This window comes from Drosophila biarmipes, chromosome 2R, assembly GCF_025231255.1.
Source record: "Drosophila biarmipes strain raj3 chromosome 2R, RU_DBia_V1.1, whole genome shotgun sequence".
NCBI lineage: Eukaryota > Metazoa > Arthropoda > Insecta > Diptera > Drosophilidae > Drosophila > Drosophila biarmipes.
In genome coordinates, this window is record NC_066615.1 from 3,970,383 (window position 1) to 4,086,078 (window position 115,696).

The window sequence follows — 115,696 nt, forward strand, 5'->3', positions numbered from 1 at the left end:
CTTTAGGTTATGTTGGGCCAAATAATTTATCTAAGAACACATTGCCAACAAAAATTTCCCAGCCACAAAGGGTCAGACCACTGGCAATAAATCTTTAAGTTCATTAAAAGGTTTATTCATATTTCACCTGCTGTGTGCGAGGGAAGGAAGTCTGGCAAGTGTCAAAGAAATAAAAGCTCGAATCGCAGACAAATCTTTTTTAAGCTTGACTGGTGGCCTCTCATAAGAAGTTGTCTAGAAAGCCGGGAACAACCAAGTTTAAGGCCTAAATAAAAACCATTATCCACCCCAAAAAATGAGCTTAAAATAGTACAATAAATCGAATTTCACATTCGCAAAGGAGATACATTTTTTATTTATCTTAGCATGATGCAATAGAATTTGGTTACAGTAAAGTAGTGGGCCTTTTTTATCATTAATGAATATACTCCACTTTGTTAATTAACACCAAAATACACAGCGGCTAGGGGCTTCCATATAGCCCAAAATAAATGCATCACTAGCTTCATTCAACTAAAAATGTTTCGCCATTGAAGAGTCAACCAAAGCGCCATCAAAAGGAAGCGCTCCAATAAGTTTGAATAGCATCAGAGATATACTCCTCAACGTGAGCAAAATGTATGTGAACGCGTACCACCAGATAGTGTGGCTTCGGCCTTGGTTTTGTATTTGTTAACAATAAAGGAGGTGGGTGCGTGGGAGTTGCTTTATCTGGCTTTAATTAAGATCTGGTTGAAAGAGTCCGTATATGACGTGCACGTTGCTGATAGTGAAATAATACCAAGCTTAAAGTATCACAATTGGAGCAGAAAAGTATTACCGCAGATATTGGTTCGGGTGTTAGTAAGTTTATAAATTAATCTACAAAGGAAAAGTTTGGAACAAATGAAAATATTAACTAATTATTATAGTTACTTACCCAATATTGATCCTCCTCCTCTACAAAGAATGTATAAAACGATCAGGCAAATGTAAACTACAAGTATTAAAACTAGGAGTATGATGTAAAGAATCTTCCAGCGTTGATCTATACGGTGACGCCCAAGGCTTTCGCTTCGGCGGGAAAACATTGCTGATGATTGAGATGTGATATACAAAAATGTAATAAATTTATTTAATATAAATAATATATTTAAATTTAATCGTTGTTCACAGGAACACTCACTTGCTAAAAGCTAATACAAACAGTCCTGAGTTAATTTAGGATAAGTTTAATTAGGTTAATTTTAAGAACATTCGTAAATATAAGTGAAGTCTAAATATTTTAAGCGTCTCATTTCAAAAGTGCTTAGTACATAGCGAATAAAATGTAATGTGTTATTGCCCGTGACTGAAAAGTAATAACAATGTACTTATATATATATATATATATATATATATATATATATATATATATATATATATATTTATTTGAGACTCATTTATTATTAAATAATGCATGTAATTTTCTTACTTTATTAGCAAACCTTACTTTTTTTTAGTACAATTATGAATCGTTTTAAGAATAATTCATTCTTGTAGAATGATACTATGATCCATACAACGGCCATCATAAATAAAACAAGAACAAGTTTTACAAGCTTTAAAAAGAAATTAGCACCAAATTTTAACATTTATTTTTAAGACCTTCAAATAAGAATATTCTAAGAATTTAAAGATTTATCTCACATATTTGGCCAATTAAGGAAGCTTGCCTAATTTGTCACATTAAATTAGAGTATTTGTGTTTAATATCTAATGTCTCACTTACCTTTGTTTCTGGAACAATGGTCATGACTGGTATTAATTAACTCAAGTTCAAGAGGTAATAAAATCACTCAGCCCTGTAAAAGTTTGTGTCGCCAGGGGGCTCAATCGCACCGCACGTCGTAGGAGGAGCACTCGCCGAAGTCCGACTTGAGGGTGAAGTACATGCCCACGCCGACGCCGGAGACCAGGATGAGGACTCCCAGCCAGTAGACCAAGCGCCAGAAGGGCCATGACGAAGGTGCCTTTTGCTGGGGACGCTCCGGCCCGGCCTCCGCCTCGTCGGCTCGAGCTCTTTGTGGTTGGCGGCGTGGCTTGTTTCCCATTTCTCAAGCCCCTTAACTTTGCCTACGATTTTCCCCTTTTGTCGATAATTGATTGGATTTTCCCGAGCAACTCGACAGCAACCGAATGATAACATTTTATTGAAATTACTAAAACATCTTGTGGACTGAGATTCATCTCGTCGGGAAAACTTTCGGCTAATTATTTAAGTTAATTGGCCTTTGTCCACAAACGGCCAGGCGAAATAATGATGATGACGGGGTGGCTGGGTCAGGCCTAAAATATTTGCTCCGAGGCCACAAAATGTCTCGCAAATTTGTTCAAATTACTTGGAACACAACAAGAGTCGCCACTCTTCGACATCCCTGCAGGCTGGAGTCGGAGACGGAGGCGGAGTCGGACTCCATGCATAAGTAAAGGGGCCTGGATGGAGTATAAAAGGACTTTGTTTGCGGTCGAGAGATGAAAAGTCATTTCTCTCCATTATTTGCCAACTAATTGGTTGTAGGACTTGTGAATTTCGTTTGCCTGAATGTTTGCCCAAAGAATTGTGGAATTCTGGGAGGTGTCAAGTGGTCCTGTGGCCATAACTCTTGCCTTTTGCTTTTGCTGTATCAATTAATTGGGCCAATTGCCCAAATGAAGGATGCAACTTAATAAGGCCATTGCACATTTGCAAATTTAGATATTCGTATACAATGCCACTTAAGCAAGCCGTATTTCTTATTCTTGCCATGATTTAAGTGCGTTTCGAGGGCGATTTCCCCCGCGGCTGTCCTTCGGAGCGCTGCCGATGCCATTACTGCTTCAATTTCAGTTTCTGTTTGATGTTAATGAAAGTTTCCGTCGTGCAAATAAAGGCAAAAGCATGGAAATCAGTAAAACAAATTGCAATCTGCTTTTTATCGCACGTCGCTGCATGACTGCTGGCTGCTGGTTGCCGGCATTTCCCAGCCCCGTCATCGAATGCCTGACTTTTTCCCACCTCCCCGGCACTCCCCTCGCCGGCCAGGCTATTGATTTGCTCATTACAGCCCTGATGATGACTGCTCTTGCCACAGCTACCGCTCCTGCCTTCCCCGCTGAGCCTGTACTGTATATCTGTGTGCTTTGGTTCCGTTTCGCTTTCCATTTTCCTCCAAAAGTCATAGCTCCTTTCGTTCCGAACCCGTATCGCGGGTCGGCAATCAAGGGCATAAATTGTTAATATATCTTAACGGATATTCAATTTCCGTCGACCAAGAAATGCATTAAATTCGTAACAAAGCTAAGCCGCTTCAACCGAAAGATGGTGAATTGTCAGACTCCAGCGCGGTATTATTAAAAATTCAAAGTCGTTATGCCAGTCGGCAGTGCGGGCCAAGACATAATGATAATATAGAGCCGGAGTGGAGGAGCTGAGAAATAAGGAATGGCCAGGACAATGGGGAGACAACAGGCCAACTATGAACTGGGAAACTGGCAAACTAGTAAACTGCAGAACTGCGAAACTGAGATCCCGAGAAGCTCAACTACGCCCAAGTTGGCTGTCCGACTGTTTATTTTCACTAGACCCCGTCTTTCTCTGGGCTTCGGCCTTATTACGCTCGGTGGCCTGGCCCATCATCTGCATGGCCTTGGGGTGGTGGGAGGTGGGTGGGTGGTGCAAATGCCAGGACGAACAGGCAAGTTGTCAACTAACTTTGCAACAATAATCGCCAACGTCGCAGGAGCACGAGTGACAGTACTGAAGCAGCAGCTCGTAGATAAAAGCCGAAAACAATAAGACTCTAGGCTGACTTTTATTCAGTCATCTGGGGTCCTCCACCTCCATCTCTGCCGCCGGCTCCGCAGCGTTTACCCTCGAAAAAGCAAAGGTCTTCAAAAGGAGCAAACAGCAGCAAATAGGCTGCTCGGGTAAGGATCTCTTCAGACTTTCGAGTCCTAGCACAAAGGCCTGATTGCTTTTGATTTTTACTTGGCCAGACGGGAGTGAAGAGACTCAAAGGGTATGGTAAAATCCGAACGTTGCGTTGCGTTGATGTGTGCTCTTAGTAGTTTTCACTTTAATCGAAGAAGCACCCAATCAGGTGGTCAGAAAGGGTAACCCCTTTCAGGCGTTCAGGAAAAATGAATCAATAAAAATAATTCGCCAAATGAGACAAAACTAAAAAATTAAATTCCGATGGCTTAATGAGAGTTATTTATTTTAGTGCACTTCCAGGTTGAAAAGGTATGATGCTAGTCTCGATTAAAATATGATAATAATAATAATAGCTGTTAAAGAGTTTTCTAATGGCTATTGCGTGAATTGTATGTCGTATTTATGTCGTATTTATGTCGTATTTATTCAAAACAAGAGAATAATTAAATATATTAGATGCTATCGACTATCAAATAACCGTTACTCAGCTGCTGGGAGTGCGACTCAGATACAGAAATGCAGCGACGAAATGCACGACCTTATACATTGTAGGGGAGTTCCGTTTTGCGACAATTTTTTCTTAAAAGAAGTTTTAGAAAAATCAAACAGCTTTTCGGTTTGTGAAAGAACGTTACATATATATTAATAGATAACACAAATACCAGACAGACAGACGGAAATGGCTAGATCGACTCGGGCAGTGATCCTGATAATGAATATATTTGGTCGAAAATATTTCTTCTACCTGACATGCTATCCTACGAATCTAGTATACCCTTTACTCTACCACTAACGGGTTTAAATACGAGAGCTGAAAAAACTCGTTAACCTCATGTATAGAACATTTTGTAACACAAAAACTAAGTTTATTGCATTAAATACATCAGTGAAAACAAAAACAATGTCACAGTAAACCAACAGTTTGTGTTGTCTTCTGTAGTCGGGATCCCATTTAATTAAATAAATCTGTTGGCCAACTTTTTGCTTCACTGAACTATTGAATTAGCCGCCGCGCCGGGGGTTTGAAAATGTCTATCCAATTTCTGGCATTGTCGTGGGTCGTGCCAGTCGTCGAAAAAGAGCAAACGAGCTGGCAGGATAGTGTGCGTGGCATATGTAAATTTCAAGCTAATTAAAATTAGCATATATTTCCCCTTTCCGCGGGCACATATGCGTACACTGTGTGTGTGACGACGTGCATGCAGAGTGGTGGGGCCCATTATCTGGCTCAGCCGCAAGAAGACGTGGAAAACTACGCGCTCTGAGCTGATTAAAAGCGAAAGCTAACAAGCGTTTGCTCTTTGCCCCTTCGTTTGCCCTTGCAACATATGGGTCCTGACCCCCAAGCCCCTCTGCCACGCCCCTTCAGCCAGCACCCACTTCGCCAGAGGGTTTCTGTGTCATTTCGGCTCCGCATTAGACTCGTAAAAATTTATTGTGACTTTTTCCAAGCCACCCATGTCTGAGCCGACGCGCTTAAGGCATTACGCCTTTTAATTAAACCGTTGAGATGTGTGCCAGACATAAAATAAAATGAAATGAAATGTAATTTTGCATATATATGTGTTTAAATTGTTTTTCCCTCAGAGTTTGAGCTGGCTTTAGTCGATTACAAAGCTTGGTATTAATTATGATAATTATGCGTGAGCGTTGGTTGGCATTTTAATTGCTCATACGCCATGCTGCACATTCCATAAAAATGCAACAAAAAGGAAATCGGAAAAGGGAAAAAACTGGGCAAAAGGGCATAAAATATCATAATAAAAAGCTTGTAAATTTTAAATTACAAAATTCCCTAGAGCAACATACATCAATTCGTAGCTGAGTTCACTTGGCTTGTTTTTCAAGGATGCACTGTCCTCGGTCGGGTCCTTTGTTAATTGCCGGAAATGCAAATGGGCGGCCAGTGGAGGGGGCGCAAGAGGCTGGGAGCTCTGTCGACCATAAATGATTTCCATTTTAAATGCGTGCGAACCACTCTCCATTTTACCATTTATTTACTTTGGAGGTGAGCCAGCTTCCTTCTCGGGCCCACTTCGTACGCAATTTTCACTTCCTTGGCCATCGCCGGTTCCCTTTTCGGTGGGACAACAATTCGCTTCGGCTTCACACCAAATTTGATTTCATTCGCAAGACGCTCTCAGGTTTAATGGTGCAGAAACTCCTGTTGACTTGCCGACTGGCTGACCGACCCAAAGTGGGATCTCGGAATGAATTGAAGCCACTTCTCGACACAGAAAGAAACCTAGAGCATGTAGTTCCGTGTTATATCTCAAAGTTTTATAAAGAAGTAGGCCTGGTAGTTTGATTTTAACACGGGTGAAGGTGAATTGAGTTTCACGGAACACACTTAAACAAGCCTATAGCTTGTCAAAGGGGTATTTTGAAGGTATTATATCAGCATGGGTGTGTAGGTTTCCAACGCAGTAATGTAAATTCAGAATCTCTTATCACTGAACTGAATTGAAAAAATGAAAAATCGTGCGACTCCGAACTTTTTCACCGTGCAGGGGGCCGAATGGCCAAATCCTGTTTGCTGTATCTCTATAAATAAATGTCACAAGTTCTACATTCAATGCAGGCCATCCGAAAGCTCTCCACTCGCTGTCAATTTGTATGCTCTCTGGCGCATTTGCATAACAAAATTGCCATGCATTTCTCATTCGTTTCCGATTTTATTTCATTTTTTCGGGGCCGCACTTTGAACTTTCGAACGCAGTCCAAGTCGCCGAAAGAGTCAGTTATCCATTTGCAGCTCAGCAAGTTTTGACTGCAGAATGTCAACAAAATAAATGCATAAATAAGGGGATCATCGCGTCGGGGAACGGCGTCAGGGCCACGCCCTCTCCGGCGCCCCGCCTTCGAAGAGGTCTCAATATAACGGGATGGTGAAAAATGTTTGAGTTTTGCATTATTAAAGTTCTTGGCTGGCAGTTGGCAACTTTTCACGTGCTGATAAATGGCCCCAAGCTCTCGTAGTGGGTGGAGAAAGGGAGGCATAAGCGAAAACTATTCCATCTTCACTCCGGGTGCGAACATCCCCCAATTGAAATATATCTCTTTCTTCCTCCGGCCATCTACGTACGTATACAGATATCTAGATGTGCCGGTGAACGGGAGTGGGATAAGCTCGAGCATACTTTTCGGGGCTGCGGGGGAAAATCTTGCTCGCTTGAAGCTCCGCAATTAAAGTTTGCTTGGCACTTAAAATTAATTAAATGCACATTACTCGGCCTTCCCCTCGCTTCGAACGCCATTAAAAGATCGTCGTATCCCCTTGGGTTTTTCTTTTCACATCAATCCATTTATTGTAAAATACGCCTGTCTAGGGGCCACGCTTTGTGGCTTTCCTTATTGGTGGCTTAACTTACAGGACATAAAATTAATGTATACATAATGTGGTTCATAACTTACTGGCTAAATGCATTTCTTTAGCTCTTGTGGTTTCTTGCCCTCGCTCACTACTCTTGTATATTCTTTATTTTTGGTATATGCAAAACTGCAGAAAATAGTTTTCAGTTCCTCTTGTTCGTAAAAACTTGCATATTATTTGTTTCTATTTCTGACTTGATCTCTTTGGCATGCGACTCCATCGGTTGGGGCAACTGTGTAGGTTGGTTTGGACTGAAGCAGACACTTAGTAAGCGGGAAAACGAATGCGTAGAGACTATTATATGGTACAACAATTACAAGTACATTTGCCAACGCTATATCTAGTAGATCTGTACTTCATATGACTGATATGGTGACTTAGGCTAGAAAGATCTCCCCTCCTCCCCGCGCGTCCGTCTGTATATTTATTATTTGTCTGACATGAGCCCATGCGAGAATGGGCCTCTTACACGTTACATCTAGATTAGTTTTAGTTTAAGTTTTTTTTATGGGACGATTATATCTAGACACTAACTCGGCACTCCCTAAGTGATATGCTCTCTGCCTCTGTCTCTGTCGCTCTCGCTTTAGTTTGAGCCGCCGCGGAACTTAAGCCTCTATGAGATCTTCTTGAAAGACCAAAGAATCGAATATTTATACGGGCTAAAGGGCCCGGGGGTGGCCAACTAGTTTACGCATACGGCTAGGCTCTGGGGCCAGAGTAAGCTCCGTTCGAAGGGCTAATTCTACAACTTAGGTCTGATCTGCTGGGGTGTATTTACAAGGGTGTGAGGGGCCACTGGCTGCTTACTTTACACTAATCCAGCCCCGATCTTTTAGATCCGCCTCCCACAGACAAACAGTGGACTCCCAACTATAGTAGGCATGGCTGTGGTGGTTCACTGTAGCGGTTTTCATCGGCTCACTTACGCCTGCCCGGCGGCCACGAACTGCACCACACTGTTGTTGCTGGGGGGTCTCGACGTCGTTGCCGCCGCCGACGCTGCCGATGCTGTTGTTGCTCCTGTGGCACTGGCACTGACACCGCCCATCTCAGACGGCGCAGCACCAGCAGCCGATCCGGAAACGGAAACGGCAGCGTCAGCGGCAGCGACAACTGGACTCGCTTGGCACTCGTCGGCGGGCAGGCGCTTGACCAGCATCCGGCTTGACTTGACCGCTATCCATTCGTTGCGAGCGGCATCGAACCAAGTCAGGCCCATGTTGTAGCGCCCATTGAGATTGGCGTGCTGGCAATGAGAGAACCACCAGCCACCCTCATAGCTGGCAGCACAGTGCGTCTGCGAGATGTCCCGGTCGTCGTCGATGGCCGAGAACTGCATGCCCTGCTGGTAGTTCAGTGCGTCGCTGGCGTTCCCGGAGTACTCGGCGATTTGCAGCCGATAGCCGTCGGCGCGGGAGGATATGTAGAAGTGCTTGTACTCGGCCACCCAAACGTAGTCGTAGATGTCCTGCATCTGCACCTGCAGCCGGCTGCAGTTGTCCAGGGTCAGGTGGTGCAGTTGCTCGTTGCCAATCCAGAACTCACCGCCGGGTGTTCCGAATCCATGGGCGTAGTCCGCCCACGAACGGTTGAAGTCGGCGCTGCCGTCGAATCGCCGCTGCACCGTCGTCCAGCCGTCGGCGGTGCAGTGCGTCATTAGCGGATGTCGCTGGCCCGCTGGCGCAATCAGATGCAGTCCATCCGCCTGGGTGTGCACCTCGCTGCAGTCGTGCGGCAGCTTGTTGATGATGGTCTCGTACTGGGCCTCCACGTGCTCCAGCTCGCTTACCAGGGTCTCGGCCAGGACGGAGTTGATGGGGGATGAGGAGTCCTCCTGAGGCGTCTGCAGCTGGAGATTCTGGTGATGCGGTCGCTTGTGGGGCTTGTTCAGGTGGGAGAGCTGCGGGCGGGCAGGGAATAAATGGAAATCTCAGTTAGCCAGGGGGTAGTGTTAAAGATCCCGAGGGAGGGCAATACAAATAAAGCGATAATAGAACCGTAGTGAAATATTTATTTTAAAAGCACATTTGTTCTTTTTGCATATCATGGATCCTTTGGACCCTAGCAGATAGGGTCAACACTCACTTTGTTCTTCAGTTCATTGTCGACCAGTGACTGCAGTCGGTCCACATTGGTCCTCAGCTGATCCACGTTGACGGATAGCTTCTTCATCCCCTCGCGCTCCTCCTGCAGGACACTCACACTCACGGCCATGGCTTGCAGGGATCGGGCCGCATTGGTGCCCTCCTCTCGGATCAGACTCTGCTCGGACGTGATCTGGGCGTTGGCGAATTCTAGCTTGGAGATCTCGTGTCGCAGCTCGGGGATGCTCTTGTCCATCTTGGTCTGCAGACCCTCCACGTCCTCGAGCAGCTCCAGCATCGAGGTGTGCAGTTTGTCCAGAGAGGCGATCTGGCTGCTCAGGTTGAAGTTGGCATTGGCGATGCGGTGTTGTTCAACCTCGAGGCTCCGGACTCGCTCGTCGATGTGGTGGAACCGCAGTCCGTTCACCTGGCGGCGCAGGTTGCGCTGAGCCATCTGCAACTGGTGGATCTGCTCGCTCTGGAAACGACAATGACGTCGCCTGTGATCAGCAGTGGATTCTAGTACAGTGGGCTGAAAACAGAATAGAGAAATAGTAAAAATAATTCCCTTGTATGTATATTCAATAGTCATATAAACACATACTGCAGAATTGCACTTTCAACTAAAATTTTTCCGGCCCTCTGCCGCCGCTCTGACAATACATAGAGTACAGAACTCACACAAGACAAGTCGCCAAATGTAATTGTATAGTATGGAAGACTTCAAAATTTCGAATTTGTTAAGCCATGTTGCAAAACTTATTAAGTCACGCCTTTACTTTAAAGTTGAATACCATCAAAATATAATAGCTCGCTTGGTAGAGCTGACCTCAACACCCCTCACTTTACTTTAATTTTTCCGGCTTAAGAAAACCCATTGTAAAGTCTATTCGAGGGTAAAGCTCGTAAGCTGGCTGAGATTCTTTTGGCGCTCTGCGGGCAGGATTATGTGCTGGGAATTGAATGCTAAATCCATTTATTATAAATGCATTTCATAGCCAGGCAGACAGCGCATGCCACAATATTGTCAGCTGCAGCTCCGCCAGCAGCTCGAGCTGCAGCTTTGCCCAAAAGCGTGTAAATCCCCGGAGCTGCTGGAGCCGCTGGCGTGGGTGGATTTGCATCCAGCTCCCCGTCTCTCCTGCTGGTTCTCGGTGGTAAAAGCTGCATAAATTTCCACATACATACAGTATGCAGAGAAATAATTTTGCTGAGTGACAGCAGCGAGCAGCTGTAAACCAAGGTAATGCCATTTGGGTCACATTCAGCCGGCGCCATGAATGAATGTGCCCCAGCGCCACAGGATCTATTCCGTATATCTGCCGCCCCAGGGTTTCTTTTCATTTATGTTCGTGGCCATCAGTCATAGAAATGTCCCGGGTAATTGACTAATAAAGGATGCTGAAGGGGACAAAAGTTGGCAGAAAGTGTCCTGCTAATGAATGCAATGAGTGAATGAGAAGGGACAGTATAGAATAATACCCCGGCAAAAAGGGGAAAAACAATTATATTTCTCTTAAAATCTCTTTGAGATCTGTATTCTTCATTCATTTTCCTTTTGACCCCAATAGGTCGACCTTCAAGTACTGCAATTTTCGTTCAACTAAAGGAGTGTTCCGTTATATACAAAATAAATACAAATATTAAGAACTTAAGCCGATTCTAAAGATTCAAAATTCCCAAAATCGATTAACGGTTTGGCTTACTCTTGAAAGAGTCACTTGCAAATTATATTTTCCGAAATTTCTGGCCATTTCCCCATCGAATTCAATTATTCTGGGGGAAGCTAACAAAAGTCCAACCAAAAATATGGAAAATATTCATGAATATTTATGCCCAAGATGCGTTTGTGTCTCATCGGCATCGAACACTTTTGGCCGCTGTGAAAATGTTTTCATTGGCGGCACAGCCACTGCTTTTTCCGCTTTTCCTCCGCATTTTCTCCGCTCTTTTGTTTGCTTTGCCTTCACGCACGTTTCGGTGGTGCAGTGGGTGGCTGGGAGGCGCTTCGGAGGGTGGTCAGGCTCCAGCTCCAGCTCCAGTCTTGCCGTTGTTTTATGCGAAAGGTCACGAACGCGGCTAATACGACACGTTCGCGTTTTATATGAACTCTGGCCGAGACTGGGAAGTGGCCATCAAAACGAAGAAATCCTCAATATACATTCGGGCAAACGTGTTTCATATATATACATTTATATATTTCTAAGGCGGAAAAGTGCCGGGGCTGGCATATAAATTTCGCCCATCAACGCTATAATTAAATGTGATTTATGGGACTCAAAAATCCCGGCCACTCGGAGACAAATGAATTTTTCTGTGTGCGCTGGCCAACGGACGCGTTAATTGAAATCGAAATTGAAGCATAAATATTTCAAGTGTTTTTCGTGTGATGTCATAAACAAAGGAATCAGTGGCAGGGGTCGGGAACTAATTAATTTCTAGGGCTGCCGGGTTGTTTCGAGGATTAAAAGTGAACATTTTACATGTTGAACTTAAGTGAAAGCTAACAAGGATTTGCTATTAGCGCGACAGAAATACCTAGGGGATGGAGAGGGTTCATGGGGCACATGGAGCATGGAAAAAGAGCAAAAATCTGCTCCTCTTCCTGTTCCTGCCGCTCCTCGGCGAATTGTCGTAAAAATTTAATAGGACTTTTGTGCGATGCTTGAAAAAGTTACGCTTACTGGCAGGCAGATAGAACAGCGGGCGGGGATTCGCAGGGCGCCGCAAAACGCCATTAAGTTAATGCGCATTTGGGGGCCATGAACGCTCGTTGCCAGGACGACCTCAAAGTCAACGTCAACCTGGTCCCTGGCCGAGAACTGTCAGACGTGTGCATAATTTGAAACTAAAATGTAGCCCACAAATATGTCGAGAACATCTCGAAATCTGAGCCCCTGACAAATGTTTCAATAAAGATAGCTTCGCAACTGAAATATGTATCAAGAGCATAAGTGTATTTTACTAAAACAAAGGTAGCAGCCAGCACCACTTCGACAATCAAACAAATTGCCGGCAACAGAAGCGTCGGTGGAGGGATGGTACTACATGTAACATGAACCGAAGGCAAAATAAATATCAACATAAATAAGGTAAAAATGCCAGGCACTATGTGTATCTGTGGGGGAGTTTCGGGGGTGTACGAAAACAGATATGCGAAGAGAACCGAAACCGGATTCTCCGTGTCAGGCTGCCTTGGGCTCCTGCTCCTGCTCCTTCTCGGTTTCTTCGTCTTCCCACTGCCGTCGTGCGCCAGCAATTGTTTGCCTTGCTAATTTAACAACCAGTCCCCCATATGTACAATACCCCGTGCCCTTCCGAAGACCCCTCCCGAGTTATAGTAGCATCAATAACCAATGATAAACATTCGTGTTTATCCTTCTTTCGGCTCGAATATCTGGCCCCAACTGTTGCAAGTGACAGCTTTCATCAAAGCAATTTGTTACACAAGGCGTGAACATGTTGGTGTGTGCATATGTACGGCCTTTTAACGGGGCATCAATCTGCAGACAGTTTGCAATTAGAGTTGGCAAATTATATTTGGCTCTGTTTATGTCAGCGGCAGGTGTTCATGGGTTCAAGTGCTATCGCCTCAGAGCAAGGAAATAAATAGATACACAACATTCGTCTTGCCCATTTAATCAGGCTTATTCTGTCCAACTTATCAAGGTGAATCGAACTAGTATTTGTTTGATTGGGTGGGTTATTAAATCCATATGAGCATGGAGGATGGATTTGAATTTAACCGCAAGACCTAACCGTAAATTTCTCTTAAATTCCCGCAAAATAATTATTTATCTTAGGTCCAGCATCTCTATGGCGACCCGAAAAAATGTGTACCAAATGCTTTCCTGCTTATTCGCCTAGCTTTTTATTTACGTACGTTTAATATTTCCGCCAGCCATTTCCCGGTATTCTCAGTCTCTGGTTTCCGTCTAATCCCCAAAGGTTTTCGGGTTTTTGCATAACTTTACTGCTTTGGCTTTGAACATTTTTCTTGGCTAATCAAATAAAGGAAAGTTGATTAAATTTAACCAGCCACACACACAATGGGAAATTGTTGTCTGTCCTTTGGTATTTCCTTTTCGTGGCTGCCACCTGTGCAATTTTATTGTTTGTATTTTTATTTATTTTGTGGCTGGTTTTCCTGGAGCTCCGCTCTCCTTTTCCATCTGCCCTCCACTTTGTGCACCTCCGGCCTTTGTTATCTGCTCCTTGCTCTTTGTTCTAATTTAACCTAATTTCTGCTTTGCTGCGCTTCCATAATAACAATTTTCAAAAATTGCTTTGGTTTTGTGATGAGAAAGTTCAAGAACTGGTTTTCTTGGTCAAACAGCGCCCCCGCCTCTCGTCGCTTTTTGGTGGGAAAGAAGCGAGCGAGGATGGAAAAATGTAATGAAAAGGATCAAATTGTGCTGGGGCATCGCGACGGTGGAATGAGGGGTGTGGCAGGGGAACTGATTATCGGAGCACTCGAGAGCATCTGCCGCAGCTCCATCTTCCGTCTACCGCATACCATCTACCATACACCACTCCGCATCTCCAACTCCTGCTGCTGGCTGCCAAAAACTTGGCAAGACAAGAGACAAAGGCCGGCCCTCCGTCTGTCCATCAAGTTCGCCTCAGCCGGTTCCAAAGCAGCTGGCCAGTGTGTCCCATCCCCTTCCCTTTCCTCGAGCGCCCCCACTCCTTTTGACTCAGGGCGATTAAAAGGTGATTTCCCGCTTTTTGTTTTGCAATTTTCAGCAATTTCGCTTTATATTTTGGCAACGGCCTGCCCAATAATGATTCGAGTATAGGTATATAAGCCTACACACAGTCTCTGGGGATGCCAAGATATATGGATACAGTGTGTGATGCGTGTGCTGCGAGGTCCGGCGAAAGCCGCTTAAGCTGCCTGGCTGAGCACTTAATCCCCTCCTTGCACTTAAGGAGTCTCAAGGGTATATCGAGCCGGGGTGAGTGGTGTTTGCAGGATGACCTTGGTCAATCGACCTCAGCGGAATAGACATAAGGTACCAAAGCCAAATGGTCATCAGAATTAATTGATGAAGCTCGAGATATGCCGTGCTACTGTGTGAACCATCTTCAACTTAATATTGTCTTAACCATTATTTTTGTTTGTGGGACAGCCTACGCAGATTTATTAAAATAATGTTTTATGTAAATAAGAATCCCGAACTGACTTTTTATTACCAAAGTTTAGTTTGTAAAAGGGTATCGTGCAGTCGGAGCCTGGGATTCGCTTACATTTTTCTTAAATTTATGTTTCGCCCTTTTGAGGCGCTCAAGTAATTGCTTTAGCTCGTCGAAATTTCTTCACCATTGTGGGCGAACAAAGAACATATACAATTTCCCAGCAAGCCAGTGAAATTCGCTGGCAAAAGGTATACATGTGCCCAAGTATATTTTTCTAAGCAAGCAAATTTCGCTTAAGCCAAACTTCAAAGTGGAGCGCACCGAGTGAATAGCGCTGGAGGAACGGCAGGCTGCAACCAGCAACCAGATCAAAACAGGTGGCAGCCAAACCGGTTTGGGGGGTTGGAGAATGGGAAAGGGACCCGGGACGGGTTCGGGCCCCACTGACATATTTCGAGACGGTCGAACGACGTAACCGCATTCTCATATTGGAGCGGACCGACGCATAATCCTTTTAATGAAGCAACCTGGAGCTTGTTACCTGGCTGGCTTGCCTCGCCGTGGCTTTACCTGTTGGCAGCTGCCTTTGTTTTCGCTCCAAGTTGCCCCATTGTTTCTGCTGCTGCTGTTGCTGCAAGCCCTTTATTGACATTAATTATAATTAAGGAGGCGGACGGGTGTCGAGTCCTTCCATCCCTGTGCAGGGTACACTGTGCACACGACGTCAGAGTATCCCGCGCCGACTGGCTCCCTTCCAGATCCGATTTCTAGAACTCCGCTCGGATTTGTGTGTTCCCCACTATCACTCAGTGTAAGCCCGACATGAGAGCCCTCGTAAGTATGCCGGGGTTCTGACGAAAGGACGTCACTGATCATGGCTCCATCATTCTCAGCAATCTCTTTATGATTCGGCAGGGGCCCGGAACATTAAGGCACTGAACGTGTGGCCTAAGTGGCTGCCAGGGGCGGGTCGGCCGGCATAAAATATTAAATACGGCGACGTCCTGCGGTGCGTATGAGTAATTTGGCCAACGTATGTGTGGCAGGCCATTAAAACGCCGAGGCAACGGCGGATTGCGACTTCGGACCCACTCGTTAGCACATCGTGCCGCCTGCCGCCCCCAACTTTCACAGCGCCTCACCTGGCGGAGGGTGCGCCATTAAAGTAAGGCATAAAACGGCCAGATAATGCCCCGCCAGGTTGGCGGTCGCTTTATGGTACGCACTTAAGGCGAAAACAAAACAAAGCGTCGGCTTTCTTTCGGGGGTCGTAAAAGAGGCACACTGGGAAAGTAGGCCCATTTGTACTTTAAACAATGCTTTCGTTATCTACTCTCTGTGCAAGGTACCTCCACAGTCGTATCGGGTCGTAATATAAAAACAAATCCCTAATCCATTAAACTAAACAAATCTGACTTAGGGATATATAATATATTATATGATATACATTACATTAATATTAATTATTATTTCAAACCAACTTCCCAACTTATTTTAATATTTTCTGATAGATTTTGAAGTATTTTTACAGTGCAGGGTTGTTCTGCCAAGGCCCTCGCGTGCTTAGCCGATGATTAGCATAAAGCGGGTACTCACCTCCTGACTGGCTTCCTGGCTGCTGCTCTCCTCCTCCACGCTGGCCGAGCTGCCACCCGTGCGGGTGCTCTTCTGCAGCCTGACGAGGGCGTGCTGGAAGTCCTGTTCCTGCTGGAGCACCTCCTCGCGGAGCTCCTGGACGTAGACCTCCGTTTGCTGCTGGCGCTCCCGCTGGGCGGCCAGCTCCAGCTGGAGCTGCTGGTAGTCACTGCGGATGGTGGCCAGGTCTTCGAAGGAAGAGCTGCGCTGCTGAACGTCCCTGGCCACGTTGCCGGCCGTCCTTTGCAGATCCACCAGCTGCTTGCGGATCTCGGAGATGCTCTGCTGCAGCCACTCGACGGTCAGCCGCTCCTTGTTGCCACTCTGCGAGGAGCGCAGCGAAGCCACCTCCTCCCTGCGAACCGAGAGTTTAATGAAATCGCTAATTAGCAGGGCTACGTAACGCTCAAATTGCTGGACACTCCGACCAGGAAATCTAATTTAAATTGACATTTTCAGGCTGTCGGCTAACTTAATTGCCAATGCGGCTGGCGTGCGGTCCACTAATGGGATTTCGACCTGCACTCAATCATGCTCCAGCACCACCGGCGCTAGACCGCTAAATTTGCATCGACCATTTAAATTAAGCACTGCGGAGCTATTGCGCAACCCCTAAAAACATTGTCGACAAACAGAAATCACAGAAGTCATACGGACAAAAATTAACAAAAACGATGGCAAACTTTGCCGGAAACACACAAAATAAAAATCAAGAGGGGCCAGACCGCAAACAACAAGTGCTGGCGAAAACGCTGTTTAAATGCTGAAAATGAAAATGTTGTAGCACTTGTGGCAGTTGCCAGCTACCAAAAAACAGGGGGAGTGCGAGAACACCACCGAGACCGAACGGAACGCATTTTTGTGGCATTTCAGACAATTAAAGTAGTCAGTTGGAAGGAAGCGGAAGCGGAAGCAGAGCCACAAGCAGCAGAACAAATTCGGGCGTAGGTAAAAAGTTTTGTTTTGCGAGGGCCAGCTGCTGTTTTATTTTCCACTGTCAAAAGAGCACGGCTACATGAAATTTTCATAAGGAAAAACCAAACCGGCACAACAAGACAAAAAAGTAAGCCAAAGAAAAGTTGTATTCCCCTCCTCTTGGCCTGGTGTACACTGTACACTGTACAATGCTCATACATCACATCACATTCGGTTGGGTTTTTCTTCCCGGCTGCGTATACGTAATATTTCAAATTGTTGCACTGTGCGTGGGCGGTTTTGTTAATTTTATGGCTTGCGCCAAAGTTTTGTGGCTCAGGCCAGACAGACTACGAAAAGTTATGGATCTGTTGGACCCCTGTTCGGCATAATTAGTTAAATATTTAATTAAAACGGGGCGAGGGTCGGAAAGAGCTGGGGTATTTAAAGCGCCCACTGGCCCAGAGCAATGCTGCAATGTAAACATGTATCCCCAAATACTTGGTGTGTTGAAATAGAACAACTGGGCTTTAGCACTGCTTTGAACACTCAGATTACTATTCTAACGAAAAACATTTTCTATCCCCTGCCGGTGGAAACTGTTGTAATGCCAAACCAACTGAATTTCCCTTTTCGCCTGGCAATTTTTCGCTTCGCTGCTGCACAGTTTTTTCAACAAAAAACTGGCTGTCATTCAAGTGAAAATTGAAAATGCTGTCAATGACATGCGAGCAAATTGAAAACGCAACATGAACACTGCAAATGCCGAACTTCATCGGGCCTGATTTGATGACGTCTGGCGGTGCTCGCATCTGGATATCCGATTTGACCGGCTTTTCCAGTTTTCCGATGTTTCCGATTTCCCTATTTTAATTACCAAATTGGATGCAGCAGTGTAAGTTTGGTTATCAAATATACTCAAATCAACGGAGTGGACTCGCCCAACACGCCAGTGTGCTCAATCAGATAATGATGTTGTCTAACTGAGGGTGAAGCTGATCCAGGTGGGCGGCTGGGCAGGATGGGGGCGTGGATGCCGGCCGAAGGTGTAGTGGTCGCTTTGTGTGGGCCGGCGATAGTGGATCACATAAACCACAACTGACATGACGTTTGACTGGCGTTTGCCTTGGGAGTTCTTGGTACGAAGACGTCCCTTCGGCGAAGCACTCTCGTATGTATATACCACATATAAATTTACGTATAAACATGAGCGTGTGCTGAATTATTTACGGTGTCACTGACAAAGTTTACGACGTCCACGACAGCAACAACAATGGTCTAACCGTAGCTATTTGTTCAGTAAATTAAGAGTGTGCCATTTTTACGTATTTTTTACGCTGCCACAGGAGCCGCTTGGGGTCGGGAAACTGATATATGTGTGTGTTCTGCTCGATGAGGCAATCATTATTAGTCAGCCCATGACAACAAAACAAATCTCGAATACCACGCAAACTTGGGCTGGCCCGCAGCTCGTGTCTTTGCCCTGATTAGATGTCTTATCCTGTTTCTGCCCGGATTCCTCCCCAAACGTATTTGTCTGAATTAGCTGGACACAATCATGTTCCGCATAGGAATTCCTTTTTTTCTCATTGCTACTCCTACAGTACAGGAAGATGAGAAAAAGTTAGGAATGTTGGTCTACTTTTTCGCTATCAAAATAGACAAAAATAATTGCAAACAATGATAGTGCATCAACTTATATGGAACGTGACCGGAAAATGGCGTTATTCTTCAACACAAACAAGGAGCTCAAAGGGCATTCTTGGCCTCAACATTATAGAACAAATTAAAATATTTGCCTCCTAATTAGTTTTTATTTATACAAAAAAGTGTTTAACTCTTAGTTTAAGGAGATTATATGGAGCTGGTTTCTGCCTTTTATACATAGAAATCCAGTTTTTACTCATAAAGTCGAAAAATAAGGCTTAGCTGGGAACTTTAATCAAAAGTCATTTCTAAAATGTGAGTAAGTCATTTCTACTATGTGATTAACAAAATAAGATGGTTTAAAGCTCTTGTCAAAAATAGGAACTCTCCCTGTTAGAAACCGATGCCCGCTTTAGGGCTATCAATTCGCAGGCCAAAGTTGGGCGACAAGTTCAACGTGACTGGGGGAAAGTTAGCGCCAAGTTTCGAGGCGCACAAATTGCCAGCGAGACAGTGACCAATGGCTGGGACCAGGACCTCCTCCGCAGAAATTAGAAATTCAAATTCGCCCCGGGGCAGGTGGGTCAGGAGGGGTACAGCCCTTCTCGGGCTCAGCTTTGCCGTCTCACCTGAGCTGGTTCAGTTCGCTGCGCAAGTCGGCATCCACGCTGGCCGCATTGTTGGTGAGCCGCAGGGATTTGCGCAGATTGTGCTCCAGCATCTCGTAATCCTCGCGGCGCCGCAGCATGAGGGCGTTGAGCTGCTTGGTCAGCAGGCGCACCTGGTCGGCCATTCGGCTGTCGTTCCACGGGGCTTCCACGGAGCTGAGGTCCTCGCCGTCCTCGTCATCCTCGACAAAGCGCAGAAGCTCCACGCTGGACTCCGGCGCTTCTGTTTCCGGTTTGGGGTGCGCGAGGGGCTTCTCCGAGGTCATTACCTTAGCGTCACGCAACATGTTGTTCACATCGCTGAGGACTACCCCAGCAGTGGCGGCTCCACCCACGGTTGCCACGGAAATCTGGAGTACCACCAGCACAGCCAGCAGAACGGGCCGCAGAGCGCTTGAGCCCGCCATCGTAGCAGGGCTATTTAAATGCTCACGCGAAGAACTTAGCTTGTTTTTCGGCTCTCGGAATGTTTGGCAAACTCGCATTCACAACCGGCAAAAAAAGGACTCGAGTTAGATGGCCAATTTATGCAAATGACTGGCACGCATGCCGACACACAAACGACTCCCGGCCTCCCGACTTTCCGGCGGCGTGACAGTCAAACACCTTATAAAAGGTGCTGGCAAACAATGCCACAATTATTCCTGCAGCTCGCCCCGGTCTTAATCCTCTTTGTATGGCCTTGCCAAGCTTTCTTTTCACTTTCGGTTGGGACCTGGACCGCGAAAATCCGCACGAACACTGCCAACTGCTCGTTAACAAGAAGTCAGGGTCTCGCTGGCCTCTAGAACAAAGATGTTTTCAACGCGGCGGTCTTCGAAGGACTAAAGCGGCGCGTCTTCGGCACTTCCTTTTATTCGCTTCGTCGCCAAGCGCTCGGCTTCGTTCGGCACTCGTCGGATGACGGCGAGAGAGCAGAAGAGAGTGCGAAGCTCGGGTGAAGGGCGAACGGGGGCCCTAAAGAGAGCAGATACCTGCCCGAAGTTGCATGCAACAAGCATAGAAGAGAGTTGCAAAGAGAGCGCTTCAAACTAAGAGAGCCAAGGGATGGACTAGGCAGTGGACCCTAAAATGTCCTTTCGAATGATTGCTCCTGTCGAAGATCACATCTATGAGGTGGCTGCTCCTGGTCGGAGTTCAGGATAGAGCACAGTGCAGTCCCAAAATGGCGGCCTGGATATCTGGCCCCTCTTTTTAGCACTCATCCTGCCCCTGCCACATGGCGCACTTGCGGTGAGGCTACGGGGAAAAGAGACTGAATCGAAAACGGCAGATGTTTTGGCCCCTTGGCAGACGTAGAAGTGCGAAAACATATTGACGTGCTCCGAAACTGAAAAACTGCAAGATGCAGACCAAAAACAGGCGGAGGCTTAACCCTGAAAACGGGGAATCGGCGTTGCAAGGATCTGAAGGAAACTTATCTACGGACAAAGGAAAACGCAGCAGGAAAATTCTCCATTGTCTTAGAATGTCTCGAATGCAGCTGGAAAAACAACATTGCACGGCTTCATATCCCAAGGGATGTGCCGGGAAAATACCCTAATGGTAATCAGATACCGACCACCTACAACGCCAGTACTGCTTGCATCCACGTCTCAATTGAGCCAAGTTAAAACTGAAAATAGAAACGATAAAAGATACATAAAGCTTTCATCCTTCTTGCTCAGCAAGGGAATCAGTAGCAAAGCATAGGCATGCATAAGCATCACAATAATGAGAAATGAGGGTAAATCATATCTTATTAGGATAAGGGATACTGTATAATATCCAAATTAAAGTTTATTTTGTAACAGATTCTTTGCTTGTTCTCCTTTTCCAGGACCTACGTTTTAGGACACAGTTTGTAGGGTAGCATCTCCCTCTTCCTATCCCAACATGAATTCCCAGCACCCTTTCGTTTCGCTGGTATTTTGCAGACATAAAAGCCGGAAAAGGTTTTAAAGTGCAAAGTTGGAATGCGGCTGCAAAAGTCACAGGCAAAAAGGAGCATCGCAGCAATTGAATGGGTCGTAAGCCCACTAGCTGCATTGTTGCAATATGGATCCAAGGCCCCACCCCTTTCCACAAGTGGGGAAAATGTGTACAAAAAATATGCCGCCTTACGCACCGAAAAGCGCTGTAAGCCCTGCATTTTTGCTATTTTTTGTTCCATCTATAAATTTAATAGGGGTGAGGCAGGTCTGGGGTCAGCTGAATGGAATGTGCGCTTGGCTGAGCACAGGGAGGGAAATTGGTAGAAAAAAGGGGTAGGAGTAGCGACTGGAAGGGGGTGCAACAGTCTGCCATTGTTGGCACTTGCCGCAGCGAAGTTGCAATTTGCAGTATTCGAATACCCTGTGGGGAGGTTTTATAGTTTCGAATATAATTTTGCATGGATTAACATTTCACATACTAGAGGTAACTTTTGTACTACTCCCTAAAAGCTATGTTGTCTTTTGGTAATACTATTAAAGTGTGAAGAAGAAACTTTTTTAAATTAGAAATCCTGCAGGAACTCCTTAGATTCCTTTTGGACGTTTAGCTAGTGTTTTGAGATGTGTGCAATAAAATGTCCAAAAAATGATGAAATCAAATTTTTGCTTAATCGTAGTCAAGCGTTTGTTAGGGTACTACCACCTTCGGTGCTTTGATCGCGGCTTCTTACTTGTATTATTTTGACGTCGTTTTCGTTTTTACTTTTTAATGTACTGCTAGCAGCAAGCGGCGGTCAGAAAGCGGAGGACAAGCTGTTGGTCAGCCCCTTTGTGGTGGCCATCATCAATGGATGTGGTGCATAATCAAGCGGTGGCCACATGCACATCCATGCCACATCGAAGGCCCAGAGCATACGTACTTCCCCCTGCCATCCGGCTGAGCTGTTTGCATATTTTGAGTGGACGCAGTTTAGTTTTTAATTTGATGCCTTTGTTTGTTGTCATTCTGTTCTAGCTTGTTGCACACGGCAGAGGCAGTGGGAGGGGTGTTGCACCTGGGAGTGGTGGTTGCCGCCATTTGCATGGGAGTCCCCGCAGCTCCGACAGGCCCTCGCCCGCCCTCTCACCTAGCCACCCCCTTGGTGCATTTGTTTCATTGTCGCCCGTTATATTGTTGGCTTTTATGCAGGGAAATGTGGCTGGAAATGGCAGCGAATGGCTCACGTTATGGTCAGCATATTAAGGTAATGGCCTGGAAAGTCAGTCGGAGCTCTCCATTCACTCCCTGAATTGGTATTAAATGCGAGCGTGGCACGACTCGAATGGAGTTCAAATTTCATTTGCACTCATATTCGATGGGGATTTCAACGGCTGCTCCCAGTCGACCGATTTTTGAGGTCTCAGGCAGGTGCTAAAAGCAGGTACTCTGTGCGATTTGATGGGCTACTGGAATTGTACTTCCCAACTGCACTTGCACTAAAAACAAATCACTCTTTGTGAATATAACCACGTTATGTTGCGGAAAAGTGCAAGAGAGTTACATCCCAGCATAGACATTATATTCTGATCAAATGGGGCTTTGTTACACAGAATATTTTCAGCAAAGCGTTCATAGATACTAATATTCCGGTTGAAATACGGAAGAAGATGTACTGTTCTCTTTCAGTAATTTATTCAAGTTTGGCGTCCTTATATGTATGAGTATCTCAAAATAAACCCAACAATCAATGCCGGAATGCGGGAGCAGGTGTCTCCTATCTGTCCATTGACCACTTCGTGGCCTTTCTGGACAGGCAGATGATGGGGGCTCATCGAGCTGGCTCAAGGCGCTAATGATTCTACATTTTGTGCATACGAGACTGCTTGAGCCGAGGACAGGTTCCGGTTATAAGGAATGCAATCAAGAAGCACGCAACCACGCACGCGATATGTTTTCAGCGCAGTTTTGGGCCTTTGAAAATATCTGACCGAAAAGCGATCCCAAGGAACGGTGCGCAGGCGCAGTTCCAGGCTGAGCACTAATCACCTGAGTGACAACGGCTGCAACAGCTGAGGCAAGCTGCCAAGAAAAAAGAAATAAGACTGTCAAACCGGCTGCTGCTAACGGCAGGTGCAAAAAATTTACCACTCGAACGAAAATTTCCTACCTGATTTAATCTGCTGCCGTTGCTGCTGCTCCTTTTTTCCTTTTCATCTCTACTGTTGCAGGCGGCTGGTGTTGCTGCTGTGCCAAGGCTTCGATACGTGTTGTTTCATCAACTTTGGGACTTGTGGCCATGGGCATGGTGTGGCATGTTGCCTGTATGCTCCGCTGATCACACACACAGGCCACACCGACACTCACCAACGCAGCAGCAGGCGGGTCGCACACACAGATACTTTTGCTATCACTCAAGGCTGTTGCTGCACGGCTGCCTCCGTTTTAACCATCCACTTCGGTGGTTTTTTCTTGGCAACACCGACGCACCAGCGCTGTCTGTGGTCTTCCCGATTTTGCCTTCGCACTCTCTTCGCGGAGAGAGTGATTAGGGGATGGGAGAAAGGCGATGAGGAGCCCGAAGAGGGGAACGCATTGACAGACCATAAAAGCAATCCCTAGGAGCCATCAACCGAATGAGGGCTAATGCTGCCATTGACCAACATACGGGAAACAAAAGCAGTGCAATGGAAGAGGCAGGTCGATCCGACCTTGAGGCACTCTAAGTTTCGTTATAACACTGTTAGACCTAATAACATTTAATCAACAGAGATTTCATTTCATTAAGTTTTTATAAACTTAATAGTGTTTATACCATTAATTTGGATACAATTGTTTTTTGTCTCAACGTCCCAACAACTATTAATAGAAGTCGTAAAACGCACTAATATATTTTTACTTCGAAGAGATCAAAGATAACTATAGCCGCGCTTGCATCTAAAACCCCATAAAGTTATTTTAGGAAATACTTTAAAATCCAAAAAAATGTAAAACTACATTTTTGAAAAACCGAATATACTCTTCGAATTACAATCACTTCTTACAAAAACAGAGCATGCGAGCAAGATGAACCGTAGAGGCAGCGAACCGGCACCGACATCTGCAGACACAGATGCAGATACAGATACATCTACCAGATACATCAACATCCCGCAGCAGAGCCGAGCGGAGCACCAGGACTCCACAGGACAAGGACACATCGGAGGGGAGCGGAACGGGACGCTTCCTAGAGTCTTTTGTGACTTCGCAGCTGTCGTCTTGTGCACTCCTCCCCCGCGCCAATCAGCAGATTTCGGTTTTCGGATTTGGGTTTTCAGAACCACTTGGTCGAGCCATTAATGGACAGGCGAAAGGCCCCCTCCACAGTTGCAGCTCCTTTCGGTCGGTCTCTATTCCTGTTCACTGTATCCGATCCCAAGCCCCTTTGCCTGCAGACAGGCAAATAATGACGAAGCCAGGCGAACGCACGTCGAAGGTGCCAGGATATGCAGCTGGCTGGCTCCTCGGGGCATTCATCGTCTAGCTCGTCGTCCTTTGCCGTGGCGATGTCAAATGCTGAGGCGTGTCAGATTTGCAAGTGATGAACTGCGTTAACTGGAAATTGACAGGCGGCCCATTGAGTGCAGGCAGACTCGTTTTTGTTTCCAGTTGTCGCCTGTTTTTTAAGCAATCCCAGGAATCTTTAAGATACCTAGTTGTCGATGCGTGGATATATTTTTGGTATTGTTTAAAATTAAAAAAAAAAAAACAAACAGAAGTTTGCAACACAGTGAAGGTGACGTTTCCGATCCCATAAAGTATATATATTCTTGATCAGCATCACTAGACGAGTCGATCTAGCCATGTCCACTTGCCCAAACTAGTCTCTCAGTTTTGAAGCTATCGAGCTGAAACTTCGTATTTCTATTGCAGGTAGTAAATAAGTCGGAACCAGCCGGATCGGACAACTATATCTTATAGCTCTCATAGGAACTATCTACGAACAAATTTTTTAAAAAATTATATCTTTGGTGTTTTTTTAACATAGAACCTAATACGCTTGGAAATAACACTAACAATCGGAAAATTAGTCGGAAAATATGGAAAATTATATCTTAGGTGTTCTTTAACATATAACCTCCTGCGCTTGGAAATAAATTTTTTAATTTGTTTTGAATTTCGAATTAAATTTTACCAAATTCGGACGACTATATCATATAGCTTCCTTTCTTATTTTCATCTTGCTCTATATTGCTTATAATTCAACCTAATTCGCTACCAACTGTCGCCATGTTCAAAGCAATCCCAGGAATCTTTAAGATACCTAGTTGTCGATGCGCGGAATTTCTGGAACTATTTCAAGTTTAATGCAAAATAATTGGGTCGTACAATTTATAGCAACACATCTTAATTTGAAATACAATTTTAATTAAACCACTTTATTTAGCTTGTTGTTATTACTGGTTATTTTATAAAACCTAATTTTTTGATGCCATAAAATAAAAATTAAGTGATATCCGTTCCTTGGAAGGTACTTTAGGCCAGATACTGAACCATTTTAAACTTTAACAATTGTTTTCACTTTTTGTTCGTTCTCACACAAGCGTGGTGGGGGAAAGAATTATAAATAACCCAAAAAAGCAGTCAGTTGTGAGCATATTCCAGTAAGTATTTCCCTGGACCACATTTCAACCTTGTTGAGTTTCCCACACACTTTAAAGTTTTCATCGCCATTCATTACTTTTAAATGGAGTTAAATTGAGGACAATGACAATCGGTCGAGGAGAAAATTCCAGAAAAAAGGACTCGTGAGGTTCAGGGCATTTCAGCTGTTAGCAGTTTTACAGCTCGGAGCATTTAAATCACGACCCTCCCGGGCTATCAGAAAGGGAGTAAAAACGGCGAAAAACATTGCGAAAGAGTTAATAACAAGCTGTAAACAATGCCTCGCCCAATGCACAGATGTCGCTCAGATTACGAACTTAATTGCCCCAGTGCAGGATATGAAACCCCAAGCCGGAGCCCCAACCCATTCCGATTCCCGAACACTGCACAATAAAAAGTGGAATTCAGGGCCGCACGGAGGGCAAAAAATAGCACATGACTAGTCAAAACTGCAGGCCAGAAACAACAACTGGCCAAAATGTCAGGGCCCCAGCACTGAATGCGAAACATTTCAGTTAACTTCTGCCCGAGCCCCAGCCTTTAAAAAGTCCCCGTCTATGTGAGAATGCCAAGCGGCTTTTGCATTTTTAAAGTTTCTGGCTGTTCCGGAGTCGGACTAAAAATCGAAATCGGGGCAATTGATATGAACCCAAAGCTTTAATTCCCCAGAGATTCTGCAGTCGAGAAATGGGGCTTTTGGAGAGCTCTGGGACTGGGGCCCCAGCATTTTAACTTTAAATAATTGTATTTACTTAAGCCAAAGCCACTTAGTTCCCTATGCAACAAGATAACTTTGGAAATGAAAGCCAGTAAATTTACCTGAGCTAAATGAACATTTGTTTAAACACATTTATTCAAAGAATATGATTTAGTTTTTTTTGCAAACAAGATGGAATTTATGTTACAAAACACATTTATTTCTGCATCAGAGTGTTTCCTTTTATAAAAGCCATCTTTAAAAGTTTGAGTTTGTTTGCTTTGCGGTCTTGGCTGGCATCTTTACGGGGCTGGCAAACCCCCTTTATTGAGCCGAGCCGAGTGCCCCGAAAAGAAAAGCACACGCCGTAAAAGTCTTGCTGTGACTCAAAGCCCTTTATTTTGTGGGGGCCTTATCGGAATTGCGGCCTGCTCCAATGGCTCCTTTGCACTCGAGCCTGCATTCGGCTTTGTTTCGGCCACGTAAATCTTTTCAATTTGAATCAACCTAAGCGTTTGTCATTTTGACTAATGGCTTATCAAACAAACACAAACAAACGGGTCCGCCGAGGCAGAAGCCCAAAAGATGTTTGACAAAATTTATTGTATCGTAAATTACGCATAAGAAAGAAAGTTCCGAACAAAAAAGGGGAGCAAGTGAAGGCTAAACTTTGCTAGCTTACAGCTCGTAAATTCTTCGAGAATTTATGCAAACTTTCGTTTCTCATGACGATTGCTCGGGAGGGGTGGCTGGGGACTGTCTCAACGCCACTCCAAATCTGGAGGTGGCTCGCTGCAGGATTGCCCCTAATGACCGCCAGTCGGTGGGGTCATGCACACGTATTTAGAGAACCTTTTGGGGGCGTCATTATAAATTAACAATGCCTCGGCGACCGGGCGCAAATATTTCAGCGTGCAACGACACCAACAAAGAGAAGAAAAACATACAGAGCGCAAAATGATGGAGCGTTTACCGCTCCTCGAACAATAAAAGTCGGCGACTGAAGAAAGGTGCTGGATCTCGAGAAAGGAGCAGGTCCAGAGGAAGGACCGAAGTTGGCCTAAGGATGACAAAAGTTTCCGTTGTTGGTTGCCCACCCACCTTGTTGCTGCATTGTGTCAACTGGTCGCCCCACTTAGTCCCTCTCCTCGGAGTCCACCTACGCCTCCTCGGAGTCCTTCTCGGAATCCTCCTGCACCCCTCCTTTCTCCCCCCGTCGGGCATATGAAACATTTTCTTTGGGACAAGGAAATATGAATTGCGTGCCAAAGAACAAAAAGCAGCTAAGGACGAACGAAAAGTTTCGCCCAGCTTTGTTTCGTTCTGTTCTTTTCGGGCCTTCTTTCCAGCTTGTTTTCGGGTGACTGGCACACTGCGAAAAGAAAAGTATAAGCAAGTTGAACAATTTATGAAAGAACGCTTTATAAACGATAACAACTAAATTTGGTAAATGAAAAATAGGTATAAACAAAGATAATATAAACATTCTATGGTCTTTGGTAGAACCGTATATTTTCTACTGGAATACGATTAAATCAAGGTTTAAGCGTGGCCAAATATTATAAACCTACATTAATGTTTTCGTGAGGCAAGTGATCTGAAAAAATGACAACTTGACAACCATGATCAAATCTTTAGATTTTTACGTAAACTTGGAGATAAACCAAATATTGATAATAATAAATACCTCTGCGAAAATGTTGCCAGTGCCGTTAGGCTCTTATTGTTTTTCTGCCTTCGTGTGCTATTTCGGAGCTCTGCTGCTGGTTCTGCTTTTTGTTTGTGATTTATTTATTTTGTTGTTTGCCGCTTTGTTGTCACTTTACGCTTTTATTGTGCCTCCCACACTCCGCGCCCCACCACCCACCTCACGGCAGCCACCCATGCCACACCGAATGTACGCAACGTCGTGTTCCGCTAAGCAAGAAATCATAAAGTTAAACTTTTCTTATTACCCCCAGTCGCGGACTTCGGGTGCGGGCGTGTCATTACAGTCATTTGAGAGCCAGTAAGCCTCCGGGATAATGAGGAGTCGCCTGGTATTGTAATGTCGTGGAGATGGCCCAGGTAACCAGATAACCAGATAACCCCGCCGACCCACCATCAATTGGAAGTCAAATCATAAGCCGGAAATCGTTATACATATCACCTGCTGCCAACTACCGCAGGAAGCGGAGCAAACAAATGCCAGGATCAGAGCGAAATGCTGTGTTTGTTTGAGGTTTCCTCCCCTCGCATCCGTTCGATTTTGCTAAAAAGAAATGCGGCCGGGGATAACGACTCTCGACTCCCCACTCTCCAGTCCCGACTCTGAGTTCTGGATTACCGGCAGTCAGCTGCCAGGTCGGTTCAGTCGAGCATCTTGTTTCCGTTTGCAAATAAAACATATGCTCGCCCCTCCTGGCAGTCCCTTTCTGTGCTTTCAGCTCTCCCTTGGTTTGCATTCATTTCGTTTCTGCATATTTCCTGTATTTATTTCAATGGCTTAAGGGCCCGGCAAGGAATCCGCACATCCATCCGTCGGACCATCCGTCCTTCCATAATTCCTTCCATCCATCGGGGGCTCACTGTCAAGTGGCTTGATTTTTATTTATTTTTAATTATGAAAAATTGTAAGGAAAATATTGCGTGGTAGAAACAAGGAGAGCACGGGAATTGACACAGAAATCACTTTTTGTTGACACCGAACTTTTGATTTATGCGTGAGGTGAGGGCGACGGGGGAAGTGTTCGCAAGGGCCGGGGGAAGACCGCACAGCAACGCCAACTTCATCAGTTGAAATCAGTGTGTGGAAGCTGGCATATTGCACATTGCACACCAACCAGAGATGAGAAGGACCTTGTTGAGTACTGCACAACTGGGAATGTTGTACCATGTTACAGGATAAAAATATTATAATCATAAAACAAAACAAGGAAGAACGCTATCAGATACCCGTTACCCAGCTTAAGGGAGCAAAAGGATAATGAAGATTTATAAGCAGAAAAGCTATATCTAAGGGCGCCACCTGTGTAGATGTTATGTGGGCGGCAGACAGATTTTAACGGTTTGGCCATTTGTGGGCCTTAGAGTGTGCGTGGCACCCCGCTGAAACAAACTTGCGCTGCGCAGGAAGCCCACGAATCTGCATGCCAAGTCTGCCTCTCCTCCTTCTAGCTCTTATAGTTTTCGAGATCTCAGCGTTTATACGGACAGGCAGATAGACAGACAGGCGGACAGACGGACATGGCTAATCGACTCGGCTAGTGATCCTGATCTTTATCTTTATGGGGTTCGAAACGCTTCCTTCTACCTGTTAAATACTTTCCGACGAATCTAGTATACCCTTTTAGTCGACGAGTAACGGGTATAAAAACGTTGAGAGTTGGTTCAGATACTCAGAAAACCAAATGTTATCTAAACGAATTCAGATGGCAGAAGAACTGGAAATCATTTGTGATTCATAAGGTAACACTCTTACAGATAGGATTTTTTGGAGTTTCCAAATTGTTATTATTATTATTATATATAAATATTATATATATAAATATTATATATATATTATATAAAGACAGTATTTCCGGCTAAATAAGGTCGCCTAACTGCTACTCCTAATCAACAGACACGTTTATACGATTTCTTAATATTTTGAACTGGTCATTGACACATTGACTCCAAAAACTAGGGAATATGGGCTTAAGGCAAGCCCTTTCTTTTCTACGTGTACTACTGGCAATTTTTCAAAATGTTCCCCTGGCATCGCTGACATCCACCCACAACCATCAACCCTTCACACGCACTGCTGAGCAGGCAAAGGATGTCGAGATGCTGGGATACTGGGAAGGATAGCGGAGGCGGCCAGCCGGCAGCCAGGACATGCAGGACCGCATTGTCCTGTCAGCGTCATTGCGAATGAAATATGAACAGGAGCATCGTGAAAAGTGCGGACACTGAACGCCAGTCTGCGTTGTTCATTTTCAGGATTGCCGCGCACACCTTGCAAAGAGGCCGCAGCACCACCCCTTGCCCGCCCCCCTGATGTCCTTCAATGCGGCGGCAAGCGGCAAATTGCATGCGGTGCCAACTGTGGAATCATTTAAAATGTTGCATCCGAAATGAATCGACTGCGCCGCCGGCCACTCCGGCTCTTCCGCCTGCTCATTTGTTTTGGCAACCGCAATTTAAACGTTGACAGCCGGGTGTGTCCGGGCTGTGGGTGGTGGGTGGTCGTGGACAACATCCAAAAAAGGATTCAGGACAAACGACTGAATTATGGTCGAGGTGGACAGTGTAAATCGCTATTTAGCCGTCGGCTTTGTCGGGATTGGCTCAATTAGTCGGCCACCCTGCGTTGGTTAATGTCATCCGCCTGATCCGCAATTTAAGGCGGTCTTTCTTTTCCCTTATTACATTTAAATTCTTTTATACTTTATTTTTCGCTGTTTGCTTTCCTTTTTATTGCTGGCCACACGCAAAAAGTTCCACTTCGTTAAGCAAAAAAACGGCCAAGCGGCAATTTTATTGGGGTGCCAAAAGGACTTGACTTGCCATGTTTTTCCAGGGGGAATCTCTAGGAGGTGGGGTTCCAAAGAGAAGGTTACGCACACAGCAAACACGCAGACAGTGTAAACTCTGCTGGTCTAGCTTTGAGTACAGTCAATTTCTTGTTGGCTTCCCGTCTCAGCCATTTTCCTCTGGGTCCTCCGCCACTCCCCTATTTTGTTGCTGAGTTACAGAAAAAGTGCCCAACGGGTCCTCGTGGGGTCCACAAAATTGTTGCGAAATAAAATCAATATAATGTGCAAGTTATGCTCATCAAATTTAAAGAGGTTGTTATTCAATTTCCGATTTGACGATGACTAGATAATAGAATTAATTTTTGAAAATGAAAATGGAAATGGAATAATTTGTGGGGTTTCTAGGAAAAGTATGTAATTGCATTTTCATGGTAAAGACTTTCTGATTTCGGTTTTAACTTTCCTATGATGATTTGTAAGACGATTTACGGCAGTGGCTAAAAAAGCTTCTTATCTAATAGCTGATGGCTACCATAATTTGTAATAAAATAATAATAAAAACAGTAATATTGTTTAAATTGAATATTTAACAAGCTTTAAATCACTTATTTTTTAACAATTAGGAACTAATTCCAAAAGTAATAAAAACTAAAACACACTTAAAACACTTTACACCCTTACACGCCTATCATACGTCGATTACATCAATAGTTAATGTTTAGTCCTACAAAGCATTTTTTATTGCCTTCACTTGCTTTCAAATTTGTTTTTTTCCGGTTAGAGTTTCAGGTTGCAGATCCTATCGCGGAGTCCAACGGGTGCTTAATTAATATGGCTGAAAAAAGCGGATCCAGGACTGGCAGATCGCAGGGCCAGGACCGGAGGAGCAACCCCTAACCGAACGAGGCACCGAGGCAGCTGCTCCCTGGAGCATTGCTTTTGCCTTGCTTGAATCCGTACAAAAGTCCCCTTTTTGTCGGGGCCAGCAGATGCGCCTGGTGGCTTCATTAAAATTAACAAAACTTAATTGCAGCTTTCGTGGCACGAAACATGCTGCAAATGCGTGTTCCAATCTGCTTGATGGTCTGCCCAACCGAAAGGGGAGCCCTGCACCTGCTGGCGATGATCGTCGGGGCTGGCTGCCAAACAATTTGATATATTGCCGTTCGGGGTTGATCCTGATCCCGGGATCCTGACAGATTGCAGCTGCAATCGGGGCACTGCAAAAGAGTACCAGGACTACGTCTGCTATTGCTACCTTTATAGCTATGAATGCAATTAGTGTTAATCAAAACAATAAAATGTTAATAAAATCATTTTAAAGCTTATACTGAATGATTATTATTTTCCAAAACATAACATGTAGTTTTAAGTCTTAAGCAGAGCATTATGGTTTACATTTTACATTAAGATACTTTTTTCTAGGAACATCGATAGACAATAAACAGTTGGTTGGTTGGAAAGCACGTTTTTGTGGCATAAAGGATTAGGATATTATTGACTGAGTGAGTCGTGAACCCTGCATTCATGGGGCAATAAAAAACTTAGATCCAATACCTTTCACTCAGCATTTTCTGCAAAAAAATGAAAACGAGCTAGACTTTAGTGCCTTGTTAACTTTTGCGCAAGTCGTTTACCTGACGATGCCCGTAATTTCGGCTGCAATTTTGAACTTTTGGCATGTCGACATTTGCATGCCAGCCCGCCCCCAAACAATTACCCAAAGTGTACCCAAAGTTCATGGGCCCCGGCGGAAATTCAATTCCTTCTGCCAACTGACATTTGTCGCCGTTTGGCGGGGCAGCCGCCGAAATTCGGGCAACTTTTGCCAACTGCCATCAATTTCGGTGGTCAGGCTGGCAATTAATTGAGGGGCCCATGTAAGCACCGCTGGAGCTGTGGAGCCCCTCCCGAAATCATATTCATAAATTGCCGGTCCGGCAGGGTCACACTTGTGGCCAACTATTAAACATAGCAGCAGGCGGACGACGGAGCAGGCCGGCCGCCTTGTGTGTGGTCAATGGTCGGGTGTCGCTCGTCGCTGGTCGGTGGTCAATGGTAGATGGTCTGCGGTGTCGATATCCTGCCACCGACAGCAGGACCAGGAGCAGCAGCAGGGGCAGCAGGACAATGGCAGTTGGTGCGCCATTTGTTTGAAGTGTGCCTTCGATAAGCGGCTGTTGGCCAGTTGACCAGTTGGTCAGCGCAGTCGGGCGGTCCGATGCGATACGATCCGGTTTCAAAACAAAAGTTTATGGTTACACTTAAAGCTCACCCATGTGGATGATGATTAAATGTTGGCTGGGGAGGGCAGGGGTACACCCCTCGAGCAGCAAGACCTCTCGCATAATTCCCGCATTAATGATGTCGATTTCAATAAAAACAGCCAACATTTTATGTTCCAGCGAGCGCATTTTAATGCGAAACTCAAACATACACGAGATACAATAAATATAACTCATACGCCCCGTGTGCAGTGGCCGGGAACCCTCGGTACAGGAGGCAGGAGGAGTCAGCAGGCACCAGGAGTCTCCTTCGAGGTCTCAGGGGCAGTAAAAACAGCAGCTGCCGGGCGTTATTTCCTCTGTGCAGCGGAGCAGTGCGTGACCAATGCGGAAGGGGTCGCGAGTTCTCGGCCATCTTCCATGCAAAAGTGCTGCAGACACTGCAGGCATCCACTCAGAAAAACACTTGAGCCCATCGATCACAAGGTTTTAAGTTCATTGAAATTTCTTATGAACAGCTTGCAGTTTGTAGATATAAAAGATATAATAATAATAATATAAGATAATATTTTCTCTATTTTAATAACCGCAATTCTAATTATTGAGCTGAATTTACTTTAAAATTACTTTTACGATTTGAAAAGGTAAAATAACTCAAACGTAAGCACGTATCTTGAGGACAATTTGCTGAGCCAATCTTAAAGATTTGAAACTACATCCTTCTTCAGCAACCTGAAATTTTTGCAAGTGCATTTGGAGAAAGAGGAGTGCAAAGCGAACTGGCAAAAGTCCGTTGAGTCCATTATATAAATGCTCTTTTAATATTAGCCTGGCCAGCGGTAAATGGTGTCGCACAGTGCGGCCCTCTCTTCCTCAAGAATTTGCATTCTGCTAAATATGCAGTGACCAGTGACCCAGTGTAATTTACATAAGCGGATAAGCCCGGTCGAGAGCAAACTAATTAGGGATTACATGCTGGCTATATGCGTTACGGTTTTCGCAATGTTATTTTCCTGCCCGCGGCTATCAATCAATCCATCAATCAATGCAGATCAATTAGTGCCATTAAATCGACATTAATCATGGAAGAGCTGAGAAATATGCTCCTTGTTCTCTGGTAGTTTGTTTGTTGGTTAATTAAATTTTACTATGCTGAGAAGAAGATGCAGCTTACCACAGAAACCCCAAATAAATATTTAAGTATTTACTACATGCTCATTTTTAAAGTGCATCTTGTTTATTTTCCCTCGGTTCGCTGGTTACACAGAGAAAATTTCTTTATAAATCGGTCATTAAGTCCTGAATTGTGGTTGTACGGCGAGCAATTTTTTCGTTGTTGCTACAAAACTTGGGAACAAAATAGACCTGAAGCTCGAGATTTGCAGTGCTGTTAACCCATATTAATCACGAGAAGTTCCGGCTTTTGAGCTGCTTCCGTTCATCTGCTGGGAGGGGGTTCAGCCAGGGCTGGAAAAAAATAAAAACAAGTATTAATTAAATAATAAATTAAATAATAATGTTAATTTTGTTTCTTTTCGTTAATGTAAGCCATATAGAGGTTTATTTTTATTTCCCTTAATAATATGACTATGTTAATACAAGCACCCAATTTAAAAAAGATTAAATAATGCAATTTTTAATTTTAACAAGAGAGGGTTTAAAAAATACTGATTTCAGTTCGGTTCCGATTCACTTAAAAAGTAAATAAATAATCCTTTTAATTGTTCTGTCCTCTTTTAAATTCCGGCTCGGAAGGTCCTGAGCTAAGGATCGTTTTTATGAGTGTAAACTAAAATTTTATTCCTATGAAAGTGTAGGGGCTGAACCAATTGGCTTTCAAAGCTGGAGAAATGACCCTTTTGATGTCCGATACCATTTTTCCGGAGTGTAAATCAAACTTTTTCGCTTGGTCGTTCTGCGTGCATCCCACCACCCCTCCCCCGACAGCGGAATATCCTGGTCCTTTTCGTCTGGCCTTTTGCATAAGCAAATACGCGCAATTCACAAACACGTGACGCTTGTTTTTCCGCCTGCCCGACCCGCCCACTGCCCCAGAAGAGGGTTCCCCTTCCTCCCAGAGTGAGTGAGTGAGTGGCTGGCAGAGTGAGTGAATGATGGCTGGCGACCAGTTCATGGTTCAATGACAAGCAACTTTCAGTTTGCGTGTGCCCGTCCTCTGTGCTCTTCTGCTTCGTTTCGCCCGGTTTTGTTTTGTTTTGTGTGTGCTAACTGACTGAGTTCCCCCTGATCCACCCCCATGCCACCCACTCGAAACCCCTCCCCCTGTGCCACCGGCTATTTGTCTGCGGTTTCGGCACTCCCCCCGTAACACCCACCTGACTGCCTTTTTTTCCTGCTTTCGGTCGGGACAATCGTTTAATTATGTACAACATTTGGGCTGACAGGGGGCTTATGTACTGGGTTCGGATTGGGCCACAGGACAATTACTGAATTTGCGACACAGTTCGCAGATAAGTTCTCGGACAAACATTACATGACGTATCATATTTGTTGGCTCTACGTTTTGATTCCCCAAAATCATTGTGAACCATTATGGTTACATTAAAAATGTAGCAAGGTCAATGCCCCAATGTAAAAAAAACCAGTTCTAAGACGTTTTTATTTTTGGTCATATTGATGGCTTTCGCAATCGAAATTATTACACTTTTAAGCTAACTGGTAGTTTGTTTGGGGATCTATCTTACTGAAATTGACAAATATTTGGATATATACTTTTCTTTCCTTATAACTAGCCTCTTCATTATCATCATTACAGGTAAAGCTCCTTGTCTATTCGGGTACAAAAGCGTGTATATATTATTACGGTTTTGTATTTAATAAGAACATTATAGCATTCTCTAAAAAAATTTTGTATTAGCCAGCTTAAGTCCCTCAACTGACCAACGTAAACGACCACAACAAGGCGACTTTTCGCACTTGTTCAATAATGCCGGCAATTACACAACTCTCGATTGTACTTCAAGCAGCAATTAAATCTAATCTGAGGAGTATTTATGGACGAAACTGACTTACAAAGGGCGGCATTGTTGTTCGCGCCGACATTTCTAATTACGATGATGATGTAAGTTGAACGCGGCAAGTTCGGAACATCAACCCTAATTCGAATGCGTTGGGGGTTGAGCCGAAAGCCGAGCTCTGTAATCATGGGAAAGATGTTATTCGAATTGGTTCATATAAACATAACACCACCGATTTATGTTATTTGCTTGGGGCTCCTCGTGTAACAAAGCATTTGCATAATGAGTTGGTCGTTTTATGAGCCCCATAACCCAGCCTCTTGCCACGTGACGCAAAAGTGTGTTAAGCAATAAAGGTTGAGTTTTCCCGGAGAACGGAAAAAGGAAAAGCGGAGGCGAGTTGCCCCACGCAGACAAAGTTAATTGAAAATGGCTAAGGTGCGGCAAACGAATTCCTCCAGCACCTTTGGCATTTTATTTGCAGGCATATTTGATTACGGGCTCCCTTTCATATCAGGTGTCAAAGGCTTTTCCGGAAGCCATCGCCTCTTAGCGGGAACTTTTTAGCATTTCCATGTCAAAGCATTGCTGGAAAGCTATCAAGACCCGTTTCGTCAGCTGCAGACACTGCATCCGTTTCCCCTCAGATGCATCTTTGAGAGGCGAGAAGAGTGGAGGGAGTGGTTAGGATGAGGCATTCGGGCAGGTCGCAGTCTCTGCGGCGGACACGTGAAACCATCATCAATCTGGGAGCGCTGGCAACGACAGTTTTAACGACTTCTTGTGGATTACTTCAAACAAAATAACCACTTTGTAGTAGGAATTTTATGTCGGCCCTGTTGGTGTTGATGGCTCTGGCTACGAAGAGATTCCGCTGCAATTTGGCCAAAGTTTTGCTGCGTGCCGCAAAGTTCAGTATCCGGCATCCGCTGCCCGGAATCCCATGAACAACTATCCGCAGTGCAAATTGCAGGACGCCAACAAAGGCAGCAGCCGCCGGAGGCGGGAGAATAAATATTTATTGATACTGCAGCCACGTGGCATATTTTGCCTATAACCAGATGCAGTATTTTGGCCAAGCCACACAATCTCCCCTTTCCCTTTCACCCATAAGAGCAGCTTTTTGGCTTGCGGAAAGTAACTTGGGCACTTATCGAATAAGTGTTTCTGCGTTGCCAAAACAATCTTAGAATCTGGTAGAAGTAAGCCAATTGAATCCAATCCACCCCTTGAGCTTGCTGTGCTAGGCGAAAATCTAAGAACATTTTCTGACTGATATGCTTCAAGCTTAATTTACCTTTACCTTACCCAATTGGTTTCCTTATTAACGTGAAGAATGTAATTAAAATATTTTGAAAGTTCATAAATCAAATGATGTTCCGATGTCCAACATCACTTAATGTCAAAACGAATATTAGCCTAATATTAAATGTTTGCCTATTTAAACATTTGTATTTTAAATTCCACTAGTAAGAGAATGAGCTTGTTGATTTCCGAAAAATCAGCCACTGTTCGATTGCAATATTTATCAATACCAAGCCACTTTTGAATGTTCCAATGAATAAATATAAATTTATATATTTATTCACAGCACCTGCTCCTAAATGCATACAGAACAAGCTTTTAATCGAAAATTCCCTCCTCGGCGGCCTTGTTAACCAGGGCGATCAGGCCAGCGGTGACCTCGAGACCCACCTCGGTGATTTGGTTGGAGGGCAGGAAGAACCCGAAGGTTCCCTTGTCTCGCAGTTCCACGGTGCAGGTAAAGGGGATGTTCTTCACGCCGTAGGCCCAGTCCTTGGCAGCTCCAGAGACGACATCTGTTGTGGGTGCATCGTGTTAGTAGCAGTCCCCGACATGACCCATCATCCCAAAAACTCACAGTTAAGCAGGCCACTGGCTCCGTAGGTGAAGGTGGAGCCATAGACGTCGGCGGCAGCGTCTGAGAAGGCGGCGGCAATGCGCTTCATCTGTTCGTAGTTCGGGGGGAACTCGGTGTTGGAGTGTCCGTAGGGCAGGAGCACGTACTGTCCGTAGGCGTGGTAGGCCATGTACGACCGGATGTAACCGTCCTCGAAGGAGCTAACGAAGTTCTGTAGGGAGAGGATCTCCACCTCAGTATTGGGCTTGTCGCCGCCAAACCAGTGATCGCAGGGCTCGTCGATGTTCCATCCGGCGCCACCCCAGTGGTAATCAAAGTTGCGGTTCATGTCGATACCATAGCAGTCTCCAGTGTCGTTGCTGTATCCATTGGGACGACGGTTCTTGCGCCACAACCTCTCCACGTCGTGGGTGTAGACAAAGCCGTCGGGGTTGACCATGGGCACCACGATCCAGTCGTACTCCTCGCTCAGACGCTGCATCTCGGGATCCTCGGAGTTGATCAGCTGGTTCAGGAGGAAGGTGACGGTGGCAGACGAGATCCACTCCATGGCGTGGATGTTGCCCTCCAGAAAGATGGCCTTGTTGCCCGATCGCTTCGACAACTTAATGCTCTTGATGTCGCGACCCTCGTAGGACTGTCCAATCACCTTGCACTCCAGGAAATCGTGGGCAGCGCACTCCTGATCCAACCAATCGTAAATGGTCTCCAGGGAGTGGTAGCTCTCCCATTCCATTTGGGAATCGTCGCCAACAGAGGAGTCTTCTATCAGTCTGTATGGGATGAAATGGTTTAGCATTGTAATTCAATTGGCATTTGACTACGCACTTCTGCAGATCATCGACAATTACTTCGTAGACGATTTCCAGTAGTTTCATGGTCTTCTCGAATAGTCTGTGGAACAGAGGGCCCACGATAATGTTGTACTTGTTTCCGGGAGCTCCCAGTTCGTTGAGAATGTGCACCTTTGGGAAGGATACAAGCAGGAAATTGTTGTTTGCTTAAAGCAACATATTTGTATACACTTACAGTGATGTGCTCGTGAATCTTCTTAAGCTCGCTCATCTGCAAGTCCGTTTCAACGTCCAGTCGGTAGACCCTGAAGTGGTCATAGCGCGCCGCCATGCGACCAGGAGCGGACTTGGCCGACACCACGGCCACCAGGGCCACCACGGCGATCAGGAGGAATGCTAGTTTCATTTCAGGTGTTTAGTGGGTTGAACGTTGCAGCGTTCACTGTGAGGCTCCGGATCCCGGCCAGGCTTTTTATTGGCTACAGGAGTGGCCACTCCAATGGGGCGTTATCTTACGGTGATACGGAGCTGCGATCAGTCATCTGGCGTGTGTCTCCTCCGATCTTATCAACCATCCAACCTGCCTACTACAAAGTAGCAGCGGACTTTGCCATCCAACGGATAGGTGGGAGCAGAGCTTCTTACACATAAAATAAATAATTCATAAAAAGATGTCCAGTATTCTTCCAGTAGGAGGTCTCTAGTTTCGTTTTTGCTGAACTTAATGAGTTTTGAGTTACGTATGTAAGTTCTAATGTGGGTATCTTCTTTTTCCTGTAAAACAATTGTAAAAGTTTTTCACCGTGCTCTTCCCAAAACAAAGTCAGTCGAGTCAAATTTATAAATGAAATCATTCACCGAGTGTGGAGGTACTCGGCTTATCAGGCAAGTTCAATTAATTGAATGCTCCTCCAAGCGTCTGCGCGTGAAGAAGCACTTCGAGAGGCGTTTGTAGAATGCACTAGCAAACTCAAGATCGACATCTTCAAGCCAGTCTGCGGTGAGGAGAGTTGGGTTCGCCAAACATTCTATTGCGAAACCAGTGCATTCATTCAATCAATTGTGATATCTAACTAAAAAAGTCATTGTCAACTAAGAGGTATTTTTAAACCAAACGTTCTTCCTTATTCACATAACTAAACCGATTCGATTTGATTTTTTAAATGTTGATTTTTAATTTAACTGTTTTAAGAGGGGTAATTTAATTGTTAGAAAAAATGTAATCTGCCCAAAATGCTAAGACTAGAAAATAATGGCTAGATGATCAAATCCTTTGAACTAGGTCTACAAAATCAGTACTTATTCTTGGCCCTAGTCTAAACATACATTCAGATGTTGTAAATTTTTTTGAAAATCATAGACTTTTTTGTTTACTTAGGTCGAAAAGTGTAAATTTTTAAAAAATCATAACCACCATTTTCTTTGAGTGGCTCGGGTGCCATCGAAATTGGATGTTTAATGTTTTAATGTTTTGTGATTAGGATTTTGGTGTTATCTTATTTGGGATCACATCTTATACTTAAAATTCGATAAGGTACAAAAGCGTCCTAAGATATTTTTAAACTTTTTTTATTGTCTAAACGAGGCTAACTAACATTTCAATACATAATTGTATCTTTAAGAACTAACAACATGAAACTTAACTCCCCGATTAAGCACCTAATACTATAGCCACCAAAGGAACGAACAGTTACTATTTTGTGGATCCAATAAATATGTATAGCTAAAATAAAATGCTCAATACTTCCATTTCATCCATTTCCTTCCACTCTCCGACATAGCGGGGACATTCTCCTGACCTAACGGTGACATCCTTTCGACATAGCGATGACACCCTCCAGCCATTTTAGGGTGACCTCCTAAGGAATAATTTCGGTGTAATAAAATTAATAAAAATGGTATAAAGAGTATATTTTCACAGCTGGTCACACCGCTGAGCGCCGCCATATTTCTTTTCTTCGTTTCCGGTGAGTGTGTGTACTCCGCGTTTTTTTGACTTAAATTCAATTTTACCAAAATATCCTGAAATCCCAGCCCTGATTTCTGTAAAATACCATACTTAAGAATTAAATCTACCGGAGTAGCCGATTATAGTTAGTTTTGGCGGGTAATAAGGAGGTGGAGTTGAATTCGAAAAATCGATGAAAAACGACCCCCACCTGCGACATCTGACCGCCCTTTTGAACCGGCGCCAGATGTCTCTCCCTTAGCCCATTTGTCACGATTTCGCTGCAATTACCTAACCAAACATTGTCCACTTGTTTTCAGACAGACAAAGATGCCTGAACTGACCGAAATCAAGAACGAGGCTGCGCCCTCCACCTCCGCGGAGGCAAAACCCGAGGACGTGCGCGTCGAGGACGATGGCAGCGATAGCGACTCTGATGGCGGCATGCCCGGTCTGGAGGAGGCTGGAGCGGCCACCACACAGCTGGGCGGAGGAGCCACCGGTCTGCCCATCGACCTGGTCTCGAAGGCCAAGCAGTCGCGCGGAGAGAAGAAGGCCAGGAAGATCATGCTGAAGCTGGGCCTCAAGCAGATCCAGGGCGTCAACAGGGTGACGATCAGGAAGTCGAAGAACATCCTCTTTGTGATCAACAACCCGGATGTGTACAAGAACCCGCACAGCGACACCTACATCGTGTTCGGCGAGGCCAAGATCGAGGATCTGTCGCAACAGGCCCAGGTGGCCGCCGCCGAGAAGTTCAAGGCCCCCGAGGCTGCTGGCGCTGCCGACAGCGTGGGTGCCACCACTTCGGTGGCCCCAATTGCCGAGGAAGACGAGGAGGAGGTCGATGACACCGGCGTCGATGAGAAGGACATTGAGTTGGTCATCACGCAGGCCAACACGACGAGGGCAAAGGCCATCAAGGCTTTGAAGAACAACAGCAACGACATAGTCAACGCCATTATGGAGCTGACCATGCTCTAAAGCGGGCTCCAGCTGATGCTGCAATCCTGATTTTGTTGTTTACCCGCCTTTCGATACACTCTACTGACCCAAATGTTGTGCATGCCCCTTGCGGGCAGCATGTTACCAGTCGAACATTTAACTATATTTCAAAAGATTATTGAGTCTTAATAAAAGTGGATTTCTTTCTGATACGAGTTAGTGTATTCTTCGACTAGCTTTGGTTTTTCTCCATGGGATGTCTTTAAAATGCCATAGCGTACCAAATTCGATTAAGTATAGAATGAGGTTCCAGGTTAAGTACTTTGAGATTATGGGACTGGCACATAAGGGGTAACTATCGGGTATTAGCTATTACGTTCAGGTTGCGGCCAACTTCAGGACGCGGGCTTGGCTGCGCGAGGACAAACGTATATCCGCCGGACCCTGCATCCAAGGTTCTCCATCCGCCTGCATTGGCACGGACTCCTTCACTTGTAGCTGGAAGGGATTAATGATTAACACAGACTCAATGGGGTTAACCAAAGTCGCACCCTTATTTGCTTGGCTTGGCCAATTCGCACCGGCTTGCTTATATTGCACTGCAGCTGAGCAATGTGAAAGGAGGAAACAATGCCGAACACCTCCATCATGCCGTCGGAGATGGAATTTACCATGCGCACTTCGCCGTTGGAATTGCTAAGCTCACAAAGCTTGCAACCAGCACCCCAGGAGTCGATATTTAGGAACACAAGGGCCTGCAGCTCAGGCAGTTGCACAGGCTTGTTGTCCAGGTACAAAGTCAGCTTTTCCTCAAGGTGTTCGCAACCTGGTTGCATCACCTGTTGTGTTCCAAAGGTAAAGTACAGAAGCTGTAAGCAAGATCGTAGAGATTGAGATTAAGTCAGACCCACTAGATATTACCTTACCTTATTGAATATCCGACTGCTGAGCAGATAGAATCGAGATTCCCGCGTCTTGTGGAAGTTGTAGGTGATGAACGCATCCACCCCGACACTAAAATAGTTGTAAACGTGGATCGTCTTCGTAGGATGCCTCTGGATTGGCAGCCTGTAGTGCAGTTTCTCGATCTGCAGGTCATACCGGTCGAGATTCACGGAGCGGGCACGACGAATACTTCTTAGGATCTCCACGGGATCGAGGACCGAGGGTGGCTCGGCTCCCCAGCCCAGAACTCGCGACAAATCGTTGCCTGTGCCCAGCGGCATGATGGCCACCGCTGGCTGGGGTTTGATGTTTAACGCGTAGATGGTATTGAGTACCCAGCCGATGGTGCCATCGCCGCCGGCCACAAGTATGCGACACGGGCGAGGACTGGCCTTGGCGACCCACTGGAGGGCATCTTGGGGACCCCTTGATCCCAGCTCCATCACCTGCAGCGGATGCAGGTAGCCTCGCAGCAGGGACAACACATTGGCACCCGTACTGCTGCCCGACTTCGTGTTGGCAATCACAATCAGCGGCTCCCAGTTCTCAATGTCCGGCGGCGTGATGCTGGCCAGGTGAAGGCGCATCGAGTCCCTAGTCCTAGCGGCCACAAAGCTGTAGGGCGGGAAGATCATATCCTTGAACTCGCCAAAGTCGCAGGCGCCCTTGGAGTCGACGCGGGAGTAGCAATCGTTGTGGTAGCACCGTTGGCACCAGGCACAGCGCCATCCATACAACCCCGGATCCGTGCTGACATGGTGGTCCACCTCCTCGTTGCAGTCGGCGCAGTGGACTCCAATAGGCAGATTGCCGTGGACCCACAGATGCCGGACGGAGGTCTCGTTGCGCAGCCACTTGTCCTTGCAGCGGTACTCCCGGTCCGCCCTTCGCTGGCAGGCGGGCGTGGCATGGGTGCACAGGCCGCAGCAGTCGCAAAAGAGTCCGGCGGAGGGGGTCAGCAGGATCTCGCAGACGTTGCAGAAGCAGGACTAGGCGGGACGAGATGGGGATATATCGTGTGAAAGAGGGTTCTCGACTGTTGATTTCACTCACCTGATCCAAGACCTTTATTGATTTCCAGCCGTGACGTGTTTTGAAGCTGCTTACAAAGTCCTCGGAAAGCAAGCTACGGCAGAAGGCAAACAGGACTCCCAGGGCCAGGAGAGACCCTATCAGCGCCTCAACGCTTAGCTCAATGGTGGCTATGTCCATGCTTCACGCAGAGAATCCCCAATTGCGCTAAAAACCCAGGTAATTTAGCATTTTGGCACGAATCGTTTGTTTTTGCCCGTCGTCTAGAGGTGGCCCACTTTCGATAACGTCGGTGTATCGAACTTAAGGTCACCCTGGCTTCCAGCTTTTCGACGTTATACACACTGCTTGTCACTGGACCTCTCAAATCAGCTGAGTTTGGCGTGTGAAAAAGTCGACCTGAGAATAAATCTGAAGTTTCAATCAGAAATCCAGCCAACATGAAGGTCATCTACAACACCCTGTTCAAGCGCACCTCCACCTACGCCGTGGCCATCATCGCGTCGGCGTTCTTCTTCGAGCGCGCCATCGATGTCACGTCGGTCGCGATCTTCGAGGGCATCAACAAAGGCGTAAGTATAGTCCTCTTATGTAACTCGGGTTTCCTGGCCAAATATTGAGTTTTCCCCCCTTTTCAGAAACTCTGGAAGGACATCAAGGGCAAATACGAATAGATCACCATGATTCGTTGTAATTAGCAATAATAACCAACGTTTATTCTAAACGAAACCAAAACTAAGCTGGGTTTCTTTGGGTTACTTCGATCTTGGGGGTCCGAAGGTTCCGTCTAACACCTCCCAGGGCTTTTCGTGCCTTTCGGCATCCCAGGGCTGTTGGTTGGCCAGGCGAGGGGGTTCCTTGAAGGACACACCATTGTCCTGGAGGATTTGGAGCATCTTCTGCAGCTTGCTCCCGGGTACCGCCTCCACGTTGCACGTCATCTCTGTAATCCCCGACTGCAGACAACGATGGGCCAGCACTCTGCCGAGATTCACAAAGGCCGTGGTATCGTTGGTCTTGTACAGCTGTTGCTTGATGGCCCATTCGGAGGTGCTGGCACTCAGGATGGTTCCATTTTCGAAGTGCTTGACGTCGGCGCTGACGTATCGACCACTGGTGTTGACCTCCAGGGTGTGCCAGTAGGACCGACCGGGTTTCTCCAGATGATAGCCACCCGGCTTGTAGGCGATTCGCAACCTCTCCAGGTTCCTGGGATTCCGGTTGATCACATACTCCGTGCTGGTTTGCGGGGTGCTCAGAGCCTTGATTTTGTGCAGGACGCGGGCGGAGGTGAGGGGCCGAGCGCTGCGAGACATATTTGCACAGGAAACCCAGCAAAAGCGTGCTTTTAATTGATACTTAAGAGGGAATTACAAAACCACGACCAAATATTTTGAGGAGCCCTCTGTGTTGCCAGACTGACTGAAACCAGTGTTAACCAACACAGCCGGTCGTAACTAGTGCTGCAGAGTGCCGAATCCACATCGGGGTGAATGGCAACTAGCAGCTGATTCGGTTTTGTTTTTCATTAAATTTCTAGTTTCTTCGGATTCTTTTGCCCTGACCTTGAGCCCCTTCGCCGCCCCTACAAAGACTACGACCCCCTCCAGACATGCGCCAATCGGATTCGGCGCCCCCTGAGCGCACGCCCATGAGTTTGCAGCCGAGGTGAAGAAGTGGCGGCTGGGCGAAGAAGCAAGCAGTGCGCGTCCAAAATTGCAAAGTGAATTTATTCGGCCTGCTAATTTCGGTTATGTAAAACCCGTAGAGGCCCGCTAACTGCCCACACATATCGTATTCGTAAAATTAAGAACTCGTTAAAATGTTGATGGTTGTGTGTTCCCATCTGAGGCGTCCCGGGCACGTGGGTGCCGCGTCCTCCATGCGGAACCTAAACTGGCTGATCAGCGGAGGATATAGACCGCCGGTCCAGGCGCTGTCCCGGGTGAGCTTAATTATAGCAGCAGTCGTAAAGTGTTCCCCTCAGTGCACCTGATAAACATAAACAAAATCAGGCCACCGCTTTCTCTTCTACTCACCTCGTTTCAAAAGCAACCATTTGTCGCCATTCCCACCACATTTGGCGGGAAAGTTCAAATTATGTGGAACAAGGTTCCGGTATCTACAATACCTACTGGTCCAGTGTGACGACTTTAAGATGAAGTCCAAAAGTTAAGTCCTTGAGGATGAGCTGGCTGGTTATCATTAAACCAGTTAAATCTTTTATTAATGTATAACTTATTAATGGTTGAAAGGGTCGGAATGGGTGCTGTCAAAAGCGTTTTCAAGAAGCAAACAATGCTTTTGTTAGTCAGCTTTTAGTTATGCTACGTCCATATGTATCAGTGGCTCCTAGGTTAACCCTCTCGTAGGTAAACAACAAACGCCTTTCAGTACTATCTTACTAAGTAATCCATGTTAGCAGTTGATAAGAACTCTCTTGCGAAACTCACCTTGCCCCTAGATCGCGAGCCCACCACGGTTGGCGCCTAAATTCGAATGCTTATCTCGTCAAGTCGCGGCAACGTGATCATTGTTCACGGAAGCGCTTGGCTAAGCACTTTTGCCAACTGATAAAGATAGTTTCACAATCTTCGGTCGACCACTTGACTGTTGCCTCACTGCTCTCGCGCCCTTTTCCTTGCTCTTTCTCGCCTTGTCTCTCTTTGTTTAGGGGCAGCCGCCCCGTTTCATGCGTGCTTTTGTGCCTGTTGCACTTGGCGATTTCGGTCGAGACGAAAATCAGTTACGCTCGATAGTTCCCGCCGTCCGGATGCAAAAGATTCTCAGGTGCAAGTGCAGGTGCCAAATGTAATACCCCCGAACTCGAGCTGAAGGTCGCCTTCGATCTCTGACGCCGTGAGTTTTTCCTGCAATATTCGCGCGAAGATGCAACGTGGATTTCCGCAGCGGATTTTCACTGCGCATGCTGCCAACCTGTGGCACAAAGGCGGCGTTTCCCGGGGGTGGTGATGTGTAGTCGAAAGGTTGACAAGGGAAATTCCTAAAGCATGTATTCGAATCGAAATGCGTAGCTCAGATAGGCATCTGGCCAGACACAAGCACAAAAGGAAACTATTCTTCGGTCCGACCGATAAGATTAAAGGCTATCCATGGTTAGCGGCGGGACTCGCCCAGTGCTTTATTCTGCCCGTCGATAACTCAATTTCCCTCCTTATCTCACCCACAGCAGTACGTCCAAGCTCCGGAGGCGCGGCCAGTGGCGGACGAGCGGTTTCCGGCCAGTCAGCAGGAGCGCAAGGACATCGCCACGCAGACCGTTCGGAGTGGCCAGCCTAAGGACCTGTCCCCGCCTCCGCCCTCGTCGCCCCTCTCGCCACCCATGTCCGACCGGCACGCCGATCCTGCCCTGGATGTGGGCCCCGGCGTGGAGGTGCCCTACAACATCGACTGGATATTCCCCAGGCTAAGGAACCCCACGCGGCTCTGGTACGTGGCCAGTCAATTCGTCATCTCCGCCGTCGGAATCTTTAGCAAGATTGTGCTGAGTGAGTATCTATCCGGCAGAGCCGACCTTACCCAACAACTGGCCCAAAGGCACGTTTATTTTTGGCCAAGCGATTCGCTCGGAGAGCTGTGCCCCTGACCGTGAATGCGAATGCGACTGCGACTGCGAATGTCTTGGTTGATAAACGATGTGCGGATGCTGGCCATCGAGGTCAAACGTCGCCGTGTTGTTAATTGGTAGCTCTGCACAATTATGCAAATGCTGATCTCTCGCCCTTCTATTTCGTTTTGCAGTGTTCCTGAACAAACCCCGCGTCTACAACAAGGAACGACTGGTCAAATTGATTAACAAGCGACCCCACGGCGTTCCCTTGCTGACCGTGTCCAACCACTACTCCTGCTTCGACGATCCCGGACTGTGGGGCTGTCTTCCGTTGGGCGTCGTTTGCAATACCTTCAAAATCCGGTGGTCGATGGCCGCCCACGACATCTGCTTCACCAACAGGCGGCACTCGCTCTTCTTCATGTTCGGTGAGACTAGTGGGGATAAGTTGGTGTAGGATTGGAATTCTGCAGACATTGTACAGCTGGGGAATTGATGAAGCTATATCTGTAACGTCGATAGCCAACCAAACTAGTTGCTGTCGGAAGCGTCACAAAAAAAAAACAAAGACGATGGCACACATTTTGAAAACACTTTGGGAACTTCAAGGATAATAATTTTCGAATGAGGAGACACTTTCTATAAAAGGGACCATTTTATTTAAACGGAGGGGACAAACATATTAATCTTCTAGTATTGATCAACGAATGGCTATTTTTATTGTTTCGGATATATACTTATGTTGGGGCCACCGAAATATTTCTACTAATAACGATCTGAGACAAAGAAATATATATATATTTCCCTAACGATTTCTTACGCTATTTAATAACTTTACTATCAATATTTGATAACTAAAAGATAACTAACAGAGTACGTTCCCATTCGCAGGCAAGTGCATACCTGTTGTGCGTGGCATCGGTGTCTACCAGGAGGCAATTAACCTGTGCATCGAAAAGGCTGCTCTGGGCCATTGGATTCACGTGTTTCCCGAGGGCAAGGTGAACATGGCGAAGGAGGAGCTGCGGCTCAAGTGGGGCGTGGGCAGAATCATCTACGAGTCACCCAAGATACCCATCATTCTGCCCATGTGGCACGAGGGCATGGACGACCTACTGCCAAATGTGGAGCCCTACGTGATTCAGCGAAGCAAGAAAGTCACATTGAATGTGGGTAAGCCGTTGGACCTCAACGATTTCATTCTGGACCTTAAAAAGCGGCAAGTGCCGGAGCCCACTGCGCGGAAGCTCATCACAGACAAAATCCAGGAAGCGTTTCGGGTAAGCTTGAATTGCTGGTATATTGCAATTCCTTCTAAGTTACCATTTTCACAGGACTTGCGGGCGGAGACCGAGAAATTGCATAGGGAACGCAACTAGCAACTCATCACGAAAGAGCCAGCGACATTTGTAATAATATTTATTTGTATAGTATTAAGCCTAAAATGAACCCTCGAAAGCCCTTACAATCCATTTATTACAATTATATTTCCGTACACTATGGTTATTTCAACCATGTGTAATTGCTGGAGAGGCACTTCAAGTGAAACAGTGTGCATTATTAGTGTAAATATACAATTGCAATTAATTTTAGTAGTGCGTATTGTGGCTGAAAATAAAAGGTTTATCTGGAAGTTACATTTTTTCCTTGGGACTGAAAAGTTATATTTTCAAGAGCACTACCTTAATGGCGATGAATATCGTCTTAGAGACAAATTTAGAAGGCAATCGGGCAACTTTGTCGCCCAGCTGTTCAAAAATGAACCGTTAGGAGGTCGGAAAAAAGAAGGCCATGTGCAGTGTTTATATTTCAATCAAGTTTCCAATCGAAAGGGCCGCTTTTAGAAGACAGACAAATGGGAGAGCTTTTGCTGAATACGCCGAAGAGGAGGCAACTGCTCAAGGAGGGCAACCCCGTTTCCACCAGGTGCCAGATACTAGGACGCGGAGCCTACGGCACGGTGTTTAAGGCTATCTACCGGGGTATGTTCAAAGCCTGCGGGGAACTAAATAAACATGGGGTTCTTGTGCAGATCGGTGCGTTGCTGTGAAAATTATTCGAGCCCAGGCTTCTTCCACATTGCACAATGAGGCGCACTTGATGAACTTGCAGCACAGGAACATTGTGCGGCTGCTGAAACTAGAATCCGCCGTGGAGTTCGGCCTGGTCATAATGGAATGTCCCAGGGGACAATGCCTGCAGAGGATCGTAGACACTCTGGCGCTGCCACTGATGCACAGGGTTTTGTACGATCAGTTTTCCCCTTGCCCCTTGACCCCTGGAGTCAACCATGCTATTTTCAGGATAACCCTGGACGTGGTCGCTGCTCTGAGGTACTGTCATTCCCAGAACGTATTACATCTGGATGTCAAGCCAACCAATATTTTGGTTGCCCTGGGAATCAAGTCTGCGGGGGTTGGCCATTTATCCAAGGTCAGACGCAGTTACATCTGCAAGCTCTGCGACTTCGGCTCATCCATTGAGATGGGCGAGTCTTGTGCCAGACCAGAGCAAACTGGTGCCAACGGAACCCTGAGGTATATGTCTCCAGAAGTGCTGCGATCAGAAACCCTATCCGAGGCCTCCGATATCTACTCTCTGGGCATCACAATGTGGCAACTGCAAGCCCGCAGATTGCCCTATCACACGCTTGACTGCAACGAAACCATAGCCTACCAGGTGGTGAAGCACGAACTTCGGCCGGATAAGTACCATCAATTAATGTTTCTGGCTCTGGACAGCCCCAGCCACTGCGATTGGAACATCGTCAATGAAAATGACGCCGACGTGATGTACAGAAGGGCAAGTGCCCCGGCCCGCCGTAATCTGAGTCTCGATCCATCTTACATCGCCGGCCGAGATCTGAAGAAGAAATGCCGCCGGAACCGATTAGCGCTCCACTTCGACAGCCAAGGCCCGGCGCCAGAGGCGAGTGCGTGCCTGGAAAGCGCCTACTCCACGTTGTACAGAAGCTGCTGGGTCAGCGCCCCGGAATCACGTTTGGGTTCTCTCCAGCTGAAGCAAGAACTAGAACTCATTCTAAGCCGCACCACCTAAGAAGTCCAAGTGACCGTGTTTGTTTGCATTTTACGTTATTGATTAGTAGTACAAGCCCGTACATATTTATGTAAGATTTTACCAGCACGCCGCGATAACCGTTTTTAAGAGGCGAGGCCACTGGTTGGGTCAATAGTTTATTTTTCTGTAACTTCTTTTTGTTTATTTTGTACTCGCTACGCTAAGAAAATACATTTATAATGTTTATACGAGCTTACATCTAAGTTCCCTCCTCGGTCGTAGTGCGTTCTGTTCTATATAGTGTAGGCATATGCATAGGAATGGGGCTGCTGCGGAGGATTAGTCGGTGGCAGCTGCCCCTGAGGAGCTAACTACGGTTGGAGAAGAGCTCGTCATTAGTTAGAACGACTGGTATATACAGCTTATTGGTGTAGTTGTCGTTGATGTTCAATGTTCGCTTGGAAACCACATATAAATATGTTTATATATCGTAAAGCATAATATTATGCTTTCTACGCATTGCAAACACTTCGAAATATTTCACCTTAAATGCAAATGTTCAACTGAGTTAGTGTGGGGAGCTACTAACTTGGTTTAGTTTGCGTGTTAACCGTGTCCTACGAATACACTCGACTTGTGCGGAAGACTACGTAGTGGTTCATCTAGTCATGACCATAGCTAATAGTGGCTTGAATCCAGTTTGAAGTCAATCAAATTGTCCCATTCTAGTCAGTGTAACCCACTGATCTGGGTGCTGCGACCTCTGCTCTACAAAATACAGGGTATAGAGCAGGGCGAGCATATCGGTTTGTTTCTCATTTTCCTCTTTTTCAGGGGAAACACTTGGCAGTGCCGCTTACAAGGTAAAACATCCTTCAAAAAATTTACAATATACATAAATACTCGTATTCGTACGTACAAAACTCGCTTGATCCTCCACAATCAGCTTAATCGCTTAATCATCTTAATGCTTCTGTATCTCTGTTCTGTTCTGTTTTGTTTGAATATATCACAATTTAGTCTTTTTAATCTTTAAATATTTGTTAGCTTGACGATTATTGATTTGAGATTTAGCAGTGGTTTATCCTAACTGGCGTAGGATCGTCGCACGGGAACTGGTGGAGGAATCTTCGATTTTCGCTGCTGCTGGGCCTGCTGACCCGGTGACCTTTGCTGAGGGGACTGTGGCGAGGGGGAGGAGGGAGATGGCGAACAGGACGAGGACATCGAGGAGGACGAGGACACCGACGAATGGATGCTCGTTGGAATTCTCGTGGGCTGCGCCTTGGACAGGCAACTCTTTGGCGGCTCCGTTGACTTGGCTTCCTTCTGCAAGTTCAATGCTTTGATTAAACACGTTTGATTTTGATTCAAGATGATCTTACCTTCTTTGGCGAAACAGCCGCTGGTGCATGAACCGGCGAGGTGACCCTCTTCCAGCCATTGCTCCTGCGCCAGGGGCTGGCTGTCGGAGGCGTGGAGGCCTGCCGCAGGAGCATCCGCTCCTTCAACTTGGTCACCATACCGGGCGCCGGAGGCACCGCCTCTTTGGCCATTTTAGTCATCATGGCACAGCTGATGCTGTCGCTGCGCACCACGGTGGACTCCAGTTCGCGGCGTTGATTGTGTCGCAGGATGCAGCTGGGCTCCTGCTCCTCCAGCACAGATTTGGACTTGACCAGGGCATGAGGAGGTCGTCGCAGCTCGCTCTTAATGATCTGGGCAATGCACTGTTGCTCGTCCAGCGGCTTCATTGGCGTGCTGCCCACAATCATGGGTACATCCTCGATTTCTATGTCGCTCACCCTCCTTCGGCACTCATCAATTACTGCGTAATCGGGTTCCTCGTCCTTCTTCGCCTGACTGGCAGACAGATCATCCGTTTCGCTGGAGGAGCAGCTGGTCAACTGGGCCCTGCCCGCCTCGCTGGGCGTGGGACTAACTCCCGCAGTTCGTCCTGCAGGTCCCACCTGGCTCTCCGACATGCTGGAATCCTCGCCATCATCGTCGTCCTCGTCCTCATCATCTGTCTCACCCTCCAAATAGGAGTAAAGGCTGCGAGAGGAGTTCGAACGGATGTTGACCAGCTTGTAGAAGTCGTTGGTGAAGTCCGTGCAGGCCACCTCCTCGTCCTCGGAGTAAACGATCTGAAAACGGAATTGGTTACAGGTATTTATGAATGATCTTCTCCAGCCCCATCGCTTACCTTCTGCTGCAGCAGCTGAGCAATGCCGTCGGCCACTGAATCCGTTTCCACGGTGGTGGAGTTGATAAAGTCGCTGGATGGCCAAAGCCAGTCGTGATCCCTCTTCCTGCGCTGCTGTTGCTGAGGATGCTGGAGATGGTGGTGCTGCTGATCCCGCTCGTCTTCGAAGGTCATCACGGCCAGCTCCTCCTGCGACATGCTCCAGTCCTCCATCTCCGTGGAGCAGGGCTCTGCGGGCAGAAGCCACTGCTCCGGTTCCTCGGGCAGGTCCTCCAGGTGGCCATTCGACGGCTGCGGCTGTCCACTGCTCATGGTGCAGTATCCCTCGTCTCTGCCCTTCATCGGACTGGCGGACAAGGCGGCATTCTGGGCCTCCAGATCCCGAACCCTGCCCTTCAGCATGCTCACCTCCTCCCGCAGATTATCTTCCGCCACGATGGCGTCCACCACCTTGCGCATCACGTCGTCCAAGCAGTGCTCATACTGCCGGATCCGGGTGAGCAGAGACCGATTCTCCTGTTGCATAGACTGGAGAAGGCTCTCCTGCCGGGCAAAGCGGGTCTGTAAAAAAGTCGGAATGAGATCTTGTTTAGCAAATTCATAATAATGAATAATCATTTGGTTTTTAACAGTTTGGGATATTACGATATCGTTGTGAAACCTGACAGTCGTAGTACCTATCTTTTTGTTTTCATAGAGATATGTTCGTTGATAAAACACATTCATATCTGCGTTCGTAATCTGCATGTTGGTTTCAGTTTTAGATAAGCTAAGAATGGTACATGCACCTAAGCATAAGAGCAGTATCAACATATATTTTGTCAAAATTACACTAGAGTGTAAAATATATTTTGTTTATAGACAACATAAAGTGCACATAAAAGATAGACTAGAACTAGGTTGTGTTCCAGATAGACTGCAAATGTTGATATAATATCTGTCCCTTTTCCGAACTCCGCTCATAAAGTGTGAGTTTTCGATTTGATGCTGCACAAAGCCCATAAAAGCGATCCGTACAACGAAACCTCTGTTGAGAAAGGGCTAACTGATTAGATCGAGTATTTATCAAGTGCCGGGGGCAACCTTCGCCCCTGACAGCTGCCCTGATGAGGGTCGCACTCCGGCACACGGCTCCTCATCCATCAACCGGCTCTTTTTGTAAGTGCTAAGTGAGCAGTAGTTACAAGACCCCTCCCCGGGATCCGGGCTCCATCGTGTAACAAATATCCAATCTCGATCAAAGCCAACTTGTTAGCTGGCCAGAAGGCCATGTAGCCATGGGACGTGAAGACCTTGGGCTTCATTAGCGCGGCTTGGGCGGCTTTGGCTGGCGCGGTGAACGAGATTGCCAGAAGTTAACGACGAAAGGGAAAGCATTTTCCATTCCCCCAGCCCCCGGAAAATGGTAATGAAAAGCTGCCACTAGGGCGTAGTGAAGCGTCTCTAATGCCGACGCTCAATCAATTCGGGCAAAAATGTGTAATGTAACGTGCCCTTACCCAGCATCCCAACAGAGTCTCGTCGCCGACTCCAGTTACTCCGTCCGGATAAGAGACAATTTGTATGCGCCGGAATGGCAGCGAGGGGAGAGATTGTTCTTAAAAATGAATTTATGCGCTTATTTATGACTTGAGTCGGAGGCACTCCTCCCCCCTCCCCCCTTCCCCGCATTCCCGAGGAAACTCGCGCTGTGCAAATTGATTTTCCACATGCTGCGCGGCTCCGTGCGGAAAAGCCCCTTGTCCCTCTCCCCTTTTCCGTTCCATCCGATACATACCTGCAGTGCCTTGTGATCCCGACATGTCTGCATTTGCTTGCGTTCTTTGGATTTCATAATGCGATTCATGCTGCGGATTCGGGTTCGCATTCGGATTCAGACGCGGGAGCGGGTGCCGGGGCAAAGCGAAAAAAAGAGGACAAATATAGAATGCATAAATGAAAACGATTGCAAAATCATGGCAGACGTGGGGCGCTTTCAGCAGGGAACTCCGGGTATTGATTACTTATTTATCAGAGGCTGGGTGAAAATATGACTGGTTGTATTGATTCTACGCCTGCATTACGGGTACTTAAAAAAAACACAAATATTTTAGTGAAAACCTATTGAATCTTGTTTACGACTCACTGGGTGAATAAGGAAATTTCTTCTAAAAGTGCTTGATTCAGTGCTCATAAACATGACGTACGTATCTTTTAAGCTTTTGAGTTAGTCAACACAATAATAAGTTGCGTTCTACTATGCTACTGTTAATATCAAGGTTTTGAACTTATAATTGAGTCACAGAAGCTGACAACTCATTTGCTGTTGAAATGCAAATATAAACTGAGTTACAAGGGTTTCCCGACCTTAAAAGCAACCAAATAACTCTGAGGTCTAAATAGGTAATCCCCAACCAGTTCCCTGCTGAGTTGTGTTCGAAAAGAAACGCTTGCATGGACAATCTGCGCGGGAATTAGCGGCTATTGGTGGTCGTAAGGAAAGGTCCGAAAGAGAGGTTGAATCTCGGCCCAGACCAGAACTTTGCACCCATTCGCGGTCGCGGTAATTGCGCATTCGGGCCGGCAGAGGGCGCCGCTGAGGGTTCGCTGATTGATGGGTTTCGCCGGAAAGCGCTTCCTGCTTCATCCTCCGGTGCTGGCAATTTGGAAAATTGCATCGCCGTGCCGTTAACTTGTTCTGTGCGTAATGGCCGAGAAGGCCGAGCGGGCGTGGCCGGTCACGAGCGTGGTATGAGTTATTTGCGTACGATTGCCAAAAGCAGCGCGAAAACACTCCGCATTCGCCGGCTAGACGAATTAAATGAATATTTTGGCCGGTTCTTGGCATTAGTGTAAATGGGTTCGGCCCAAGAAACGGAAGTGCGAAAGTTCTGGTCTGCGGGATCCACCTCTTTCCGCATTTATTTCCCACACACTCCGCACGAGCCTTGTTATCGCGTTGAGCCACTTAACTTATTTGTCACTTACTTCTCAATTTGTTCGCGCAATTCCTTCTCGAACGTCGGCGACCCGCATTGGCTCTGAAAAGTGCAATTGACCAGGGCACGAAAATGGAAAGAAATGGAAAAAAACATTAAACAAAATGCGAAAGAAATTAAACACAATGAATTAGTGCACTCGGCGCTGATTAAGAACGACAATTTAATTGTCCCTATCACAGTGCCAATCAGCAGCGTTTTACAAGCTAATGGACAGCGACAAAGGAGCCGGGGCCGGGAACTCGGGGTCTTATAGCACCACCGATACATTAGAGCAACCCAGGAACTCGGATGCATGCCACACCATAAATCACCGGAGTCAACAACCCAGACCCTGGCTCCTCTTCCCCCACACTTCCCCCGCGCCCACTGTAATCGATAAAAAATTACATCACGACTTCTTCATCTGTGTGACGTGACGATAAAACACATCCAGACAGTTTGTTATAAATTGTTTGCCTTAGTGCTAACAAAATGGATGACAACAGCCACAACATTTACAGATCCGAGTGTGAATAAATCGTTGAGTACCGGGAGTACTATTAAAGTGCTAACACAAGTCCGAGATTACAGCACCGGCAAATAGATACGGAGATACAGATAAGAGCCGATTCTGCTTGCTCAGTCGAGAGTGTTAACAGAACGTATACTCGTATATGCATTCCCCTTCGGCCAACTTCCTTGTGGCTTGCAAGCGGAATTGCGCCCCACCTATTAATCAATTTAATTATGCAAGGGACCAGCTTGAGATTCCCAAAATTCCCGGTAATAAGAACTTTGCGCTCCACCTGGCTACGAATTCCATGCAAGTCTTTTGTTGCTCCCCTAAAATGTACAGGGAGAAAAATTGGTGGCCAGTGCCCAATTTAAATAGAAGCACTATATTTTAGAAGATTGGAATGCACTCCCAAAGTGGCAGGAAGTTTTAAAAGAAGTAAAGATGTTCACATGTTTGTAGCACTAAAAACAAAATAGACTTATATAGGAATCGGTAAAATCTTAGCCAACTTTGAATTCTATTATCAAAATGATCAAACTGTCCTATTTCATTGATTCCGTTGGCAGCGATATCTAATGGATACCGTCTGATGCCAATATCAATGTTACATCCCTCAGAATTTCTTTGTTGTGTAGTGAAATATGTCCAAAACGCTTTCCTCTGCACCAGCCGCCAAGGAAAGGGAGCCATCATAAAATAGGAGTGGCAGGGCAGGGGCAGTGGGAGCGGGAGCGGAGGGAGCGATAAAACGCAGCAGCACGCGCCAATAAAGCAGTCGCCCAGCAACCGCCCAGCACCCCCACCACCCACCACCCCCTCATTACTCCCCCAGGCCACCCGTTAAAGAGGCACCCGGAATTACAAATATATGCAATAATTTTTATTAATTCGCCTCCATGCATGAGACGGGGGGACCAATATGAAATGCCCCCTTGCTGGAAAACTCGAGGCAGCAGCAGGCGGCAGCCGTTGCAAAGGGTGCGGGCGGGGGGAAGAGGGGGTGTGGGTCGGAAAATGGGATCCCCAGACTGATTGCCGTCCTCAGGCGCCACTTGTGCCGCCGAACGGCGAGGAATGATGAACGTGTTAATAAAATTAGAGGGCCAAGCGCTTGGACCATCTCAGCCCCCTTTTCCCACAAAAGACGCTATTTCGGGCAACTGGTGCGCCTGTCGGCAGCTGTTGGCCACTGCACCACGAGCCACCCAGCCACCCAGCCACCCTACCAGCCAGAGACCCCTCCCCGCGCCTTTCACATTTCCCAGTCAAGAGGCGACGCGCATAAATATTCATTGTGAATTTCCCTCACAAAAGCGGGGGAGTAAGCGCCGGGGGAACGGGGGCGGTGCGACGCGGGGCTTATTGATGAAGTTATAAAATCAGACATGAATTCCTTATTAATTAATCGAAACTTTTGGCTACCAAGGCAGCCAGAAAGGTCCAAAACGGAGCTCCGCACAGGTTTCAATTAGCATGCGGCCTGCAACGCCACAAGGGTGGCCCAAAGTGATTCAGGGGTTCAGCGAATACGTATCCCCGCACCCGAAAGAGAAATTAACAAAACAAATCCCGGCAGCATGTGGCACCCGTGTCCCGGGGATAAAAAAGCACGCACCAGCCTGAGGAGCGGGCGAAGCGAAGGCTTCGCGGAGGGTGCCGCATCACACGGCCATTTGCACCCGCAAACGCACTTCCGGAAGATGTCCGGACCACCCCGGACTTAAGCTCTAGTTTACACAGAGAGAACCAATTATGCATTTCGCGTTATTGTGTTTGGTGGCTTGCATGCCACTTTCCTTAGGAGTTCGTATCTTAGTAAAGTTGTTAGTTCTCTCGAGAATAAGTACCGCCTTTAAGTAAAACAGTAAATAACTCATAATGTGACACTTTAATACTCATTCACACATCTGATAGTTAGAGCACTAACCGTAAATTTTCCCCGTGTAAAAACGCAGCAAATTGTTTAATACTCTTTCAGTCAGTTACCCCCTTATCGGCCTGTCCCGTCCCATAAAAATCACCCATTGCCCTGACGGGGGAGTACATCAAAAGGGAGAATTCGACGCGTGTTCCTGACGATCGCTCTAAGCCCGAGTTGGGATTTACTTGAACCCCCGTTTCCACGAAGGGAAAAATATGAACATGCTTATTATTAATTAACATGCAGATTGAACGGCGGGTGGCCTCGTCCATTTTGAAACTCCGGAAACCCTCCAATTGATTCTTACCATCTTGGTTCCCTGTTGTTGCTGCGCTTACTCCATTCCGAGTGGGATTACGTTGGTGATTCCTTAATTTGCTTTTCTGGCTGCCGGCACCCAAACTTCGGGCCACTCCGAGACCACAAAGGCGTACAAATAACAGCCGAGTTGCAGTCCGGAGAAGTGTCTGGGTGGTGAGTGGGGGGAGGACCAGACAGCTATCCCCACAGCGGAATAAATTCCGGCAAAAAGCAAACAACGTAGCGCAAATTAGAAGAAAAGATGTAATTCCGGGAGGCAAAATAAAAAACTCCAAGAAAACACGCGACCGGTGGCGGACATTTGTGTTGCTCCGAAAGCCGGTGAAACAATGATGAAAGGGAAAGAAAGCACCCGAGGAGCGAGAAACTGCGAAAACAACCCTCGTTGGACTCGCTCGAAAAAGTGAGAGAGCGACTGGCGAATTCGCCGCATTTCTCCGAGAGAACAGCTGCTGCGAACCTGTTTCCCCTCCCCCTCTCCCCCTCTCCGCGACCCCTTCGATCAGCTGCAACTGCCGGCAAAACAACACCCCACCCCCACCCCCACCCGCCGAGCGACGATGCTTTTTGATGTATTACTCCGAATTCGAATAACTCGAATTGGCCGTTTTTAATTTAATGAACCGCGACCGTGGTACTGGGGGGAGATGGGTAAACAATAAAATAAACATTTCGCAGATGCGAGGCAGAGGAACAACCCTAGCTCTGCCACTCGAGCATGTACTGGGCTTGGTGGTGATCCATTCGCTGCGTCAAATGCAAACACTAAAACGTCGCTTGAGCAAGGCCGAAAGCGGAGCGAACCGAAACTACACGTGCCAAAAAGAGCATTGTCATTAAATATTCACTAATATCGCATCGATATACTACCGTATTATATAATATAAGATCGACACAGCTTATTATTATTTCTAATAGTTTTAGTATAAATAAAACTGTTGAAAATAACTAAATGAAAAAGTATTCAAAAGCCAGTTTTATTATACAGCTTAAAAATAACAACAAGATAACAAATATAATATTTGGAAAGCCCAAGAGCCTTCATCCGTTCTCTGTGTGTAGATGTGTGAGTGGGAGGGTCGGAGCTATCCCCTGCCCCGAATGAGTTTCGCGAAAAAATTAATTGCATTGCACTTTTTTGTCAAGGGGTTCTGAAGAGACGACCTCCCCATATGCCGCATAGTGGTGGTAGTTCCGAAATTCTTTGCCGGCTCTGGGGGGGTGGCGCATGAATCATCAAGTCGGCTTGGTCTGGCTTTAAAAATTCAACGAGGATCTTGGGGTAGCATGAAAAGGGTGGCTTTCTATGCATTAATGGGCACTAGCAATAAGTATGTGCAACAATATTACACTCCAGAGGGGCATGACCTACCCTAAATTTATGGCTACAATTCAGTTATGTATATAACTCTAGTTCCGGACCGGGATCCACGGCTGGGTGGTTGCAACCGGAGTGGGAACGGCCTTAGGTGGTGCAGCAATGATGGCGGTGGTGCCTTTATTTCCGAGTGAGTAAACCATCAAACGCTTGCGACAAAATTATTAGCAATTCAAAAGTTGGAGGAGAAGACGCTGCTGATGATGATGAAGATGATGATGATTATGATGCTGGTGCTGATGGGAGGTACTAAGGCCCTTCTATTGATGTGGATAATAAAAAGTGCCCATGCTGCGAGTTCCTCGCCTTCGTCGTGTTCCTGGAGCCATCTCCCTTCACTTCGATGGCCCTTGTGAGCGGAACAAGTGCCACTCAAGAGACATCGTCCGAAACCAGGACCACGCCCCCTCCTTGACAGTTGACAGCGACAGTTTTTCTTTTCCCCCTTGCTTCGTCAGTACAGTAGAGCTTTTCTGGGAGCTCAAGACCTCAAAAGTCTCCCTTAGCGGAATGGTTTCCTCAATGCTGCTTATTTCGTTGTTAAAAATTTTTCATGTCCAAATAAATTCACCTCATTATTTTTCTATGTAGGTAAACCTTAACCTTTTGGATACAACTTAGGAAGGCTTTACTGTACTGTGTTGTCCTCAATCTCCCCCTTCCACTGGCGCTCTCCATTTTCTTGAGTTGAATGCAGCTGAGCTTATTAAAGACGCAGATTTCCAAGGGCAGCGAGGAGAAAGCGGGGTGGCTGCGAGACTACTGGAGGGGCTGGACTTCCACGGAATTAAAAATTGAGCACGTGCTGGTGGCGAAAGTTGGCATTGTGCAACTCCTCAGTTCCCCCTTCGGCCGCCTTAAATCAACTTTTCATTAGCACATGCCAATCCATTCAGATTTGGCTTGTTGATCTGTCGCCTGATTAAAGGCAAACAAATAAACAAAACTTCCGTTTAGTCATCTGCCTCCTCCCTCTGTTTGCCAGCATTTCGTACAGCAAACACAAATATTTGAGGGACAAAGGATTAAATGTCGTGTTGCTATGTGCCTTACTTTACGGACAAGGGCTCAGCTGTTGCAACAGAAAGGAATTGGTAAAAAACGGCAACTGTCAGCAATTCGAGCCGGATGAAGATGGAAGACTTGAAAGCGGTAGCCCAGCAACGGATGTTGGGGGATAGCACCCTTTGAAGAACGGCTTTCTTACCAATTAGGAGACCCTAATCGCAGAGTTCTCGGCCTGGGAATCAATTACACTAAAGTACACCCACACTTTCCTTTCGGGCAAATGAGAATCAGATGAGAACGATGATGAAAGTGGGCCTGGTAATGGGATTGGGAGCGAGAATGATGATGGTGATAGTATGGCATGCCGAATCGGAAGATGGATATTCATCGAATCGTGCCATTTATTGCATGCCACATGGCCAACAAGCTGTCTAAGCCTGCCTGGAACCCTCTTCGTGCCTCGCTCCTCACACTTTTGGTTCCGGCAGTCGAAAAAGAATTCTGCAACCTTCACACTTTTGGTGGCCCGACTTGTCAATGGACTGCCAGCTCGCTCTTCCCCTTACGCTGAAAGAAATTAAGTCAATTTAAAACACACGTTACGTTTATACAACCGGCGATTTTGGTATCTAGCAACACATCCGTATTCTTACACATCCGTATACATTTTATGTGAAGTCAGCATCCCAAAGTGTCTCTCCTATTTAGTATACATGTTTCTTTGAGTGCGCCCCTTCCATTTCCTCTGAGCCACTGATATGCCAATAACAATAAAGCACACACACACAGCTGCCTGGTGGGGGAGGGACTTTGACTAAGTGAAAAGGAAGGACAGTGGCAAAAGCAAAACCAAATGCCACGGAAAAGCGCAAAGCAGCCGAGGGAGCAGCGAGCATAGTTAATCGTTATTTACAGACAGATAAAGTGCAGAAATATTGCAAAAAGAGCTGGAAGTCGGGAGAGCGGCAACGGTAGCTCATGTATCCACTCCGCCCACTTCCCCCACTCCTGGCCAAGCTCCTTGTGGTGCAAAAGACAGCATCCGCATATGCCCGTGCACTGGGAAAAAAGACTAAGTCGTATTGACCTAACTCATTTGTAATTGCTTTAAAAAGTTGATTCTGATTAGGGTAATTTAATAGTGGTTCGTAGATATGTTTGAATGTTAGTTGAATCATTTTGTATGTACTATTTTTGTTGAGTTATATAACTTTTGGCAGTATATCTTTGCACCGAAATAATTTGGTTAATAACAGGCTTTTTAAGTAGACTACAATTTTACCTAAATCATTCGAAACTTTTCTTTCTTCAATGATCGTTTTTTTGAGTGCAGCAATCGGATTCCCATGCACGGACCACGCTTGCAGCCTGGCGAGCTGATAAGGCGGAGAATGGGAGGTCGGGGCAGCTCCCACTGCCGCACTCGTAAATTCTGCTGCGAGCTGGGCCGCCTGCCAAAAGCATAGAAAATCAGCCAATGGCCAGAACGGGCCAGAACAGGCAGAGCAGAAAGCACTTTCCACTTTTCCTCTCGACGCGTTTTGTCTCCGCCGCTTCCTGCGAAAATCAGGAAAGCAGGCGGCGGGTGGCCATTTGGCTGCGGAAATCATTGGCCAAAAGTGGTGTGGGTGTGGAATGGATGCCAGTGAAGCCGAGGCCACACGCTGCTTCTTTTCACACCATAAACCCCGGCAGTTAACTCGTTTTCGGGGCTCTGCCTCGTCCTACTTCTTTTTGTTATCAAATTCAATTACCTAAAGCCGGAAATGCGTATGCCAAACCAAGCTCCTTCCGCCGGAAAGTTCCGGCCATTAAACTTTCTTCTGGGCCGACAAGGGGCATCCTTCGGCCATTCTGATGACAGTTTAGATTGTGATTTGCCATTGGAAGGGCTTTGATCGAGTGGTCCGACGGTAATAAACCGTCGAAGCATCCTGTCCCCAGTTCTTCGAAGACGTTCTTATGAGACTTTTTGTTGGCCAATTTGCAAGCTAGGTTTCTGCCAGAGTCGTGTTAAAACTTTCTTAAGCATTGAACTTCTTATTTGTGTTATGTTAAAACTAAAATACTTTGTAAAATTTGCTTTAGTTACGTTTCTTTTTCGATAAACTAGGGTGTGTGCCGACCTGTAGTCCTGTCTCCATGGGGCCTTGTGCCTTTTACTCCTGCCGTCGGATAATTTGATGTTGGTGTTGCTACATATGCATGTAATTTAAGCTCGTAACTTTTAATTGCCCGGCCTGGCGACCTTGTTGGGCGGCCCAACCACATAAACCGCACAGAGCGCAAACGACTGAGCACGATTAATGACCCCCATGTCCATCTAAACCCCGGAACACCCCACCCAGAGACCCCTGCCCCGAACAAAATCTCTCACACGCTGACCGCACAGGAAATTAAAATGCCTGGGAACGGGCAACGAACACCCAACTCCGGCGACATCAAATTCAAAGTTCATTTCGAGAGCAACGTCCGGGCTGGGTAATAACATCTCAACTTCTCAGGGGCAGGGCAGGAGATGGAGATGAGATGGATATGTATGTACATGGATAGACGGATACATTTCCGTAGGAGTAGTACTCACTTTCTGGAACTGCTCCTGCAAACGCAGCAGAGCGCCTTCAACTTCAATCATTCGCTTCTCCAACACATCCTGCAAGAACAACAAAACAGAAAAACCAAAAACTCAGGAAGCAGCGCAAGATGGCTAAGTGCTACGGCTAAGTTCCCGAAAAGAGATGTTAAAGCTAGCCGAAAATGTGCATGGTTGTTTTCTCCGATTTTCCAGGTGTACATATCTGGCCAGTGAACCAATGGTTTTCGGTGTGAGTGCGGTGTGTTTGAAAGCGGTTTAGGTGCTGCCCAAAAGCATTGTTTTCCAGTTTTAAACAGTACTTAAAGTTATCTTAGAAGTGCAGAGTCCAATTAATTTAAGATAAATTGGTAAATTAATTGTATGTCTTTTCACATAATATCCTTTTGTTAAATAATACAACTATTAAACAAAAAATAATACATATTAAGTTAGCTAATAGTAAGCGATCTAAGTCTAAACTGCCACTAATTGCAGGGTATCATATGTTTTTTTAACCTTCCATAAGTAGGTACAATAAGCCCTTTGTAGCAGCAACTGCCAGAGACAACACTGTTCGCAGCGGTGCGAGAAAAATAATTATATTAGCTCCAACAGAAACGAATAGCAATTGAAATTAATTTACGATCTTGTCGCAGCAGCGAAAACAGAAAGGGACTCGAGATGTAAAAAGCCAACCATTGAACTCTTTTGGGCACAATCCCGATTTTCCGAGTGAGTGCAACATTGCATTCGGACCGAAAAGTGAAGCACAATGAGTTTCAGCTTAATCCGCACGCGACGAGGAGAAGGTCTGGGGCACAGAAGTGGGCTCAAAGTGGGAAAAGGGGCCAGTGGTGGGGACAGGTGGCCAAGTTGCAGGTGTGCACGGCCAATAATTCACCGAGAGCAAGGCTGACGTGCCACAGAAGGCCGACTTTTCTAGTTGAAACCGAAGGGGAAAAGCGGCCAGAAGATCAGCTACTTAGAGCTCATGTACCGACATAAGTATGTCGATATACCTACATGACACACGACAGGGAGTCGTCGGGAGGCGGGGGCGTGGGCAGGAAATGGAAATGGCAATTTCAAAGTTTCCCCTGCCTAAAAGTGGCCAGCAAATGTTTCTCGGCTCGGACAGACAACACAAAAATCACAAAAACAAAGCAGCTAATGCGACGCCGCCGCTCGTAAAACACCAGTTTGCTTTTATGGATTTTTATACCTTTTTCGCTGCTTTCTGTTTTGCTAAACACTTAATATTAGTTGTGGAAGTTGTAAAAATAATTTTTATAGCTTGAGGAAAATGGCTGTATTGTCTTTGAAGTATGGGTTTTGTTTTCAGTCCGGCCTTTTTGCGCAATAGACAAATTGATTTTTGTTGTTCTGCCGTAACGAGGGAGAATTTATAAAGATTACGATCCAAGCGCGATTATGAATGGCCAAAAGAGTTGGCCAACTAAGCGGGAATGCCATGATTTGTGGCAGGAAGTTATCCAGTCTTGAGGTTGAGCTGCCAGTACTACACAGAAAGAAATATTTAAAGCTGTTGAGTAAAGGTTAAAAGTGTTAGTATGTGTAAATGTCGATGACAGAGTATACATGCATTGTTCACCTTTAACCATTGAATGCCAGTAAGTCCGTCAAAGAATTCTTTCCCTGATTCAAAAAATATTTGACTCTTCCCACCGATTTCTGGAACGCATTCGCTGCCACTTTGAGACTTTTTCCGACTAAGCAAATATAGCAGCAGTAGGTACACACATATCCATATGCTAATGCAGGCAATGAAATGGAGACGGCGACAACAATGCCGGCCCATAGACTTCTATTCCAGCTGGCGAAACTGTGCGCATGTGCTGCAGAGCCGGGGAATCGGAAAACTGGAGAATCAGAGCCAGAAGCTGCAGCTCCAGAGGCGCAGGGATCGGGGTAAGAAGTCTGAGCAAACACAGCAAATAAATAGCTGCCAGTTCGTTGAACCCTCCTCAATCACTCGACGCCAGCGCAAAACTGCACAGTTGCAACAGCAGCAGCAACTGCAAAAGCAGCAGCAACCTCAAAGCACGGCAGCAACTTATGGGGAGAGAACGTGACTGGGTTCTGATGACAGCCATGGATGTGGATGTGGACGCAGTGCATCAGCTCCATTGTGAGCACACAAGTAATCGAGATGCCATTTGGCAAATTTGCCGCGAGTGGGTGTCTGTCGGGCAGCTGGAGCTCGGCTCTGGCCCTCGCATCTTGGTAATCGAAACACGCAGCCTCTGGAGCGGATTCGTGGGTTCAATTAGCAGGAGCCGTGACACTGCCTAGCTGCCCAGGCCGCCTCTACAGTGAATTCTGGGAAGCATTGCCGCGTCACTGCCATTTACATGGAGCTGTTACCACGTTCCCGGCTGCCACAGCTGCCCGGCTCATTTGCAGCCCCTTATGGACCATCCAGGCCCATCCATAGCCTGCAACTACCATAAATCAACTGCAGCGGCTGCGCATGCGCCATACTTAGTGCTATTAAAACGTCACGGAAGTCGGAACGTGAGCAGCAGCGAGAATTTGGAATTCGAATGCCGCGGTGCCAACATATGGGAGAGATCCGACCGATCCATGGGAAAGGCCAGGTAATTGGCAGCATTTAAATGCGATCAATTAGACCGAGAAATCGGGGAGAAATTGGCGTGACCCGGGATTCCCGAGACTCGCATGTCAAGAGGTTATTTGCCGCATGGGGGTCCTTCATCAGTCTCTGGAAGGCCGCTGCGATGTGTCTCAAATGGCACGTTAACGAGTTCAAGTGGCTCAACCGAAGAGCCGAGTTCAAAGGTGTTCGCCTCGCCGAGAAGCTCGTTTGCATGCCGCCGCACTTTGGGAAAATTCTCCTCCACACGCCAACAATGGAAAGCTTTCCCCACCGGCCGGGGAAAATTTGGGTTAACCACTCACAAAACACCAGAGCCAGGTTAGTTGATGGTGGGGAGGTAATAGCTGTACACGGGGCTGTGATTTGATTCGAGCTGATTTGATTGTCTGTAATTGGATGGGTCTACGTCTATCCCAGAAGCGCTACGTGCCTTTCTATCGAAACCAAAAGCTGGGGATACCGAGTACCAGGCAAGGGGTTAATTATGGCACCGAAAACTCACCTTATCACAGCCGCCGGATGCGGAGGTAGAGCCTCCATGCCTCTCCAGGGATAGAGTTCCAGCCTCAGACTCCACGGGCGTCCTGGGCTGATGAACCAGCTGAATCCTGCCCTGGGAGATCTGTATGTAGTTCGGGGGCGGCGGCATACTATCGAGCCCATCGTCCTTGTCGTCCTCATCGCAATCCTTCTCGTTCTGCCTAAAATTGCAAGGAATAACGTGAAGATAAGTTTGTGTCCGGTTTTGGTTCTCAAACTTCGACTCTAACCACTGGTTTCACAACAAAGTCTCAGGTAATTATTCACTTCACTGGCACACAAAGTGGGTTCCATATCGCCTTTGAATGGCTGGCGTACTTTTTAGATTGCCCCATAAAGAAGTGTCAAAATATTTCCTATTGCTCGAGTCGCTTATCGGAAAATTCCAAATGGTTACACAATGCAAAAATATATGCCGCTCCAAGTTTAGTAAATATGGGCTAAAAGAAACTGCAGGGGCAGCTCATAAAGTGATCCCAGCAGATAGTTGCACTGACCAATACACTCAGGAAAACTAACTATAGATAAAATAGTCATCGATTGGTTTAGCGATATTTGCTTGCTCACCATTTTGTCTTTCATTCAAATATTATTTTAAACCTATGCACACGCATAGTTCGGGCATAAAATGCGGCATTTCTGCCCTACCCATGTCTACTGTTCAACTCATTTGATGGGGGCTACCACCTTGCGGCGATTCTTGACACGACCCAAATAGACTGCGGCAGAGATATCAATTGTGTTTGCCTTTATGAGTGTGCAAAGTGCACGGGATCACCTGCTGCTTTCGGGGCTTCGGGGGACTCGGATACTTGTGCCCGAACATGTACGTACAAAAGTATTCGTATCCTCGACATCCCAGTGCTAACACCGAAAAGCCGCTCGTTATTTCCAATTGAATTTGCAGCTAAGTGCAAATAATTCGATAAAATTGCCACTCGGAGGCATTCGAGTGGGCAAACACAGGCGAAAAAACAGAAAAAGTCGAAAATCACCGTGAGGCCAAAAGGCTTTTGGCTTGCCAGCTTGTCTACGTTCACATCTAAGCCAGCTCCGGCCCCTCGCCCCCTTGGCTTTTAGCTCCTAGCCCGGTCCAGCTGCAATCCAGTTTTACACACTCTAACTATCGAGTTGCCGACTGTCGACCGCCGACCGCCGACCGCCGACTGCCGACTGCAGTTGAATAAATGGCCGCAAAAAGAGCTGCAAACAATCTTACAAGCTAATCGCACAAAATGTTTCGTTTCGTGTTTGACGTTGACACTGGACAAGTGGGCAGTGGCCAGTACCGATGGATTTGAATATGGGCCTGTGTATCCCCGGCATATCGGTGTCCACATCGCGCATATCGCTTTTCCCGGTCTCAGCATTCTGCTGCCCACGGGCCCCCAGAATTTTCCTCCGTCTTTGATTTATAGGCATCGAATAAAGCAATCAAAATCAATTTAACTGTTATCAAGCTGGCCATTGGCAGTCGGTAATTAAGTCAGTCGCCGAGGTTCGCCTCGCGTGCAAATGAGTCGGCCACCAGCCTCAGCCTCAGCCATCCCCCATCGAAAATCGTCCGCGGACTCGCAGTCGTCATCCTGCGTCGCGTTAGATGCAAACCTAATTAGCCAGACGACGAGCCAAAAGGCCAGCTAATGACATCACAGGGCTTTAATTAACGTAGTCCGCAATTACCCCCCGATCTGCCCATCGCCATCCCATCGCCCGATCAATTGACAGTGAAATAGTGCCGAAGGCGGCAAGGTGCTGAGTGCAAACGTTGCACTTTGGGCGACCAATTTAGCACTGACTCATCCAGCTAACGTGTGCACAGAGGACTGAGAGTGAGAGCGGCTAAAAACTAAAAATAAGCTGAAAACTAGAGGGCTTACAAACAAACGAAAAAATTATTCTTCAATTCGTAAATGGAATTTTTAAAAATTTATCATCATTGTACAATGTGGCGTGGCCGTTGACAATTTGATAAACTGGTTATCAAACCCCTATTGAAAACCCATTTTATACAAAGATTGTATAATAACCACCGAACCCATGTCCCAAATAATAATCTTACTCCACTGCTTTGCACTTCTTCGACCACCAACTTTTTCTTCAACTTCTCGATCTCCTCATGAAATCAAATCAAATCGTCAAACCTTTTAAATTAAAATAGTTCTTTAAGACCACCGAATTGCACTTTATCATTTAAGAATAGAATATCAAAATGAATAAATGATACCCATAGTTATTAGGACTGATAGTAAACTGAATCTGTTGACTTTAAGCCAGCCTAAAGCCTTACCAGCCATGACTGCCCATCCCTGTTGCTTTAGTTCTTAACTTTAAGCAAGCAGTCCGTAAATAAATAAATAGATAAGTAAATAAATAAATAGATAAATAAATAAACAAATAAATAAACAGATAAATAAACAAATAAATAAACAAATAATAATCGTTTGGGAAAGAGTCTACTCCAAGCTTATTTCTGCTCCACATTTCCTTAAATAAGGGATCCATTTCACATTTCCTGTGGGAAATAATGGACCTGGACCTTATAGCGAAGCAGTCTCTTAGCAGGTTTTTCACCTAGCTTCCCGCGGTGTACGAATACAGGAGCCATAAGTTGCTAAGTTTACTTCGATTTGCATTTCTATCCAAGCGCTTTCGAGTGCGTGGATGATAGCTCCCCTGCAGGGGGATTTCATCCAGTACAGCTATAGCCTTAGCCGATTCCCTATCCGTCAGTCACTCGGTTAGGCCCGGCCCCACCCTCGGCTCTCCTTCTGCCTTCTGGCACAGTCGTTTACTGATTATGCGTTTTGTGCGACGACCATAAATTTCCGCTGTCGCTGCTCTCGTCTGCTTCCTTTTCTGCCCGCCGCCCTATATATCTCCCGGCCAGTCCCATCCGTTGTCCAGCGCTTATCACTCGGCCATTGCAGTTGGCATAAAAATAAATATTGCACAAATGCGTATAAAAAGTAAATAAAATAAAGCAAGTGGCCGTCGCGGGGGACTCCGTTTATACGACCCACAAATAAGCCGCACAAGGCGCTTACTACCGACTCCGCCCCTACTTCCCGCTCCGATTTATTTCCCGGGCTCTGGATGTGGTCGGAATCCCGCGCCGTCTTTTAGAGCGATTTGAGGGGCATAATTATGCGAGCACTGTAATTGAGGGCTGCTCACGCCGATAAGCCACGAGGCATAATTGTGGTCTCGGAACCTCGAGATAAGAGCCTGGGAGCTTAAGCGGATTCCTCGGCCATGAGTGACCCACTGATTGGTCCTTTGCTCAACGCTTCCAAAGCACTTACTCACACGAGAAAAAACGAAGGTATATTATTGGAGAAATATTAAAATCAACCACTTATCGGCGAGTTTGAGGACCTTTTTTTATTGGCTTAAATTATAATTAAGTGCAAAAGAAATGTAACTTAAAATGTTCTTTCCCCTTCAATTGGCGTTGATTTCGATGAGATAGACAAAAGTTTAGTGATGAACCACCAATACCCAAAAATAATTTAACCATGAACGCTGTTCTAGTCACGGACCCATTTAGTTGATCATTTTCCTCTGCCTACTGACGGCTGCTAAACGCTCAATTTGCATTAAACACACCGAATTATTAAACAGCAACTGCAAGTGCATGTGGGAATATTTGCACACATGCTGATGTGAATTTTCCAGCGGCTGTGTGTGTTGACAATGAGGTCGCCAGAGCAAATAATTTACAGAACTCTGCAGTAATTGCCATAATTTTCGACTGCCATTCGAACACGGCGAACACGAAGTTAAAGTTGAACCGCCCAACTGTCCAGCTGTCCGAATGTCCAACTGCCAGAGCTCCACGCTCCGCTTGTGGGTGCCCACTGACATGGGCGTGGGCTGGGAATGAAACCATAACTGAGGCCGAAACAGAAACAGAACTGGCCACACGCAGATGAAGTTGCAGCCTCCTCCACAGTCCAGCTTCTATGAGGAGGACGTGATGTGAACTCCCCAACTTACCCTTAACAACCGAAAGGTTTTTGATAGCACGTCCTATGTTCTGGTGTTTTTATAATACTCATCTGCAAAAGTAGTATTAAAATAAAAACTATTCCTATGAAGTTCTGATAACTCAGAACTCGATGACTTTTTTGAAACACATTTAGTACACTCGTGCTGAAAGTGGAAAGAACTAAAGTTCCGAAAGCTTTTAGGTATCTTGGAAAACATAACATTCCGAATCTGAAATGTGTGAAGAACCTCTCCACTTCATTCTTTCTCCTTGGGGAACCTGGACTCTGCATCGATCGCATCTGATTCAATCGCGCCGTTTAGCAATCCATAGAGCACTACTGGCCGCTGAAGCGGTGGAGTTGCTCCGTTTGTTGCATTGCACAGTTTATGGGCCCAAGACCGATTTTAATCGTTGCTGTGTACTCCACGGCCTTATATGGCCAGTAGCCTGGTGCAAGACTTAGAACAATGTTCTGGGGCGTGTTTGTTCTGCCCTCACCTCTACACAGGCACTTAAGCATACATGTGTTCTTGTGTTAATTTATTCATGAGCCTTCGAGCGGGCTAAGCTTCCGTTATAAATCCGCGCTCAGTGCACTTTATGCTCCGCTGCACTTTGGGTCTGCCGCCCATTCCCACACTGCCCCTCCCCCGCCGGTGGGCTTGTTGGTTCGCCAAAGGGCCTCGTCTTCGCCTCACATGCTACCCATTTCGCAGAGTGAAACAAATCCAAATCCAGCAGACGCAGCCCAAATAGGCGTGTCTGCCTGTCCCTCTTCTCTGAAAGGTTTGCTCTAGAATGAGGTCTTAATTCAGGGCTGTCAGCCTGGCATATTTTCACGTCAGATCTGGCTATGAGGTGCACTTAAAAAAAACAGTACATTCTTGAGAAAGGTTTCACTTTCCTTAAAAAGTATACTGACTTGCCTTTTATTCACGACGCTTCAAATCTATAAAATGTTTACTAAAGTGGCATAAAAATGGAAAAAAAGATACGGATCAAATATTTAGCAGGTGTCAAGAAGGAGAAGCCTATGCATATAGTAACTTTTACTTCTAATTTCTTTACCAATAGTTCCCTCGAACTCACTAGACACCAATCATTTATAGGCTTTTTTAAGCCAATCAAGTCGGAATTGCTGGCACCACTGTCGCTTTTCTCCCGCGTGAATGTGTATTTGTCAGTTGAAAAAGTATGGCTCAAAGTGTTAGGCAAAGTCAAACAAGAGGCCAAAGTGGACGCATCTGCATCTGCATCTGAGCGCGTGCACAGGGCTTTGGGCCCAGCTAAGTAGTTGTGCCATTGTTTCCCAGCGCTGCTCCAAAACTGCGTGGGCGTGATGGGAAATGCGAGTAGTGGCCCCTTCTCATTTCGACACCCTCTTTTCGTCTGATGTTATCGATACGTTGATGACCCACATCTGAAGGTATACGTGTACCCTCGGAGCTGGCTCTTTCTGATCCCCAGCTGATACTGAGCCCACACTGAAATTTGCATAATTTGACGACAAGTCGGCTTGGAGATTTATTGTACACGCTTCATATAAGCCAAACCGAATATGGTTAAAGCCGAGATAGCGATAGGCATCATATAATTGTGCCGCACAGGAAATTACGACGACATAATTGAGTGCCAGTTGCCGAATCGAAATGAGATCGCACTAGGGTGAGCCCTAATCCACAGTCTCCCCCTTCAGCGGGAATCCACCTCCACTGGCGGTTCCAGATTCGATGAATGGGAAAGGCGCCAAAAGCCAAAAGCCACACACACATCTGCCGGCCTGTGTAAATATTTATGCAAATATAAACAAGGGCCGAATGGCTGGCATGTAAATACCACTGCCGAATGCCGAATAGATTAAAGCCATCCAGAGACGGCGTGTGTCACGTTTCATTCCGGGAACCAAGGAGCAACCAACACGAAACGGAAGTCAAGTGGACACTTACTGCTTACCTGACCAAACACCTGGGACCTCCGCCGATTGACAGGCGGGAGCCGGTGCTGGCCGTCGCATTTGCATTTTGGCAAGCACTCGGAGAACCACAAAGCTTCGAGAGAGTTAACACTAAAGTTGTGCGCCAAAATTGTAATATTGTGTAGTAGTACTGTCAAATAAAAATTCACACTTCATAAATCGCTTATTTTATGTTGGTTTAATCATAGTTCCTCTTGCAATTTCAAAACTTGTGCATCCATTTTCCTCAGTGCGGCGGCTCCCTGCCTCCAAAAGGAAGCCGCCAAGGTGCAGCCGTCGGTTTAGAAAGTTATTTGCATGCCACGTTTAACCGAAGCCGCTCCTCGACTCTGGGGTGCTTTGCATGCAGATTTCGGATTGGCACTTGGCCAATACCGAGCGGAAGCGATCGGTATCGCTCTCACTTCAAGGACAAAGGCATGTTAATTACCGAGCGACCTGGCCGATATTGCCGAATGTTTGACAGCGCTCCACGCACCCTAATGACCCATAAACACTGGCTCAATAGGCCATTTCCGCCGTCGTTGGCCAGATAACGCACCTTGCCCTGGCCACCTGTCGCCCCAACGCCCCTCGGCGTTCTTTGGGCCAAGCCAGCACGTCTATAACGAGTGCCAGGCCAGGCCGTAAACACACGAACCCACATATAAATTCTATTTATCAACAAACATTTTCGCTGGCCCCGACAACAATGGCACCTAGTTGGCTGTGAAGCCCGGGTGTTGGGTGGACTGGGCTGGAGCTGGGACTGGGACCTGGGACCTGGGACCTGGGACCAGGGGTTGGGGTTCATTTGGGGCGCCCCACCCACCGACCAAACCCAAAAACTGACTTGCGTTTAAAGCGAACGTTAGGGGCAAACTTTTAATTAGAAAGCAAGTACGGTCAGCTGGTAAATGGCGGGGAGCACTGGCAAGTGCGGAAACTATGCACGGGAATATTTCATTATGTGTACACATGTATACACACGAACATATCAGTACACAGAAAGAAGAGTAACACTAGTTATATCAGTGAATATAAAGAGCAAAAGGGAATTCCAGTGTGAACAATTAAGTGTTATAAGAGTCTTGGTATTATTGGTAGTTTAAAAGGTAGCATACCGTCTGGAGACTATCTTTTGAAAGCTAAAAATGCATGCAAATTTCCACAGAAAAGGAGAGTGCTCTATTTCAAGTTCTGACAGACTTTTTTTCTGGGTGCGCGCGTGTTTGCGTAGTGGCACTGACTTTTCCGAGCCAACGAACTCTGCATGTTTAGGTCCAATAACGGAATTGAACGCACAATAGTTGGCAATCAACCGAGCTCAGATGGGGTAGGTTAGGGTCATGCCACGCATCAGGGAACGGCTTCAGGCGGAGTTTCCCTTCCACTTCCCCTTCCCGATCTCAGAGCCCGCTCCCAGCCCCCGCGTTCCCGCCCCAAATTCCCAGATGATAAATCGCAGGCCGACATCTCCACTGCATCTGCATGTGTCAGCCGCTCATTAAAAAGGTATTCATCACTATCCGACCGCCGCTGCGTTGTCGCACCCAAGTGAAAATGCCGCCAAGACTGGGTGCGAGAATCGGATCTGTCGCTGTTTCTTTTGCGGCGGCGTGTTCGCTGTCAAAATCCACTCCAGCAGGGGAAAATGGGGTTCTCAGATGTTTTTATTAATTTCTCTGGGCTAGGTACATCGGCTTCGGGTCCCAGCTGAAGTGATCGATGTTAATGCAGGGTACTCTTGGGGCTTTTCGCAACATGGAGCCTTGCGAAACTGATTGATCATTTGGCTAATTCAAGGGCAGTTACATGGTCCCGAGCAGTGATCGTTATGATCAACGTTATAGATTGTGCTATGTGCAGATGCAACACTCCCAGGTATCGGAGGAAGATTAAACTAATACTTCAAAGTCTGATTCGCGATTCGAACGTTTAGCGGGGCTATTATGATTTGATTTATGGTAAATATAGATGCCAAGGTGGCAGTCGATAGTAGGAAATAAGCAAGCTTATGTCGCAAAACGTGTTGCCACGCAAATTAGATATAGTCAAGCCCAAAGCGTAAGTAATTCCTATAAATAAACCTGCAATCGCTGTAGGGGAAACCTTATTTAGCATAATGTGAATTGATAGCCACATGATTATAGCAAGTGCCAACGTGAAAGCGGCCATTTCGAATTTAAAGCGGACTGCTTAGTTTTGGGAAAAGGTAAACTTAGAATCGGTAGTTAACATCCCTCTAAAATTCAGCGGTTCCACAGAACAACTATCAAGGCACCTATCAATAAAGTAAGAGCATCCCAGTTTCCACGTGAGCTTGGACATGAAATTTTCCTGCTTTCTTTTCTCATTTCGATTTCGACATTGTGAAATTGTTCAATAATTTTTCATTCTCGGACCGTCCCGGTCGTCATCCGTGGCCCCTTTTCGAGATGAGATGCGTTATGCGATATGTGCGCCACTTTGGCTTATGATGGAATTGACACTTCAGTTTCTGTGGCACACGAAGTGCGGGACGCCCATCAGAATCAGACCCGGGGCTCAGATACAAAAGCATAATTCCCCAGCCTTCCAGTGAGAAATAGAGATGCCAGATAGTGGAGGCAGACGCACTTGAAATGCACAAAATGGCATTTTCTTTTGTGTGTGCAATGAGTGCTTTTGCCTCTTCGGTGGGTGTTTTTCTTTTGGGAAGGAGAAGGATGGATTTTTCGGCCATGTGGAGTTCTGGGATGCGTTTGCCAGGGCTAATGGCGCACTTATGACCACGGGGTTGGAACCCAAAGGCTCGGGTTGTGCGGTCTATCAGTCGATCAACTTGTCCTCTCCTCACTTGGCAAAACAAACTAAGCCCCCAACCGCAGACCATATGAATTCGGTAACAGCTGAACAAACCCCTGGGTAAGTTGTTTTATCATTACGAAAAGTTTGAGCTTGGATTTCCGCTAATTGCCGAATAGCAGCCCTGAGGTTCGCCTTGGTTTAATTTTCATTTTATTCGTTTTCTTCTGTGTGTAATCTAAGCTGGGAAACGGAGGGGCAGTCTATAGCCTACATAACTGTAAGTCCCACTGCCTCACGCTTTGTTGCACCACATTTCCTTTAACCCATAAAAGCCAGGCACATGCGCAGCGTCGAGATGAAAAGATACATCTGATATAGCTGCAAGAGGCGGAAAACAATGGGAACAGGGCGAAATTGGTTTGAAATTGAGAACGAATGAAGAACTGCCGGCGGATATGCCGTCGTTCTTGTTGCTGGCGTCTCTGTTGCGGGTCGAATGCATGTTCCTCTTCCCGTATCAATCATAATTAGGGGGCAGTGCCTGTGAGTCTCAAGAATCAGTAATGATTCCCGGCTCTCAGGCGCACATAGGCATACATCGCAATGACTTTAGTTTTTACATTCGTGAGAATTCATCACACTCGTATCTTTAGCTTACACTGAAAATAAATAATGTCAAAAAGGATTCAGAAGTTTAAAACTATGAAGCTACGGAAAGTGAAGTACATTACGTTACATTACATCACATTAATATTACGAAATATTACACTTCGGAATACCTGTAATTTCCTTGTTCAAAATGACTAAATAACCATCACGAAGTCAAGAACCTAATCATATCTCAAGTATGTACGTACTATTCCATTCCAGAATAACATAATACCTGTTGTCGGAGCTTCCAAAATAAACCGTCTTAAATCGGATCATTATTCCTGAAAGCGATTTCAAATGGTTTTTTTATTTCTCCGAGGGTTCTTCATGCAAGCTGCACTTGGCTTCGTCAGACTTTCGGAGCCCACATCCCAGCACATCAAATGTTTAGTGCTTAATAAAGTGTGTTATGTCTTTTGTGTAATTATTTTTAGCTTTAGTCGCGCTTGATTGCCATGTTGGGAAGAGGAGAGTGGAAGGAGGGAGCGCCTCACAGGCTTTCCTAAGCGAACAGTTTGTGTGTGGGCCCGGAACACAGAGATCTTAAAGGTCTCGACCCGAGCACCGAAAATACACCCCTTCCTCTTGCCACACACACATATACTTGGAATGTAAATGCGAGAGTTCCACCTACAAGGTGCTTTGGGCTTTTGGGTTTCTATTTGCACAGGTGTTTTTAGCACCTGGCTTCATGGGTGCCTGATGTGTTTGGGGCATTAGTTATCATCATCGTGCGCCCTCGGGGGCGTGTCACCGGTAAGTGCTAAAAGGCATTCGACTGCACTTTTCTGTAATAATTAGCACATCATGACTTGTAAATAAAGGCCACCAGTGATGGGAGATGTTCTCGGAGGGACCATATTTAGCTGCTCTACATTAGCTGCTCTTATAGAAAATATATCCATATCAGGGTTCAAATATTCGCTAGCTCAAGGTTATTTGGGTAGTCAAGCAATAACCTCGCGGATTTCCTGGGACTAATTTAGTTTTAATCTTTATAGACTATATGAAATCAACGACCTATAGCCTCGTCTGTTTAGTAATTTAGGGCAATAGGCTCAAAACGGTTGCCTTAGATTTTTTTCACTCTGTTCCTAATGTTTCGCCAAGCCATCCAGGTTCGAAGATAAATTACCCTTTCTCCCAGCAAACTTTGGCAATTTTGTTGATTGGTTTTCCTTTATCTATGCAAAAACCCCGATAGTTTGGCGGAAACTTTCAATTGTTTTCTCATCGCGGTTGCTTTTCCCACGAAAATCATTTGGCAGATGGCTTTTTGATTGCTCCGACTGATAATTTGCGGAGAGGTAATGGCCCGCGAGGCAAACTCGAAATTCGAATCGCATTGGAGCATAATTCAATTGTCGCTTATGGCAAACGAAACCGGTCCAAGATGCCAGCCATCAGCAATCGGCTAATAATAAAGATTTTAAACTAATTGGCTCATTTAACTAAAAAAAATCATCATAATAATGATGACGATGACTGATGACTTCTCGCCCGATAAGTCGCAAAATCATGGCCTTCGGAAAACGGGAGGGAGTGTATCGCAAGTCCCAGAAATTAATTATACAAAAGAAAGTTCTGCCACTGCAGCGTTCCTTCTTTCTGGTGCGTTGCTACTCTCCAATTTTTGTCAGCGATTTTGCAAATTGAAAAGGTCCCGCCCCCGCGACTTCGTCCCTCGACCAATGACCTCTATCGCGAAAGTCATTAACGAAGGAATTGGGGCATGGCGAAGGAAGTAGTCGAAGGAGGACGATGAGGACTTTGATAAAGTAGAAGGAAACACATAAAAGCTGCTGGACATAATAGCCGCCGCGGGGCAAAAGGGGGTGGTGTACACAGAGAGGAATTTTGGGCAATACCCAGGGATTATATTTGCAGAGCAATCATTTAACGTTGCTCGGGAGTCTCTAATTTGTGTTTAGTACCATTAATTTCAGTCATTCTTAATACAAAATATATATGGCACGTTCTTTAGCTTTGTTTTTCTGTTCAGTAAGCTTATACTTACTACCAAAAAGAACACTTTGACATAAGTAACATACTAGCAATAGGGAGTGAAACCAACAAAAGATGTACGCAAAAGTTGATAAAAAAAAACCAATCTGAACCTAAAGAATTCGCGTTACTTTCCTAAAGTATTTTAGAGACGATTGTAGAATCGATGTTTTTAAAATATTTCCTTGAATATGCAACCTAAAAACTTGTGAAACTTTTTCTGTTCTAACTAGCTTAGTTCTATTTCATTTCAAGGCGGTTTCTCAGTGTGTAGGAATTCGTGGGTGACTTACTTGCGTGCCAGGCGCTTCCTTATTCCGGCGAACATTTTCGGTTCTCCTTTCGCTGCTCGCCTTTATCCGCTTTTACGTCCGTACTAATGTTGTATTGTAAATTAAATTGCCGATTTCCGGAGGGTGCCACCGCTCCAACGCTATCTTCTCAACCCGGCGAAAAGGGCAACCGACTACGCGACACTTAAAATTAATTAAAAAAACAGCAAAAAAGCGCAAACGCAGTTGTCGCGCCGCTTCACTTCATGTACTTGGTGTTTTTCTGCTTGTTTTTGTTCATTTGGCGAGTTGTTTTTGGTGTTATTTTTGTTGTGATTGGCAGCCTTCGGACGCCTCATTGCAAGAGGCGGACGAACAAAGCAGCAAACCAGCTGACAAACAAATGGGAAAACAGAAACCGAAGTGAAAATCAATTAGCCAAAGTAGGCAGCTGCAACTGTTTGCCGGGGATTTGTTTCCAGTCTTATGCGGACGGATTGTGGATTGTGCAACCCGTAGTTCGAAATTCGTAATTCGTAATTCGACGGAATCAATAATCCTCAGCTGCGATCGCGATCGAGCATTTCCCAACGCACAAGCACTTTCAATGCACCAAAATATTTTCATTCACTGCGCTCCACGGTGACAGTCTCGTTGGGTGCTGCTTTTCTTTCTCCGGGGAGCTGAAACGAGGAGAGGAGAAATTCACACATTATTTTCAAATTTATTTTTCGTTCATGCGTATCAACAAGCTTCAAAACGAGAAGAGGGCTGCACTTCGGGAGGGCCGCATAGGCGACTTATACAATTGACGTGTCGAGTGACAAATTCGAAACATTTGCTTCCAACAAGTCGCGTCGAATCGGATTTGAGGGTCCGGCTTACGAGGGGTTACAGCATCAGCAGAAATGTCGTAATATCTGAATTATTTCACTAATGTGTGATGTGCCACCCGAGTAATGCACAATTAGTCCTTGCATAACGCATTTTGCAGAATAATTCTCAATGACAGGGTCACGTTCGTCGTCGGATCAAATGTACAAACTATTTCTCTATTTGAGTTTAGAATCAATAGTAAAAGTGAGAGAGGGAATGTCGTAACTCAAAGGGTTAAAATATGATTTACTTTTCGTATTTCACTAAAGCCTTGAACCATTTTATTCTAAATACCAAAATACTTTTAATATCTACTAGTCTCCCTTAGCGATTTGTCGCTCGTGTTCAACCTAACAGGTATTGAACGACTGTGGAATACCATTTCTCATATTTCAAATCATAGTATACCTGTATACCTGTAACAATTAATACTTCTTAGCAAATGAATAGGTTTTGTGCTGACCAACTTTAATGATGTTACGGGCCCAACCAGATTTGCAATTAGTGCCGTGAAAAACTTCCTTAAACCATTTGGCCGAGAACAACTGTTACTGTGTGAAGGCATTTAGTGAACCTGCCCGCAGAAGTGAAGATTTATGGTCTGTAATTTGATGGAAGCGAGCGGAGTTTGCAGAAAAGCAGAGCTTGCTGGCGGAGCACAATGGGAATGGGAGTGGGAATGTCTGGCATTTCGGGTGGATACCCACTGATAAGGCGGCCGTGCGATCTCCGCCAGAACAGAACGGGGAACATCAATCATGGCCTCAATCTGTGTGTGACCCCCATCCTTTTCGGCCAGAACGGATGCAGATGTAATTATGGCCCTGTGCCCCTCCGTGCTTTTGGGCCCATTCGGTGCTAATGGCGTATTCGGTTACAGAGTCGGCCCTGCACTTGGCTCACATACACACTTCGGGTACAGAGGCGGCAACAGATGAAGCTGCAGATACAAACACAGATACAGATACATGTAGCCATGCATGACAAAGAACATGCTTCTTTTCTGATGTTTTTCAGTGTTTTCCTCCGTTTTTCCTAGCTACTTGCCAGCGAGAGCGTGAAAAAGCAAAACGCACCAGCTTGGAGCTTCACACGCACGCGGCATTTGTATCTGTATCCGACACTGAGCGGCGTACTGTGTACTGTATCTATTGGAGATTGCAACACGTAGTGCCCGTGCACATTTCCCCCGGTTCCTGTCGCCACACAGAGAAAAATACTACCCGATTAGGTCACGGGTTCTGTCTTTTATTATTCCTTTTGTGGCAAGTCACATGTACCTTATATCGATTTCGATAGGTTGAGAACATTTATGGTGCAAGCAATGTACGAATATTTGCTAGGTACACATTCACATGTTCTTGAGGCCGTAATTGGGTAAAAATATGATTACTTGATAAGATAAATATAATATTATAGTAAATATAATACAAAGACATCCAAATTACTGCAACGACATATAATGGCAATAAAGAGTCAAGCAAGTTGATATGATTTCCAACAAAGAATAATTCAAGGTACTCATCTCACATTTTTTACTGTGCCGCCCTTGTTATGCTTCATGTTCCGCATTCGACTGCGCCGCTATTTCGGGTCGTTCCCCCTTTTCTACGCTTTTCCCCTCATCCCGCTTCCCGGGCTTCCCATTTTCCCCTGAATGAACAACGGAAACCTGCCGCATACGATACGCCTCAGCGAGCGTGCAATTACCACCGCAAAACAGTGCTTCTGGATCCGAATCCGAATCCATTCTCCACATCCACTGGCCGCCATCCAAATATCAAAAGTTTCTCAAACTCTAAAATAGTGCAATCTCGCCGGTAAGTGGAACTCTTCTGATTTATGGCCCATTGTATCCGACAGATACAAAACGCTTTTACCAACACTCGAGGCCCGCAAGTGGCTGCCGGTGCAGTTTCTGCCCCTCCTCCCCTTCCACTGCCCTCGTTTACTGATTACTTTGCACTCTTCAGCAAGTGAAATCTAAGACTCAACGCCCACAGATTGAACAACAAAGAGTTGCTCGCATTTCGAGCGGGGGGCACTCCGGGCAGGAGGGAGGTGTCACCCACATGCCACTATCTCGGGATTAGAGAACAATCCCGCTCAACTGCCTAAGGAATTCGCCACATCGCCTTTGTTGACCCAAAGCTGAAGCAATGAAGATGAATTCTTAATAGAATTAATTTGACCTGGTCTAAGGCAGGCAGCCGTTTAATGCAGGCACTGGGAGGAACCTAAGCGATTTCTGTTCAAATTGGGGAAAGTTATTTTGCTCAAGAGGCTTCTGTGGTGTATTATTCTCTAGTTTACTTTCAGCGGAAGATAAGCCATTTATTTTCTACCTTCTTAGTAAGTGCGAATTGTTTCTTCCAAATTAGATAAAAACTTTCAGAAGTCCCACTATTATCTACGAGCAAATAAAAGGTCTTTTTGGCAAGAACGTATAAACCGCTTTCGTCCAATTCAGCTGGGCCAGCATCTCCTACACTGGCAGATGAAAAACGAGGCAAGAAAACGGCTACGAGCAAATGTGCGAAATAAAAATTTCATAACGTGAAATTAGCGCACATAACTCGAATGCAAATGCAATTTGGGCGCGTCGTGGCAGGGCGGGATGCGGCGGGGGTGGTGGCTGGCATGGACAGGGGGGGAGTACGGCCGGCTGAGTTCGGTTCGAGTTGCCTGGCTGCCCATAAACGGGGCAGCAGCTGCATCGCAAAAACTCCTGTTCCTCCCTCTGCCCGCCTGTGAAGTATCTTGAGTAACGGGATTTATAATTAAACATAAGCCCGACGGATCCGCAGACTCGGCGACTCGCCACAGGCACGCAGAAGTCCATTTATGCCAATAAGCGAAGGATGGAAAATAAAACGAGAACACCAAGAGCAGCCCCTGTCCCCTCTTTTGATTTCGCTGACAGCGAATGTGTCGCCAAGTTGGCTACCTCACAGCGCCGCGAAAAACATATCGAGAAATGAGAGCGCAAAATAAACAAATCATAAATCTGCGAAAAATATGCTTTATGGCTGCGTACATGACCGCGACCACCCAAAAATATTCCCGTTTTGTGGGCAAATATAAAATCGTATCTGTGTATCCCGCAGATGCACAGATACTTTCGCGAGACTTCAAGTTGTCAGCATTTACGAAGCTAGATTTTTATGTTTTGTTGCGCGTCCAATTAGAGGGAAAAATGGCTGTGTAAATATGTACGCGAACCCCTCCACTTGTTTGTTTTTCACCAGTTTGATGGTTAATCGAGCGAAATGCAATCAAATTTGCATTCCCTGCCAAACTGACAGCAAACTATTCGGGCCCCTTCAAGTGCTGGCCATAATAAATGCCAATAAAAGTTCACATTTAACCCATAAAACTTCGATCGGGGAATTGCTGCCCCTACCTGAGGTCCTCCCTCCTGGCTTCAGCTCAATTTCAACTTTTATTGAAGTGCCAGCGGGCGGGGAAGGTGCAAAACAACTACGGAAATCCTCTCGATGACAGGTGTAAGGGCGGGAAATCCAGGTGTGTTCGCAACGAGAAACGCCGTTGTAGTACAGAGCGCTCTTGGGTGTGCTGAAAACTACCCGTAGAATCCAATTAAATGCCGTATTTGCCCATCTTCTTCGGACTAGATTGCAGTGGCTGATGGAAATGCTTGCAAAATTATGATTAATTACTGAGATGCTTTGGCGTACTAGTCTTTCGTATTAATTCCTTCATTTATTGGAATAACGTACAATGATTGCTTCGTTGCTTTGTTTTCCTGAGCTGATTTAACCCTCCTAACAGGCCTTACAAATAAAAGATTTTTATGTGTTTTGTCAACTTCTAAAATTACCTTTCTAGACATTTGTTGTGCTCCCATTCATAAAGAGCACTTGCTGCTCCTCTTTTTTATGGGTTTATCGAACCCCGCCATCGCGCCTGAAGCCCACCGCTGTTCCCCACAGATTTATAGCTTCGCAAAGCACTGTTGGCATATTTGTTCACTATCTCACCCGCGAGCCCAACCAATTGGTGGAAAATTGTTCCCCTCTAGGCCAAAGTCTCAATTGTAAACCGTCGTGGAAATGTAAACACATTTATGCCAGGCAAACGTTTCCGCGCTTCCTGCTTTCTTATGATATGACTTAGTGGGTAGCCACCGCCACCACCCACTGACCCCGATGTTGTAAATCTCGAGCTGGCTTTATCTTGAGCTCTGCGTCTCCAAAGACTGCGGCAGTCAGCAGAAACTATGCCAAGGCAAGAATTCCGCCATTCGGGGCTTTGAGTACGTATTTTATTCGTGGATTCTGGCCAGATTAGTGGAGATAAGAGCCGAGCGCAATGGAGGAGGCAGCCATAAAATTCGGCAGCGGAAGCCTCGATATTTGCCCGGGTAATTAGCGTGAATCGGAGCAACATAAGCTGGCTCAGAAGATTGAGTGAATGGTGGACACAAAGTAATTGCATTAAGTAGCAAATTGAATAATGAAATGGAATAACCAATTAAGGGCCCAGGAAACGGCCGAAACCGAAGGCAGCGACCGCAAGGCAAGCAAACACATGACACCATCGTGGGGCATTAGCTCCATATCATTGACTAAAACGGACGGCTTTGTGTAGTATGGAATAGTAAGCCAGTTACCGGTTTGAAGAGTCGCAGGCGACAAAAGTTCTGTTGCCAAAAACCAAAAGGCCAAGGGGGCTTCGGGAAGGTGTTGCCAAGTAGGATGTGGCCGACGTTTGGTTATGAATTTCTGAATCAGAACCAGTTCGGCAAGTTGCTAGCTAACAACAACCGAACTTCGAGGCAAACAAAGGCTTAGATACAAGCGCGAGATACTACGGAGTGTAGATGGGGAGCGCGGGGAGATACAGACAGAGCGAGACAGCCTAGTGTTGATTTCAATTGTGGCCCGTAAAATGGGATCGGAAAAGGTGTCAGACCAACCTTGCCCTGCTTGAAATTCATATAAAACTTAAATTTAAATGCGGAGCAACGACATAAAGCGAATCACCGTAAAATGCTAAACGTGCCCCAAACCAATCTTTTGAGCAGCGCCAGAGAGCGGAGAAAAAATTAGTGCGTGCCTGCAAATGCTTTGCCATGATTGGGCCCCCTGGAATTGCGAAGAGTCAACAACTATGGGGCTACGGAGTTTGCAGCGCTCCATATCGCCATCTCCGGCTCCATCACATCACCCTGCTCTGCCCCAAGGAATTTATGATATGAGCCCAAATGAGATATGGTTATGGCTGATGTGTTTGCGTTGTCAACTGGAATAGGCAGACAGTTGGGCTGCCCAGAGCCGGAGAGAAGTTAGGTAGTTAAGATATACAACTGGGATAGCGCCACCACCTACGGGTACCCCATCGCCTCAACCGGCTGCTCCTCCTCCACCCTCCAGCCACATGCGTATGCAAATGCCAGCTTATGTGGAGCAGCAACCCCAGAAGCGGCTTTATTTATTTGCCCCCGACACGAGAAGGCTTTCTGACCTCACCCTCGCTTTTTGTAAGTACCTCTATTTTTTGGAAAATTCCTGTGGTTCTGTTGACAGGAACATTCTTTCAGTAAATGTTTTTCTACACATTTAAGTTTGGCCTAATCCCTTCCTGCCGCTTCTGTGAAAGCTAAAGTTCCCATGACCCTGGCCATCGCATTTTTCCAATTTATTCTTTGATATTTAAATTTGTATATTTTTATATTTTTTTTAGCTTTGTTTTCAGAACAATGGGCTTGGTTTTCGTGGTGCCTAATATTCGCATCGTCCAGTGGACGGGTTGGTTTCTCTTTTATATTCATTATGCAAGCAAATAATTCTTTCCCAACCTTTATCCTCAGAGTCGGAATGCATTTAAAGCGCAATCGTTTCCAATTAACTGACTTTCATTTAAATCTTTTGCTTATACTTCCGTGCAAATAGACAATTTAAAAGTATTTTCTTTTCTATTGGTGCAGTATCGGTTTCTTTCACGCTCCTCCTCTCATGTTGGTGTGCCTTGTCCTGGTGACTTCATCCGAAGCACAAATAAAATAAAAAAGACGTACTGTGGCTTCTCACCCTATAAATTTATTTGCGAAGGCTCTGTGTGCTTTGCTGACCACAAATAATTGCAGCTAGAGCTAAATTCAATTTGAGCTTAAACCGAGTTTCCCAGAAACTGTTCTCCCTGGCCTGTGCCTGGCTGTCTTCATTCATTATGCAAATCAAATATTATTGTACATGTGTAGCCATGTTTTCCAAAAACACGCACACCTTTTCGGACGCAGGCGCACCTTTCTGCTTCCGGTTTTGGCGGCAGCACGTGCGTGAAAATTGCGCCAGTTGGGCTTTTCATGTGGGACTGGGCTGAAGTGGGGGAGCCCAAACCCATTATGATTGCTGTGGCAACAGTCGTAATTAAAATGCTAGAAATTACAGTCACAGCCACGTCTTCGGTGTTGACTTTTGTGCCAAGTTCTCTTTATGGCAATCGGCGCTAAGGTTGCATAATGCCAAGGTTGGAGAAGAGTTCTCCCCCTCTGCTTTCTGCTTCGGCCGAACGTTTGTGCAGTGAACCATCAGCATTTCGCTGACTGGCTGGGCAGTTCATTAATAATTTTCATCGAACAAACGCGGCCCTAATCTTATCAGAAACGCGTTTTTCAGGGGGAGGGTATGCTGTTTTCCACTCTCCATTACTCATTGAGCCATTAGGGTTGCGAAATCGAAGTCGGTGGCAATTCAAGCCACCATTCCCATGCACAATTCTTCGATTCCGTTCCCATCGGGATTATTAATTGGATCAATGACAAACCGAAATTCAATAAACAATAACCAGGGAGCTCTTATCGATGGGGCGCCATGTGGCGTATGCGCAATAATATTACGCATACGCGCCCGTAAGGTTGTGCAAGTCTACGGAGTGGAAGTGGATTGAAATCGAAATCAGCAACGCTATTTCTTTCCGCAAGAAGTGCATAGTATACAGCGGGCACGCCAATCGCAATCGCTATCGCCGGTTATCAGGCGCAGATAGCTTCGATGACACTGATAATTGACGGCAATCATTGGGCATTTGACAAGTTCATTTCGGGGACAGAGCAAGCAGCACAACCAAAATCTTCGGGAGGCGCCCACAGCTGCTCAAATTAACATATTGGGGGCGAGGGTGACACAGCACTGATAACTACAGTCAGGCATCGCTAAGCCGAATCGGTACCACAAAGACAGCTATGGTGATATGGGCTTAGTTACGTTTAGTAACGACTGCTTAAATGTTCAAATTAATTTGTTGAATTGAGCAGGTAAATTGTTGTTTAGAAAGTCGTAAAAAATACCAACTACAATGTTTTTCCGGAAAGCAAAGCAGAAATTGAGTCCAATCCACATTTTTGACTTAAATAATGTGTTCATGCCCTCTACAAGCATAGCGATGAAACACAAATCGCAGAGCACTCACTTAGAAACAGTTTATTTTAGCAATTGATTAATTTTTTGTTGGGGAAACCAACAAAAAACATAAACAGAGTATTGGTTTTGCAATTTCGAGCAGAACCACCACGTTCAATCAGGATTATGAAAAGATACACTTTCAATAGATATCGTTCTCGACCCCTTTCTAAACAACACATTTTAGGGAGTTTTGGGACCTCAAGTTTGACTGCGTGACGTAAAAGATGAGATGGGGCAGTGCGAGATAATTATATGTAAATGGGTTTTTGTCGCCTGTTGTTATCAGGCTTGGGGTGGTTCGGAGGGGGACTCATTAGGTCTGGCCGCAGTCATTGAACTTGGGCGATAGGAACTCACTCTTCTTCCTCGCTCCTCCTCTGGGGCTCCTCCACTTCGCCGGAAAATCACGATTCGCTATCCTGCCGCCTTGGCGTCTCCATTTCGCTTTTCTATGCCGGACCCAAAAACACGGGCACAAACAGAAGCGGCGGCTGGCAGCAGGTGTGTGGTTGTTTCTGTTGGCCTCTGCCTCGTTTGTTTGTTTGGCGTCGGCCTTTGCTTTGCCTGCCTGCACTTTCTGCACTCTTCCTCGCTCTTGCAGCTGTCAACGCACCAAACGCGCAAAATTATGAGCGGAACGCACACACGCTCGTATTCCTACACACTGCACACCCACTCTGCACTCGAGGCAGCAGCACTCGATGTCGGCGAGAAGTCGGACTTGAGACTCGGCGAACGCGGACCGGAAACTGGAGTGAACCGCGCGCGGCGAAGTTTCGTGAACGACTGAGCGAGCGAGCGGAGCGAAATTCGAACGCTGCGACTGGACTGCTAACTGAGCGCACTTGCGGGGAAACCCCTTTTGGGGTCTGCCCGGCGAATATGGTTTTGTTTACATTCTGCTTCAGACAACCTACCAAGGCAAATGGAGGCCCGCAAATACATTGTACTTTGGTTAAACGAATTTAAAAATGGTATTAAGAGGTTTTAAGCCTTCCCTAAAAATGGTTCTGTTTTTGCTGCCGTTTAATTTTGCTACTTTTTTGATAAAAACACACTCTTGTTTAAGGTACTTGCTAACCACACTTACTGTTAAAAACAGAGCAATGCCGTAATCCTTGTCTTACTTTGCCTCAGTTTGTATTTGTAGTGAGGTAAAATTTACAAGCAACACTTGCCAGAGCCCTGAAATCCCACAAATCCAGGGCAAATCCGTGTCCGATGGGAGGCTTTTCCACTCCCCCTCCCAAAAATCTGTTTTCCTTTACATGGCACGATCAATTGTTATATTTAAGCGATTGGCTTACAGAAATGTTAGGAACAAAACAATTTAACATTTCTGGTGAAAAAAGAGAGGGCGGCTGCTAACTCGCGGCGAAGAGAGGATATCTCATCAACTAAGCGAAGTAAAATTCGAATACAGCAACGCTGCTACTTGACTGTTACTAACAGTTTATAGTTTCGCCGCCAAGCCGGCAACAACGGCCACTGCTAACTCACGGCGAAGAGAATTCTCTCTTCCCTGTTTACAAAACAGCACTCTTAAGTCGCGGTTAATGTATGATTTTTTTCTAGGTATTACAGAAATACAATATCTATTTAATTATTTTGTATTTAAACTTATTTTTGTTATCGTTTTTGGCAGAAGATGGTGCCTGTGAACGATATTTATATTAGGGACTTACATTTATAATTTGTTAACTGTGTTAAAAATCTTTAATAATATTTTTATAAAGTCTTGAGTATCATTTCATTTTTTAAAAATACGTACGTGTAAAATATAAGCAGCACTTATACGGTAAACATTAAGGTGGCAAACTTACTTATTTATCTATACTTTTGAGTTTTTTGATTGTGTCAAAACATTTTTAAATAGACCATATAAAACTTAAATAAGAAATTAAAACCAAATATCGCTTCCCTTTTTACCACATTTAAGATTGGTTTTTTTAATTAACATTTAATCGCCCTAAATTATTTAATCGTTTTTTGACGATTCTCATGAACTTTTAAATATTTGTCGCAGTAAAGAAACGCTTTTTTTTCAATCCAATATCAATATGCTTAAATAATCCAATAGTCATTTTTTAATATTAGAAAAATGTTAATTTATTTAAGTGTGAGCGTTCAATGTAACAATAATATATTGTTAATATATATAAAAACTATTTTTTGAGAGATGGTACGCATATACTAAAACTGCCTATACTAAAATGTTGTAATAATTATTTTAAAAGGAGTTTGAAAAGGCAGTAATAGATCCGTAGGCAAAATCAGAGACTTTGAGGCAAGTTTAAGGCGGATTCTTTTCTTATATTTTTCTTCTCCCAAAACGTAATCAAATCATTTAGCCAAAAACTTATTCAAAACTCACAATAGCGACACGCTCAATGCGCACAATTCGTGGCTAAAAAAGAGGTTGGGTGAAAAGGGGTGGGTGGCTGAGGCAGGACCCTTGCATTGTTGTACACAATCCATCATTATCGCATAGACTTCCGCTCGAAAAGGAAACGCGGGGAGTGCCAACAGTGCATTTACATTTGCGCACTCTGCACTTCGAAAAAACAAGTTCCAAAAGCATACCAAAGAATGAATGAAACCCAAAAATTCAAAATGAAGAAACCTTAAAAACATATATTATCCTTTTATTATTTCTAAAGTAACTTATAATAAAGAAAAGACCATTGTAAGGATGTCCTAAGCACAGTCTTTGTTTCTGCATTACTTTAAAGGCAGTTTCTGTAGAATTATACATGTTTCTTGAGAATGCCTTTTTAATTACTTGGTGGTAACTTGATAACTTTTTTTTTCACTGATTGTGGCGTCTCCTTGGATCGTCCTTCTTGCAACGCCCTCCCACCCACACGCTGACACACACCATTGCAGTCTTCGAACACCCAGACACGCAAATTGCCGGGTCGAGAGCACGTGTCTGGCAGCCTTCGCCGGGGATTACGGGCGAGTCGAGTCGAGTCAGTCGTTCAGTGAAAGTGAGCCGCCAGGATCCACAGGACTCAGTCAGTTGGTCGTCGTCTGGTCTGGCCGACAGCACCCTGCCCCTGGAAAGCCCCCGAAAATGTTGCACTCGCCAGCAGTTTGCTATAATTTGCGTTGCCCTTCTTGGGGTTGTCCTGGCGGCTTTCGTTTGTTGTATTTCTGTTGTGGCGGCTGCGGTTTATGCAAATTAGCAAAGTTAACATTTGCCAAATTGTCGAAAATTTCATTTGACCGCTCATCCTGTGGAGGGTTTGTTTGCTTTCGCAGGGCAGACATATAAACATCAGCATATCAGTTTCGTCAAAGGTGTTACTTGTTCGTCTTCGTTATTACATTTAATGTAATGGGAAAGTAGTTCGTAGGAAATTGTTGAACGTTTTAATGTAGTTTTATTTATTATTAATAATTTTGTTTGTTAGTTTTTCCTTAAAAAGCTATATAATGAGAATTGTACGTTTTTCTTAAGCGGGTATTTTTAATATATCCGAATCCACAAGTGGAAGGAGCGAAGCATGCGGAAATGGGAAACGCGAATATTCTAAGGAGAGCTGTGAAATCAAAGCGCTTTCGAATTCTTTTGATCAGCAATGTGTTAGGGGATATAGACGTGACGCCCCTCCCAAGAGCCGGCCCTCCAAAACTCCCTATTTTTCCATCTTTATTAAGGCAGATCTGCGGTTGTCAGCCGGCCAAGTGACAAAATGCACCTGCACGCGAGTGTGTTTTCCAAAAAAAGGAGGGGCGAAAGCCGAGCGGCATTCTGGTCGGGAGCAGCTATCTATCATAATTAGATTTCGTTCTGTGCTGAAATGTCGTGGCGGGAACGAATGCGTGCACATAAATTAAGTGTGGAGTTTCCAGACCGCACTTTCCCCATTTCCTCCCACTGGCACGGCAGCAAATAGAGCGCCTAATAGGATTTTATTTAATTTCCGTCGCCCAAGGATTTTCCTAATGAGTTTTTTAACCTGCGCAGCGGAGATTCCCATTTCCCCAAGTCATGTGGATGGGGCCCAAACTGCGCCCGAGTGAGCAGTCTCCGGAATATTTGAATAGGACCGAAGCCGTTGGATCAGGTGGACTTGGAGCCGCGTCCCGGCATAAACACGACTTCGGTTTGATAAACACAGTTCAGAAAGGATGCAGAGGCCAGGGTCCGCTTGTTCTTTGTCTGGTTTCTAGGATATAGCCATTCGGCTGCCTTGTTGCTGTTGCTTGGCAGATGCTGCCGTCGAGTTTAGCGAACTCGGCCCGGGATTTCTTTGTGTCTGTCCGCCACTCCCTGGAAAAGCGGAGACAATGGCTTCAGCCAAGTGGATTGCCCTGGGAGTGCAATTTTTCTCTGTATTTTCGGTGTGAAATTTATGCTCCACTCGGCTAATTTAATGCTATTTTTCCACAACATGGCAGCGGAAAGGGTGCAATTAAGTGCAAGAGGAGTTGATATGATTTGTGCCGCGATTTGCATAAATTAGCATACAATGCGTGCAGTCGCTGGCACTTAAGCATAATTAGATACATGCGCCACCGTTCGTTTGGCTAATTAAATGCATTCCAGACAGGTGTCTTTCCCACAACTATCCCTACACTAATGTGTGCTACGGAACTATAAGAAATAGTTTCTCAAAGCTAAATGTTATTTAGATAATATGGACATCGTTAAGTTGCTAAAGGCACAGAGACATTTTAGATTTTTATTTTAACTATCTACATAGACAGCACACGCCAAACAGGTATCATTGAACTATACAAATGTGACTACGTATACATACAATGTACCTTTTTATCGGGATTCCCTTTGACATTGGCTAAATGGAAATTAAATTATTGCTTTTTATAAAAAAATCATTTGAATTTGCAATTTTTATTTAACGTTCGAGGGATTATCTTCCATAAACGGCTGTGAACGAAACCAACATTGGTTGTACCTAACAAATGATTTTTAAAAGTGAATCGTTCAAATGCCTCGCAAACACCAAGCCATTATATAGTTTTCAAAGGGGAGTTGGCCCTCATGCCCCGCGTTAACTGCGCAGTAAATTCAATCAGTGCAGGCACTTCAATAAGTGGCGAATCCTTTCGCTCGGGCTTGAATGTTTTTCATTTTTTGGGGGAGAAGTGAGGCCTGGAAACCACCCCTTCGTCCCGGAAAGTAGCTATGATGTGGAGAAGATTATGAATTCATTTATAATAATTTAGTTTGAGTTATGCGCGGAACACTGAAACCCACTCAGCCCGGAATCCCATAATGAGCATATTCTATTAGTCGGGGAGGACTTCCACCCTCAGGACCTGGGGGTGGAAATTAACATGGCCCGAATCCCGGACACATGTTGCATTCAAATGTCGTTTTCGCTGGAGTCTGGGTAATGCCGTGTTGTGACAAACCCCAAATCGCCCAAACTGACGGACGGGCAGCCGGGGAATCTCTTTGAAGCCGATAAGCATTTGCACCCGCAACCACCAAAAGCGACAGCAACAACAACACTTTTTTGGGACAGGAGGACTGACTGCATCGCCATCATCCGACAGACAGACCGGCAGCCAGGCAGCCAGGCAGCCAGGCAGCCAGACAGCCAAGAGGATGTGCCAGGAAGTTGTTTGGACGGGCATCAAAAAGCTTTGCCCAACTCCTCCAGATCTCCATGGCTTTCCCTTTTTCCTCGGCATTGATAACTGACACGCAGTGGAACTGGAAAAACAGGAGATGTATTTGTTTAGCATAATGGATTTAAGGCACTCGGTGTTTCGGCACTCGTATAATTGAAAATCGAATCAAATCGCGTTCCATTTAATCAACTTAGGAACTCTGGAAACTCGAGAGCCGGCGAGCTCCCAACTCCGATTCGGATCGGGTTCGCAACTCCCCAGGCGAGCGAGGAAATGGAAAAATTAGCACAAATCCATGTGATAAACTGGCTACTATTTGCCTTGAGTCGAGTTACCCCACACAATCCCCCGTCCGAACTCCGAGGCAGGAAGACCGGCGGGAGAGGCCACTAAGCGCACAGGAAGCCCATCGGAGCGGATGCCACAGCTCCGGCCATCCGAACTCTAGACTCTAATGCACGATTAATGCCCAATCCCAGACGCACTGTCCCCACCGCCATATGCGATGTGCACTTCCTAGTAGGTACAGGGGAACCGCCAGAGCACGAACTCATCGGGACCACTTACCCATGAACCACCCTTAGGTTTCGTAGTTATTTGAAGAACTAATTTTTTACGCTTTTAGTAAAAGTGTCTAGAAATAGTTATGAATAGAACCCGAACTCGGTTAGTAGAAAAAATATAGCTTTAACCTATTCCAGTTGGAGGAGCACCACTGTACTTAGCTTTAGGTGGAGCCAAAGTCGTGGGCGAATGTCGGTGGCATGTCCATTTTCAGAAATTAAGCTCTGTAAGCGGCTTTCATGGGGCTTTGCCTCCGCCCGTGCCCATCTGGCCACTTGGGCCATGTGGAGCTATGTGTGCTCGCCACTGGAAACGGAATTAAGATGGAGTCACTTTCGTTGACGACCCTTTATTTGATACCATCAAAGTCATCACAGTGTAAGCAGATTTGCCACTTGTTTACTTGTTGGAGCGTCGCCGGGAGTTGCCGAAGATGCGCAGGTGCTTGCTCCGGTTGAGTTCCCTGGCCTCGCGTTGACTCAGCTCGTAGAGCTCCTTCTCCAGGCGCTGGATGTGGGCTGCCATGGCAGCCGGCGAGAGAAGGCTCAGCTCTGGAAGAGTTTGTTGATAATTATGGAGCTATCACCTCGGCAGGGCACTCACCATTCATCCTGCGCAAGTCCTCCTCGCTTTCCTTATGCTGCCCACCTGCCGCCTCCTGCTCCTTGTCCTTTTGCTCGTCCATCTCCGCGATGATGGAGTCCACTTTCTTTTGATCCTGCTGACCTTCCTCGTCGCTCTCCCCATTAGAACTGCCGCTGTGCTCAGGCTTTTCCACCTCCAATTCGACCGGGTCCTCCTCCAAGAACTCCTCTTCGCTGGGGCTCTCCGCCTTAATGGGTTTCTGGACAACTTTTTCCATATTTTTCATGAACTATTAAGTTTTCAGTTCTGTTTTTCCCTCTTGTCACCCCCAGAGTTGTATTTTCGTTGAAGTACAGCCATGCCAGCTTGAAATAGCCTTATTGACCTTACCACCTCGCTAATTGAATATACCAAAACAGAAGGGACCCGAGATATTAACTTCTGTAGACAGGAATGGGAGCCCTGAAATGACAGGTCTAAAATCCATAATATTGGGCCACCCTCGTCGAAAGTTTCTCGCCTAATGAGCTGTACGAAATTAATTGTCACCGCAGGAGGGTTGCCATCTTCGGAACGAATGCGTAGTATGCAAATTTCCGGGCTTGGCCAGGGTTGCAGCCAAGGTCAGCCCAAGAAGCCCTGCAAAATCTGGAAGCCGGCCATTAGAATGCGTTTTCAAAGGACTCGGCTTCGTGTAAACAATCCATCAGCTGCCGTTCTCCACCCCGAGGAGGAACATCACCTCACCAGTCAAAGCAGCGTTCTCAACAGTGGCGTACGTAAAGACATATCCAGGGGGATAGGGATTTTTGGGATGAATAAATACCACGATTCCACACAGAAAGTACCTTTTTGAGAAATAATTTCAAAACTCAATATTTTCAAACAGACTTTCGGGACCTTCGGAACCCTGCAAATATTTCTCCACTACCTCCCTGCCCTTTGGCGCACGTGTCCGTTTGCTTTGGTGGCGGCTTAGCAGCCAAGGACTTGGACATGGAATATGTGTCGTGATAGTGACAAAGGGACGCGTGCTCATTACTCCCCCTGACCATGTGTTCCGTCTCTGCCAGTAGCTGCTTTACGGGCAAAGTTTTCGGGCCCGAATCGCTTATACTTGGGTCCGCGACTCATGCAAATTGAACAAGTTAAACTTTTCAGAGGGGTCGCGTTCGGCCCTTCCCGCCCCCCAAGAAGTACCAAAGACATTTTCCAGGGTGGCTGGCGTCTGTCTAAACAGCGTTTGCACTGTACAATGGGCCCCATTACGCTGCAGTTTATTTGCAAGGACTCGGCCTGTGCCCGTGTTATCATCCGCCCGGCACGTGCCACTCGCACCGGGGGCAAAGATGTGGCGCGGCGGTCCCACTTCTGTCTGCTGCTGACTTTGATTTGTTCGAATCGCTGCTTAATGGGTGTTTACATGATGCAGACAGAAAAACAAATTACGTTTCCAAAGGATATAGTACAGCCTTCTATTTTCATTCCAACTGAAGCACAGCTGCTAAATAACGTCTGTGAAAATGTTAAACATATTCTTTTCTGAACTTCAAGGATGAGACCTGATTTTCTCCTCTGTATCCGAACAAGCCGCCGTAGCCACTGTGACAAGAAAACCGCCTGAGGGCCAAACAACCCAAACAAAGGACCGGAGTGGCGGCCAAACAAACAGACTGCCAGACAGCCAGAAACAGAGGCAGAACTAGACGATAAGTTGGTGGCAGGACATTGTCCCAAATCCGGAGCTGACCCTCGACCCGACCGAACAAGAGTCCTTGCCAAGACTGCAGCTGCGCCGTTCGAACCGTATTTGAAGCCAAGTATTGGCCATTTTAATGAACAGCATTTGCGATTCAGCCTGCAAATGGCCCATTTAATTGGATTAACGCACATTTCCGCTGCGACGCTGGCCAATTTATCACAGCTCTATGTACGTTTATGTTTATTTATGTTGCACTTTAATTATGCGCCACAGTTGGAAGTGTGCCATGCGGCGAAGGAGACGCAGATGCGGATGTTGGCCTCGGTGCAGTTGATCTTGCTCCCTGCCTTTTGAAGTCTCCCAGCCCAGCTCTTTCTTTTCTCTCCTGACTTACTGGCTGATCCGATCCGCTGTGAACGGCTGTCGATTGCAATCGATACGATCCATAGCTCGTATACATATTTTTAGCACCGTCTCCCCGCTCCCGCAGAGATCTGACAGCCTGGTGCGAATATCTGATTCGGGATGGCGGGTAATTTGAAGTCTTGTTTGCGGTTCGCTAATTTCATTGCTTCAACGTCGACTGCAGCGATTGTCGTGTGTCGGTAACCGACACAAGGCGAGTGAAAGTAGCAGACCAATTCGGCTCAAAAACGTACTTTTGAGGCTTGAGTGTTTTCTATTCACCGGACCCTATTTTACATAACAGGAGGAAGAAAGCGCTTCCCACCCTACAACCTATATACTCCCGATCAGGATCACTAGCCAAGATTCTATAACCACCCAAAAAATCGGGAGCTCCAGACTTTCTAAACTCCAAAATCTGAATGTTGCCCACATTTTTAAAGATTTCATGAATCTAACCAACCTTTATGAAGTTCTGATCACAAATTATAATCGCCATCTCCTTTGCGCTCCCTTTAGCTGAGGAAAGGGTATTTGATGGTCGAGACACCTAAGATTATGACACTCGACTCTGACAATACTTTATTAAAAGTTTGGGAGAGTTAGTTGGACTCTCTAAAGAATAACTTTGGCATGCTTTATCTTCTAGAGTTTCCGTAACCCACAGAGTGGTCAATCATAACATAACATCCGCTTAAATCTATAATGCAAAAAACCTCTTAACGGGGTCGTGACGATCGCACCACCAACAGATACAAGTTCTGATATCAACTATTGTCACGAAAAATGCGTGTACATTCGAAGTAATAAATACACCCTCAGTGATTTTTACTTAACATATTTATCCTAAATTACCATTGACACTTCAAAAACGCCGCCCAATAGTTTGCATATCTGTATATCCTATTTGGCAACGGCAGGCTAACGAATGCGGTAAGAGCATTGAAAGAGCTGACCGACACAAAGGTGCTGCAGGTCAGAAAGCGACAACAAGGCTCATGGCGACTAACGCCTGTTAAAAGCTTCCTCCTATGACAGCTTATTATACCGCTCCACTGACTAGAAACAATGTCCAAAAAATACAAAAGTGCAACCATCCTAGGATCATCTAAAGTTAGTGGGTTAAATTACACTGGTTTACAGCCAAAATGCCCCAAGAAGGATGAACAGAAGGTGATGTTATTCCCATGGGCAGTGCGGTTAATCTTATGTTTCTAATGTCGCTCGAATCGACAATCGATAATACTTTTGGGATACCAAGAGGCGTCTTACGAACTCTAAATTGTTCTACAATTTAATATTTTCAAAGATTGCTTAGTTGTATCAATTATACTCCTTGAAGCCAACTCATTTTATCGACAAAATTAATGGGACATTATAGTTGTAAACTAAAACATATGCAAACACTATAGGAAATAAATATTTTTGACTTTTTTTGTGGTCTAGGGGTTGCACTCTGCCAGGAACTATCATCATCTTTCCTGGGGCAGTTTCATAATATTATGTTGTAAGCTAGTGTTGTGAGCGATGAGATAAATTTATCATCTAGCCCCAGGATTTGGGTTGCCTCAGAAGCAAGTGAAAGACCCCATTCTTGCTGTCAAGTTTGATACAGCTTAGGAACACCATGGACCTATGAATGAAGCAATGCCTGCGGACCCAACGACATGGAAAGCGGAATCGGTTGAAAGGCTGCGGCTCCTTCAATAAAACCTGCCACCGACATTCACTTCGGGAGTTGGAATGGGAGTGGAACAGACGGACTTCTCGGACACGGTTTAATGTCGTCTGTGCTTGCCGCCGACATATAGTAGGAATATTTATAGTAGATACTTATCTTGCACCCTTTCGCAGGACAGCGCGTCGGACTCCTTGAATTAACGGTCGCATTTCTGGCTTATTAATTGCCCGCACACACGAAGGCGGGTCCTGGGACAAAGTCTTCAGGTCCCCGTCACTCGCGTCCTTGGCGACCTGTCGCCACCAAATGCAAAACATAAAAAGCATAAATATTAAAAGCCTAATTAATTTTAGGCCGCCGGGCTGGGCTTACATTTTATTACAAAACTTAACGTCAATAATTGCACGTAGGCCGGCTGCAGGTGTGAATTATTCCAGTTCACCTGCCTTTGTCGTTGGAAATTGGCCGGTTTGTCACATGAATATGCGGTAAAAATGCCTAAATAATTAAAGTAATTTACAAGGATTTCGTAGAGAGCAGCTGCTGCACGGAAAAATACACTTTTGGGCCTTCAAGTTTTAAATGAAAGGTCCCAAGTCCTTTTCTCATTGTTTTTTAATGTTTTTTTATTAATGTTTTTTAGCTACCGATTTTTTTAGAGTCATGTTTGGCAACTAAATATCTTACATAAATAGTAAAATCTATCATCTGCTTATCTTGATGTTATATAATAATTAATAGACCCATTTAAGACATTTACAACTTCTTTTGCGTTGCTTCCAAACCAGCTATTAAATATACTTTCTTGAAATGGCATGCATGATTTTTTCCCCTGCACTTGCTTACAAGTCTTGGCGACAATTCACCAGGGCAAGTAGGCATTCCTGCAGCCTGACTCGCCCTTTCGACTGCCTGGATTGATGAGTGGTGCATTGCCCGGGTCTCCTCGAAAAGGTACCTGACATCAGCAGTGAGGACTGGGACCTTTGCCAAGCTCAAACAGGTGAGTCCGGGGCAGTAAAAGTGAACCCACTGCCGCACATCGAATCATTGGAGTCGGAGTGCCGCCGGCTGGTCTTCAGCGTTGCAGGTGCACTTTGTTTTAGTCTCCGAGTTTCAATCTTCCATTCACCGTTTGTGGCTATCAGCGATATTGATGGATAACGAGTTTTCAGTGCCTAGCCGGGAAAGTGGGTGAGTGCCAAGTAGCTGGCGTCGCAATTCGCTTTTCCATTAATTGATATGCGACCGCTCCGTCCAGTTGCATTATTCATAATGCAGAGAAAACGTCGGACACGCCGAGTCCCATCCAATTTCGATTTCCAGCAGTTTCCCTTTGATCTGCAACCGGGTGATCCCAACTGTCAGAAGCGCGAAGAGCATATCCCTTTAGGCGGCATCCGCTTGACAAAGTAAGGCCTTTGAAGAACTAGGTTCCTGAAGCAGCTAATTATAGTTGATTTGGTGCAACATTGCGGAAAGCGGAAAGCAGTTCCCCTAAAAATACAGAAATATCAACCGTGATTCTCGCACAGTTGTTAAAATTGATGGGCCAAACTGGCGCTCCATGACTTTTGACCCACATCGCCGACTTCTCGCCTTACCTCGCGGCAACAGTCGAGGGAAGATGCGTCACAATTCTCGAATGGAATGGGTGAATGGGGTGGGATTGGAGGATGAGGATTGGCGACCACCAAGACGCTGTCTGCGGCAATCTTTCGGCGGCGCCGCCATTTCGTCTGACCCAGTTTTATATTTCATGGCAGACAAATTGTCTGCGCGATATGTGCGCTCCACAGATTGTTTATGATGCTTTTGCACTTTCCTTTAAACAAGTCGCAGAAAACAACGAAACGTCGCAAAAACTTGGTAGGTCAGAGGAAATCCGAACTACAAATTTAATTATGGCCCGTTTGCTGGGGTGAGGAGGCCAAGCAATGCAATGGAGATGGCCACAGCATCGCAACACCTTGGCCAGTCCCAATTAGTTGGCCTGGCGTGGCCAGATTTCAATTAACGTCAAGAGCAATCAACGAACTTTTTACACAGTTTGTCTCTGGCCGGCTGGGAAAAGTTTGAACCCTGAACTTTGCTGCATTCTGTGCTATTCAATTATTTAAAAACCGAAAAACCAGCTGCCTGCAAGTTGCATAAGTTACGGCTGCGGTTATCCGTGCACTGAGCATTATTTCGGAATTCAGTTTTAACATTATTTCATACAGGAATTTAATGGAGAGTAGCATATATTTGTTATGATAGTATATCGTTTTGATAGAAAAGCTTATCTTGAAACGTAGACAAAATATGTGTGCTATAACTCCTGGTTTAGATTTTGTTTAATCGCTCGCTTTTTATAAGAGAGCTTTTTATATCAAGTAAATAAGTATTTTTTCTGTGCACAAAGTCGAGTTTGGGCGCAAAACTTGTTAGCTGCATCGCAATTATGACCGAATTATTATGCTGTGCCACCGCGATGACCAACTGTCAGACCCGGCTAATCCCCGATCCCGCTCATCATTCCGAGTCCCGGTCCCCAGTCACACTACCCCGATCCCCGCCAGACATGCCAACCGCAAGGCGGCAAAAAGCGACACAGAACGCACATAAAACTGCCAGGGAGTGTGTTGTGGAGTGCCAATGGCCAGTGAGATGTGGATTCCAATCCATGCCAGCGCCACCCACATGTTACACAAATCACTCGGGTGGGTGGATGTAGATGGGTGCATATTGGATGCATATTCCGATTTTCGTCCAGGCTGTGCCATTGACTTTGCAACTTTGTTGCGGCTCTGTCGCTCCGTCCGTTGTCTGTTTGTCAATAAAACAAACAAAGAAGTTTGTCCCCCAAACCGACAGTGCGCAAAGATACAAGCTGAGTATCCGTATCTGTGTATATACATTTGCACCGGAAGTGCAACTCAAACAGCGAGACACGAGGCAACTTTTCCGCAGATCCTTTCCATCATCGTTTCCATATTTTCCTTTTGTCTAGAAAGTTTTTCCCCTGCGCGCCACTCCTGTTTTTATCAGTGACAAGTGTCACAGGCAAGAGCGCTGCGGATATTAAAGTTCTATTGGCGGCGCCCATCAGCCCACGTTCATGTATCGATGATGGTGTCATCGGAATGCGCAGAGAAAATATGACAACCATTTATAAGAAAATATTTATTGTTTGAAACAGCATGAATATTATCAAGGGTTATGCATTTCAGTCCTGTACCACCTGATTAAAAATGAATAAACATTTAAGCCCTGCTATTAGTATGAAAAAATCCTACATGTAAGTGTGCAGATAGTAGTATCAACCTAATATTTTTCCCCCCAAACTATTATGCACGCTCGCTGGCCGTCATTCAACTGGCGGTACGTGATTACTGCCTGATTGCAGGACTAGATAAAAGCGGCAGACTTCGTAATTATGGTCCCAGCTCCTTTTTATCCCCCATCACTACGCCTTTCTCACTCAATGAAGCGCAATAATTGCAGTGCTTACTGCAAATTCCTTACCCAAAAAGCAAGCCGCGCCCACTTGGCGAGGAAGGAGGAGGAGAAAGTGGTGGTCGGTTGGTGCAAGCCGGCACTGTGTATGCAAATGAGTTTCCAATGACTTGCCACGAAAACAAAACACCCCGCAGTGAACCAAAGGACATGGCGTTATGTCGTCTGCTGCACTTGAACTTGGCCATTAAGTTGTCCCCATGCGTCTGCCGCTGTCTTTATGTGGAGCTGTGTGCATATCAGTCTGCCCGTGGAGTGAAAGCGTCGTAGCCACTTGTGTTAAACTTGGCTAGAGGCGTTTTATGCGAAATTTGCGTTTTTATTGGGGCCTCGGCGCCTGCTCCTTTCAACTTAAAGTGATAAGCGTGTTGCAATTTAAGTTCAAGTCTGCCCTTCATTTCGCTTATCGGTGCACTTTAAATGCTGTGCGGGAGTGACACTGACAGCACTCTAGACGGCGCAAGTCATTGGACATTTTCGATAGCGAATCACTCCAGTCCGCTTTTGATTAACCAAACTGGTAGAAGAAGAAAATTCTGAAACTGTTTCAGAGGGTAGAATATTAATTGAATAATTATACTTTTATTGCTGTTGGAAGTACCACCGTATTCTATAAACGTCATATTCCTTCTTTTTAATAGTATCTAAGGCTTTAAATAATCTTGTATAAATACTATTGGGAATACCACTTTTTGTATTTTTATGAATTTCGAATTAAATTTTATAGAAATCGGACGAGTCTAACGTAATGGTAAGGAAAATAATAAAAAAAATGATTACATAAAAAAATTGTTTTTTTAAGTTGAACGTATATTTTTTATTCTGGAATATAGAATATTTTTATTTTTAGAATTACGATTTAAATTGTACCAAAAAATCTTATTTTAATATCACTGAAGGAGCAATCCCTAATAATTTAACATGGTGTTACTAACATTGATTATTTCTTATAACTGCAAGGGTATAAAAACTTCGGCTTGCCGAAGCCAACTTGCTTTCTAACTTACCCGTTTCTCGTAGAGTAAAACGTCATACTTGATTCGTCGGAAATGATGTAACAGGCAGAGGGAAGCGTTTCCGACCCCATAAAGTATTTATGTTCCTGATCAGGATCACTGGGCGAGTCGATTTAGCCATGTCCCTCTGTATGTCTGCCCGTCTGTCCGTCCGTCTGTCTGAATGTCCGTCCGAAGATATCGGAATCTATAATAGGTAGAAGAGTCAGATGTAGATTCATGTAGATTCCCGGGCTTTGTTTCAGCAGGGTGCCACGCCCACACTAACGCCCATAATTCGCGGAAAACTTTAGGGCCACAGTTTTATGCTAGAAACAAAATTTTAACTTAAACGTTTTGGTCTCGTCCATACCTATCGTTTAAGCACAATACATAATACAACATCTTGCCTCGTCCACTTCAGCGCCACAAAATGTTTACTGAAATGTATTAGCCTTACCAATACCTATCGATTGACTTAAAAAATTTTGCCACGCCCACAACGCCCACAAGTGCCCAAAACGCTTAAATCTGTCTGTAGATGGCTCTTTACAATATCGCACTGCTGCTTACTTACCGCTTTTGCCCTCTTAAGCTGAGTAACGGGTATCTGATAGCGAGGCACTTTACTACAGCGTTCTCTCTTTTTTTTTCCATTTTCAAGATGAGAATATGCTATTGCTGCTATTGCTCCTAGTTGTTAAATAGCTTTTAGTTTTAAAGGTATAATATGCAAATCTAACATTTTGCCACTAAATAAAACATCCAAAAATTTGAGCGCTTACGGCTTGAAATTTGTGAAAATATGGCATCCACTATCCATATATACGCAGAGGTCTGGCAACCTTCTGCAAAATCAGCTGTGTTTGTTTACATCACGATTTGCGGAGTGTCGTAATTCGCAAAAATCAGCGAAGGTTTCGCTGATCCTATGATTCCGAAAATGTCGAGGCACGCCCTAATAGGTACGTTCAAAGGTGGAAACCACGGCCTCTGGCCAGGTGAACTAACCAGCATTTTTGCTCAGGCGGCGGCACCGGCTTCATTGGACGCAATCTGGCCAAACATTTGACACAAAAGGGCTACGATGTGACGGTCATTTCCCGGATGCCCGGTTCCAAGCGCATCACCTGGCACGAGCTGGAGAAGAATGGGATTCCTGGGTCCGTCAACGCTGTGGTAAATGCCACTGGCCAGAATACCCTGGATCCAACACGCCGCTGGACCCCTGGATTCCAGCAAAACGTGTGGAACTCCCGCATCAACTCCTCCAAAACTTTGGCTCAGGCCATTAAGGCGGCTCCCCAGGTCACCTCCTTTGTGAATCTCTGCGGTGTTAGTCACTATCCGCCATCGGAGTCCAAGGTTTACACCGAGGAGGACAAGGTGCAGGGGTTCGACTACATGTCCAGATTGTGCCTGGCCTGGGAGGAGGCTGTCCACACTGGCGGCGAGCAGGTCTGCAAGTCTGTAAGTTACTGCTGGCCAATCGCTAGAAACCCCCAGTACAACCACCTAATTTCTTTCAGACCATCCTCAGATGTGGTGCTGTTGTGGGACATGGCGGAGGAATGATTCAGTCCATGTGGCTGCCCTTCAAACTGGGAGTGGGAGGTCCCTTGGGCAGTGGCAAGCAGACAATGCCCTGGATTCATCTTCACGACCTGTGCAGTCTGATTCAGTACATCGTAGAGAAATCTCTGCCAGGAGTGGTCAACGCGGTGGCCCCTGAAATAGTTACCAACTTGGAGTTCAGCAAAGTAGGAAAGTCTGCATGCATATCAAAAGCTTTATTATAATACATCCCTTTTTGCCAGGCCTTTGCCAAAGCCCTCCACCGCCCTTGCATCTTCAGCGTTCCCGAGTTTGTGGTCCATGCAGTCTTTGGAAAGGAGCGGGCCGCCCTGGTGTTGAGTGGAGCCAAAGTCCAGCCCCAAAAAGCTATCTCCTCTGGCTTTAGGTTTCAGTATCCCACCGTCAAAGAGGCCGTGACTCAACTGACCCTCAAAAGCTGAACTGAGTCGACATTGAACGCGGCTAAACCTCTTTTTGGTTAAAAGTTGGCTGTACATTAGTAGATGGTGGTACCAAGCGCAAATTAAAACGAATTTCTGCGAGCGGGTGCGATTGACGAATCACCACCGAAAATATACCCATTCAATTTGTTTACTCATTAGTCATGTTCACCAGTATTTCACAATTTTTAGTGCCTCATTAAATGTAATTATTGGCCTAATTCGATTTAAAAAAACGCTCAAATTATTTCATTTATTCCGTCCGAAGGGATTTTTGTGTGGAAACAAGCTGTAATATTGCGTTGTAAGTTAAATAACACCGTGTGAATTGAAAATAGCATCCCAAGAATTAAAGGCAAGTGCGAGAGGGAGATGCGAAGATAAGTCCGATACATTAGGCCCTTTGCTGGGATGCTGGCCAGTTAAAATAATTGCAACCAAACTAAAATGGGAAGGCAAAAAAGCTAATTGACTTGCACACGCCGTGTATTCGTTATATATATACCCACATAATTATAATCATATATCAATGACTAGAGTTTTGACCGTTCGCTGTGTTCTATAAATTGAGGGCGTAGGTCAGTGGAGAATCAGTTCCATTTTGAGCCGCCAAGCGAAAATGCTTTCGAAACCGCAACTATTACTGCTCGTTGTAGGGCTCTGCCTGGTATGATCACCTGAAATCACGCGATTTTGGCGCGGCTATAACTATTCTATTAGCAGAATGCAGCCGTTTTTGCCGACGTGGACTGCAGCAAGCGACCGCCTTTTGTGAGTCCCAAAACCTGCTGTCCCATGCCGGACTTCGTAACCGCCGAGTTAAAGCAGAAGTGCATAAAGTTTGACATGACCCCGCCGCCACCTACGGATGGGGAGGCCAGTGGATCCTTTGAGAGCAAGCGTCGCCACCATCATCCCCACCCACCACCTGTGAGTAGCCCGGCAACATGGTTTTAGACCACAATAACTTAGACTGTGCCCTTTCAGTGCTTCTTCTCGTGCATCTTCAACGAGACTGGCATCTACCAGAACCGGAATCTCGACCAGGACAAGCTAAAGAGCTATCTGGAGGTGGTGTTCAAGGACAGCTCCGGCCTGCAGACCACGGCCACGCAGGCCTTCACCACCTGTGCCACCAAAATTGTGGAGTTCGAGGCCAACTTGCCTGCTCGTCCCGCGCCCTCTCCGCCACCGGGAATGCCCACGTGTCCCCACGACGCCGGTCACCTCATGGGCTGTGTGTTCCGAAATCTCATGAAGAACTGCCCGGACTCGATCCGAAATGATTCCCAGGAGTGCAGCGATATGAAGGAGTTCTTCACCAAGTGCAAGCCCCCACGTGGACCTCCTCCGTCCGCCGAAGAGATGTGAAGCACCCAAGAAACCCTCTTTGTCTGAAAACCCGCAATGGATATACCTCTCCCAAGCCAAACGTTTTATATTTGTCAACTTACCGCAATAAACACTTAAAGCTCAATATGGTTTCACTTTCCATTCCCTGATAGCAGCGTCCTTTGTGCCACTTATCACTAGGATGCACGTCTGGGCGCGCAATGAGTTAGAAAATTAGGTTTCCTCCAGGAAATTGCTTATCGCGCGCATGTGCGTGGCCAGAAAACCGATGGATTTCCTGGCTAAAAGCGAATCACTTAAGTTCTGACTGGGAAAGCGTTAGGAACATGGAGGAGGAGCTGAAGGTTTTCTTCGAGGACTGCCGACGTCAGGACTTCTCTGCAATGGAAATGCTGGCCATATGTAAACCTTTGATTTGGAGAATTCGCCTGGCTAGGATTACAAAATGGTGTTTTATCCTGTTGCCCCTGGTGGTTGTTTATCTGCTTTGGTTGTATAGCGACACTTTCGCTTGGTCGCTGAGTGCTGTCGGTCGATTGCTGCTCGTTCAGATCCTCCCTCTCTGGGATTGGACACCCTACTACAATGCGCAGTGCTTGATTTCCAGAGGCGAGAGTGTCCAGGAGCTTCCATCTCCATTGGATAAGCATGAGACCCTGTGGCAGAACTGTGCTCTGTGTGAGGCCTTGGGTGAGTTCAGTTGGCCAATGACCGCCCCTATATGATCATCTTATTGTTATCCATACAGAGGGAATAACAACTGCCTCAAATGTCAGTTACTCCACCGTGGAATCGGAGTACCTAGAACGCGGACTTCCAGTCCTTGTAACAGATGCTGGATTGAAAGTGGATGTCCTCAATCTTGTAGAGCTCATAGAGGATAAGTCTCCTCAGTGGATGTCCAGTGAACCCTGTGACGTGTCCAGTAATCTCTTGCTCAAAAAGTTTTTTAATCTGGAGGCGGCTCTTGGCAAGATTCGCTCGTGGCAAGGACAAACCTCAAACACTTGGCACCTACAGCTGAGAAACTGCCTGAAGAAGGCGGTAAAGTCCTCTCGCCTCTTCCTGGAACGTCCCTACTACTACCCTTACCACCTGGCTCCGTATTACTCCAGCTGGTTACTGGCAGTGCACCAGCAAAAGCGGAAGCAGGTGGAGATTTACGTTCGCGGGCTGGTTTTTGTCCAGCAACTGAGTGGACACTTCGAAGTGGTTCTGCAACCCAAAAAACCCTGCGACAAGGGAGTGTGTCCAAGCCTGCGAATGCGCTTGAATGCAGGGGAGGGTTTGATCTTCAGCACGGATATTTGGAGCATGAGTTATGGCCTGGAGAAGCCTCACAACAAGCAAACCTCACTGGCCAGCATATTCGAAGTCGAGTGGCAGTCGTAGACATTTTGATCAGTTGGCCGAAATTGTATTTACACACACAACTAGATACAGACAAATAGAAGCCTAAAGTTATCAAGAGTTACTGGGGGGTTCGGGAGTAGGAACCGATTTATCCTAGGCCCTGCGGCACTTGGCCTCTACGAGTTTCTGCAGCGTGGCCGTCAGACTGTTGATGGCATCGATCTTCATCCGCTCGATCCGCTCCTGCTGCACCAACGACATTTTCTGGATCTGCACTTGTTCGCGCTGCAAACTGCGCTGCAGCTCCATCTTCTCCCGCTCCACCTCCAGTTTTCTTTCGAAGTAGTCCTTCCACCAGATGTCATCGGGAACGGCAGAAGCTGGCCCCATACTTCGTGCCAGATCATAGAGCTTGCCATTGCCCTCCAGGTGCTGGCTGCTATCGCTGGTGCGTTCGGCTTCCGGAACATGATCGCCATCGTACTCCATCTTGGGCTGGCGTACCATTTCCGACATGCTGTTGCTATCCTCATCGAACTCGTCGTTGGACTTGCTGTCCATATTCATCTGGGTCTGCAGCAGGACCTGGTCCACAGGCGTGATATAAGGCTGTCCCTCCTTGGCTGCAGTCTGGGGTTGGATTTGCAGCTGCATTTGTGGGGTTCCGGGTTTTAGGGGTACCGGAGTGGGTTGTAGCTGTATAGTTTGCTGGGTGAGTCCTTGGATCTGGTTTTGTTCATTGGCAGGCGGGGGAGCCTGTGGCACATTTGACGGCTGCTGAGGCAGGTGCATGTCAAAGTCGGCCTTCTTCCCCTGCAAGTACTTGAACATCTCCTCGAAGAACTCCCAGTGAACATAGCCGGATACGTATTTCTTGCTCAGATTCTTGTTGTAGGTGATGAGGATGTTGTGCCACTTTTTCTGCACCTTGGCGGCGGAGTAGCGAAAGCCCAAACGTTGGAGTTGCCGGGTGCAGTGCAACCAAAGAGCTGTACGCTTTTGTCTGAAATGGAACGGATTTCTGAAGAAATCTGTCGTTTTCTAAGACCGAACACCCTTACCTGCCCTCTGTGAAGCTTCCCTCCATGGGACCTCGTATGTGGATCAGAGCTCTCGTGGCCTCAGTCGTCCAGGCCCGCTCATAGGGGCCACGACCCATGCTATTGGCTCCTCCCGAGGTCTCTGCCTCCTCGAGCAGGCAATCGTCATCCAGGTCGTCCAAGTCATCGTCGCTTATTTGATAGGCTAAAGAGAATGTAAAAGATAAAAGTGTTGTTATGGACTTGAATGTTGAGCGTTAAGGTAATAGGTATCAACCTTTCTATGAAACTATACACATGTGGAGTAACATTTAAAAAAGGACTTGCATATAAAACGAACTATAGTGATTTTATAGATAAACCTAGTGATGACTATAAACTTGTTGCTTTTGGGTAGCGGTGGCAACCCTGTCGGTCTCGCAGCATCCTTTTCAATCTCTTAGCTCTCTTGCTATTATCCTGCATTTTCTAGCTCTTTCTCTCTCTCCCTCTCTTCAAAGCTACCACCCAACGCCAGGCCAAAAAGCATCCTAGCTATGTCAAAGACGCTAGCTGCCGCTGACATACACCATGTATGATACATACATACATGCCTATGTCCTGATACATGCCACGCTATGTATGTGCACATATCCTTCGCCTAGGCTTGTGCACACCAACACTTATTTACTTTCCTGGCAAACGCTCAAGTTCCCGTTTTGATGTTATTTACTAAGTGGCAGACTTACGTTCATTCTCCTCGACGTTATTCCCATTACTGGGCGTCTGGCCGTTGCCTCCATTAAGCTGAACTTGTGCCATTCGAGCTGTCAGATTTTGGGCTTATTCTGATTTTCAAGCCAGCCTATAATGGATTCTTAGAACTTTCGCCTGTCAATAGTTATCCCGTACTAACAGGACAATTTTCGGGCTGCAGCTTCCAGGCGTCGAGAGCTTCGAGTGCGCCTACTCTCTCCGCGCTCTTTCCGCTCCGCTCTCGCTCGCTCTTAGATCTGGAAAGGATGGGGAAGCTGCGGCTAGCCCAGGAGTAGTGGTATAGTTTCCAAGGAGTGTGTCCTCTGGAGTGTGTCCTCTGGCTGGGTGTTTCGGTGGGTGGTATAGTGCAGCATCTGCGCACTCTGCGCTCTGACTTCGCAGGTCTGTTAGCCGTAGCCACAGCCTCACTGGAATGAATGGACAGTTGGAAGGTCTAACCGATATAGTTCTAGTCGGGCTGCACTGGAAGTTCGAGAACAGTTAGGTACTAATTAGGCCTTACTGGAATGTCAGGTAATACTAATGATGATTTGCCATGAACGGCCTGTCAGTTGGCATTTCTCTTCTCTACTGTCGATAGGTCTTCAGCGACTTATGAGTAAATATAATAAAACAGAGGTTTTGATTATTATTGCGGATGTACATATATAAGACAAATAAAGAAGTATCTTTTACTCTATAAATGTTATCTATAATTTTCTTACCAATTATTTTCTAGGGGAGAGAACAATAAGGAAGCGAAAATCATTTGTTCATTTGTTTGTTAAAGGAACATAACGCTGTGCTATATCGAAAGTTATATTCTTTTTAATCTTAGGTAAATTGGGCTAATTGAAAATGCCCAATGTGTTTAAAAAATGACAGAATTTTGTAAAAATCACAACAATGATTTAAGGAGTTAATTTTAAAGTAGAATATTAAGTGTATTTTGTGGTACTTTCATTTAAGTATACTTAATCTACAAGTTCCCATTGTAGGTCTATTTTCTAACGGACAATTCAAGAAAATGTTAACTATCGCTTATCGATATACTGCCAGAGCTACCATCTGTTTTTTCCGGCTTTTTTGGAGTTGCCACCATTCCAACGCTGCGAATTTGCGCGTGGAACACTATTTGTTATTAAATAATTGTAATTTTAGTTGTTAAGAGAGAGACGAAACAATGCCCACGGTGGAGAGGAACGTGATGTAGGTATCTGGAGTTTGGAAGTAACGGGTGCCTGAATCTAATCCCCTGTAATCCCACCTTCAGCACCGACTGGAAGCGCCTGTGGCAGATGGTCTCGGGAATTCACTATGAGACTCCCCAAGAATTGGTTCGCGAGGAGCTGATGAGCGTGGCCACCGAGCTCCAGGCCGGCGTGCTCCAATTCAAACCCAAGAGCGCTTCCAACGTCCAGCTGGGAACGCTGCTCAAAGAGAAGAAGCAAGAAAAGCTGCTGCCCTTCACCGAGCGACTTCAAGATCTACTGGATCTGGAATCCGCCCAGTGCTGGGAGATTCTGTGCTACTACCTCACCCAGGAGTACCGCGGCTCGGCCAGCCTACTCACCCAACTGATATCGACCGAGACAAATATGGCCAAGCTGCACGAGGACATTCGTCACTACTACTCCCTGGAGCGCATGATAGTCCTGAAGATCGTTAAGAACCTGATCGTGTTCCACCGTGTACCGAATCATCCCTATAACCAGGAGTATCGTGCCGTGGTGGAGAAAGTTACCCTTTCCCGTTTTAGAGATTCATACTTGGATCAGCTGGAGAGCCTGATTTGCGAACTGCCACCCAGAAAGCTGATGGCGGGCGAGTGCTTCCACTCCACCGAGCGTTTGATAGCCTGGTCGGAGAGGAACGCCCGCGAGATCAACGAGGTGCTGCACATCCTGCTCTTGCTGGCGGAACACCTGCCTATGGGCTTGGAACAGATCAAGAGGATATTTGCCGCATGCAAGCAAAACTCTTTCGGAAAAATTCAAAATTACCTCGACGACAACCAACCATACCACCAGGAGTTAATTCGCAGTCTAACCTACTCCGAGCTGGTTCTTATTCTGAAGTGCTTGGACTTTGAGAAGCCACAGGAGCACGCCAACCTTATTGAAAAACTGGTAGAGGATCTGCAGGTGGACATTGCCAGCATGCACCATCGACCGGAGCACGGCCCTTTACTACTAGTTTGGATGCTGCTACGTCTGCGAGGAACCAACGATGCCGACGACGCTTCTAGTCTGTTACGGTGCCGTCAGCTGGGAAAGCGAGCAGTAGATCTGAAGTGCTTTGTCCAACTGCACCTAATTGCCAGGCATTCTATGTTCGCCGATGACTCGATGCTCTCGCGGATTGTGCGCAAGACGATCTATAACCAGTTGGGATACATGTGCAACCTGTTCGATGGCGATGGCAGCTGTGCCCGTTATGAAGGCATCTACGAACTTCTCTGCGAACTTGTTTCCTGGTCCCATTTAGCAAAGGACTTCTGCAATCGGGAAGGTAGGTAGAATATTATACATGGTAAACAAAAGTTTTTAACCAAAAATTAATTCTAATCCAGATGATGGACCGCGATCGCTGTACAAAACCCTTTTGGAGAACTTTCCCCTAGAATTCACACATCTGTCGAAGCTGGCACAATCGCTGACAAAAGCTGGTCAAGGCAACTATGTGAGCCAGAGCCTGTTATAATTCAAGACGTTAGGCTAATTTATTTAATTTATACAGGTAAAGAGCCAGCTTGAATCTCTGCCCATACTGGCTCTCCTGTACGACGAGAATCTGCACAAACTCAGAGAGGTGGACGCGGATGAATTTGAGCTTATAGCCAGTGTGCGTCCCTTTCCGCGAATCGACTTTACCATACCCGCAGGAACTAGTTGCACCGCCATCCAACATCCCTCCGGCTGCTTCATGCACTTTCGCACACAGGTTAACTTCTTTGACGCACTTCACCACGAAATTAACTGTCTGCTTCGGGAGACGGGTAACCTACATGGTGACTTTGAATCCAGCGAGCGCATCCGTCATGTGGAAGCTGGTTTAAGATTTTTAGAAAGCGCCGTCCTGCTCAGTCAATCCATTTCTGGCATAAGCGCCGAGATGGTGCACCCCACCGAGATGTGCGTCGATCTGCTGCACAAGTTCAAGAGCGTACAGTGCCCTCCAGTCGGACTTCTTTCCTGTTGTTTAAATGTGTGCACAGCTCTGCTGCCCCTGGTGGACGAGGAGATATTTTCACGAATCAGCAACCTGCACATCCTGCCCACCATTAGCCAGGGATCCCAATATGACTTCAAGATGTATGCCAATGCCAGTGGAGTTGGCTTCGAGTCACGCTTTCTCGGCTCCGTCATTGATAACGTAGAAAAGAAGAGCGAGCGCTACGAATTTCTCCTCTCTTACCTCGGGTTCCTGCGCACATACACCAAGCTAAAACGGAATCGTCATATCCAAGTTGAAATTCCGGGTCTGATATTTTTGCTGAGGGATGTGTTTCCGCACTTGCACACATGGCACTTTCGCTCTCAGTTGGAGAGAAACAAAATCTACTTTGAGGTTCTAAGTTTCATTTGCGACATCTTGGACTTGTTTAACACCAGTAGTGGATCCACGTGCAAACAGCGCGAGCTCTTGCTGAAGGTGTGCGTCTATTCGCTTCTGAATTTGGATAATGGTCTGATTCTTTTGAGGTGCGGCTTCCTTTACATATAATCACAAAATTCTTACTTTACAATATTTCATCATCAGATTCGTAGGTGTTGGCAACGCCTATGTGCAGTATACCATGGAGCTAGAGACGAATTGGATGCAGCAGCAGCCACACGGCTTAATGATGCTGGTGCGCTTGTCCATGCGCATTCTAATGCAGTTGCTCCGTCTGAAAGACAAGGTATATGGAAGCAGCGAAAGCCTGTCGCCTTTGGAGGCATTGATATACACGCAACCAAAACAGCGCGATACCCTACGCATCATTCCCACAGTATGCAGCTACATGAGCAACATCTTTGATAGGTGGCTACCGATCTTATCTTGCCGGTTGCTAAAGAGAATCGCTCTCGAGTTCAACATGTCTCTTTTGGCTTGTTTGGATATGGAGGCGGATCAAATCAGATTGACCTTTATGCAGAAGTTGCCTGATGAGCTGGAAAGCGATTCCATCAAACTAGCCGTCCTGGAGCTTGTGGACGCTTGCATTGCCAAGCAGCCCGGCGTCACTGAAGCTTTCTTTAAGGTCAACTACGCACACGACAAACGCTCTCGCTCTTTCTTTGGCAAGGAATGTCTTCCCAATATCGGTGAGAGTATTGTCACCTACATGAGAGAGTTTCTGGATGCCCTTCATGTAGAACCACTGACCATACAGCAGGCTTTACCCGCCAAGATCATGAACATCTTTCACTCGCTCTGGAAACACAATCTGCAGATGCTAGTAGACGAACTGGTAAAGGATAAACAGTTTTGGCAAAAGCTCTGCGCACCGCTCTTCACCGAACTTCAGCCGAACGTAAGGATCTATACACAGCTCCTAAACATCTTATCCATTGAGGTTTACGCGGGCAATGGAAACAATGCGGCATTGCTGGACGTGATGAACAAATTCTTTCAGGCGGAGCAATTCGGGACCTGGCTAAACTACGTATTCAACATGCCGAAGGTTCCGGCTGGAAATAATTTGAGCTCCTCCGACGAGCTGCCCGACTGGATCTGCTGCCTGCAAGCTTTCAAAGATCTGATAGTGATTTTGCTGAAGAAACAGCCAAAGTTCATGACCATACCCGAGTCGCAATTCAAGCTGATGGCCCAGAAGTGCCTAAAAGTCTTGGTTGATCGCTCACAATATCTCGAGGACATGCGTCCGTTTATCATACTGGCTGAACTGTACGTGTTCCTTCTACTGCAATTTAAGCACTCGTACACAAACAGCGCGGAGGAGGAGCAGGAGCTAATGGAGCTGCTGTTGCAGCTAATGAATCGCATTTGCTCCTGCTACGAGGATCAGCATGTAAGGGCCAAAGAAGCATGCCTGGCCATTGTGACCAAGTGCACCCATCTGTACACCGATCTGCTTATCCGGGACTCGTCTATCGCCCTTCGCTTCCTTAACTCCGTCGTAAGCATCATTTGCAGCGAGCTTCAGCACATGGAGAACTCGGTGAGCATGGAAAAAACACAGTGCCTAAATAGTTCCGACAATTCAGATGGCAAGGCTTCCACCAACTCACTGATCCTGTGCCTCAACCTGCTTAAGGCCGTGGCCACCATTTTCCACAACGATGGTCCAGGAAACTGGGATCTGCCCTTCGTGTCGGTTCGGCTGTTTCAACGGCTCGTGCGCTGCGTCTCTAAAACACTACCCTTGTGTAGCAAACAGGTTCTAAGTGTCCAACTATTGGATGTCTTAATCGTGTTCGCTAAAGGTCACTGCTCCGTGGAGTTCCTGCACTGCGATGTAGGAGAGCACTTGTGGCTGAAACTGCTGCCGCCGAGGGAACTTCTACAGTCCAAGTATGAGTTTACTAAGCCGGCGGCGGCGGATGCAGAGCGCTGGACCGTGGAGCAATGGTGGCCGGTTTACGCTAGGGGTATCGAGCTCGTTACCATCATCTATGAAAAGCACAAGAGATGTTTCCTCCAAGAAGCTTTCCAGTTTGTCGGTATTCACGCTGTCTACCTGGAGGATGCCTTGCTACTGAGCAAACAATCCTTAGAACCGGCAGCCATGCAACTAATAAAAGCAGCTGTTACCTTGGTGGCCAGTCTTACAGAACACCACAAAGAGTGGAAACAAGACAACGATGCATCGCTCGCCAATATAATGGTGAGTTCGATTGTAATGGATCGTCTGATTATGATTTTAATCCGTGATATTTCCGATCAACAGCGTGCAGTACAGGGCCTCTTGTGTCACTGTTCATCTTTGTTCCATCAGCAAAGAAATCTAAAGTGTCTCCTGGCTGGTCGACGATCGCAGCTGGAAATCCTGCGCAGCACAGAGGCTATAATAATTGATGATGAAATCATCTCTGCTTGCAACGAGTGAGATTTTTAAACATTGTGTAATAGGGTTTTCAATATACTTACTGTTTTATTATCTTCTTGTAGCCTTACGGATATTATTATTTACTGCGTAAAGTCCTTGTTGAGATTCAGTCCTGATTTGATGGAACTATTGTGCTGCAGTATATACGACCCTTCCAAGTACTCAGCACTGCTAGATGTGAAGTTTGGAGCACCCAAGTTGAACGAAGAGAATGTGACGCTCACATTCGGAATCATTCTCAACTTGGTTAACATATACGTTAAGGCCTTAAATATGGTGCGTAGGTCTGAAATCGCAATGGGAGGTACCTGTATCTCACTCTATTTATTCTGTAGCAAAATCATGGCTTCAATGAGGTGCCCCTGAATACACTTCCCAATGTGGAGCAAACCGGGGACAACGATGATGCGGACATCTGTGTAGGCAGCCAGACCAATCGCACATTCTCCAAATCTCTGTCCACCGTCTCAATTTCGTCCGTCAGCTGCCCAGCCAGTGAATTGCTCTCCAACATGGACGGACAGCTTTGTCTGCTGGCGTTGGAACACCTGCTCATGCTGGTGGCTTCGCAGGCCATCTACATAATACGCTGTCCAAATCTGGAGACTCGCTGGAAGCAAATCGTGCGTCGGGACATTAGCAACGAGCTGGTGATCTTTAATGAATTCGTGCGCCGCAAGGTTATAGTGGATTATAAGGAAAACCGAAGTCCTTGGCTGCGACGCAAGCACGGTCACTACAGGCTGAAGTTCTCCGATCCAGCGAGGAGTTCCCCCAGTTCATTTCGGACCACGGATATTGTGCGCCGCAGCAACGCAACTGCTAATGAGCTGCGAGTTAACGTGGTTCGCAGACTGCACCTACAACAACAGCAACGCACACCTCCGCCTCACAACTTCGACATGAGCAGCGAGATGAGTCCCATAGCGGCACCTCAAGGAACCGCAATGTCCTCGACTTTGGACGCCAGAGACAGTCGGAAGCGTTTGTACCCCGCTCAGCAGGCGGGCGAAGCCTTTTTAGAGGACGAATTAGCTGCCATTGACCTGCAGTACTTCCCACCGCCCACGGAGAATGGATACTCTGAATTGTCGCAGGTTCAAATGGTGGAAGAGGACTATCTTCAGCTGATGTCGGCCCTCTTCAACGTGATGCCCCATTGCGACTGAGCCGTTTGTAATCTAGATTGCTAAGTGGTCTATGAAATATTAAATAAAGCTTGTACACTCAAAATAATTTTTTAGTTTGTTTTTCGAACTTTTAAATCAATTCTATTTTATAAAAGGATCAAGTTTGATGAGTACTTTTGGGGTTGTTTGACCTACTCTACAAAACGTATCAGCATAACGCATTAAACAAATGTATATTCCGTTTTATTAAAATTTCGAAAAATAACTTGTTTATAATTTGTGAGATAAAAATGTAATGAAAAGGTTTGCCGTAAAAATAAAATAGATCAGTTTAACATTTTTAGTTGGCTTCAATTATTTATGATGCTGTATATGGCTGTTTATTTATTACTTTATCATAATTTTTCGAATTTCTGACAATTAAAAGCATAATCGTACAATCTTAGCTGCCACCCCACCTCCGAAGTCAGTACGTAATACACT

General features: G+C 46.0%; 17 protein-coding genes across 27 annotated transcripts; 9 read left to right on the forward strand and 8 right to left on the reverse strand.

Moving 5' to 3' along the window:
* Positions 1–331: 331 nt before the first annotated feature.
* On the reverse strand, positions 332–2,140 carry LOC108029460 (uncharacterized). The gene is made up of 3 exons (XM_017101711.3): positions 1,751–2,140; positions 920–1,072; positions 332–861 (listed from the first exon to the last, which is right to left on the reverse strand). The coding sequence occupies exon 1, from the start codon at positions 2,070–2,072 to the stop codon at positions 1,851–1,853; it is 222 nt and encodes a 73-aa protein (XP_016957200.1). The 5' UTR covers positions 2,073–2,140; the 3' UTR covers positions 332–861; positions 920–1,072; positions 1,751–1,850.
* A 5,082-nt stretch (positions 2,141–7,222) lies between these two features.
* LOC108029684 (protein scabrous) lies at positions 7,223–20,211 on the reverse strand. Its single transcript, XM_017102138.3, has 4 exons — positions 19,360–20,211; positions 16,130–16,523; positions 9,396–9,926; positions 7,223–9,210 (listed from the first exon to the last, which is right to left on the reverse strand). The coding sequence occupies exons 1-4, from the start codon at positions 19,881–19,883 to the stop codon at positions 8,233–8,235; spliced, it is 2,427 nt and encodes an 808-aa protein (XP_016957627.1). The 5' UTR covers positions 19,884–20,211; the 3' UTR covers positions 7,223–8,232.
* Positions 20,212–37,871: 17,660 nt separating this feature from the next.
* Positions 37,872–39,810, reverse strand: LOC108029384 (zinc carboxypeptidase). The gene is made up of 4 exons (XM_017101612.2): positions 39,240–39,810; positions 39,039–39,175; positions 38,211–38,983; positions 37,872–38,148 (listed from the first exon to the last, which is right to left on the reverse strand). The coding sequence occupies exons 1-4, from the start codon at positions 39,408–39,410 to the stop codon at positions 37,952–37,954; spliced, it is 1,278 nt and encodes a 425-aa protein (XP_016957101.1). The 5' UTR covers positions 39,411–39,810; the 3' UTR covers positions 37,872–37,951.
* A 1,221-nt stretch (positions 39,811–41,031) lies between these two features.
* LOC108029636 (nascent polypeptide-associated complex subunit alpha) lies at positions 41,032–42,109 on the forward strand. Of its 2 annotated transcripts, none has more exons than XM_017102039.2 (2): positions 41,032–41,049; positions 41,273–42,109. In XM_017102039.2, the coding sequence occupies exon 2, from the start codon at positions 41,283–41,285 to the stop codon at positions 41,934–41,936; it is 654 nt and encodes a 217-aa protein (XP_016957528.1). In that variant the 5' UTR covers positions 41,032–41,049; positions 41,273–41,282; the 3' UTR covers positions 41,937–42,109. The 2 variants fall into 2 exon arrangements, with proteins under 2 accessions (XP_016957528.1, XP_050744163.1); XM_050888206.1 differs by lacking the exon at positions 41,032–41,049 and adding an exon at positions 41,094–41,111.
* LOC108029634 (diacylglycerol kinase epsilon) lies at positions 42,097–44,172 on the reverse strand. Its single transcript, XM_017102033.3, has 4 exons — positions 43,896–44,172; positions 42,824–43,831; positions 42,449–42,766; positions 42,097–42,395 (listed from the first exon to the last, which is right to left on the reverse strand). Exons 1-4 carry the CDS (start codon positions 44,052–44,054, stop codon positions 42,276–42,278), a joined length of 1,605 nt encoding a protein of 534 aa, XP_016957522.1. The 5' UTR covers positions 44,055–44,172; the 3' UTR covers positions 42,097–42,275.
* Positions 44,173–44,223: 51 nt separating this feature from the next.
* On the forward strand, positions 44,224–44,609 carry LOC108029638 (cytochrome b-c1 complex subunit 9). The gene is made up of 2 exons (XM_017102041.3): positions 44,224–44,446; positions 44,513–44,609. The coding sequence occupies exons 1-2, from the start codon at positions 44,315–44,317 to the stop codon at positions 44,546–44,548; spliced, it is 168 nt and encodes a 55-aa protein (XP_016957530.1). The 5' UTR covers positions 44,224–44,314; the 3' UTR covers positions 44,549–44,609.
* LOC108029637 (39S ribosomal protein L18, mitochondrial) lies at positions 44,559–45,312 on the reverse strand. The gene has a single exon (XM_017102040.2). The coding sequence runs from the start codon at positions 45,188–45,190 to the stop codon at positions 44,630–44,632; it is 561 nt and encodes a 186-aa protein (XP_016957529.1). The 5' UTR covers positions 45,191–45,312; the 3' UTR covers positions 44,559–44,629.
* A 63-nt stretch (positions 45,313–45,375) lies between these two features.
* On the forward strand, positions 45,376–49,078 carry LOC108029635 (tafazzin). 4 transcript variants are annotated; one of them, XM_017102034.3, is made up of 5 exons: positions 45,376–45,819; positions 47,065–47,383; positions 47,637–47,873; positions 48,337–48,725; positions 48,780–49,078. In XM_017102034.3, exons 1-5 carry the CDS (start codon positions 45,697–45,699, stop codon positions 48,822–48,824), a joined length of 1,113 nt encoding a protein of 370 aa, XP_016957523.1. In that variant the 5' UTR covers positions 45,376–45,696; the 3' UTR covers positions 48,825–49,078. The 4 variants fall into 4 exon arrangements, with proteins under 4 accessions (XP_016957523.1, XP_016957525.1, XP_016957527.1 ...); XM_017102036.3 differs by having other exon boundaries at positions 47,068–47,383; XM_017102038.3 differs by lacking the exon at positions 45,376–45,819 and adding an exon at positions 46,600–46,733.
* Positions 49,079–49,210: 132 nt separating this feature from the next.
* LOC108029612 (proto-oncogene serine/threonine-protein kinase mos) lies at positions 49,211–50,719 on the forward strand. Of its 2 annotated transcripts, XM_017101996.3 has the most exons (3): positions 49,211–49,427; positions 49,478–49,691; positions 49,749–50,719. In XM_017101996.3, exons 1-3 carry the CDS (start codon positions 49,301–49,303, stop codon positions 50,500–50,502), a joined length of 1,095 nt encoding a protein of 364 aa, XP_016957485.1. In that variant the 5' UTR covers positions 49,211–49,300; the 3' UTR covers positions 50,503–50,719. The 2 variants fall into 2 exon arrangements, with proteins under 2 accessions (XP_016957485.1, XP_016957484.1); XM_017101995.3 differs by having other exon boundaries at positions 49,478–50,719.
* LOC108029610 (uncharacterized) lies at positions 50,624–87,274 on the reverse strand. 5 transcript variants are annotated; one of them, XM_017101990.3, is made up of 9 exons: positions 86,853–87,274; positions 78,214–78,875; positions 66,490–66,688; positions 63,359–63,427; positions 55,637–55,689; positions 54,447–54,516; positions 52,670–53,230; positions 51,849–52,610; positions 50,624–51,792 (listed from the first exon to the last, which is right to left on the reverse strand). In XM_017101990.3, exons 2-9 carry the CDS (start codon positions 78,246–78,248, stop codon positions 51,550–51,552), a joined length of 1,992 nt encoding a protein of 663 aa, XP_016957479.1. In that variant the 5' UTR covers positions 78,249–78,875; positions 86,853–87,274; the 3' UTR covers positions 50,624–51,549. The 5 variants fall into 5 exon arrangements, with proteins under 5 accessions (XP_016957479.1, XP_016957480.1, XP_050744154.1 ...); XM_017101991.3 differs by lacking the exon at positions 63,359–63,427; XM_050888197.1 differs by lacking the exons at positions 54,447–54,516; positions 55,637–55,689.
* A 5,736-nt stretch (positions 87,275–93,010) lies between these two features.
* On the reverse strand, positions 93,011–93,649 carry LOC108029447 (uncharacterized). Its single transcript, XM_017101698.3, has 2 exons — positions 93,270–93,649; positions 93,011–93,217 (listed from the first exon to the last, which is right to left on the reverse strand). The coding sequence occupies exons 1-2, from the start codon at positions 93,535–93,537 to the stop codon at positions 93,066–93,068; spliced, it is 420 nt and encodes a 139-aa protein (XP_016957187.1). The 5' UTR covers positions 93,538–93,649; the 3' UTR covers positions 93,011–93,065.
* Positions 93,650–93,774: 125 nt separating this feature from the next.
* On the forward strand, positions 93,775–94,325 carry LOC127011071 (uncharacterized). The gene is made up of 2 exons (XM_050888207.1): positions 93,775–94,026; positions 94,141–94,325. The coding sequence occupies exons 1-2, from the start codon at positions 93,775–93,777 to the stop codon at positions 94,228–94,230; spliced, it is 342 nt and encodes a 113-aa protein (XP_050744164.1). The 3' UTR covers positions 94,231–94,325.
* An 8,051-nt stretch (positions 94,326–102,376) lies between these two features.
* Positions 102,377–103,684, forward strand: LOC108029773 (epimerase family protein SDR39U1). Its single transcript, XM_017102282.3, has 4 exons — positions 102,377–102,497; positions 102,560–103,002; positions 103,062–103,292; positions 103,350–103,684. The coding sequence occupies exons 1-4, from the start codon at positions 102,464–102,466 to the stop codon at positions 103,545–103,547; spliced, it is 906 nt and encodes a 301-aa protein (XP_016957771.1). The 5' UTR covers positions 102,377–102,463; the 3' UTR covers positions 103,548–103,684.
* Positions 103,685–104,094: 410 nt separating this feature from the next.
* Positions 104,095–105,024, forward strand: LOC108029774 (general odorant-binding protein 67). 2 transcript variants are annotated; one of them, XM_017102284.3, is made up of 3 exons: positions 104,095–104,214; positions 104,271–104,477; positions 104,535–105,024. In XM_017102284.3, exons 1-3 carry the CDS (start codon positions 104,167–104,169, stop codon positions 104,916–104,918), a joined length of 639 nt encoding a protein of 212 aa, XP_016957773.1. In that variant the 5' UTR covers positions 104,095–104,166; the 3' UTR covers positions 104,919–105,024. The 2 variants fall into 2 exon arrangements, with proteins under 2 accessions (XP_016957773.1, XP_016957772.1); XM_017102283.3 differs by having other exon boundaries at positions 104,104–104,214; positions 104,268–104,477.
* Positions 105,025–105,220: 196 nt separating this feature from the next.
* LOC108029388 (uncharacterized) lies at positions 105,221–106,301 on the forward strand. Its single transcript, XM_017101615.3, has 2 exons — positions 105,221–105,590; positions 105,649–106,301. Exons 1-2 carry the CDS (start codon positions 105,227–105,229, stop codon positions 106,290–106,292), a joined length of 1,008 nt encoding a protein of 335 aa, XP_016957104.1. The 5' UTR covers positions 105,221–105,226; the 3' UTR covers positions 106,293–106,301.
* A 105-nt stretch (positions 106,302–106,406) lies between these two features.
* Positions 106,407–108,464, reverse strand: LOC108029386 (uncharacterized). Its single transcript, XM_017101614.3, has 3 exons — positions 108,022–108,464; positions 107,315–107,498; positions 106,407–107,256 (listed from the first exon to the last, which is right to left on the reverse strand). The coding sequence occupies exons 1-3, from the start codon at positions 108,092–108,094 to the stop codon at positions 106,407–106,409; spliced, it is 1,107 nt and encodes a 368-aa protein (XP_016957103.1). The 5' UTR covers positions 108,095–108,464.
* A 655-nt stretch (positions 108,465–109,119) lies between these two features.
* LOC108029664 (nucleoporin Nup188) lies at positions 109,120–115,319 on the forward strand. Its single transcript, XM_017102091.3, has 8 exons — positions 109,120–109,237; positions 109,302–110,539; positions 110,601–110,710; positions 110,768–111,732; positions 111,791–113,861; positions 113,925–114,079; positions 114,146–114,359; positions 114,419–115,319. Exons 1-8 carry the CDS (start codon positions 109,212–109,214, stop codon positions 115,250–115,252), a joined length of 5,613 nt encoding a protein of 1,870 aa, XP_016957580.1. The 5' UTR covers positions 109,120–109,211; the 3' UTR covers positions 115,253–115,319.
* Positions 115,320–115,696: the final 377 nt, after the last annotated feature.

What these genes read in the sequence shown, in the direction of transcription:
- LOC108029612 (XM_017101995.3), top strand. Translation starts at nt 49,301, where the DNA reads ATGGGAGAGCTTTTGCTGAATACGCCGAAGAGGAGGCAACTGCTCAAG. An exon ending in GTTTAAGGCTATCTACCGGG is followed by an intron (nt 49,428 to 49,477) that starts GTATGTTCAAAG and finishes GTTCTTGTGCAG; the next exon opens with ATCGGTGCGTTGCTGTGAAA.
- LOC127011071 (XM_050888207.1), top strand. Translation starts at nt 93,775, where the DNA reads ATGAGCTGTACGAAATTAATTGTCACCGCAGGAGGGTTGCCATCTTCG. An exon ending in GCAGCGTTCTCAACAGTGGC is followed by an intron (nt 94,027 to 94,140) that starts GTACGTAAAGAC and finishes ATTTTCAAACAG; the next exon opens with ACTTTCGGGACCTTCGGAAC.
- LOC108029635 (XM_017102034.3), top strand. Translation starts at nt 45,697, where the DNA reads ATGTTGATGGTTGTGTGTTCCCATCTGAGGCGTCCCGGGCACGTGGGT. An exon ending in CGGTCCAGGCGCTGTCCCGG is followed by an intron (nt 45,820 to 47,064) that starts GTGAGCTTAATT and finishes TCTCACCCACAG; the next exon opens with CAGTACGTCCAAGCTCCGGA. An exon ending in AAATCCAGGAAGCGTTTCGG is followed by an intron (nt 48,726 to 48,779) that starts GTAAGCTTGAAT and finishes CCATTTTCACAG; the next exon opens with GACTTGCGGGCGGAGACCGA.
- LOC108029637 (XM_017102040.2), bottom strand. Translation starts at nt 45,190, where the DNA reads ATGTCTCGCAGCGCTCGGCCCCTCACCTCCGCCCGCGTCCTGCACAAA.
- LOC108029460 (XM_017101711.3), bottom strand. Translation starts at nt 2,072, where the DNA reads ATGGGAAACAAGCCACGCCGCCAACCACAAAGAGCTCGAGCCGACGAG.
- LOC108029447 (XM_017101698.3), bottom strand. Translation starts at nt 93,537, where the DNA reads ATGAAAAATATGGAAAAAGTTGTCCAGAAACCCATTAAGGCGGAGAGC. An exon ending in GGACTTGCGCAGGATGAATG is followed by an intron (nt 93,218 to 93,269) that starts GTGAGTGCCCTG and finishes AAACTCTTCCAG; the next exon opens with AGCTGAGCCTTCTCTCGCCG.
- LOC108029384 (XM_017101612.2), bottom strand. Translation starts at nt 39,410, where the DNA reads ATGAAACTAGCATTCCTCCTGATCGCCGTGGTGGCCCTGGTGGCCGTG. An exon ending in AGATTCACGAGCACATCACT is followed by an intron (nt 39,176 to 39,239) that starts GTAAGTGTATAC and finishes TCCTTCCCAAAG; the next exon opens with GTGCACATTCTCAACGAACT. An exon ending in ATTGTCGATGATCTGCAGAA is followed by an intron (nt 38,984 to 39,038) that starts GTGCGTAGTCAA and finishes CATCCCATACAG; the next exon opens with ACTGATAGAAGACTCCTCTG.
- LOC108029386 (XM_017101614.3), bottom strand. Translation starts at nt 108,094, where the DNA reads ATGGCACAAGTTCAGCTTAATGGAGGCAACGGCCAGACGCCCAGTAAT. An exon ending in TAACGTCGAGGAGAATGAAC is followed by an intron (nt 107,499 to 108,021) that starts GTAAGTCTGCCA and finishes CATTCTCTTTAG; the next exon opens with CCTATCAAATAAGCGACGAT. An exon ending in GGAAGCTTCACAGAGGGCAG is followed by an intron (nt 107,257 to 107,314) that starts GTAAGGGTGTTC and finishes GTTCCATTTCAG; the next exon opens with ACAAAAGCGTACAGCTCTTT.
- LOC108029773 (XM_017102282.3), top strand. Translation starts at nt 102,464, where the DNA reads ATGATTCCGAAAATGTCGAGGCACGCCCTAATAG. An exon ending in GTCGAGGCACGCCCTAATAG is followed by an intron (nt 102,498 to 102,559) that starts GTACGTTCAAAG and finishes ATTTTTGCTCAG; the next exon opens with GCGGCGGCACCGGCTTCATT. An exon ending in GCGAGCAGGTCTGCAAGTCT is followed by an intron (nt 103,003 to 103,061) that starts GTAAGTTACTGC and finishes AATTTCTTTCAG; the next exon opens with ACCATCCTCAGATGTGGTGC.
- LOC108029636 (XM_017102039.2), top strand. Translation starts at nt 41,283, where the DNA reads ATGCCTGAACTGACCGAAATCAAGAACGAGGCTGCGCCCTCCACCTCC.
- LOC108029638 (XM_017102041.3), top strand. Translation starts at nt 44,315, where the DNA reads ATGAAGGTCATCTACAACACCCTGTTCAAGCGCACCTCCACCTACGCC. An exon ending in TCGAGGGCATCAACAAAGGC is followed by an intron (nt 44,447 to 44,512) that starts GTAAGTATAGTC and finishes CCCCCTTTTCAG; the next exon opens with AAACTCTGGAAGGACATCAA.
- LOC108029684 (XM_017102138.3), bottom strand. Translation starts at nt 19,883, where the DNA reads ATGCGAGTTTGCCAAACATTCCGAGAGCCGAAAAACAAGCTAAGTTCT. An exon ending in AGCGAACTGAACCAGCTCAG is followed by an intron (nt 16,524 to 19,359) that starts GTGAGACGGCAA and finishes CTCGGTTCGCAG; the next exon opens with GGAGGAGGTGGCTTCGCTGC. An exon ending in GCCAGGAAGCCAGTCAGGAG is followed by an intron (nt 9,927 to 16,129) that starts GTGAGTACCCGC and finishes TTCTGTTTTCAG; the next exon opens with CCCACTGTACTAGAATCCAC.
- LOC108029664 (XM_017102091.3), top strand. Translation starts at nt 109,212, where the DNA reads ATGCCCACGGTGGAGAGGAACGTGAT. An exon ending in CATCGCTCGCCAATATAATG is followed by an intron (nt 113,862 to 113,924) that starts GTGAGTTCGATT and finishes TCCGATCAACAG; the next exon opens with CGTGCAGTACAGGGCCTCTT. An exon ending in ATCATCTCTGCTTGCAACGA is followed by an intron (nt 114,080 to 114,145) that starts GTGAGATTTTTA and finishes ATCTTCTTGTAG; the next exon opens with CCTTACGGATATTATTATTT.
- LOC108029774 (XM_017102283.3), top strand. Translation starts at nt 104,167, where the DNA reads ATGCTTTCGAAACCGCAACTATTACTGCTCGTTGTAGGGCTCTGCCTG. An exon ending in TCGTTGTAGGGCTCTGCCTG is followed by an intron (nt 104,215 to 104,267) that starts GTATGATCACCT and finishes CTATTCTATTAG; the next exon opens with CAGAATGCAGCCGTTTTTGC. An exon ending in ATCATCCCCACCCACCACCT is followed by an intron (nt 104,478 to 104,534) that starts GTGAGTAGCCCG and finishes GTGCCCTTTCAG; the next exon opens with TGCTTCTTCTCGTGCATCTT.
- LOC108029388 (XM_017101615.3), top strand. Translation starts at nt 105,227, where the DNA reads ATGGAGGAGGAGCTGAAGGTTTTCTTCGAGGACTGCCGACGTCAGGAC. An exon ending in TGCTCTGTGTGAGGCCTTGG is followed by an intron (nt 105,591 to 105,648) that starts GTGAGTTCAGTT and finishes TTATCCATACAG; the next exon opens with AGGGAATAACAACTGCCTCA.
- LOC108029610 (XM_017101990.3), bottom strand. Translation starts at nt 78,248, where the DNA reads ATGTTCGCCGGAATAAGGAAGCGCCTGGCACGCAA. An exon ending in CTCAGCTGCTGCAGCAGAAG is followed by an intron (nt 52,611 to 52,669) that starts GTAAGCGATGGG and finishes TTCCGTTTTCAG; the next exon opens with ATCGTTTACTCCGAGGACGA. An exon ending in CGGCTGTTTCGCCAAAGAAG is followed by an intron (nt 51,793 to 51,848) that starts GTAAGATCATCT and finishes TTGAACTTGCAG; the next exon opens with AAGGAAGCCAAGTCAACGGA.
- LOC108029634 (XM_017102033.3), bottom strand. Translation starts at nt 44,054, where the DNA reads ATGGACATAGCCACCATTGAGCTAAGCGTTGAGGCGCTGATAGGGTCT. An exon ending in CAATAAAGGTCTTGGATCAG is followed by an intron (nt 43,832 to 43,895) that starts GTGAGTGAAATC and finishes CGTCCCGCCTAG; the next exon opens with TCCTGCTTCTGCAACGTCTG. An exon ending in GCCAAGCCAAGCAAATAAGG is followed by an intron (nt 42,396 to 42,448) that starts GTGCGACTTTGG and finishes AATCCCTTCCAG; the next exon opens with CTACAAGTGAAGGAGTCCGT.